The following is a 141,852-nucleotide window of genomic DNA, read 5'->3' as shown; positions in this document are numbered from 1 at the left end:
CACTGCAAGACAGAGATAGAGAAGGCAACATTCAGACACAGCTTCCACCTTCCTCGATGCGTAGCTGATCGGAGCATGCAGGCAGATGCATTAGGCTAAGCCACATAACACCACAAATGCTGATTCTGACTCTCCTCACTGCTGGATCGCTCACTCCTACTGGTCTGACACGGGTCTGATGGGCCCTCGTGGTGACATCCTGCATCTATCCAGTCATGCTGTCCCCAGTGCTTACTTATGCTGGCTTTGCCCTTCAATGTCTTACACAGCCTGTTACAAGATAGAGGAAACTTCCTCCAATCATGTTAGTGATAATCCATCTTGCAGTCTTAGCTCAATCAGTACACAAACAGCTCCTCAAAAATGCCTAGAGTGATGTGGAGCCTGGGAAAGGGGGAGGAAAGGTATTCATTATCTCGCTTCCTGAATCAGTAATTAAGGATCTATGTTAATCAGTAATGAATATAAATTAATTTCTGGAAGTCAAGCCTGTTTTGCCCATGAGAGTAATAGTTAAGTGATTTCCCTGCATGTTTCCTTGAACCGTGAGCTTTCTCATTTGTTTGCTATTTGGGCCAGCTGGGGCCAACCTGCCACAAAACATAAGTCCCTTTTAAGCTTTTGGCTTAAGATCCAAGGAAAAAACATATTAGTTTGTCAGTGCCTGTAAGTAAGAACACTGTGCATTAGTACAGACACTCGGTGCACTTTGTACCATTGACACAGGTTGTCTGTGCTTCCTCTCCACGCCTGAGCACTGAACTTCATGCTTGAAATTTAGAAACAAGAATTCCTTTTTAATGACACCATTTAGTACTTTGCACAGCTATAAAATGATAGCTTTCACAAGGCTGATTACACAGTTCTTGAGTAAGAAAGCCTGTTTATCTTTTGCAAAGTCAGCTAAACCTTGAGCTGCTTTTGTAAGAGTATTCAGTTTCTACAAGCTCACCAGAAAGATAAAATCTTAAGCCTGAAATTCCTATTCAGCTTTATATTAATATAAAGCCGCTTTATATTAATAAGTATAAAGCTGGGTATTTAACATCCCAAACATACAATTTCCATGTACTACATGTCCTATAGCATTTTCACATCACAAAGAAGACATACCATTCTTAAATCTCTTCAATATTAATTCTTAGATAAGAAACTTTTAGTTTGTGAGAACCTAGCCATTCTTTCCACAGTTTCCTTATTGTCCTGCCTGAGGGGATCTGCATGTATTTACAACACAAAGTTCAGAAGCTGGCACAAAACACCTCACAAAAGACACTGCTGTAAGGGATGATGAAAATAGCTACAAAACAAAGCAGTCATCAGAAGAGTATTTTAGAAAAAAGAGGCAGCATTTATTATGAGCTTATAATACAGGACAAAATAAAAGCATCTTTTAAATCACCTAGTACGTTTATGGATTTTATTTATTCTTACCTCCTGTTTTAGAATGGGAATTTGGTTTTGCCAAAAATAAATATTTCAGTCATGATTCAACGGCAGATGCATACAATGAGGAAAAAGGAGCCTTGGAATTAACTGAAGACATTCCAGCAGGAGTCAAAAGCAGAGAATTCGCTGTGGTTGAAACTGTAAATATGCCCTACTTAAACCGGGAGTGGAAGCTTTCTTAAAAACAAGAACAGAACCCTTAAAACCAAACAACACAAGCCCCTTTCATTACAATATCACATCAAAGTGACAGAGAAGACCCCAGTGATCGCTTGGGAATCTGCCACAGTCTAGTTTTTCTAATCCGATCAAGTCCATATTTCGTGGAATAACATGCCCCCCTTCTGCTGCAGGCCGAAAGTAAAGGCGATCAAACCGCAACTTGCATTTGCCCTCTATGCCCAGGTTGGTATTGGAGCTTGTGTCCCAGGTATAGCGGCAGTGTTGGGGTTTACCCAGGAACTCCCAGATATCCGTGATGTTTTTAGGTAAGCCACCTAGTTTAGCCACCTGAGGGGAGAAAACAGAACTGAGCTGTCAAAATACCAATTTTTTTTCCCCCCCTGTAAAACATGAGTTGTGAAGAACAAAAAGGAACTTCTAAATTGTGTTATTTCTCAGTAGCCTCTACGGCATGGCCAATTTCTGTCATACTTTCTGAATCCAAAGCATGCTACGAAACAAGAGTTCCACTCTGAAATCTTCAGACATAGGGGTCAGCCCCATGTTTTCTGAAATAAGGTCATTCCAGCTCATGGCAGTAGAATTTCACTAGTAGGGAAAAACACATTTTTACTAATAATCCAGAAATTTCACTTTTAACATTAATGAAGTATCATTTAGAAGTTGCAGATTTCTGCTCTGCAGTTTGTTTCTTATAAAGACAATAAAAAAAGTCTGTGAAGATTTTACCAGAATACCTTCCCATAATATCCAGGTTGCTTATTTCTATTTACCTCGCTGTCTCTGAGGTTTGTATCCCCCCCAAATATAACGGTGGTGGACTCAGACTCCTCCTGCATTTTGTTTAGCACTATTTGCAGTTGCTTCATACGCTCCTTTGAGTGATCTTTAGTGCTCTCCAGATGAGAAGTCATAAGGCAAAGTTCATTACCAGATATGTTCACCTGCACATGAAACAAAACAGGTATGCTATTTTCCACACTGTGATATGGAGTTCATAGACAAAAGCTAATCCAAAAATAAATTAACGAATGACAGAGCTCTGGTTAATATTTGTCTTAAATTGGAGAAAATTGGCTTACGGGAGGATAGCAGGCTTCTAGTTTGTTTTCAGGGGCTATCAGATTTGAAAACAAAGTACAGCCAGTAACTTAAGAGGTTTAATTTTATTAGTACCAAATGCAATTCGGTTCATATGTTTGAAGAAATGTTCATGCTCTGTTTCAGACTGCCGCCGAGTGAGGCCAGCCCAACCCTTCTGTGATCCTACTGTTTTGAAGACAGACACGCAGCTGTAGTACTGACTGACTGACTTACATGCACAACCAAAAGGTTCCTCATCATGGAAGTTGTTGGAAAACGTATTATCTCTTGTTTTAGTAATTTCACTCTCGTTTTCTTCAACAGCATGGCAGTGAAATAGCCATCTACATTACCTGCAGAGGAACAGACAAATAAAAGGTCAAGGACATCATCTGCCACAAGATGAAGTTAAAGCTCTTCCATAGATCTCCTTGCAAATTAAAATTTTTCTTCCGGATCATAGTAAGATGTACAAAATGATCATTCAAAAGTTCCTTAACAGGGCTGTGAATATTTTTTTAATCCAAATGTTTAAGCAGCCACTCATCTATGGTGCTTTTGGGGATAATTTTGCTATCAGTTTTTCACAATGTGGAAAAAAAAAAAAAAACAAAACAGAGGCCATCAGTCAAGCAAGCTTTTCACAGGAGTAATTTGCATCCAACTATATGCTGGTACTAAAATACAGAAAGTAATTTAAGTGTTTCCCTCTTCATCTTACTCTTTTCAGTTGCTACAGAAGGTCAGAGCTTTTGGCAAGGGAGCCAGAACAAAACTGTACTTATTTTCTCCAGTTCCTGTCTTAAGAAATTGAGGCTTACTTCTTACCTGGAATGATGGTGTAACCACCTGCTCTCCTCTGTAGAATACAGAGATACGGAGGGATAACCTCCTGTAAGAACACGACATCTGGGCTATATCTGAAATCAGCAAAACAAGTTTTTAAGTTATCTACTGAAAGGTAATAATATTACACTCTGATGTCATACAGAACAGGGTCAGAGATCTCAGGTGCATTTTTTCCTTATCTTCCTAGATACCTTTTAAGACCCTTTCTAATGATATTTAGTAGCACGTAGACATACCACTGATGGTGAAGGCAGAAAACAATGACTATTATGGGCACAGTACCAACGTGGCAAGAAAACACGACTTCCTTTTGTCTTGAAAACATTTCCACTTTTCAGTTATTACATATGTGAGGAATTTAATGTGAACGGCTGAAAAGCAGCCTTGGATCATAATGTGCAACAGATAAGATTTCTAGGAAATTCTAGCCTCCATCTCATTCCCTTACAACAGATCCTTCTCAGCTAACCTGTCATTCATCAATGCCAAGTTCTTTTACTCCTTAGAGCTGTGCCACCAGTAACAGCACATGTAGCGTAGGAGTCCTGAAAGTGCTCTTTTAGGCACAACATTATAGCTGTCCTTTTTTGTTACACTGCTGAATAGACCTTCTCTAAGCAGTCAATGGACAAACTTCATAGAACCACAGAATGGCTTGGGTTGGAAGGGACCTCAAAGCCCACTCAGCCCCAACCCCTGCCGTGGGCAGGGCTGCCCCCCACCAGCTCAGGCTGCCCAGGGCCCCATCCAACCTGGCCTTAAGCGCATCCAGGGATGGGGCACCCACAGCTTCTCTGAGCAGTCTGTGCCAGCGCCTCACTGCCCTCTGAATAGAGAACTTCTTCCTAACATCTAACTTAAATCTCCCCTCTTTTAGTTTAAAGCCATTCCCCCTTGTCCTATCACTATTAGACTGTGTAAAAAGTCTCCCTCTTCCTTATAAGTTCACCTTAACAGAAAAAAAAATAAAATCAATGCATATTATTAAAAATCAAGAGAAAATCGATTTAGTTAAGGGTTTTCTGCTGGGTTTAGAAGAGCCAATTAACTTTTGTTTAAATCCATTTAATTTACACTGATAAACTACTGTATTAAGATACACCAATTTATGTAATTATTAAATTAACCATAAGTGTATTAACAGGAAGCTTCAAATGGTACAACTATAAAAGGCAATCACAGATACTACTGCTTTCATCACAGTTTGCATATTATCATCCTTTACAGACAAGCAGCAGTAATGGCAAGGGAGCCGTTTTTCAAATAACAAATCAAACAAAGAATACTGGTGGCCTTCCAAACAGTTTGTGCCAGACTGAAGATACTCATACCACCAGAATGAAGCAAACAAGTTTCTTGCATTTTCACCCTCTTTTTCTGTACAGGATGGAAGTATGAAGCATGCTCTGGATGTAGGCATAAAACTTGATGTAAGCAATATTGTTCGTTACCGAAAGATTTTTAAAGCGGTCACTGCAAAGTCTTTAACCCCAGAAATCCTGCACAGGCTCACACCTCTTCCAATCAGTATTAGGATTTGTACAACAACTCTATTATTGCATCTAATTTGAAGATAATTTGGACATGAAGATTTTTTCATTATCTAAAACAAGAAGCTTGCTTTAAAGTTGGGTACATAACAGTACAAAGACAAAGCCATGCTTACAGTGTCAGGTAAGAACAGACACCTCTAGCTCGCTCCTGCAGATTTCCCAGGTCCAGCCCATCAATATTCCAGGTTATCAGTGAGAAGCTGCTGTCATCATCTTGTTGCCTGGAGTCTGCACCGCTGCTGCTGGTATTACTTGCAGTTTCATCTGCTGTGAGGTCAATACTAAAGACATAATTTATATGTCAACATGCATAATATTTTCTTCCTGCAGCTGCCTCTCTTATCTTCTAAAGTACGTTTTACACCCATCACAACTTACAGGTAGCCATCTAAAACTTTCCCAACAAATAAGTTAACATGAATTCTACTTTTCTGAAGGAGTGGTCAGGCGCTGGAATGGGCTGCCCAGGGAGGTGGTTGTGTCACCGTCCCTGGAGGTGTTCAAGAAACATTTAGATATAGTGTTGAGAGACATGGTTTAGTGGGGTTATTGGTGGTAGGTGGATGGTTGGACTGGATGATCTCGTAGGTCTTTTCCAACCTAGCTAATTCTATGATTCTATGAATTGATCTCTTATTGTAATTTAGAAGAAGCACAGTAACTAAAACATACAGACTTCAATCACATGGAGTCTTATTATGTAGAAGAAGTAAGAGTTTCTTCCTCTTCCTTATAGATACAAAATAACATTTACCATCCCGATTTAAATTAATTGGATGGCAACCAACTTAATCCAATGCACCTGAGGAATTCATTTCTTTCACCATGCCAGGGGCAGGTTGTGCATGTAAGTTCTGCAAACATTCTCCATCATACTAGAAAAAAAGAACTTCAGCCAAGCCTTTGTTTTTAAGTACCCACCTTCATAATGCAGCTGAGGTTTCTGTGCTCCCCTTAGGCATGTGCAAACTCACAAACACATGCGACAAACTGATAGTCATTTTCTTTGGGAACATTCACCCCAGACTGCACCTCAGAAACCTATGCCTTACCTACCCCGCTATCTCGATAAAGACAGAGAAGCACTGTCAAGGTGTGAGTGCCCAATCCAGTCACTGTCTGGGGACTATGTCGATAAAGAGAACTCGATGAAACAGGGCCCAAAGCAAATTCCTTTAGTAAAGTGAGAATCTAAAACAAATGATGCTCAAAAGTATACCTAAGACTGTTCTGGCAAAGATGGGATCCTGGAGTTTGATTGTATCTATTCTGGAGTTCTGAACGTATCTATTCCCTGGTATCATTCAGTCTGGAGAAGAGGAGGCTGGAAAAGAGGAAGACTTGCTGTGGAGCTCCTGGATAGCAGCAATGACGCTTGGCAGACTTTCTTTTTTCATTCAGTTACATGAAAAAAAAACATGCATGCTATAGAGCCATAGAATCATTAAGGTTGGAAAAGATGTCTAAGATCCTCTCGTGCAAGCATTGCCCCACCATGCCCACTGAGCACGTCCCTCAGTGCCACATCCACACGGCTCCTGAACACCTCCAGGGACGGTGACCCCACCACCTCCCTGGGCAGCCACTGCCTCACCGCTCTTTCTGAGAAGAAATTCTCCCTAATACCTAACCTGAACGTCCCCTGGCACAACTTGAGGCCATTCCCTCTCATCCTATCGCTGTTACCCGTGAGAAGAGGCCGAACCCGGCTCGCTACGACCTCCTTTCAGGTCGCTGTAGAGCGCTGTTACCAAACACAGCTAGCGCACAACTATCAAGACCAGAGGAGTTGTTCCCCACGCTCCCGCCCTCCTCCCGGGGCACTCACCAACTGCCGGGCCCAGCCGGCCCCCCTCCTGCCTCCGCCCGCTCGTCCAGCGGCGCCTCGAAGTAGGCGTCCAGCGCCCTCTGAAACACAGAGGCAGAGTGCAGGGGAATGGCGGCCGCTCCCCTCGCCCCCCGCCGCCGGCCCTACCTCCAGGTGCCAGCCGCTGCCGGCCAGGAAGCCGCTCGCCACCGCCTCGTCGCTGCTAGTGATGGCGGCGAACTCGGAGCACAGCACCTTCCTCCGCTTGGCCAGCCGCAGCGCCTCATCCCCATCCTCCTTCTCCTCCTCCTCCCTATCTCCCGCCCGCGGGGAACCGACCTCGGGCCTCGCCGCCAGCTCCATGGCTCTGCGGGCGGGGCGCGGCTCCGGGCGGGGCGGAAGCTGGGCCGAGCCGTTCCGGGCCGCGCCGCCGTCACAGGGCACGGTGTCCGAGCGCCGTGACCGGGTCGGACAGCATGCATCTCACGATGGAGAGCCTGCGGAACACCATGAAGTACCTGGTGCAGTCGGAGGGCTTCGACAGGGTGCTCGGCAAGGTAGGGCGGGCGGCGGGCAGGTCCCCCCTCCCCCAGCGCGGTGGGAAATAGGAATACTGTGCGCTAACGCTTCCTTCCCTAACACTGACTGTGTCCTGCAGTGCCTCCTTCCTCGCGAAGGAAAGGGATCTGAGGTGTTGGTTGGCTGCCGGCTGAACACAAGCCGGCAGTGTGCCCAGGTGGCCAAGAAAGCCAGTGGCATCCTGGCTTGTATCAGAAATAGTGTTGCCAGCAGGCGTAGGGAAGTGATCACCCTTCTGTACTCAGCTCTGGTGAGGCTGCATCTCGAGTACTGGGTTCAGTTTTGGGCCCCTGACTGCAGGAAAGACATTGAGGCCCTGGAACATGTTCTGAGATGCTCAGTGAAGCTGGTGAGGGGTCTGGAGCACAGGCCTTATGGGGAGCGGCTGAGGGAGCTGGGATTGTTCAGTCTGGAGAAGAGGAGGCTCAGGGGAGACCTCATTGCTCTCTGTAACTACCTGAAGGGAGGTTGTAGTGAGATGGGAGTTGGACTCTTGTTCCACATAACTGTGATAGGACAAGAAAGAATGGCCTCAAGCTGAACCAGGGGAGGTTCAGGTTAGATATTAGGAAAATTTAGTCTCAGAAGGAATGGTGAGGCATTGGAACGGGCTGCCCAGCAAGGTGGTGGAGTCACCGTCCCTGGAGACACTCAAGGTCAGGCTGGACAGGGCTCTGAGCAACCTGATGGAGCTGTAGGTGTCCCTGCTTATTGCAGGGGAGTTGGACTTAGGTGACCTTTAACAGTCCCTTCCAGCTCAAATGGTTCTATGAAAGCAACTCCTGTCATTGTGTTTCCCCAAGGCATTTTGGTCTTATGTATAAAAAGTGTAAGCTTTAGGAAGCTCATTTAATTGTAAGGAGTCCATTAGTTATAAAGAGTCCAATCAGTTCCTAGTAATATCTTCACCCTGATAATTTTACTCTTCTTGCACCTCAAAATTCCACTAATTGGTCTCTGGATGCAGCATTCAGCTCAAAAATCTAACTTGCTGGAAGTCAGCCTAGGGAGGCAAGCTTCTTACCTTGCTTTGGGAAATGTTGTGACTTGTTCTGAAACCCATTTCTAGAAACAGAATGCTATAAAATCATAGCTTTGTTTCAATTTCAAGCATCTGCTGTTGTTATAACCAGCTGTGTAGTTGTGGGGAGAGCAACGGATGTAGTGTACCTTGAGTTCAGCAATGCATTTGACACTGTCTCCCGTAACATCCTCGTAGGTAAGCTTAAGAAGTGTGGGATAGATGAGTGGACAGCCAGTTGGATTGAAAACTGGCTGACTCATTGTGGCCTTCCAGTATTTAAACAGAGTTTATAAACATGAGGGAAATCAACTTTTTACAAGGGTAGATAGTGATAGGACAAGGGGGAATGATTTTAAACTCAAGGAAGGGCGATTTAGATTAGGTGTTGGGGAGGGGAGGAATTTTTTCACTGAGAGTGGTGAGGTGCTGGAACTGGTTGCCCAGAGAGGTTGTGGATGCCTCATCCCTGGAGGTGTTTAGGGTAGGGCCAGGTTGGATGGGGCGCTGGGCAATCTCATCTAGTACTTAATGTAGTGGCTGGCAATCCTGCCTGTGGCAGGGGGGTTGGAACCTGATGATCCTTGAGGTCCCTTCCAACCCAAGCCTTTCTATGTTTCTGTGACTGACAGAGCTCAGAGTAGTGATCAGCAGCACAGAATCTGGTTGGAGGCCTGTAGCTACTGGTGTTCCCTTGGGGTCGGTACTGGATCTGGTCTTGTTCAACAGCTTTATCAGTGACCTGTATGAAAGGACAGAATGCATCCTGAGCAAGAAGGCTGTGCTGCCATTCAGTGAGACCTGGACAGGCTGGAGAGCTAGGCAGAGAGGAACCTGATGAGGTTCAACAAGAGCAAGTGCAGAGTCCTACGCATGGGGAGGAACAGCCACGTGCATCAGTGCAGGTTAGGGGCTGACCTGCTGGAAAGGAGCTCTGCAGAAAAGGACCTGGGTGTCCTGGTGGAGAGCAGTTTGGCCATGAGCCAGCAGTGTGCCCTCATGGCCAAGAAGGCCAATGGGACCCTGGGGTGAAAGCAAAAGAGTGTGGACAACAAATTGAGGGAGGTGATCCTCCCCCTCTACTCTGCCCTGGTGAGGCCACAGATGGAGTACTGCGTCCAGTTCTGGGCTCCCCAGTTCAAAAAAGACACGGAACTTCTAAAGAGAGTCCAGCGGAGGGCTGCAGAGATGATTAAGGGCCTGGTGTGTTCATGCATACAAGGAAAGGCTGAGAGAGCTGCGGCTGTTCAGCCTGGAGGCTGAGAGGGGATCTTATCAATGCTTATAAACATCTAAAGGGTGGGTGTCAAGTGGATGGGGCCAGGCTCTTTTCAGTGGTGACCAACGACAAGACAAGGAGCAACAGGCACAAGCTGGAACACAGGAAGTTCCATAATAACATGAGGAAAAACTTCACTGTGAGAGTGACAGAGCACTGCAAAAGGCTGCCCAGAAAGGCTGTGGTGTCTCGTTCTCTGAAGATATTCAAAACCTGCCTGGATGCTTTCCTGTGCACCTACCGTAGGGAAGCTGCTTTAGCAGGGGGTTGAACGAGATGATCTCCAGAGGTCCCTTCCAACCCCTGTGATTCTGTGATTCTGGGAGCTACTTGAAGCCTTTCTTTCCATTACTAAAATATGACTTGAGATTTTTTTTCCTGTTCTGGAGAGGACAGATTTTAGGCTGAGGCTTTTCAGCTCTAGCATCAGAGCAATTTTCTGGTTTAATTCCAATGCGGTATCCACTTAGGGCTTAACAACTGTGGGTTTTAAGCCCATTCTCAGAAGTAGTGCATCGCAGATGTGCTTGGGAGCTGAAGCAGTTTGCTGAGATGCATGGGAGGACAGGCACAGAGGCTTTGAGAAGTACAAACCAGCAGCTGTAGCTGCGTAAGTCCTGGAAGCATTCAAGCACCTGACTACTGCTGTCAGGGGGAGAAGGCAGCTAGTGTCAGATCAGAGACCAGATGCCATCCTTGCCTTGCTGATGGATTGGAATGTTCCCTAAAGGTAATGGAAGCTATCATCAGCTCTCAGTGTCAGGCACTGGGAGAAAACCCATACTGTAAACGGGTGTGTCTGAAACTTAGTGTATTGCAGCATGGCTGATTCCTGTAGGCCTGGGATCTTCATTAATGAAGGTGCTATTTTTACACTAGGACATTGCCTCAGTGGTTTCCCCTCTTCTTAACTCTTGTTTTTTTTCCATTTGAAGTTGGACTGAGTACTCAGTTACCCCTTACCTTGGTATCATTTCTCTGCAAATTTTGCATAAACTTTGTCCTATCAGAAAGGGACGTTAGCTGGAATTGAGCTCTTATAGTGCATTGTAAATAAGCAGTAGTGAAACTGGAGACATTTCAGTCTTAAGAGTAGAGAGAATAAGTCAATCCAGTTGAAATGGTATGGAAACATTGAAATTTAAAAAAAAAAACCAACAAAAAACTTTGGTGTAACATCAGAAAAAAATAGTAGGAATTACAGTAAATATTATGCCCACATTTCACTTGTGGCAGTCTAAAGGTACTTCAGAGTATTTGCTACAAGCATACATATATATACTTATCTCAGGTCTGCATCTGTCTTCAGAATTTGAATGTAGTACTACTAACCGAAGAGACTTGAATAAAATAATTTAAACAATTGAAATGCAATAACTTCTTGGTCTCAAAAATCCAGCTTCTTTCGTTGGTTACATGGGGGAGTGTTGTACCACGGATGCACTGTAATTTTCTGTGTAACGCCTTTCTATATAACATCTATAAAAGTGTATACACGAGTTATGGCGCTGTAATACAGTGTGACACAGCATTGGATAATTGTGCCCAGGAATGCAAATTTCAGTTCAAGGAGACCAATGGGATTAGCTTATTAGTTTATGGTAACATCTAATGTGACAATTTAAATTGCTGTGTTTTATGTCTTTCTGTTTCTCTCATGAATCCAAAATTAAAACAAGATTTCCTTTCGGCTGGATTCAGGGCAGCACCTGGAGTTGGTACTTTGTCAGCAAGCTCTTTATTCCTCTTTTGGTTATACAGATGAAACTTCTTTCCGCAAATCCAGGAAAAGTTGTGTGCGAATTGAAAGTGGAGGAGGAACATACCAACAGAGGTGGCACCTTACACGGAGGTTTGACAGCCACGCTTGTGGACGTGGTATCAACAGTAGCGTTGTTGTACACAGAAAGAGCAGCGCCTGGGGTCAGTGTGGACATGAACATCACGTAGGTATCTTCCACCATGCCTAACAGAGCTTACTAACTTCTCTTCCCTGACAAGGTATTGACTCCATTACACTCCCCTTCTGCGTTGTAGTACCTGCTTTAAAAAGGTGTCTGAAGTCTTGTTTTAAATAAAGTTGTGGGTGGAGGGAAGTATATCTGAGGATATTGCCAGTTGGCTGCAAAATTTGAGTAGGAATTAAGTTTTTATTTCTTAAGTGCAATGTTACACATTCATTCACAGAATGTTAACGGGATGTTACGTGGTAGATTTTAGTCTTACACAATTGGCTTATTTCTTTGCTTGGGCAGATTTGTTAGTGTCCTCAAACAGCAAAATCTAGGCCAAACAGCTTTCGATAACCCCTTTTTCAGCATTAGTCCAAGATTAAAAAAGGAAACGTTTTAGCTCTGCTTTACGCTTAGAGGATAAATTACAAATTGAGTCAGAATTTCTCACTGGAAGAAGATTCCTTTACTCTAGGGCGTTTGAAGGTTGAGAATATTTCTTCCTGTCATGCAATTTTTAAATAGTGCCTTTTAAAAAAAGTCTGAAACCTTCCTTGATCATGCTATTGCAGCTTGTCAGCTTTGCTTCATTATTTCCAGTGTAGAGATTATGACTGCTGGGAACTAAAGTAGTCTTAATTGAAATAACTAGCACTGAGCATTAAAAATCTTGGAGAAATAACTCCTCGTTAAAACTGCCTAAAAAAATTTAGGGAAGTGTGTGGGGAGTGATCTGTATCTTTATCAGATGCCTTCCTTTCCCCCAGTAACTTCTGATTTCCCACTGGTAATGTGGGAACTGGAGCTTTCCACTAACACTGTGATGACCAGGAAATTTCTGAAAATGAACATTTGAAATGCACATATGATTGGTTTTGCCTTGCAGCAGTGTAATGAGAGGCCAACACTTTAATTATTTACACCATCAAAAATGGTGTACTCTCTGGAAATGATCGAAAATAAAATAAGTAGCATAAAGTTTAGGAAACACGTGGGTCAAACAAAGCTTTAAGTATTGCAATGGAGCGCTCCTTTCAATGAACAATTGACATTGGATATCAAATCTAGCTATACTACGCTTTGTTTTCGTTTGGATGAAGGATCTTTTTTAAAAGTTGTCATGAGGAAGCTATTTCAGCAGTGGAATGAATAGGGAGAAACAGAAGGCTTGTTTATTTTTTTAAATCACAAGAGGATCAGCAGCCTTTGGGAGGCTGAAGCCCTGCCCTGCCAACTAACAGGGCCTGTGCAACATCAGCACGAGGCATGATCGACATGGTGTCATGTATAAAAATGATCTAATTGATGAAGATACATGCCCAGCACTTAGTTTCCTGTGCAAACATTTGATTATCATTCCCTTACCTTGGGTCAGGGCTGGATCACATTCCTCCTGATTCTTTCCAGGCTTTTTGCGGTAAAATTTCTTACTTCCTGGACATGTTTTTTTTCAGAGCACACCCACACACTCATGTAAATAAAACAAAAAGTCATGTAATGAATGGAAACAGAGTTAAACCGGGAAAGTTTTGAAAGCCTCCTAAATTTCCGTGGCTTTTCTCTGACCAGGCTGTGAGAAGCAGTTAACCTATGATTAGGTCCTGTACAGAGATGACCTTCTGGGGACATTACTTCCAGAGACATTCTGCAGAAACCAGCCAGACTGGTTTAGAAAGGCCACAAGAAGCTTGCAGTGGCTGGAATAGGACTTGGAGCTGAGCTTGTAACTGAGATTTTTGGTAACTAATTCTTCCTGGTCCGAAAAGGACTTTTCATGAGAACCAAGCAATGTTTTTCTTTCTGTCCTCCATTTCCTAAGAGAACTGTTACACCAAACCACCACTGCAGTACTCTGGAGGAGCTCGAGGACTTTAAGCAGCAGGGATTTTCAAGCAGGCAGTTATAAGGAGATGCGACTTTATTACTTAGTTTCATTTAATTCCCTTTGTGATAATCTAAAATGAAGAAATAGGCTTGGATTTGTGCTCTGTACAGACCCTTACCTGTTCATTTTGTTCTTCATTTAAGATATACTTCAGCTGCTAAAATTGGAGAAGAGGTACTGATAACAGCTCAGATTTTGAAGCAAGGAAGAAATATTGCATTTGCCAGCGTGGATCTAACAAATAAGGCAACGGGAAAGTTAATTGCACAAGGCAGACATACAAAGTACATAGGACAGTAATGCAGGTAATTTCAAAAATAACAGTGTTGGGTTATGAATCCCATATAGAACAATTTTCTCATTGCATAAATGACAGTCTGCACAGTTTTGATTGTGTAATGTGAATTGGTCTCAGTTCCATGATAAATGAACAAGTTTATTACCATCAAAATGGCTAAAAGCCTAAAATTAATGCTTATTTTGGGATGAAAAAAACAGAACACGATAACGTGGGAGTGCAGCTGTTTGGACTTTGAAGGTCAAGGTAACAAAAACAAAGCCTTTAGAACAGCAACATGGTTTACCAGCTTGACAGCATTAAAGAATCTGTTTTGTTTTGGCTGTGATGTAGTGATGGGAGTAAGCAACCCTGCCTTCAGACTTGTGACTGCCACATTCACACGCCACAATGTATGCTTACAAACTGTTGTGTAGGAGGGTGGTGAAGGGTTCCTATAAGCAACCACTTCCACATTATGCAAAGTGTAAAGCAAGCTAATACAAAGTGTAATTCACTAATGCTGTAACATGTTCTAAACTTTTCAATAAAGCTTTCTGAAACTACTTTTAAAAAGTTTTTTCTTACCTCTTTGTATAGAATAAAAGTTTGTTAGGACAGAGTGGCTGAGAGTGGATGTAGTGGAACAGTCATACACCAGTTCGCCCAAGAACTTCATCTTCTTACTGATTCTCTTTGTGAAAGTACAGCTACAGTATGAGAGCTTTCCAGCTATTAACTAAAATTCTGTCTATGCTTATTTAAAAAGAAAAAATCAGCAGGTGAGACTCAAGTGTGTGAAAGGGATTTCTGAAAGCCTTGTGTCAGGCTTAAGTTGAAGGCTGTCTGACATGTGTTGAATGTGGTAAAGTTCAGCTGCTGTTTCATCAGCACTGTTGTGCTGCTGGTGACAGGTTTGACTGTTTTCCTTAAACAGATGACAGATGATCCTCCACAAGGCTATCACACTGTAAGAGAAATAGCGATGTTACGTGCGCGGTGCAAGTTTGTATAAACCATGCCCTTAGTTTTGGGAAGATTTGAGATGTTAGCGTTCTCTGGTAAAGCGCATGCAAAGTTCTTTTTGTCATGCAAGCTGAGTCTTCAGTGATTTCAGCTTTGTGACTGAACGTGCATTTTATGCATTTAGGACTTTTTTGTGCGTTCTTCAAACTGAAGAATTTTCAATGAATTATGTGGTATGACCTGTTTGTGGAGACCAATCTCCATCTATTTTGACTATTATCAGAAGCAAGAGACAGAGGGTGAGAGTGACAGAGGTGCCGAATCCAAGTGCTGAAAGGTTCAGAACGCTCTTCAGTTAGCTGTGTGCCTGGGCAACTCTGCAGTTGTGTAATGACTGTCCCAGTGCAAGTTAACACCTCTTCCCTCCCTCAAAGCTGGTTGCCTCAGGAACCTACCCTAGCTAAGTGGTCCCATTCTATCACATAGTATTCATCATATCTACATAATTACAATTGAAAAATGTCCAGGCAAATTAGGAATAGCAAACCTCAACAAGGAAACAGCATCCTTGTGTTCCTATTCAAGCCTGACAAGGACAGTTGCAGGCTGAGAGGGAAACCTTCCCGAAATAACAAGTGAATTCTTTTCCCCCTTATAACAGATTATTCTGTTGTAAGGGACACTGTATTTCAGTGCTGCCTAATTAATAAGACGGGCATCACTAATACGCTGGCCAGTTGTTTTAGAAGCAGTTCATTAAAGTGATTATTTTAAGACATCCTTGTCTGTTAGCCCCTCATCAGCAACAGCACTGATAATTTATTTCACAAAATAACATGAGGTTGGACGCCTTTGAAGGAACTGTTACCACTGAGCTTGCTTAGCTTTGGGAATAAGTTGTCAAACTTCAATTCTGAAGTGTTCTTTGCTGCTTCCACTCTAACCCGCCTGTTAGAAAATCTGCATCTTACCCTAGCAAAGTTTGAAAGGAAAGAATGGTAAATAATTAGCATAATAAGGACAAATAGCTCATGGTTCCAGCTGGCATCAGAACAAGCGGATCTCCTGTGGGGTTGACCTGGTTCTATCACTGCAGATTTAGGCATAATTCTCTTACAAGCAAATAAAGTGACATGATGAGACCATCTTGTGATGCTTATTTGTATAAGAAATCACATACCCAGTAACTGACATTTGTAACCACCGTACCTTACAGATGAGACAGTCCTTCACATATTGTGGAGTTGGTTGTTGGTGGTTTTTTTTTCCCCAAAATATCAAACACCTGCACAATATTCCTACATGTCTAAAGAACTGTCCTTACATAGAATCAAACTTTAAAATAGTGGTATATGACATATCATGGAACAGTTCATCTTTATCTGTGAAAGCAACTGCAGCTTCCTACTGTATGCAATATATTGGCCAGCTAATTGTTTCATGCTGGTTTCACATTATTACTGGCTATTGCGTCAGTGTATTCAGACTGACACCTGAGTATTTGAGTCACAGTGGAACTCTGCGTAACAGATCCCTTGGAAAAACAAGGGAAGAGAAGGGAGGATAAGGAAGTTAAACCTATTCCTGCAGTGCCCATCAGGACTCATTGCTGGTTTTTCAGTTGAAGCCACCTGCCACAGGGGTGGAGCAGCTTCACCCAGGCTTCTCTGCCAATTTAATTATGAGTTAGTTGGTTTACAACTCTCAAATTGGCAAGCCACTTAAAGGGAACAGGGGAAGGGGACAGAATTAGAATTAGGCTGTTAAGTAACTGTTCTGAACAGCAGCTAAATTCTGTTCTGCTGTACTGACTGGCTCTGAGCCACTGCCAGGAGATGTGTAAGAACTTCTGATTGCATTTTACCACTAGCCATTTCACAACTTTGCTCTGTCTGCAGAAACCATCTGATCAATAGAAACAGAAACCCTCAAACCTCTCTGTCACCTTGTTCTCCATGGGTTTGAAGAATGAGGGACTCATTCCCATTTCATTCCTCAAGAGTTCACGGATAACACAGTGACAGTTACTGCCTTTGTGATCCTATAATGCATTCACTGAATTCACTGCCATTACTAAATCCCCTGGTCCCAAGTAGCCACAGCTGTGGAACACTGCGCTATATGCAGTTCTCATTTAATGACAGCAAGTTACCTGGAAGCTCATATTAAAAGGAATACACTGGCTATCCTGAAAAATCCCTACTTTTTCTTGCTAAAACACTACTACCTGAGCTGAATCACTGTAGTAGGAGGCTGTATCTTTAACGTTCTTCTGCTTAAAACAAACAGTAGCTGCTCAGATAGTTTTTCAAGAGCCCAGAAAAACAGCTTGTAGAGCAGATGCCGTAGGCTCAGCATGGCTTTAGCACACAGTAATTGCGCTCAAATTACGGGACCTTCCCATATGTAAATACTCTTCAAGCAGAAAAACTAGGTCATAGGTATCTTCAGCCCTAAAAAGCATTTCAGTCAGTCATGCAAAAATTACACTTGTGTATCTCTTGCTTTGCAGGTTAACTGAAGCAAACTGATTTTTTGTTCCCTCAAACAGGGAAGGTCTGGTGGGAGATGTAGAGGTCGGGGGCTGTCTTGGACAGAGTGACCATGAAATGGTGGAGCCAGGAGAGGGGACAGCAAAACTGCTGCCTTAGACTTCCGAAGGGCGGACTTTGAATTGTTCAGGAGGCTGGTAGGGAGGGTCCCTTGGGATTCGGTCCTGGAGGGTAAAGGGGTCCAGGAAGGCTGGTTGCTCCTCAAGAAGGAAGTCCTGAAGGCGCAGGAACAGGCTGTCCCCCTGAGCCGCAAGATGAGCCAGTGGGGAAGGAGACCAGCGTGGATGAACAGGGAGCTTTTCCTGAGGCTCCAGGAGAAAGAGAGAATCTAGCTCCTGTGGAAGAAGGGACGGGCAACTCAGGGAGACTACAAGGATGTTGTTAGGATGTGCAGGGAGAAAATTAGAAAGTCAAAAGCCCAGCTCGAACTCAACTTGGCCACTGGGGTAAAAGGGAACAAGAAACTCTTTTACAAATATATTAACAGTAAGAGGGGGACCAAGGAGAATCTCCATTCTTTACTGGACTCAGCTGGGAATGTGGCCACTGAGGATAACGAAAAGGCTGAGGTTCTCAATGCCTTCTTTACGTCTGTCTTTAAAAGTCAGACCAGTTGTCCGCAGAGTACTCTACTCTCTGACCTGGAAGTCTCAGATGGGGAGCGAAACAAACCCGCCATGATTCAGGAGGAAATGGTCAGAGACCTACTACTCTACCTGGACTGCCACAAGTCCATGGGGCTGGACGAGATCCACCTGAGAGTACTGAGGGAGCTGGCAGAGGAGATAGCCAAGCCGCTTTCCATCATCTATCAGCGTTCCTGGTCAACTGGAGAGGTCCCAGAAGACCGGAGACTTGCCAATGTGACTCCCATCTACAAGAAGGGTCATAAGGAGGATCCGGGGAACTACAGGCCTGTCAGCCTGACCTTGGTGCCAGGGAAGGTCATAGAGCAGATTGTCTTGAGGGAGATCACGCGGCATTTGCAGGACAACCAGGGACCAGACCCAGCCAGCATGGGTTTGTGAAGGGCAGGTCCTGCTTGACCAACCTGGTCTCCTTCTATGATCGAGTGACCCGTCTGGTGGATGAGGGAAAGGCTGTTGATGTGGTCTACCTAGACTTCAGCAAAGCCTTTGACACTGCCTCCCACAGTATTCTCCTGGAGAAACTGGCAGCCTGTGGCTTGGACAAGTACACTCTTTGCTGGATAAGGAGCTGGCTGGAGGGCTGGGCCCAGAGAGTGGTTGTGAATGGAGTTAAATCCTCCTGGCGACCGGTCACGAGTGGTGTTCCCCAGGAGTTGGTGCTGGGGCCTGTCCTCTTCAATATCTTTATTGATGACCTGGATGAGAGGGCATTGAGAGCACCCTCAGAAAGTCAGCAGACGACACCAAGCTGGCAGGAAGTGTCAATCTGCCTGGGGGTAGCAAGGCCCTACAGAGAGATCTGGACAGGCTGGATCTCAGGGCTGAAGCCAATGGGATGAGGTTCAACAAGACCAAGTGCCGGGTCCTGCACTTTGGCCACAACAACCCCAGGCAGCACCACAGGCTTGGGGCAGAGTGGCTGGAAGACTGTGTAGAGAAAATGGACCTGGGGGTGTTGGTTGATGCTCGGCTGAGCATGAGCCTGCAGCGTGCCCAGGTGGCCAAGAAGGCCAATGGCATCCTGGCCTGTATCGGAAATAGTGTTGCCAGTAGGAGTAGGGAAGTAATTGCACCTCTGTACTCAGCTCTGGTAAGGCTGCACCTCGAGTACTGTATCCAGTTTTGGGCCCCTCACTGCAAGAAAGACATTGAGGCCCTGGACCATCTTCAGAGGAGGGAGACGAAGCTGGTGAGGGGTCAGAAGCACAGGCCTCATGAGGAGCAGCTGAGGGAGCTGGGGTTGTTCAGTCTGGAGAACAGGAGGCTCAGGGGAGACCTTATCACTCCCTATATCTACCTGAGGGGAGGTTGCAGTGAGCTGGGGGTCATCCTCTTCTCTCTTATAACTAGTGACAGGAGAGAGGGGAATGGCCTCAAGTTGTGCCAGGGGAGATTTAGGCTTGACATTAGGAAATACTACTTTTCTGAAGGAGTGGTCAGGTGCTGGAATGGGCTGCCCAGGGAGGTGGTGGAGTCACCGTCCCTGGAGGTGTTCAAGGAACATTTAGATGTTGTGTTGAGAGACGTGGTTTACTAGGGTTATATTGGTGGTAGGCGGATGGTTGGACTGGATGATCTTGTAGGTTATTTCCAGCCTTACTAATTCTAGGATTCTATGATTCTGTGATTTATCTATCCCTATGCAGAATCTGTGAGGGACAGTCAGCCGCAGATATGCTGCAGAAAATAAAAATCACAAAGCAGAACCCACAGGTGTAGATAGAACTGCAGCTTTCTTAGTTATTCTAGATGCCTCAAAACTTCATTAGATAAACTTTTTCATTTTTACACAATTCAATTATAGCCCTGCTTCTTATTACTTAATTCCAGAAAGCTTTCCCAAAATCTGTAGGTTTATGCAGTTTCTGTACTTGCTGCTTTCCTAACTGCAAAGCTCTAAATGGGAGCAGCTTTTCTAGTCTAATGCTAGAGAATAAGTAAATTTATGCCATGTCTGTGCCTACGTACATGAAGCAGATAGTTTATAAATTCTTGACTTTCGTAACTTTCATACTACTAGTAGGAACTTTAACACTATCTTAAATGAATCCTGTAATAGTGCATTAGAGTAATCTCACACTTGAGAAGCAAAAAAAACAAAAAGGCCACTTTTTACACAACCTTCAGAAAGCCAGACTTAATAGGAAACAGGATTCAGCAACTACACATAACTTACTGACTCAGCAAATGACAAGCATGAGAAAACATGTTGTTCTCCTGGCAGCAAAACAGAAACAGGCAAGGCAAGAAGCTCCCAAAGGGGAGTACGTACAACATGCAGTTCACAGTTTGCTTTCAAAGCTGCAAGAGCGCTAGCAGGATGTGAGCCCTCACAGCCCAGAAAACCAGCTGTATCTTGGGATACATCAAAAGAAGCATGGTCAGCAGGGAGACGGAGGTGATCCTGCCCCTCTACTCTGCGCTGGTAGGACTTCACCTGGAGTACTGCATCGAGATGTGGAGTCCTCAGTACAGGAGAGACATGGACCTGCTGGAGCATGTCCAGAGCAGGGCCCCAAACATGATCCAAGGGATGGTACACCTCTCCTACAGAGAAAGCTGGAGTTGTTCAGCCTGGAGAAGAGAGGGCTCCAGGGAGACCTGAGAGTGGCCTTTCATTACCTAAAGACGGCAATAAGAAAGGGGACAGACTCTTCAGCAGGGTCTGTTGTGAGAGAACAAGGGGAAATGGCTTCAAACTACAAGATTTAGATTGCATATATGGAAGAAGTTATTTATCTTTTTTTTTTTTTTTAAATACAATAAGAGTAGAGAAGTACTGGCACAGGTTGCCCAGAGAGGTGGTGGATGCCCCGTCCCTGGAGATGCTCAAGGTCAGGCTGAACGGGCTCTGAGCAACCTGATGTAGCTGTAGGTGTCTGTCCCTGTTCACTGCAGGGGAGTTGGAACAGGTGACCTTCAAAGGGCCCTTCCAACTCAAACGATTCTATGATTCATGCCACCAGTATTAAAATTACTTAAAAATAAAATGTGATACATTAGGCCTTACTAAAACATGCTACCAAGAACATGATATTCTTTGAAATGTATGTTTTGAATATTGAGCATGTCTCGGCAAATTACAGTACACTTGAACACCAGAAGTGCAGCCAATTACTACAGATCTCCAATACTTTGGATGGAATATAACACGTCATTCCCAAGCCAGTGCACCACAGGTGCAACAGATGGGCCAAGGACCAGTAAGGTTTTAGTCTACAGAGGGGGATTAGGGGTAAATAATACAAGCCTGGAAACACATCTCAAATTTCCACTGTTTACACCCATGTATTTCCTGCAATGAGGTCATTCACAAGGTCACTCACAGCACCCACCTAAGGCAAAGGTCAAACCTCTGCTTTTTTAAGTAGTAGAAATCACAGAGGTCTTTTAGAGATTTAATTTTAAAAGAAGTTTAGAAAATTGAAACTAGCGGAACTACCATCTTTGCACCAGCTTTGTGTCTAAGAGGCTTAGCATTCTCATGCAGAACATCAACATGTAGCAAAAGATTAGTGGCTTGATCTTAAGTTTTCAATGCTTAAGGTTATTTCAACAGAGGGTTGTTTTTTTTTCTTAAAGAGCTGAATAATCCCAATGTGTTGCTATTACCTGATGTAGCAATAAACACAGCTATTTTTAGCATTCTTAAGCTGTTTATGTTTTGAGACATGATAAACTGCAAACTACAAACCTATTAAAACTACTTACCTTCAGGCAACGCTTGCACAACCAGTTACAACCATCTTCCTGTATTTTTGCTAATACTTGTGCAGCTGAAGACATTTTAAAAGCAGTTAAGCTATATAGTCACATACAGGCTTGACACAGACATTTATGTTTCTTTTTTAAGAACTTAACACAAGCTTCCTTGCACCAGACACTTTAGCTAGACAAAAAAAATTAATGGGCCTCCACTGTCTTCATTTTACTGTCTCCACATTTGATTCTTGCCCCATTCATACTTGCCACGTTCACTGGAGAAATCTGCAAGTAATAGCCTGCTAAAACTCCTACACTCAGGTGATAACTTGAGCATACTTGGGTTCTTAGTACTAGCATACCAAAAGGAGCCACACAAGCAGGTAGTAGCCAAGATTCTTGTTTTCTAAGAGAGGCCTTCATGTATTTACACACAGCTCCACTGAAAAAAAAGGAATTAGGCTTACACAAACTATGCTTTGTAAGCATTAATATTGTGAGATTAAACCTGCATTTGGAAGCTAAGCCTATCAAGAAGCCACTACGACAGAGGGCCTGAAACCATAAGCTAGGTATTGATCCACTGATTTCCAAAGGGCCTTTTGCTACAGAAACTAACAGAAGAACACTGACATTGAACTAGAAGATTATTAAGAATACAGTAACTTCAAGCTTGATCTTCTCCCTCTGAAATCATCCTGCACATGGAGAAAGATGCCTTCCAAAGATGGCCAATGACACAAACTCATCTACACTGAGATTTTCATGCTCGAGTCTGTTTCCCTTTATCTTGACCGCTTACAAAAGGCAGGAGTCCATCAACTCCATCTGACAGCACAGCAAAAATATATTTGTTAGCTGTGTGGAACAGATCACTTACCAGAATCAGTATTACATATTTACATTCTTCTCCCATATAAGTATAGTTGTATTTAACATTGGGATCATCATCACAAAGAGTGAACAAATAACCAGTTCACCTTCTGCAACCCATACAAGACTCTAAAAGCAACTAATCTGAATTTTCTGTGTATTACAGGGGACTATAAATTAAGGATCATGCCAGTGCTGACACAAAAAGAATTGCACACATTCACCTAGGCCAACATTGAAGGTGTTTTTCTCTTTTTTTTTTTTAAAGTTTTAGTGACTTCTTGCATTAGGAACTTATAAGATACTTGCTTCACTAACCAAGGTAACTACACTCTTACAGGAATTAAGATGGCATAGCTAGTGGGAAACTAAGCACCATCTGCAAATAGGTTGGTTACTCAATATTCTGAAGTAATTACAGAAAGCATTTTATGCAGCAGAGATTTCAATATGATTTGTTTGTAAGGCATGTATTCATGCAGCTTTCGGGCAGTGTTTTTCTGCACTGTTCCAGTTTAACCTGCGGGATATTATGACCAAAGAACTAAAAATACCCATGTAGCATACACTAGTATGTCAGTGATTTGGTGATTTCCAACAGCTACCTCCACAGTAAACATCTTCCCTGCATACAAAAGAACACCTTTGCTACTATGTTATGTTAATCATAATACCATTTTACAGTTTAGTTTTTTTTTTAGTGTTTGCAACACGTGACACAGGCAAAACTCAATACGTAGGATTTCCATGAATAAACACAGTTGTCTTTCACCTAATTTATTTAAGTTCCAATTTTTTTCCAATTCCAAACAAAAGCTAAATACAAGTTTTAAACAGGTAAGCACTAGCTTTATCCAAAGGGAGCAGGCTTATACAGTTTTACTCCAGTAAAGTACTCAACCCTTAAGCAAAACCTTCTTTGTCATCAAAACTATACAGTAGTCTTCCTTTTATCATTGCACAATCATAGAATGTTCTGTCAGAACCAACTTTTGACACTCCAAACACTATCTTACATTGTTTTATAATGTCTATTCCAAAAGAAAAAAAACCTCAACAGGTTTTCCGTAAGAAACGTTTTAGAAACCAGTATTTCCTGCACAGTTCACCAGCAAGTCTACAAGTCTCAACTCTCAAGAAAAAATAATCCTCTACCAACATTGTTTCTGCAGCTATTATTTTTACTTTATTTTTAGCTGCTTTAGCGACTTCAGACTCCGGGTCTGCCTCATCTGTATAAATGCATCCAACTCAAAAGAATACTTTCATACAGTTATACAGCAACTTGGGGAAAGAAATCCAAAATGAAAGTGCCAGTAAACTCAGACATGGCCCAGCAAAATAAAAAAAAGGCAAGAAATGCCTACACATTAAATGAGATGCTTTTTTTTTTTGCTTTAAAAGAAAATTCTTTCCCACATTTACCTTCTACTGTAATAGCCACTTTTCTGTTCATTAAAATGAATCCGATAGTGCTCTTCGATACAATCATTAACAGCAAAGCTGTAAGGCTTTAAAACCCTTCACATTCACTTCTCACTCTCCAAATACTGATGGTTAACATAGATGTTAGGGGGCATGACCAGCACAAATGGGAACGCCACCACAAATGATCACCTTGTGCTCTCAGATACATTTGTTTCAGTGTACAGTCCCTTCATTTCACATTTTAGTAAGATGCTGATGCAGTGCAGAAGTGTGCAGAGCATCCTCTCTTTCACAAGGTCCATGCAGAAAACAACTAAAAAAATTTTAAAGTTCTGAGATACAAATGACAAAAAAAATCCAGGATGATCAAGTTTCACAATGTATAGTGTTCTGAGCATGAGTCCGTTTTCTTCTAAATCCTGAAAGAATAAAGTGGTGAGGAAAGTGAAAATTCACTGCTGCATTCCGCGATCTTCCCCATTTTGCTGGCCAGTACCTTACTCTGGCATGTAAGGACGGAGGTGATCCTCTATGGTACCAACCGTCCAGTGAGTGAGCTGCTCCTGTGGCAAGTACAGGCAGATGCTGCATAACTTGAAGATTGTAGCTTTGTTTTTTGGAGTCTAGAGGCAAAGGAAACCCAAAGAAAAGCTATTAAACATCCAAGTCAACTCAAGACTCAGAGGCAGACCCTCAGCAGACTCAACGCAATTAATAGCATGCTGCTTGTTGTGACAGAACACAGGTATTTAAAAGCCACTGTCTTTCACACAAGAAATCTGAACAAAAACCTTTAATACCTAAAATCTTCATTACTTCACTCATTTTTCACTCTAACAATTACTGTAATACCACACAAACTAAGTCAATGCTTTAATGTCTCCAAAATGCTTTTAGGTCTATTTCAGAACTTAATGTTTTTGTATTAAAAATTAGGGAATTGTGCAGCCAAATCTGTGCCCTGTAAATAGCTCTTGCGTGCGCAAATACTATTTATAGCATGTTTCCTCTAAGCACTGAAACGCAAGCACAAACGCACGATCAGTTTTTCCACATGGATATTTTGCAATATAAGTCACTGACATTCCTGAGAAGGAAAAGCATTTTATGAGTAAGACACTCCTAAAAAGCTTATGCTCTGGGTAGCAAGGAAAAAAAGGGACAGCAAGCTTACCTGCAAGTGCTGTCTGTCAATGAAGAGAAACACTGACTGGGTAGGGTTGTTGACAACAATTCCAGTCTTGTCCTTTCGGCTCAGAACATGCAGAAACTGTTTTTCGTAGTCACTATGATGAAACTCAAACTTGGCCTGCATTGTGTGAGGGAGGGGAATAAAATATTTACCCAGCTAAAACTTAGGTATAATCAATTAATTCTGTTCAATCTGGGGCTTTACAACCCACTTCCATTTCTTTTCTTTTCTCATCCATGACAAAAAAAATTTGGAGCTGTAGCAACAAGTACACATCTCAGTCTTGGCACAGAAGTTAAAGAATTGCCTAGATTCATTCTGGCAACTCACAATGGCATTTACAATTCAAACCACGGTGCAACTAACTACCGACATAAGAAAAAATGCAGCTTATTCTAATGAACATCCGTGCATCAGCTACACAGACCATTTCTGCCAGTAACTTACTAGAGCAACTGAAAAGCTGTCTTTAAATGTTTCAAGTTTGTTTCTTTCAAAGCAAAACTACAATGCAATAATCCCACTTACTTCAGATCCTCTTCCATTTACAAAATACAACAACTCCCAGGTACTCATAGAATGACATACGTAGATAAAGATTTGATTGTACCGAGAAGAGCCATGTTCAATCAATTTCCAGAAACACTAAGACAATCTACCTATATATGCCATTTGAAAAGGTCCTTCCTACAATTTTCTTCACCCTAAGATCACAATTCATGAAGCAGAACTCAGAAGATTGACCGTTTTATAAATAAAACCAACCAGCATAGTTTGTAACATGCACAGAAGTCACAGACCTTATCATAGCTAAGCAAAGATAGTATTAGGCCTTTCCTTCTTCCTCCTACCTAGTCCCTTCTTCCCCATCCCGAGATGAATTACTTAAGTTAAAAAGAATACCTGAACAGGCCTAAAGGGTTCATCACATCCCTTCCACCGAGAAAACAGGAGACAGACTATCTTCTCAATGTCATTACGAGGCCAAAGAATGAAGTCCATCTCCTGGGTACAGCCAATCACATCCTGCAAGTGCGAAAGTTCTGTACTTAAGAGTCTCTCCATTAGTAGGAGATAAAGGTAAGTAATTCATCATACAGGCATATAATTATAAAGTGATACTTATTATCATGTTTGTGTGGTTTTCTTCCCCCATCTGTATTATGCAAAAGAACTAAAGCCCTCCTTGTCCTTCACTGAGTTTTAAGTATCCAGTTAACATAAATCAGCTTCAGAAAAATGATCGTTCCTCAGAAAGGTTATTTGTCCTCCGGTATTCATCTAACAAAATCATTTATACATATATAGTTGTTTCAATACATGCCTATTAACAAATGCCAGCAAAAAAACTACCAAGGCATACTTCAGTTAGAAAGATTAAGCATGAGCACTGCAGATTTAAGCAGAATTTTAGAACGTGTGTGCTAAGTTATCCTTCAAACCAGACCCTACAAAAGCAAGCCTTCAGAACTCTCAGGCAGCAGATGAGAAAATAGGGAAGCAGGATTAGCATTAAGATTCACAAGAAGAAGTACAAGCATTCAAAACTCAAAGTGAAACTCAGCAAGCATAAAGAATAACCTTACCCTGCGCATAGACTGGTAGCGGGGTGCATGAAGCTGTACTACATCCTTCTGCAGAAGCTCTAAGGAACTTTCCAAAGAATAGCTGGAATCCCGCACACCTCTCAGAATATTTTCTTCGTAATTATTGGTCATGACTGGTATCACTTCAGACACTTCAAAAAGCGCTGACTTTTTCTTCTGCAAAAGAAAATATGCATAGCTTTAAGGTTAAAATCACTTCTAGGTACTTCTAGTTAATTTATTTCAGAATTCATAGTTTTCTATTAGCATTCATGTATAAAGCATCGCCTCAGTTAGGATCTGGACACAGATCACAGCAGACTCAGTTCAACAACTTTTTTGTTACAGAAAATGAACATGTTTTTATGGTCTCCAAAGATGCAGAGATCTTATGGGGCAAATACCAAGGGTCTGCCTAGACACCGTTAAAACTGAACTTCTATCACGCAGAATGCATGACTTGAGGCTGAAAGAGTCCTCCACAAGCTTTTCTTTGGCAATCAAGTAAATCTGATTAAGTCCTTCACCTCGATGTTTGTTAACAGCAGGGAGACTGGCCTATTAGAACCCCACCAACTAAGAAAATCTAGTTATCATCACTGATTAAACTCTTATTTCTTTAGAAATAGTGCTGTATTTTACTATGAGAACTAACACAGAAAGAAAAAAAGAATGAGCTGTCCTTTAAATACAAACAAGTTCGCCCAGCAGTCTCTATTACAATGAGACAATACCCAGAAACTAGGTCCCCACTATATACAGCAGGGTTGGAACAAGAACTGATGAACAATTGATGAACTGGACATAACAATTTTATGGAATTTTTAAAATTAAGTCCAGAGAACAGTCTTCATTAGAGAAAAGTAACTTCTACGAAATGAAAAAACTATGCATTTAGTTAGAACAAACGCTTTTAGTGCTCATATACACGTGTTTCCTTATTTTGTCTATTTCGTTGCCATTTGCCTCCATCTTCACTCAATTTGTTCCGCATATTCACTTATTCTGAGCATCTACTTCTCCTCTCCTTCTGTGGACGGAAACTCTTACAATTCTGGCTCCAAGTTAACTTCAGAACGCCAGCGAGTTTCCATTTTGGCCCACATTTACAGCCTCCAGTAGCATTCCACAAGACAGCTGAGTGAAAGACGGCTTCCTCTTTTCCCCCCCACTTTCAGAAAGGGGGAGGCAGCTTCACATACGTCAACATCCTCAGGTCATTGCGACACTGCCTTTAACAACCGCTCCCTTCAGCTGCCAAGTTCTCCTTTCTGCTTTAACCAGATAAGTGCAGTAGCACCGTCAATTGCATCAGTCACGTCTCATTTCTTAACTGAACCGTTTCACACCAACCAATTACACAACTCAGACTATAATTAAGCTGAACAAAGTACAACATAACTTGTACTTCTCCAGTACAGAAGCTGCCAACTTATTAAACAAGGCATTAGCACCTCCGGCATTACAGAACTACAAACACATAAAAAGGAAAACCAAACTGACAATAGATAGGAACTAGGCAAATACCAACAAGCAATAAAAAGACTTAAAACGTTCAAGGGAACAAACTAATGATAAAAGACTTGGCCCAGCATAGTTATCTTGCACTGCAACACAGAAGCAGATAAACAAGAACCAAGTTACCTTGTCCTTGAACACAAAGGCAATGTACATCTTGAAGTCAAACTGGTCAGCTAAAGATTCTTTTTTCTTTCTAAGCTGAGCACGAAGTCTGTTCAGAGCTTGTTTCTTCCGGGAGTTTGGGTCCCCCATTTTGTTATATAGGTGGTACTAAAGCCTTTGGAAACTGTCGCTAAACTATGGGCACTTTTTCGTAAGACTCAAGTACAACAGAAACAAGTCATTTTATTCCTGCTAATACGACTGAATAGATAAAAACACGAGTGCAACCCAAAACCGCACCTCAGGCAGTATTTTATGGGAATGTCGTATTGGAAGGGTCAAGAAACAAAATAAGCAGTTGCCCAGCCATGGCTGGACAAGAGGTTTGACCACAAACCAAGAAAAAAACTAAGAATTTTGAACAACAACAAAAACAAAATTTAACGGTTTGGCCGCAGGAATAAGTGGGCGAGAATGAAAAAACAATCTTATCACAATTTATGTGTACAATAAAAAGCAACTGGCACAAGCCCAATCCATGGGGGGGTTATTTTTGCTCTGCTTACAAAAAAAATGAAGCTGGTATTACAAACTGTGTTTCACCCCAGCCAGATTCATGACTCTACCGATTATTATTCTCAGATTCCCACTATTGCTGTGTTGCTCGTCTTTTTACTCTTCACAACGATTACACTTGGTGGACGGCAGAGAAAAGGGTGCAAAGGAGGAGTGCACATCCTGGGAGGTATGACATTTCTCTGCCAACAAGAACAAAATCAACTACAGACAACACAGTGCTGGTTTGCAGGGAAGCAAAGAGAAAAAACAGCAGAGTCATCTCTAACTTCATCCTGCTCATCATCGGGCACATCACTGCCCTGAGGCTTCTGCTGCCAAAGGGAAGAGAGAGCATGACGGCCACCGATGAGAAGCGGGCAGGGGTTAAGAGACAGTATTATCTCACCTAGAGACTAACACCCAAACTGACACCCCAAACCCTGACTCCTTCCCAGCAGGAGAGCCCTACATGCCCCAATGCCCCACAGGCTCCCTGGGCTGCTGACCCCCGGGGGATCCTTCTCTCTCTGCTGCTGCTGCTGTGCCCACAGCACACTTGGCTAGCCAAGGCTGTGCATGACCAATGCTCCCTGCTTCTCCTTGGGCCTCCCTACACAAGGCGGCAGAGGCTGTAGCGGGCGGCCCGTGCCCGGGGCCTGGCACACCCACAGTAGTGCGGTGCTTCCCCCTCTCACTTCATGGTCACGACTTGGAAAACATGGAGAGTTTTGCTTCTGCTTTTCTTGCCAGAAAGATCTTGGTGGCAATTTTTTTTTTTTTGCGAGGTTTTTTTTTTAAATCACAAACCTAGGTTGCGATTTTAAACCTCTCAAACACCCTCCTCCCCGAAAAGCAAATCCCCAATTATCAGGTTATTTTCTTTCTCTCTCCAGACATTTTGCCCCCCGAGGTGTTTGATTAGATTAGCAGGGATTTAAAGGTTGGAGGTTAGCAAATTCGCCGGACCAGGTTAAAGACAGGGGAAAAAAATCCCCCCTTCTCTCCTTACAAAGAAAAAAAAACAGAAAAATAAAGGAACTCCTCCCCAAATTTCCCCCCAACTGAAGCAAGAGGCTGAGAGACTCAGACAAGAGACCAGGGCCGTGACTCGCTCGCTACCCGCAGCCGGCGGGCGCAGGAGGGGCAGAGGAGGCGGCGCTGCTAGCAGCACGGAGAGGAGCCATGTCAAGATAAAGCCACCAAGCCGCCGAGCCCCCCCATCCCCGCCGCAGTGGACACGGTGACCGGGCCGCCCGCTCTGCCGCTGCTCAGCCCCAGCCTGGTCCCCATAGTCTAGCTCAGCGCCCCGGTGCCGGGGAGTGGGGAAATGGTGGCGGAGAGAGGAAGAGGAGAAGAAGAAGAGGAGACGGCGGCGGCAGCGGAAGGAGGAGGAGACGGCGGCGGCGGCTCGCAGCGCTAGCGGCTCCCAAGGAGGGCGGCGGGCATAGAGGCGCCGGAACAGCGGCGGAGAACGGGAACAGCCCAAAGGAGGACGAGGGCTCTCTTCGCCCAGGCGACCCTGGGACGTCCTCGGAGGCAACGGCAGGAGGGAGCGGGAGCGCCGCGGTCTGCGCCTGAGTCTCGGCACGGGAGCGACGAGCAATAGCGACCGCGCGGCAGCAGCGAGCGCTCAAAATGGCAGCGCCTGAGTCACACAGGTGCCGCCCTGCCCACACTGCGCAGGCGTGCTCGGCGGGCGCGTACCAAGCACTCGGGCCCGCGGGGGGAGCAGGATCTGGGGTGCGGGTCTGAAGGCTCCGCGGCACCCTCGTTAGCCGCGCGCGCCCATTTCTGCGAGAAATAAAGAGGAGAGAACAACAGCGGCAGGGCGCGTCCGAGCCGTCAGCACGCCGAGAAGCCGGGTGGCTCTTGTCTGCTCCTTTGTCCCCCCGGCACCCTGTGTCGCTGCCCTCGCGCCCCACGTGCCCCTGAGGGACGAGGACCCGGATGGAGTTGCTCAATGCTGTACTCGGGGTGGGGGGAGAAGTGAACCTCTCACTCACACCGCCCTGGGGTGGGACCTGCTGGTGAGAGCCGGGCTCTGTGGGGCGTGTGCTGGTCCTTCTACGGGAGTGCCCGCTTTTGTTTCATCTCACTCACCGGGTCTTGGGTTCAGCCCAGAACGTGCGTGCAAAGTAAACCGTACATGTAAAAATAAGTTGACCACGAGGTGCCAGGTGGTGCCCACCTCCAATGTGGCTCCGCAGCAGCGATGGGCCCTGAGCGCCCATGCGTGTCTGAGGACGGAACCCTGAGGAAGGCTGCTCGCTTTTTTGTTGCTATTCCAGAGACACGAACCTAATCCTTGAAGAAAATCAGGCATTTTTATTTCCATGCCAGAAGGAAAGTCGTTCGCCACCCATCTCTCCCCTCCTCTGCCACAGAAGAAGCAAGGGCACAGTTCACGTTCTCAGTCGCTCCTTTCAGTGGTAACACCCACAGAAGTGGGCAGAAGGGTCATTTTCAGCACCGTGACCTGGATTCTGACTGTCCACCCCTCTTTGCTCCCCCACGGCCAAGCCTCCCCCCCCAAGACTGCCCAGAAGGAGAGCGCTTCTGATAGGCCTCAGGCTTGCTGTGTGCTGAACCAGGGCTGGCTATGACCCACTGTTTCACAAGTATTTATCACCACTATGGCAAAAAAAAGTAGGTTGCTGGGGTGAAGGCACCTTTTCCACTTTCCCTCTGGCAGTGTCCATGACTCATGAGAACAGAAACAGTGTTACGAAAGATTACAAGCAGAAGGCAAATGCAGGCACTATCTCTCTGGGCTGATTATGTTTCAGAGCTCACAGAGCATGGTGGCGAGCTCTCTCTCATAAACTCAGAGCCTTTTATTTTCCCTGCTCTGACTTGGCTGTGCTGGCCTCTTTTGTTCTCTCTGTTTCCTCTTGGTTATTTCCCCTTCGCTCAGCTCTCCTTTGCACACCTTCCCTCTGACTCCTTCCTCCTGTCTGTCTGAGGCAGGGAGCTGTCATGCCTCAGCCCTTAGCTCTTGTCCTCACCCACCACAAGCCAAGCCCTCTGAGTCAGACCTCCATCTTGCCTTCCCTGTTGCATGTGTGACCCAGGACACTCCCCTGTTGTTCTGAACAGAGCAGAAGCAGGCCTTTTTTTACCCACTTGCAGCCTGGTGTTTGTTTCTCGTGGTAATGCCTGCTGAAAATAAACCTGTGAGTGGAGGTAGAAGCATGGTGTCTTACCAACAGCATTACATGAGCTCTAGATTGCTGGGACTATTTCAAAGTGCCAACCTTTTTCAGCTACAACATCAGCCCAGCCTTAGCGAGAGCTGTTTAGATTCCCCCTAGCCCAATTGAAGTGGTTTGCTTTGCTGTGCCACCCTGTGCTGCGTTTCCCCCTGTGCTGCGTCCACTGCTATTCTGAGCTCTGAGTCATGCTTGGCCTGCAACCCTCATTCTGACACACAACAGGCCTGGTGCAGCAGCGCGGCTCTGAGAGGGATTGCTCTCTGAGGAACTGGCATCTTGCCCTCCTGCAGAGGAGAAAGGAAGGAGCTTTCTTCCAGCCCAGCGATACCAGCTGGCCTCTCCATTGCCACGCTTAGCAAAGGATATTTTTCTGCTTAATCATAGGCTAGTAAAGATATCGTGACAATGTTTACACAAACCAGTAGGCCAACCATCTAAAGTGTGTTTATCATATGTGTGAATATATGCACAGAAATATCTGCCCTAATAAAGCCATGAGTAATAGCTGTCTTGTCCTACTTTTGTATCATTCTTTTTCTCCATGATGTCAGCTTCTTTTTCTCCATGATGTGCACAACAGTGAAGCTCGTAGAGTAGAAAAAATGTACACCATCTGGTTACATTGATCTGTAATTCTCTTGACCAGCTAATTGTGTATTGTTATGCTTCTTCCTAGTTATATGACTTTGTACCATTTATGAAGGAACCTTGTTTGCCCAAAAGCCTGTGTTTTTTACAGATGTATTATTTGGTCAAATGAGAGACTACTTCTCTCTTCAAATCTTGTTTAAACTAAGTATGCACTTCATCATTAAGGAAAGGAGAGTAAAATGTAGGTGGTATACAAAACAAACCTGAGAAGTGGGTCGTGGCAGGTTCTGCAAAATACATAATGGTTCTTTTTTAGGCTTCAGTCCCAGTAGCACAGAAAACAAATGAACAACAATTAAAAAATAACTGTGTTTTTTCTAGGCCAGTAGAGTGGGTCAGCTTAGTTAAGATAGCACAAAAAAATGAGCTGCTGTCTTTTTCTGCTGCTGTAGTTTTTCTTCCACTCAGAGCAAGGAGGACTTCGCTCATGTGTTGCTGTAGTCCTGCAGGTTTTGGGGAATCAAATATGTGCGCATCCTCGGGGACTCCTGTCTGGCAGCAGGCTGGTAGCAGTGTTCAGCTATCACCCTGGAGAAACACAGAACCTAGCAGCATGAGCAACGACTGCCGGTGAAGGAAAGCTTGTCTCACAAAAGTGTGTCATCATTACAATTTTCCTCAGGAGACAGGGTTTGAGAGCGCTGTAATTTTGAGAAGCAATACAAGTCTCAAACGTTTGGTTGCTTATTTGTTTTTTTTTTCTTTTCTGCTGAGAAAAACTTGTATTTCTGTTCTCCATTTAATGGTTTCCATGTTGTTTCAGTGAAGAACTGTAGTTTTTTCACATTAAATTGCATGATAAGTTGAGGGCTTTTCTGCAAATTATTGATATCAACTTTAACAACTTCACAGAAATATCTTGTTTCTGTTTTGGTGGGTTTCAGATTCTAGCTCCTGTTTTCAGAATTAAATGGATACCCATAAACATGTGGGCAAGCTTGTACTCTAATGCCTATGCTTTTGTTTTCCAACTTAATAATTAGTCCTGTTATTTTAAAAGATTGCGACAAATTGGATGTAGATAAAAAGAGATGAGATGGAGTCTGATCTCTTTATGTTTATACTTTCCATTTGTATTGTACTGGCTGCATATGTTAGAAGTAGTATCAGCCCCGAGGCTACTTGCTTCAAAAACAGAACTATGATTAATTCAGTGCCAAATGTTTATGCATCAGACAAAAATAAATTAGTATTCCTTTATAATTCAAACAAGACAAATTACTGGCAATTAAAACTCTTTCATATAGTGAGTGTAACTCACTCTTTTCTGCCTTATAGCAAACATTAGTTTCTAATACATAACAGGAATGATTTTGTGTCGAGAAATGGCAGTGTTTCGTGTGGAAAGCACTGCCTTCATCATGCTGTTGACAACTGTATATCCACCTCACAGCTATTGCTACAGCATTGAAGCTTCATTCATCTCTTCCCCGTGTCCTGCCTCTGGTCATAAAATGGACCATACATCCTTGGGTATGGGAGATATTGATCCTTAACTTTGGCTGAACTATACCTACTATCTTGCTGTGTTTGTTCCATGTTAATAATTACATGTGTGTATATATAATACAAATGATTATGTGTGTTTTTCATTTTTTGCTTGTTCTGAGAATGCTTGAAATGCACATTAAAAGAAAGGGTCCTTGCCTGCAATTTTACATAAACCTGTAAATCAAATTCCATTGGACAAAATGTTTTGGTGTCTGAAAGGCAACTGACTCCTTGTTGCTTTGCTGTGTCACCTTTAACTTACGTTCTCAGTGCTGTGCAAATGCATTTGTCATTATTAGACCGGTACAGTGGGCTGGCAAATGTAGTCCTGTTCCAAACGGGTTTTTGTGTTTGCTCAGGAGATGCTTGCAAGAATAAGAGGAATATTTGAAACATGTCTTAATTACTGAGTCTATAAACAGTATTCTAAATACTGGCAATCAACAGAATTGGAATTAGCTTTAGATGAATTAATTTGTAGTCTTTACAGAGAATGATTCATTTTTAAATCTTAAAGTGTTAGACAAATGATATTTTTTTAAGGTAAGTATCCCACTGAGGTTAGGACCTAACCGTCTTTTAAGGGATGTCTTAGTGACTCACACAGTAGTTAACTAAGGAAAAATTCAGAAGAGGTGCAGATTTTTCTTTTAATCTTTCCCCTCTGAAGCACTGCCGATCACTATTCACAGAACAATCTTCTCTTTTACTACACAGAAAGAAATTACAGACTCTGGAGAGATTTAATTTATAGCGGTGGCCACCATAGAAAACCTGCTTGGATCATGCTGTGTATATAACCCCCTCTTTGGACAGGGTTTTGTTAGAATACAGCATTCCGTGATGATCAACCTAGGGAAAAGAAGACAGATTACGGTCTTGTTGGTAACGCATGAAGTTCGTGTGTATATGTAAGGCAATCTCACAGGAGCAGTACAGTGATGGAGGGGCAGCGCTAGGCAAAGCAAGGCCACGCTGCCACCTGCTGTCGCCCAGGGGATGCTAGCGGGCTGATTTCCAATGGGCACATCGAGCACTCAGCAAGCAGGGGCCGGAGATGTGTAGAAACAGAGCGGTAGGCACTCAGCACAGGCACGATGCCAACAGTGTTCTTCTGAGCCTCCTGCGACTTCTGAGGAATCCCCAAAAGCTGCCACAAGGCCAGGACTTTCAGAAAACGGCAACTGAGCAAGATGTACACTAAGAACCGTGATTAATTTGCTGCAACCCAGGCTTTCCCTGTATTTTTTTTCCCCCTGCTTTTTCTTGTATCCCTTAAGTAAAATAAATGGCCCTTTTATCGGACAGAAGGGTGAAGAGAACAGCAGCAAGGGGTCTTGAGAGCCACAGTTCCTGTTTATTGATCCAAAGATTCCAAATCCAGCCTCAGGGCTTCCTCCACAGGACCCTTCTGCTAGGGCTGCACCCAGAGCAGGACTGAGATGAAACATTCCCATGCTCCCAAGGCACAGTGCTGTGCTCAAGTCTCTTGAGCATCTCTGCACTGGTTCTCTGCATCTAAAAAAGCCACAGTATTTGCTCACGTCAAACAGTAACAAATAGGAAAGCATTTATGATACTTATGTAATAAAGCAATTTACAAACTAACAATGCAATTTACCTGTGTTTGATGTAGCAGATAAAAAAAAAAAAAAAGAAATAGAAAAAAGAAAAAAGAGCAGCCTAAAGCTTGCTAATTTTCAGTGGATTACAAGAAATGCCTTGATGAAAGGCATAGCATGACTGTCAAATAAAATACCATTTTGCCAGTGCTGGATTCAGATAGCTAAGTCCAAATCCTGCAGTGAGCTCTGCTGTGTATTGCTTAAGAAGTTTCCACACAGTCTGTGCTGTAAAAACTGGTAACATTTATCAATAGCAATAAAGTATAAAAGCTCTACAAAGTATACATTCCCTACTGCCATGAATAATCTAATGAATTCACTGAGCTCTATGGAAAACCTTGGCATGTTTGTTCAGACTCACTCACATGAAGTGCATATAGTCATAAGTATTCATCACATTGAGTTTTATTTGTTTATGAAACAAACTTAAGTTGAAATGCAGCATGTTGCCCTCCATCTGAAGAAATATATATTTTGCTACTATTGGATCTGACAGATTTTTGCATAGAAAACTCTCTTATTAAATGTAACCTTCAGTCACAGAAATGGGAATTACTACCAAAAAAAAAGTAAACTGATATCTTTTTGTCTGATTGTTATTTTTTTTTTAAATATAATTATGCTGGTTCCCACAGTTAATCTATGACTAAGCTAATAATACTCTCACTGTTCTTTCTGACATGATGAAAGGATTTTTTTACAAACTTTTCAAAGTGGAGAAACTCAACAGAAGAAAAACTCTTGAGACACAACGGTTTATTATGGGACATGTTCTTCAGCTGGATAAATTGAAGGAGTGGCACTTTTGTAATAAAACTCCAGATCATATGCCTCCAGCAAGGAACAGATTAAAAGAAAAGCAAACAGAACTGTCACATCTGAGCCATCACCCATTGCCTTGGCTCTTTCCAATTATCAGCGTTTCCAAAAGCAGTTATTCCACTTCTGAACTGTTTTTCTGAAAACTTTTTATAAATTAAAATTGAATTTTGAAAAGGTAATCTTTAAATAGGTTTCACTTGAAAACATTAGCATTATTGTATCACAACAGCATGTACTGAATTATAGGCAGAAAATATGCGCATTTCCTTTTATGTAACTGAAGTTATGCCTGTATATAATTTAAACATTCTATATAAAGCATTTCCCATTGTATATTTTTAGAATATACAGTATTTACATTCTTAGATAATAATATTTGATAGCGTATTTATGTTTTACATTTCTATTTGTATGTATACTTCATCCATATCCAGATCCTTCTGAAAGGAGATTTAATGCTGGAAAGACTTTTTTCTGCATTTAATCAGGGCTTAGTATAACTGCTAGTGTTTTGGAACACGGAAATTTCAAATTTTATTTTAGAATCAACAGCAGCTAATTTAAAAGCACAAACACTTTTTCTAGTGTAATACAGCCATAGTAATTTAGACAGACATTTCTGTATATTTTTATTTTCTTCATAGAAGACAAAGCTTGTGAGGTGACAGTTTGTGGATGACACCACGTTATTCAGATAACGGGAAGAAGGCTGACCAAAAAACTGCAGAAAGGCATTATGGAACTGAGTAACAGCAGAATTTGCTAGTCGGTAAAGTCCAGTGTAAATGAATGTCAATGAATATGCACAGGGAAAAAAAAATCTTAATTGTACATGGTGAATAACAAATTTTGAAGTGATTATAATTCAAGAAAAAGATCTCAGAGTTATGACAGACATTTCCACATAGAACAGCTTTCGTATTTACTGAATAGAGCTGGAGGGGATCACAAAAGCTGCCTAGGGAAGGTCGGGAAGGACTGACTGTTATCTTTTCCAGTTCAAGGGCTGGTGACATCAAGCGAAGCTATGGGAATCAGGTTCCAAATTAAAAAAAAGTAGAAGGTGCAGGTTCTTCAGACAACAGCTATTTGAGCTCTGGAACTACTTGCCAAAGGATGTTGTGAACAATGAAACTTTAAATGGGTCAATGGGAGACTGAGCAAATTTATGCAAGAGGGATCAGCTTTATTTCCTTATACTTGTTTAAACACTTCTTAATTCATCATTGTTTGTAGTCTGTCTTTATTTTGCCAGACCATGACTTTCCTCGAGACATTCTCGTAAGTGCCAAACAGTTTATTTCCAAGCAGAAGACTGACGAGTGGCATGCTAAATTACCATTTCTCTCTGTAACTGTGCTTCACAATACTGCCTGGAAGAGAGACACTGATAGCTGTTGAATGCTAGCTGTAAGATAGCAAGGCGTGCGCGATTTGCGCGCACCCGCCCTTCCAGCAAACCCTTCCCGCCCCTCCCCTCACAGCGCTAGGGCGTGACTCTCACTTGCGGGATGCAGCCAGCGTGGCCTGCGATTGGCTCGTAGCGCAGCGAGCAGATCACGTGACGGGGGAGGGGCGAGGCGCGGTGCTTATAGGCGCGGGCCGACGGAGAAGGGGGCAGCTTGTTGAGTGTTACGTTGGTGCTGCTGAGTCTTGCGTGCAGGCGCCTAGTGGTAAGTGGGAGCACCGTGCCGCTGGGGAAGGGCGGGGCTGAAGGGCTCCACGCTCTGCGTTTGGAGCTTGGCGGGCTCCGGGCGCGCCTCCCCATTGGCTGCGCGGCGGAGGAGGTGGGGCTCCGTCTCCCGCCATTTTGGGCGTGCGTTACTTCAGGTAGGGAGATGGGGTCTGTCTGAGGGGTGTCTCGGCTGCTGCTGTTCGGGCTGCTGTGGGAAGGCTCCGCAGCTGCCGGGCTCGTGGTGGCCTCTGGTATCGTGCTGGTGCAGGGCTAAAGCGCGGGTGGAGCGCTGGGCTGAAGTAGCTTACCAACCGCGTGACTTGTGGCCGAGTTCTTAGTGCTGCTGTAAGAACTTGCAAAGTGGGATTGTGATACTCTGTCTTTAGCTGTAGCCAGGCATGATAACTTCTCGATTTTTTTTTTTATCCTGCAGTGATCTGATGAATTCCAAAATGAAACAAAGCCTGAATGTAGAGAACTCGTCTGGATCTCTGCAGGTATGAACTCTGAGGTTGTTGCTGCTAGAATGCAGGAGAAGGTAAAGAGCAGAAAATACAAGGTGCAACTGGGCAAGTCCTGCCTTTTGAATAACCTTGATATATTTGAAGGCGTGCACTGAGATGTCTTGGAAATGTCCTGTTAGAGACACAAACTGCATATCCACTTGAGGAATGCAGTGTGCTCCCACTTGACTTGATTCTGTTGGCTTGGGTACAGTGCTGCTCTGCTTGAGCTTATGTACTTACGAGTGCTCTTCTTCCTTGCATAGCAAGGATTTATTAGCTTAAGACTGACATAGCTCCCTGTCTTAGGGTTTCTAGACGCTGCTGGCCTGCTGCAGTTCAGTTACTGGATTGGTCTGGGTGGTAGGGCTCTGCAGAGTGGCTTCTGTCATGGGGGTGATCTTACAGGTGAAGCCATCTCGGTTTGAGCATACTATAATTGTAGTATGTCTGGAGGCTTTATTGCTAAAGCCACCTTTATTGCCTTGAGACTGATGGGAAAAGCTTAAAAGGCTCTTTTTTAAAGAGAGAGCTGTTTAGAAGTTACCCAAGGTTATACTGAACTTATTTCCTTTTTAGTTCTATATATACTTCTTAATATAGACCTTAACTGGAATTGTAAAAAGTGACATAATATAGTCTAAGAGCACTCAGGAGAGATTGATTACAACAAGAATTTATCAATGAAAATGGTCTTTAGGTCTGCCTTTTTTGCACTTTCAAATGCTTGTGATGACTTAAGTCAAGTATTAGTCAATAGTTCCTTGGCAGAGCATACTGAACTCTGATCCTCAATAGCAGCAAGTAGTGTCCGACACAGCGTGATTCCCGTTCCCACAGTGGTTAGTGTTTGTCCTGCAGTTCAACAGCAGGGTAATTGGTGGCACAAACTACCGTGGGAAAGGCGAGCTCCTGTCATATGAAGCACAGTGTGGATCAGTGACTTTCTCACGCTGGTGTGGCATTGTATTCTGGCTGTTTTTGCTTGGTTGTCTGCCATTGTTTGCTGTCTCATGGTGGCCATGTAACCAACCCAATCGGAGAGCATTAATGCAGGAAACAGGTATTTATGCATGACAAGAAAAGTGATAAACATACTGTTTATGCAAAACAATAGCTGTCTGGACCCGAGCAAAGAAGCCATAGTTTCACTCTGGATAATTGAAGCAACACAGTTCTATAAATGAATACCACTTATGTGTTCATAAGCAATAAAACCACCAATAAAGCAATGTGACTTTGGTAAATAAACTTGCAATTGCAGCCTATTTGTTTCTGTTCCCCTGGTGTTTAATACTGCTGTTGTCAAATGTGGCTTTGGGAGCTTTAGCTGTAGCATGTGCACCACTGCATTTCAACTGGCCTTGAAATGTAGTCAAAATATTTCTGCCTGATGGCCTGTTCAAGCTCTGTTAAGAAGACTGAGGGTAGAAACTGAGCTTGACTTGATAAGATTATCTCTATTGTAAATGACTATATTCCCTTCTTTGCACAAAGTTTAATATACGCTCAAGTATCTTCTCTTCTTGAAGAGGTGAACCATCCATTATACTAATGGAAGCATGGCAAACTTGAGTTTCAGTTTAGGTAAGTGTGGCAACTCTTTAAAGCAATGTTTGGTTGTTTTTCTTTTTTTAGAAGTACTTCACAGACACTGCATGCAGTGCTGCCCCAAGACGGACTCTTAAGATGATCCAGCCTTCAGCAAAAGGTTGCCTGGTTGGAAGGTGTAGTGAGGTATGAGGACCCCTGTAGCTGTGTAATTATTTCTAATTGTACTGAAATACTTTTGAGCTTTAACTGAAAAAGCATATGATCCACTAATTAGTGGCATAATCTAAGCTTACTATTTAGTAATAAACAATATTTAAAATGAGTAATTTTAGGGTACTTCAGGAAAACACTTGGAAATGCTCTTATATTAAATTTTTCTATGAAGGGTGCTGTCTATAAGCTTGAAATACATGAAGAAATTGGAGGTGGTAGTCTTACTTGGAGTCCTGGACAAGCTTGGACTTGCAAGCTTATAGGTTTTTATTTTTTTTAATATATTTAAATGTTGCTCTGAGGTTAAGCCTGCCTGTGTCTTATGCAGAAGAAATCTTCAGTCAAGAGGAAACTCTGGAATAACAGGTTTACGTCCTCAACTTGTAAAGCTGAGGTATCTGTGGACAAAGAGCAAGAAAATGAGAATACAGATGATGCCATTCAAGCAGTAGATCTCATAAAAAGTATGTGGTATTCTAGAAATATTTTCTTGCTCTTAAAATGCTGTCCTTCTACTGAGATATAATTTGAAGCATGGTGGTTTTGTGACTTAGATAAGTGTTTTTATACAATGTTTAGTGGGAGTTGATGATACTTTCCCTCTGTAGTATGCTAAATACAGTATAGCTATCTGCTTTTATAGAGTGGCTCCCAATACTTGTTAATGTGAACTCTGTGTGCAGTGTTAAGAGATCTGTTAGTTCTTCAGCTTGTCTACAGGCTTCCAAGTGACTAAGCTGAAATGAAGGTCTGTTTTAGTGTAGGGTGCTGATGGTGAAGCTCCTAGGTTTCTCAGGACTAACTATAAAATATCACGAGTTTAGTGGGAGTCTGTTCATGTTCAGCATGGACAGTGACTCAGGAGTAAGACTTCTGTCTTGCACATGCTGTAATGTTTGAGGCAGCTTCTAGAAGACTCAGCCTGTATAGCCACTAATACAGTGTGGGATCTTCTGTGAACTTGTTTCTCATTGTAAATTTACTACTAGTGTGTGGGGAAAACACTACACAGCTCTTACTGTTGCAGTATATGGAATGCTTGTAATGCAACTTAGGTACTTTAAGGTGATTTCCAGAGTTCAGTCCTAGCTTGGACTTACTGTAGCTTCTTACTTTAGAAAGTCCTTCATCTCAATATTGGAAAGAAGTGGCTGAAGAAAGGAGGAAGGCTCTGTATGAAGTGCTTCAAGAAAATGAAAAGGTAGCTAGTGAAAGCTAACTAACTTTTGTACCGCTTGCTATTGTTCCTCTGTTTTAACACTTTGTTTTGTTGAATTCAGTTGCACAAAGAGATTGAACAAAAAGATGGCGAAATTGCCCGCCTGAAGGAGGAAAACAAGGAGCTAATGTCACTGGCTGAACATGTGCATTATTTGACCGGCATGATTGAGGTACTTAAAAGTAGCATTGTAGAATGAAATATGAGAAATCTGCAAGGGTGTTCTTAACAAATCATGACTTCATTTGTGTTCTCATATAGCTTTAGATTACTGTCTGAGCTGCTTCCCACGGGGAATGAGTTCTTTCCAGCTTAGACCCCACTTGGATAAGAACCTGTGGCAGTACCAAAAGTACTCAGGAGATATGTTCTCCGAAAGGAAGATTCAATTTGTTTTTTCACAAGAACAGGCTGTGTGTGTTAGAGATGGTGACATATGAAGGAAGAGTTCATTTGCACTTCACTGGGATGACTGAAATTTTTTTTGCCACTTTGTGGCCCAAGAAAAGCCTAATGTACAAAGTGTGCTTGGTAGTATAGATGCTAGTATTGCCAAGCTCAATAAGAATTTAAAAGTATGCTGGATCAGCAGAAGGTTATCAACAAAGAACTGGGAACCAGAGCTTAGTGACAGCCTTAAACTTGCAAGGGAGAGCACATCTCTGTACCTCAGGCAAATTTCTGGAAGACAACTGTTGCCTGCAAGAGCAAGGCTGATTCCATTAGCTGCTGAATATTTTTGGGAGACAATGTTTTGCACTTCTAAGTTGCACGCCTAAGATTAACTTCAGAAAGTAGCTGCTGTACTCTCCTTCTGAGAGAGTTCCCTGGGGACTGGTAGGCTTGCTGCTGAATCTCTAGAAGCAGGAATAGCTTGCCTTTAACAGCCTGGGAACTGTAGCAAATATGCAGCCATGAAACATGGATGTACAAATGATTATCTAGTTGGTTAGTGTCTGAATTGAGCTCTCTTCTGAGATGAGAAGCTGGGTGCCTGGCAGGCTACTTCAGTTATCTGATTGGACTGGAGGAGTTGATCAAGTTTACTTCTTTCTTGAAGATTACTGTGAAATTCATTAAGTTGTTTCAGTTAGCGTGATTATTTAGATCAGTCTTAAGACTCCACTGACTTGTCCCACCTGATATGTTTGTTATTCAGGGAGTGCTGCTTGTTACTGATGAACTCCATGCAGAAATAATCACTTGAAATAATGTTAAAGCATTTTTTCACTTGAAAAGATGTTTACGTATTTCTGAGAAATAATGTATACAAACAGCATCTGCTTGAAGATAACTTGTTGAATCTAGTATGCAGTATTTTACTGGTTACTAAATTGATTTCAGACTATCTTACTGGTTATTAAATTCATACTGTCTCCTGCATTTTTCTAGAGGCTAACAGGGCAAGAATCTGACAATCTTGAGACACTGGAAAGTCTGGCTTTAGATGAATCCAACCAAGAAAATGAAGAATTTAACATCGGAGGTGATGCAAGCAGCACTTCTTCAGAAGGGCCATCACAAGTATCATGCCACTTAAGGAAGAGTGTATCAGATCTTGCTTCAAGTGAAGGAAATTACTGACAACTGTGACCTTAACTAGGCTTATGTATGTGGGTTCTTTTAATTGCAGTCTTCCCCTTGAAAGGATATACTAAATCTTCTCAGGTATAGAAACTCTTGTGGAAGCAGGACAGTGGCTTTTAACTGGGATTATGTAGCAGGGAGTATCTTTATACTGCCTGTAAAACTTACTACAGGCTGCAGTTAGTTGCTTGTTTAAAATGCAAATACTATGTATTTCAAACTGTTGTGTAAATATCAGATGGTCTGACATGATGTGTGAGAATTGAGAAATAAATTTTTGCCTTACCAAAGTAGTGTCTTGTCTGAGTTGAGGAATGGCTAGTTCTAAGCTCCAAGAGTCAGTTGTGACTACTGTAGAGGGATGTTCTCAGTGTTTTTAGGATGACTGCTAGGGCACTCTTGAACTTCGATTTTTCTAGAGTTCTGGAGAACAGAATGGTGTGAGATGATAGAGGAAAAAGAAAAGTGAAAAAACTTGAGTGCTGGTGGTGAGACTTCAGGAAACTTTAATGAGTGATAAGGCTTGAGACTGACAAAGCAACCTCAACCTCAGGATCAATCTTCTTCCATCATTGCCTCTGTCTTTTAAAGGAGCCTTTCCCAAGATGTGTGGGCAAAAGCTTAAGTAGAAGATAATAGTTTTTTTTTAAATTAAATTTGTTGACTTAAAGAATAGCACGGTTGGAAGGGACCTACAGAGACAAGTCCAGCTGCCTGATAGTTTTAAGGACTAACCAAAAGCTTAAAGTACATCACTGAGGGCATTGTCAAAATTCCTCTTGAGCCTCAGACAGCCATGGTGTTAACCACCTTCTAGGAAGCCCGTTCCAGTGTTCCACCAGCCTCACAGTAAAGAATGTTTTATTAATGTCCAGTCTGAACCTCCCCTGCCTGTTCTGTCACTGGTGATCAGGGAGCACAGCTTGACACCTCAGTTTCCTCTCCTCAAGTGGCCACTCACTCCTCCAGACTGAACAACCCAAGTGTCAACCTCAGCCTCTCCTTGCAAGATGCAGCTTTCCTTTCAGCCCTATTACAAGCTTTGCCATCCTTTGAGAGACCTTATCTTCTCTTTTATATTGTGGGGCCCAGAAGTGCACCAATGCAAGTACAGCAAGAGAATTGCCTCTATTGACTATTGGGCTATTCTATTGATAGAAACAAAGTAGCTGTGCTTTAGAGCTGTTCCAAAAGAAAACTTGCTGTCTATTTTCAAAGTACTGTTCTTGGTATTTACTAAGGGATGAGGCAATATGTTTGCTTAGTATTTACAAATGTTTCTCTTGTAAGCACTTCAATGTCTTGAACTAAAGGTACGCTTGAACTAAAGGTATGCTTTCAAAAACTTTTGAGGACCTTATCTGGTAGCCATGTAGGGGAAATAAGTGCTTGCTGCTCCAAGTGCTGAGGTGTAAGGGAGGGCAGTGCGAGCTTTCTAGTCCTGGGTGAACTCTCAGCAGTTATTTGGTAAGGGTCTTCCCCAGACAGACTCTAAAAGAAGGTGGTGGCAATTGCAATACCTTGTGAAGAGCTTAATGCTGAGTGAAATGCTACATCCCTGAAATAATCAGGGATTCTGGTTAATGGGTTTCTATCCAGCCTTGCCAAAATGGGTGCTTCAGGGCATGCATGAACACCTGTGGAGCTATCAGATTGGCATCTTTAGATTTCTTCTGTATATTTTTGTTTCCATATGGGTGTCAGTTAACACCTGTTTCACAACAGATTTAAATATGGGAATGTTGGAATCGTTGCAGGAATTCTGGCTTCCATTTAGTTTTGAATCTGGTAAGCAGAGTAAGGCATCGTATTTTCCTGGGAATGTAGTAAACAAAAGATTACACCTTTCAGTTGTGCTCAGAGGACTAAACATAATCCTTTCCATCACAGGTGTTTCCTTTAACTTGTAATGATGCTCTACTTAACAAAATTAAACAACAACAACAAAAAAAAACCAGCTTGGATACTGGAAAGCTGTTTTGTAGAGTAATCACAATTTTCTAGGGAGATGGAGAATACATTCAAGTGACTTTATGGCTTGGATTCTAAGATAGCGAGGGTTTTTCATGCCAAAGTAGTTAAGCAGTAGTAACTGAGGAAGCAGACAGTTTTAACTTTTCATAGCAGACCTTTTATGCAGTGGAATTGAATTTATTCATAGTTTATAACTGTTCTTTGGTGGTGCTGTTATTTTCAACATCTGGAGTAGTTTACATTTTCTCAGAGCCAAAGCAGGCTATAAAGATCTCTCACATAATTCCTTGGCCAGTTAGACCAATCCAATGGAGACAGCCCTTGCAACTTCTTTATCATTTTCTGGTGTTTTCTAATTGCTACAATGCAGGCTCTATTGCTTAATAAAAGAATTGTCAGAACGTAACAAACCCAGAGTCAGTATGCATCTTCTTCATCTTGCTGTTGTGTCTTTTTCGTTAAAACAGCCAAGAAGAATATTTATTAGATCTAAATTGTGTGCTGTTTTTTGATAGTTAACAAAGGGAAGACAGTCCCTTGAGTACTTGGATTCTTCCTTGTGTCGATAAGGACTTTGTGCTAAGTAAATCTTTCATGTCATTCATGTATTCTGCACACCCTGCAGCATTTGGCCCGCCTGTGATAGAAGACCTTAATTTCAGAACTACACAGAACAGTTAGTAAATACAGTATGCTTGCACCGAAAGTCTCCAATGCATACTGTGGCTTTATTAACTTCAACTAATTATCAGAGAAAATAGTTTGTTATTGAAAAAACATACTGTGTGAGACGACCAGCTGTGAGAGATGAATTATGGCTTGGAAATTGAATCTGTATGCATTCTTTGTTGCAGATGTATTGGACCTTGATCAAGTAATATCTCCTTGTCATATCAGAAATATTAATCTATAGAAGCATTGTCAGCAGCTTTGTGCTGCTGCATTCGTCGCTGTTTAAAAACGTCCTAAAATAATTGCTTCATTTCTTTTGTCCTGAAATTCATTTTTTTTTTAAACATACATGCATTAGAATTGTCCTATCTAAGTATGAGAACTTTCTATCTGCGCGTGGAAGAACTTGTCAAATGTGTAGAAGTTATGTGTGGGTTTAGAATTAAATCTGTTCCAGACATCTGACCTTTCATTTCTGTTTAAATATGTAAGGAAACTCATTTACCACTGAAATGCAGCTCTGTAACAGCTGAAAAACATCACTAAAGACAAAGACACTTCATATCCAGCTGAATTACAGAGAACATCCTGTCATGCAAAACAAAATTATCTCTTCTGGGACCTAACTACAGAAGGTGATTTCTACAAGAAGTCAAAAATGCTTTTGTGCAACCTGACCAGCGTGCTAACTCTTTTGCGTTGTACAGCCTGTGGCCACAGTTTTATCTTTCACTGACAGATCTTAAAGTTTCCCAGATGTGGGATGCAGCTACTGGGTCCTGGCGCTTCTCCACAAAGAAATGTGCATGCCTTGAGGATAGAATGTCAGGTATGTAAGGCTGAGGTGCTGGGAGTCAGGACGTGTTTCAGGAAGGAACAGCTGTGCCTGGACTAGCAGAGACAAGCAATCAGGGGGCGGAGGGGGCTCATGCGAGGAAGAACGTTTGAACTGGAAGGCAAGTTCAGCAAAAATAACCATTTTACTGTAGAAGTCCATTGTATTTAAGACAATGCACAGAGAAGTGAATTAGACCATAATAATAGCTTGGCTGGACAACTGAAATCACTTGATGTTTGGCACTGTATTGCTTACCTGACCGCCTACGGCATTGTCATGTGTTGCAGCTTACTTTGCAGCCTGTGCACAAATAACTCAACTGATCTTTTTTTTCTTTTTTTTTTTTTTTTTTTTTTTCGAGGAAGTACACTGCGTATTCATTTGCTTTTCCTTAAGAGCCATACGAGATTGTTTTCAGAACTGGATTTGAGATTTTGAGCAGAAGGTTTGAAAATCTACCAAGCCCACATGTTACTAGTGCTCTGTTCCTCCTGAGACTGAACTGCACTGTTACCAACCCTTTCTTCAGAAAAATGTTAGTGTGCATTGTTAACTTATTTTTCCATTCATGTAATAACAGCATAGTTGAGCCAATGTTAAGGGTGAGCAAATGATAAGAGAACTCTATTTTCTGCTGCTTTGTAGATCTACCAACTGAGCGTGATGAAATGTGATCGGTCGTGTTCACGTCCAAACCCCTGGGGACAATGATACCTCTGTGGTACCCTCTGGGGCACCTAAGGCAGATGAAGGGGAGCACTGTGGATCCTGTCATCAGGTAGGATTGCAAATCGGGGTCCATATGTAGGATATACAGTCCAGCAATCCTACAGACTTCTAGTTTTGAATGCTTCAAGTCAGCAATAATCAGTATTTAACAAACTGCAGCATGGAGCAAAACTACATTAGATGGCTTTTTGGAGGCATACTGGTTCCAGGAGGAGTCTCACAAATGGCAGCGTGAAGCTCTGGGCAGGTGGATTGCTGCTGCTGCAGTAGCTGGAGGCTCTAGGTGCTTTTATCTGCCAGACAGAACACAGCAATGCTAACAGCATGGTGAAAACCATGGTAGTTCACAAAAAGTGTGAGGGGCAAAAAGTAAGAACAAGCCACCAACACAAACACGGGGCAAACCTGCTTTCTGAGTGCACTTTACCTGGCAAGCTCTTCAGTCTCCACTGCTACTGAGTTATTTTGGTCCGGGAACTTTTTCCTCACATACTTTTCTGGAGTACCCTGGACCTGGTTTTAATTTGTCTTGGGTTTTGGAAGGCTTAAGTTGTTCACTTTTTCAAGAATTTGTAACACTGAGGGCAGAAACTTCTGAGATTCCTGTTTGGTTGAGTTCTTAAACTGAATGTGATCTTTTTTTTCCATATGTTATCGTGAATCATGTTAGGACAAGACTTCTTGTTTTAGGAAAAAAAGTAAACAAAACAAAGCTAATGCTCACAGTTACCTTTAGCCTTTCTACATCTGTATGCCAGGCTCAAGCTTGTCAGTCTCAGGTACTGCAATAGGAACTAAACTCCGAGTCTCAGGTTGCTGTGTATTTCCTCATTGATTCTGAGGGCACAATTTTCTCATGCCTGTTTGGTGTGAGCTGTATATGTGGCTTTTAATGATTAGAGTGATGTAGCAGATGAGCTTTACATTAACAAACTCATTTAATCCACAATGAGAAAGAAGCAGATATGCGCCATGAACTCCATTTGATACAGTACCTGTATATGCTCTCCGCAACTTTGGCTCTTTGTTCTTCAGGCACTTCTGTGTCCCTCAGGTCGGTGCAATATTCCAGAATTTTCTGAAGATGAAATGAACCAGATTCTGTTGGATGGTTCTTGATCTCATCAGGGAAAAAGTAATCAGTGAAAGCACAGTAATGGTTTTGGAGCCTCTGGAACATACTTTCTGTTAGCCTTTCTTGGTAAGTATTTTGAATGACACACAGCACTGAACTGAAACAAGAAGTAGCCAGAAATGTAGAGTGCTCGTGCTTTCTCAAAGGTAAGCTCAGCTAACATGTATCTAAGCAACAGTTCAGAATGCAGTACCTACACTCTGATGACTTCATAGCTTTTCCCCTAACAAAATCGTGTTCTGCTCCGAGATACACAAACTGTAGCCAAGCAAGCTTTTGATAGGTGTTCTGTATTACATGCAGGATCTGTTGGCAGATAGAGGAATATAAGAATATTCCTGGTTTCCTTTTAAACAGAGTGCTTCTTGCTGATGCTCTGGGATGGGAGGAGGGGTGCCCACACATAGACACTTGAAGCAAACAGAGAAAGAGTACTAAGAGGATACGGTCTTCATTCACCTTGCCTCCAAAATACCATTTTAGTTTAGAACTTGCTTTTCTTTTTTTTAATGTGCTTTTGTTCACTTTACGGAGATACAACTAAGAGCAGTCACTTTCACTATTGTTTCATTCCTCTGTTTTTCCTACCTTTCTGGTTTGTGTGCCTATTTCTGTTGCTAAAACAGCTTGCTACTTACCTTCCATTGGCCAACAGAAAAAAATGAATTTGCAGCAGTTATGTATACTAAAACATGAGCTAGTATTGTACTATTTCTATGCTGCTCAAGATCATAGAATCGTAGAATTAGCTAGGTTGGAAAAGACCTACAAGATCATCCAGTCCAACCATCCACTTACCACCAACAACCCCACTAAACCATGTCTCTCAACACAACATCTAAATGTTTCTTGAACACCTCCAGGGATGGTGACTCAACCACCTCCCTGGGCAGCCCATTCCAGCGCCTGACCACTCCTTCAGAAAAGTAGAATTTCTGAACGTCCAGCCTAAATCTCCCCTGGTGCAACTTGAGGCCATTCCCCCTCTCTCCTGTCACTAGTTACAAGAGAGAAGAGGCTGACCCCCAGCTCACTACAACCTCCCTTCAGGTAGTTATAGAGAGCGATGAGGTCTCCCCTAAGCCTCCTCTTCTCCAGACTGAACAACCCCAGCTCCCTCAGCTGCTCCTCATAAGGCCTGTGCTCCAGACCCCTCACCAGCTTCGTCGCCCTCCTCTGAACATGCTTCATGGCCTCAATGTTTTTCTTGCAGTGAGGGGCCCAAAACTGGACACAGTACTCGAGGTGGGGCCTCACCAGGGCTGAGTACAGAGGTGTAATTACTTCCCTACTCCTACTGGCAACACTATTTCTGATACAAGCCAGGATGCCATTGGCCTTCTTGGCCACCTGGGCACACTGCTGGCTCACGTTCAGCCAAGCGTCAACGAACACCCCCAGGTCCGTTTCCTCCACACAGTCTTCCAGCCACTCTGCCCCAAGCCTGTGGTGCTGCCTGGGGTTGTTGTGGCCAAAGTGCAGGACCTGGCACTTGGTCTTGTTGAACCTCATCCCATTGGCTTCAGCCCAGAGATCCAGCCTGTCCAGAGGTCTGTGTAGGGCCTTGCTACCCCCAGGCAGATCGACACTTCCTGCCTGCTTGGTGTCGTCTGCAAGATGTTGCAGTTCTGTCTGCCCTCATGCAATACTCTTTACTGTGTGTATTATTCACTTGCTTAAATGTAGGTATTTGTCAGATCTTAATGTTCTTCCAAGTCTTGACATGGATATGGCATGAAACAAAAAGTATTTTTTTGTGAGCTGGGGGTCAGCCTCTTCTCTCTTGTAACTAGTGACAGGACGTGGGGGAATGGCCTCAAGTTGCGCCAGGGGAGATTTAGGCTGGACATTAGGAAATACTAGTTTTCTGAAAGAGTGGTCAGGCGCTGGAATGGGCCGCCCAGGGTGGTGGCTGAGTCACCGACCCTGGAGGTGTTCAAGGAATGTTTAGACGTTGTGTTGAGGGACATGGTTTAGTGGGGTTATATTGGTGGTAGGTGGATGGTTGGACTGGATGATCTGGTAGGTCTTTTCCAACCTTGGTGATTCTATGGTCCTTCACTGCAGGAAATCCAGCAGGTAATTTTGCATAATTTAGCTAAACTTTAATATCATAAGATCTTGTGATGATCAGGCTTGAGAAGACAAATATTCCCTAGAAAAGACAAATATTCCCTACAAGCTTATACTGTAAGCTGCCAACTGCCAAAGGGTTTGCCCCAAATCCCTTTATGAGTAGGCAGTTCCCACTGAGCTACCTACAATAGTAGGGGGTGATTTCCATGGTAGTTTGAAGGTTATGTGAGCCTTACTTTGTAGAGGATGCTGATAGAAAAAAGGACTATACGTATGGACTGATGTGCTTAGTACTTAAAAAATAATCTTTATTATAACTTAAATGTGATAGGAAATAAATGCCACAAAACTAAAGGGGAAAAAAAAAAGCAGAAGTCAGTACAAAAGAACACCTTGAAAGAATTCAGCTGATGGGACAGGCGTGGTACAAAAACCAGAACATGGCTATTTCACCTTCTGTATAGAGTCTATGTCCCTCAGTAAACAAGTAAGCATTTTGAACTGTACAAAATGTACCTTTTTAATTAAAGGAAGAATATATATATTTATAAATATACAGATATGTACATTGTTGTAACATTCACAATAAAAAAAACACGACAAAAATCAAAACAACTTCTGCCTGCCAATGTGTTTGGCGCTCAAGGCTTCCTTTTGATGTGAATTGTTTGCAATCTTTTCTATGTAGTCTATGCAAATTTGGATACTATAATTGACATCTAAATATCATTTCATGCATAATGAACACAGTACAGGAACACTCTTCTGTTAAATTCTGTTCACCTCCTCTGTTATCTTCAGGTTCATAATCAACAGCTTGAAGCACTGTCTTTCATTCTTGCAGTGAGGGGAGCAAATGCATTCACTTCACACTGTTTATTACTGCCTCCGAGGTCTGCTTTAGTTTATTCCAGTTCTTTATTGAAATCATTCTATAGAAGCTATCCTCCACTAATTAGAGTGTATGAAATCCAATCCTGCTTGCAACTTGCAGGACAGAACGGCTTTGGGGACTTGTGCAATTAGCTGTATTCATTACTACTTCTTGGAATAAATAAATGCACTTTACCTTTTCATTTAGTTTTTCAAAACCTACATGGTTATTTGATCCCTCTCCTGAATCTCTGGATTAATGATGGTTCATTGCTGGAGGGTGAGAGAAAGGAAATAAAAGACCAGCACAGGCATTCAGAATGAGTCACTAAAGTGACACCTCCTGGGGCTTGCATCGTGCTGCTTCTGGAGGCAAAACTTGAAGAAACTCGCTCTGTATTTCATTACTGAGACAGCAAGGTGTTCTGGGCTGCTGGAGTGGTTCTGGGAGCACTGCAAGGCAGCAGGCGCTTGGTTCAGCACTGGAGGGAAAGCTGCTTTGTGGTTCTGCTCGAGTGGCCTACTCATCCATTTCAGATACACATCACGTGTCTCAAGTTTTCATGACCACTTCAAGGAAGTAAACGTAATTAATGCTCAGTAAAATACATGAAGATGCCAGATTATAAAAACTCACAGAAGTTTGTTGAGGCTGAGTAACTGCAATTACATTATTTATTAAAAATCAGTCAAGAAACTATTGTTCCTCAGCATCCGGCTGTTCCATCATAAGCTGCGCAGGGGAGCCAATAGGAACTCTTTAGCTGTGTTTAGATTTTTCTTTTCCTTAAAACATTGGTGAATTGCTACATTTTGGGACATTCCTTCCACGTCTTCATTCTACTTCCCTTGCTTAATGACAGCTCCATCCTACTTTCATGGCTGTTACACTTAGGCAGGTTCTTTCCCTAAAAAGCTGTGGCAGATTCAGTTCCACGGCGACTTCCAACTCTGACAAATTCTCGAGGGAATTTGTCCAGCTGTTCGTAGGCCAGTCTCCCATCTTCACCTGAACACAACATGTTAAAGCATCATAGCATCCTGTATCATTGCCATAACAATATTTAAACTATATTTGGATTCTCTGCTATTAGAAAGTTACCAGTAACTTCTTTCCCTCTTAAAATTTCTTACATTGTTGAAGGCATCTTCAGAAATTACTTGGAAAGTTATGCGTGCTTGTCCAACTAACTTAAGGATTACTTGGAAAAAAGAATGTTTGAACTGTTTCTTTGTTTGCCCTTGTGGGTTGCTGGTTTTATTTAGAGCAAAACAGAAGCAGCTGTGGCTTGTATGACTAGATGACAGTATCTGTACAACTGTCTCACTAAATGACCTGCAGTGCTCCAAGTCTCAGCTGCAGCTGTAATGTGCTTGAGGCAGATGATGTTTATCCACTTCTAATTTAGGCAATTTCACCCACTTCTTGCTTTCTGGCACTTTTAAGAAGTGAGTCTAACCATATCTTGAGTTCACCATTAGGAGTCAAAGAAGGTCTTTGTATATCATCTAGAAGAATGGTACAATCTCCCAGAGTTTACACAAGTGACACTGGGCTAAATATTTCAGAATCTAAGTAACAACATATCAGCAGCAGAGTGAGTTCCTGCTAAACTGGTAAATGATGAGTGTGTGTTTGATGAATGTGCATAACTAAAATTACAAATGGACATATACCCATGAGCAAAAGTTTGTGCCTGGCCTACAAGGTTGAGGACGGGCCAGAAAAATACAACTTTTTTTCAATACTGGAGCAGTGCCACTTAAGTACTGGGGTCCTGAAACTATGCAGCCACGGTTCCAGTCACAATGGCACGCAGCTAGATTACAGGTTAATGAGCAGGGCTGCTGTTGTCTCGGGGAAAAATGAAGGTCTATGCAAGATGCCTGAGGTACTGTGCAGAGGAGCCGTTGCAGGTTAGGATCTATCCAAATAAGCATATGGAGATCATTCAGCTCAAATGAAAGCTTGGTGGTGCTAATGGCACTTGCAAGTGTGATTTGTTTCAGTAAGCTGCTTATGTAGCTAGGAAGTGCAGGGTAGAGTGACAGCAGAGGATGCCCAGGAGGACAGGGTGTGACATGCTGCAGAAGGGGTGCTGGTTCTGCCTCCTCAAGGCGGAGAGGTTACGCTCCCTAGGAGAAGCAGAACACAAATGCTGTTCCTCGACATCACCTTAATAAAAGGTGTTGTACTGAATGCCTACACTTGTTTTTCAAGCATGAAGTCATTATGAAGTAGATCTCTTTTTGTCAACTTTTCCTTTGCGATTTTTTCCTTTCTGCTTCCCCCTCCAGACTCGGACAGTTCGATTTCTCTCTCTTCGGACCATTTTCATGATTTTCAGAATGAATAATTTCTAAGAACATATATTTTTAACCTGTCTTTGTGTAATTCAGGTGTTTTACGTGCATTTCTGTTCAAAAAGAAAACAAAATGCTGCTGTAAAGCAGGCAACTCACCAAGTGAGAGCAGGGTTTCAGAGGCTACTTTTCTAATCTCTTCATTGTCAGACTGGCAGAGCGTGACCAGCATTTTAATACTCTCAGTAGCCTGGAAAGTAGAAAAAAGAATCATATTAACATTGCATATTATGGTTTAATTTCAGAACAGTTTCCTTTCCCATTCACTATGCACATGGAAATACCATCTTGTGTCCTTGGTCTCATCTTAAAAGGGTTCACAAACCAAACTGTGTGACAACATGCACACCCCTCTGCTCTGTCTCACTTCACGCAGGATGACAAGAGCTCTTGCTCTACTAGCTTTGCCCAGGAGGTTGTGCAGGGGAAGCTGCTGGAGCACCCAGCTGGGAGCACTCACCTTTCTGCAGCACCAACATGAGAAACCCCATGTCTCAAGCCTCATGCGGGAGAAATTGTCACTGCTATGGATCTGTTGCATGGAATATGTTTTTTTTTGCTGTATCCAGTACCAGCTGGGTTGGCAAGCAACTGTTTTTTTCCTTTCTTTTACGGGAAGGAGTGCAGAAGTGGTACCAGAGGCAAGCTGATGATGTAGCATGGCCTAAACTTTCTCTTACCGTCTCTCTGTGCAGTGTCACAAATGAGCTATGACCTGTATCTCTTCTACTGCTGCAATCTGCATGCATTATAGCTAGTTTTATCCTATTATTATTTTCTTCCTCTCCTTTGAAACAAAGCTTCTAAACTGTTCCCAAACAAGGAGTCTGTAAAATGATGTGCGGCAATGCAAAACAAAAGCAGTACTGCTGCTGCTATTGCAATTTCTATTTTATTATTCTCACCTCTCAGATGTCCTTTCTTTAAAGTAATGCCAAGCACCACAGCTAAACTTGTCTCTTACCTTGAGGTATCTTAGAGCCAGGCAGGCTGCTTTCTGCAGCTGGAGGTTGGGCTGGGTTAGCGCTTCACAGTAATAAATCAAGGCCTGGAAAGAAATAAAGAGGGGTAGCCATGAAAATATCTGTGGCTGTGTGGAGCAGCAGGCTGGAGAGTGGAGTCTGCCATGAACGGCTAGAAGTCAATCCATAATTTCTTCTCACTCCTTTTCTCCTATCTCTTTAATTTCTGTGTTTAATCTGGCCCTACCTCCTGCCTTCAGCATCTGTGCTAGACTTGCATCTTAGGTGGGAGATCTCATAGTTGCCAGCTTGCTTTGGGAAAAAAAATGTGACCTGCATCTCTGCGTGCTGATGATGCTGGGGACCTGCCTTCAAGCCAAGTCTAAGGTAGGCTGGCACAAACACTGAGATGTGAAAGGTAGCTGGAGAGTACAGCACTTCCTAAATACATGCACAGTCTGGTTTAGTACCTGTTTAGTATAATGACAGGTAGAAGCAGACTGGCATAACGATAGAAATAAACCTGCGTATTTGCAGATAAATTTGGTGGAAAATCCCTCTGGTTCAGTTTAAATCAGGCTCGCAGCAATTATTTTATAAATGTAGACAGTTGAGACACACAGACAGAAAAAACATTATGATTATACAGGTCCCTTATGCAGTAGGTGATTTTCTGCCACTTACCTTCTCCCTGAAGTGCTTGTTTTCTGCAGTAGCTGTCAGGAGTGATGCCACAGTCTCACTGACTTCATTTTTATTTTCATTGAGAAGTAAAGCCAAAGCTCTCAAAACTTCTTGCTGTGGTGGGAGGTTGTTGGAGTTTATTTTGGACACGTTTTGATGCAGTTTTCCATCTTTCACAGACTGCAACATCTGAACCACAGAGGCTAGAAGTGCAAGAGGAAGGCTTTTGTTACTCTTTTTTATCCCCTGTGTTTCAGATTTCTCATTTCCCCACCAGCAATCCTCACTATATACAGAGGACAGATGAAAAATCCCCATCTGATTATTGCAGCATTGTGGTGTATCTGCGGAGGGAACTGTCTGGTCATTAGGTTGGGCTTGTTTCTCAGACGTCCGTCTTAGGAGGACAAGAGTAGATGGGCTAAATGGGATGCTGTGTTACTTCAATTCTCATCATAACAAGGGAAAACCAATATCCTAGCCAATGTATTGACTTCCAGGGCACTTTTGTGAAAGTTTTTCCTAGGCAGATTGATGTCCCCCATCAAAAGCCAGGGCTAATGTGTTTCAAAAGTGAGCTGAAATACCTTTTTCCTTCCAGGCTTTTGATTAAAAGCTCTCCAGCGAGCAAAAATAAAAGGGAAAACTAGGCAAGGTTCCTCAAACTGCATCTCAGCTAGCCTATGGCAGAGTCTTGGAACTCAATGGTCTTTGAGGTCCCTTCCAACCCAAGCCGTTCTGTGATTTTGTGAAAACTTGACTTGCCAGGAATTGCAGTCTAGTATGCTTTGTGGAACATCTGCTTCTCTCTTTAAGTCTTGGAGGCAGAGCCTACCAGTGACCTAGGTGCTGTGATCCCTTGGCTCCTGAGAAGATCTTAGCACTTCATAGAATCATACAATTCACGAGGTGTCTCTATAAAGGAGGATGAAAGACTGGAACTACACCAAAGCTGTGGGCATGGAAAACTTGCCAGGCCTTGGGCCTGGCTCAGCACTATCAGCCATTTCTCAAAAAGTAACTTAACACAGTTTTTTCTTATTCGTATGTGGAAATAGAAATAACTGAGGGTGTATCTGCATCAGCTCCTCCCCTTTGATATGTACAACTGTTGGGGTGCAGTCACATTTAGTATCCAAGGCATTTCTTTGCCTCCTTTCCCTAGCTCTTTTGTAAAATCAGAAGGACACCAATGTCACCCCCGTTAGCTACTAGATTTTGTATACCCTACCTTCTTTTGCAAGCTGCAGTAAATAGCTTCCAAGGTCATTAACACTGTGGCTGGCAAAATAGTTGTAATACTGGAAGACTGTAATGATCTCTGAGGACATGGTGGAGTAGAGGACAGGCTCTGTCCGGTCCAGGATCTGAGATACCAGGATTCGGAAAACTGCAGGCACCAGGAACAAAAAAGGATGTATTAGTGACAACAGAAGCTGCTGGCATTCCTGCCCAGGTGTGTGGCATTCAGAAAATGAGCCTGAGACGCTGTCCTGGAGAGCAGCAGAATGGAGCAGGAAGGAAAACCCCACCTTGGGCAGGCACCTGCAGTCCAAGCAAGCCATCCTGTTCCTGCCCAGGGAGAGCGAGTCAGTGGAGCTGGAGTTTGATAACTGGTACATCCCATCCCAAACAGAAACCTATATTCAGATAGACGCACTTGAATTTGTGTACATTTCATGCCAGTGAACTGTAATAGGACATGGAAATTATATAAACACATTATGGTTGTACTAGATGATCTTAGTGGTCTTTTCCAACCTTAATAATTCTATGATTCTATAAAATTGAGAGGATTCCTACTGCACTGTATCACTTTCAAATCTGTATTTGGGAATGCACTTTCCAATTACCTCATAAGCCTTTAAACAATGATTTCTTTTCACTTTTTTCTCCTATTCTGATCTGATTATTTCAGGCCAAAATTGTTCCAAGAATTGTTGCACTGGTTTTTAAATAACATCTTGGAGCCATGCCCATGCAGACCTCCAAGGGATTGGAAAACAAAGCAATGAAAGCTGAGTAAAGCCCGGTACACAACTGTTCTCCATTTTGATGACAAATAACTTTTTTTGCAGCAGGAAGTACCTGTTTCTGCAAGCCCCGGACATTCCTCATTTACAGTGGCAGCAAAATTGATATCCAGCTGCTTCATCATCTTGTCTGCAGACGTGTGATAGACTCCTGAAGGACCAGTACACTTCATCCAGAAAGCCAGCAGTGACAGCTTCTTGTGGAACTCTGGGATTGCTGAAGGAGAAGACAAAATGAACGATGAAACAAAGCTGTGTTCATTGCACTGTCTTCCTAAAGGGAAATGATGATAGGTGTGGAGGACATCCACTCTATCTCGCTGACAGAGAGTAGGTCACCGTGTGTCACTACCTTCACAAAGGTGGTCACATACTGGCCCCAAGTTTGCTTTGTGTTGTTTCTGTTTCCCAAAGGAAGGTGTGAGAAAATCTGCTCCTGATCCAGTTCTGGACACTGATGTCTCATCTCTTTAAATACCATGAATTAGTAGGGGAAATACTAAGGAAAATAAATGGTCTGCATGAGACTGGTCCTTCTCCTAGCACTGCTCTGTAGCCTTGGGTAAGTTACTCAATTCTGGGATAAACTGTTTGAGGAGTTGTATTATGACTCCTGTTGCATAAGGCTATCTTTCCCCAGGAAGGAGGTGGAGGACAAATTTGACTGAAGAAGTGGCATCATCCCCACCCCACTACTGCAGCTACCCCTGCCCACCTTTTGCAAGTCAAGCAGGATAAGGATCAGTACAGCCCCTTCTCTTCTCACCTGCTTATTTCTGGATAGCAGCACTTACGACAGAATAAGGCGAGGCTGGATCAGGCCCTGGGCAACCTCATCTAGCTGTGGTGTCCCTGTTCATTGCAGGGGAGTTGGACTAGATGGCCCTCAGAGGTCCCTTCCAACTCTAAGGATTCTATGATTCTATGAATAAGGTTCCTGACCAACTTTAGTGACTGCTACATTTGTTTGTGAGTTGTCTCCTGCTATGGTGGCACTCCCTGCAGTCACGGTGGTTATTTCAGCAGGCCTACTGCCCAAATCAGCCCTGTTCAGAAGGAAGACCCCCAGTGCATCTCTTACCATCAGTAAGGGAGGTGATGCTTCCCAAGTTCTCGGTGCTGATCTCTGCAATGTTCTCCATTACAAGAGTCTGCCTGGACAGCTTATCAAGGAGGTCTCTTGTCACAAATGGTGTTTTACCGGAGAAGACAATTTGCTAATGGAGACAAGATAGAAAAGAAGAAAAGGAGTCATTTTGAAACCTCAGAACAAAACTTAAACTTCTGGAACACTTGGCACCTGAAGAAATGCAATGGCGAATTGTTTGCCTGGAATTATCAAATGTTTCTCATTGCTCTGCTCTGTTTTGGCTCTGATCCCCTGCCCAGCTGCCTGTGTTTGTTTGGTGCTTTCCCATGGCCAATACTCCCTGCTGCTGACATCTGCATTTCCTTCAGCAGTCCAACATCATTCATACCAAACGTGGACAGAGTTCAAGCCTGCCTCCCTCAGCTGCATATTTACTGTGTACTCTTGTATTTGAGCCAAAAACTCCTTTTTTCTCGTACTTGTGAGTCAGCAGAGTGCCCAGCTCAGTGCTAAGGGTACTAGAATTAGGGTTGCTCCTCATTGCTCCAGTGGCCTTTTGGAAAAAAATGCTGATTATACCTAAGGTTGAAGAGTCTGCTCCAAAACGCTGGGACTGTTGTAGTAGGGGTGAGGAATATCAGAAGGGGAGGCTCTCACTGCCACCACGGCCACTCGCTGGCCTTGCCAACCCATTTACACCCACAAAAGTTTAAAAATATAATGCAGAAACGAGCCGGGCTCGGTACCTGGATGAGCTGTGTGCAATACTGCAAGTGCTTAACTATGGTTATATCGAGGCTGTCGCTTCCTGTGGTCAGGGGCAGAGGGCTGCCAGCAACGCTGGTACCGACCCCCGTGTCCTCGGTCAGGGCTTCGCTGAGGTGGCCCCTGGCTTCAGGGTGCTCAGTCCTGTAACTGTAGAGGGAGGAGGAGGATGTCAGTGCGAGGCTGTGCCTGCCAGGGCAGACAGACACACGCTCACTCAGAGACGGGCAACGAGCACGGAGCAGAGCTGAAAGCAGCGCCCTGGGACCACACAGCCCTCAGAAAGCCAGAAACATGGTGATGAAGACATCATGTCACATGTGAGCAGTGGTACGTGGGGCATGGCAGGGACCGGCCTTGAACAACATGGTGTCTGCACCAGCAAGTCTCTGTAACCATGCTGTCACATAGATGTGCAAACACTGGGAGCAAACACCCAGCTCTCAATAAATCATCTCCCATATTAGCCCATAAGAAGCAGCATTACAATTTGTGTCATCTCAAGTACTGAGCTGTGAGAGCAGATCCAGGCTATCAGTATCTTCCTGGTGCCAAATTTAATGGTCATTGCAGAAGGAAGGGAAAACCACTGCTGGAATAAGGGACATGATATTTTCATAGGCTTTTAGGCACACTGTGTACAGCTTAGTTTGCCAGAAGTTTCTGTAAGAGCGTAAAGCTGTTCTCACTGTGTTTTAAATCATTATTTCCAACTTTGTCTTGTACAAATGGTCCTCCCTGTGTTTAAATACAAAGCCCAAGGTCAGTCCCCAGACTGCAAGTGTGCTTGGCTGCAGGTCTAGGAGCGTCAGCGCCTGCCATCATTACACTGAGTCACACGCAGCTAAAAGTGGAAGCAGGAATCCACGCTGTCTGGGATGAGCCCAGGGGGAAAAATGAGATTTTAACTTCTACTTTAAGATTTTAGTTAGGTTCCAAGTTGGCTTGCAACTAACTTCAATTTCTTCTGCTTAAGTTAAACTTATGCTGAAGTGCCTGCTTAAAGCCAAATCTTTAAATCAATGACCTAAGCTCAGAAAGCCAATGCAGCAAGCAACACAATTTCCTGAGTTTTTCTTCCCACCACGTCTCAGCCTGGGAAGAGACAACACAGTGAGATGATGGGAACTGAATGGTTGTTGCTAGTTTGCACTCTGAATTGTTTTGAACAGGCTATGATAAGATGTGAGAAGTACAGCTCCTTTGTTGGAATGCATGGAGGCTGAGGGAGCTGCACTCTGTTTTTCCTTTTTTTTTTTCCCCAGCTCTAGTGCCACATATGGGCAGTGCTGAGGAAGCAGATGTGCTTTTAGGATCTAATGATCGAAACACAGCATCTTACGGTCACGCAACAATGGCAAACCACAACACAAAACAACACAGCTCTTTTTTTTTTTTCTCTTTTTTTTTCCTCAAAAAGACCAGAAGTGATGAAAGAAGGGCAGGTAACACGCAGGGCCATGGACAGAGTACCAGTCATCACTCTTACATTCCAAAGGAAACCTACACCATGCTGCTTAAATCTGGCCCTGTGTTATTGTTATTGACAAGCTTAATCCACTGCAAAGACTCATTCGGCTAGAGAGAAAAGACAAAGGGAGGGGGGAAAAACCACAGAGGAATTAGTAATTACATCCAAGGAAAGCCAGGTCCAAACCTATGTCAAGGAAGAGGCTCTGCCAGTATGGATGACAGCTTAATTTAATTTACCCATCTCTTTTAGGGGGGCAGATTGTGCATATTTGAACAGGAAAAGATTATCCTGGAAGCTAAAGATTTGGTATGCAGCAGCCACCAGAAAACCTCTGACCCTATAAACTCCTCCAGGATTTGTCAGTCTTCCTTGAATAATGTGTGCACCGGGATCCTCTGTTAGCGACAAAGAGCTGGGGGATCAGTTTGGCTTAAGCACAGCTGGCAGTTGCTACAAACTTACCTATTCTTCTCAATCTCAGTATCTGAAAATACTGAGTCTGCACCTCCTCCACCATTACAAACCTCCTCACCACCACCATCCTCATCATCAAAGTCAGAGGTGTTCAGGAAATCAAAGCTTTCTAAAGCACTTTCAACTGTTAGACTTAAACTGGAGGACCTGCTTCGGCTTACTGCTGGCTTGCACTGCAAAGGCAGAACGAACCAATGAAAACCCCAGATATTAGCTACTACTGAAAGAAAAAAAAATAGAGGATAAAGCTTAAAATTTTCAAATTCTTCACTTTATTTATAATACTTCATTTTATTGGGCATTTCATTTCAAACCTTCATATTCATAGCGTACACAATCAAAGCCTGGGAACTGGAAAATCCTTCCCTTCCTCTTCCCCTCCCATCCTACCTCCTCTTTTGCCCAAAGAGGAGACCTGCAAAGGCAAAAATCAGTGTTTTATAGAAAGGACGAGTACATCTCAAGTCCAAGTGACACAGCTTTCAACATCCTCGAAAAGGAGAGATGGTAATTAGAACACTGGACGTTGAAAAGGAAAGGCACGTTGCGTAACGGCTGTTAGAGGTACAGAAGCCGATTTATATGTAAATATATATACAATGACACTACTGAATGTATTCCAGATATAACTCCAATGAAACTTAGCCATACTGGTCCCATATCTGCAGATGTATACATGTGATGGATAAGAGAGGACTTCCATGGCCTTTGAAACCACACAGCTTACCAAGGAAAAGCTAGTCATGCATTGGTTTCCTAGGTGACAGAAAAAGGCAGCATTCTAACCTGCAAACCAATAGTGCCTAGAGAGGAAGGAAGTCATCCTATCTCACTGTTGGGATGAAATATGACCGAGGCCTTGCTGGTGCTGCAGGAAATACTAAAGCCCTGATAACATGTGGTGGTTCATCCAGGCATGCCCACAAACTTGCTGCCAAGGTTACTTTGTCGGGGCAAATGATGATCAACAGCTGGAGCTGTGTGAGAACTTCTGCACCTCATGCACTGCGTGACCACTGATGGAGGTCCAAAACCGCATCTTCCAGTCCCAAGTAAGATCCAGGACTCTGTTTCAGCTTGTGAAAGGAAACAAACTGGCCTCTGAGTCTGGACTTGGCTCTTCTAGACCTGTTGAGGCTTGGAGTTTTGCTTCTAGTTTTTTTGCACAAATTGTATGTTAGTATTTACGATGCTTGGCACCTTAAACTGATAGCACAGTCTTCCACTGTTTAAACATGGTCCACAACACGTCTATAGGGCTGTGTCATGCTTCTGCAGCACAGATGGCTTTAGATGCAACTTCTTTTGAGGGTGGTAGTGCAGCTTCTTCAGGCAAGAGCAACAGCAACACGTGGGCATCATGTTTCTCTGACCGTCTGACATGGCCCAGAGAGCTTTCTTCAGCCACAGCTGGATTCCAGCTCTGCCTTCTGAGCCCAGCATGGCCACTGGGGATGCTGTGTGTCTGCCTGCAAGCTGGTCAATAGTCACATGCAGATGGAAAGCAGGTCTGGGGGAAGCAGCCATCCCCAGGGCGCAGGACTCCTGTCTGCACATCTGTCCCTTTGTGGCTTCTGATAAAAGGAATGTGAGTGAGCAGTCTCCACTGCCCCTCTGCTGCTTGGACACTGGACTTCATGGCAGAGCAGCCATGAAGTTGAAAATTAACAGCAACAGTAGCTTTGCCTGCTTGAAATACTGGGGAAATAGTGCAAAAATCAGGAGCTGCAGACTGTTAAAAAAACCCACTTCACTTGGGGAAGTACCATGCAGCTGCATACACGGAAACAAAGATGTTAACAAAGCTGTGGGCTTTTTTTTTAAAAAAAAAAAAAAAAGAAAAGATGAATGCTTCCCTCCGTCCTCCTCAGCCTTGTTTTTAAAGAATGAGGTTTAAATGACTATCAGACCAACCTGCATATGAATATGAAGCATTTGAAATGATTATTTCCCATGTGATACTATTTGCACAGTAACACATCATGAGTTATTATTCACAGGGGAGATATGACTCACAGTGATCAGCAGTCAACATATTAACAGCACACATACAAAATTCATTACTTCTTTCTAATATTCAATGTGTTTGGTTCATCCTGGTATAAAGACAGGATGTCGTGCTTTAAAAATGCATGGGGGAAAAAGGGAAAAGGCTTGGGAAACAAAGCAAGGAAGGAATAGCAACCTTCAGTAGGATTTGTGCTTCAAAATCGCTTTGGCAGTTTAGAAAATTCAGCTGCCATGCCTACACAGCCTGATCCTCAGCTGGTGTAGTTTTGCAGAGTTCTGTGTAGTTCAGTGCCAAAGTACACCCACCAAGGATACAGCCTGTGAATGTTAAAGGCAGAAGATTGGCTATAATCTGATCTCCAGCATGGCACAAATAACAGGCTCTCAAGTGGCTTCTGCAGAGAAAGGCATAATGCAACTACCCCTCTGCCACTGTACCTTTTTCCCCCAGGTTTTGAGTAGATAAAAGGATCTGTTGCTTGAGCATACATGGCTACCGTCAGCACGTTGCAGACACAAGTTTAAAAATACAACACTGTGAAAGGGTGCTCCAACAGGAGCATATCTATTTAGTGATCTCTGATTTGACGTTTGTGAGGAACAGGAAGAGATTCTACTCGCTCAGATTTCCTTTAGTGTAGTACTTTCCGAAAGCGTACTCACTTTTAGGATGTCATCCAGATGCATCACTTCCTGGTCCAGGTCCTGAAACTCTTTGTACTGCTCTTTATGTGGTTCAAGAGCTAAGAGAAGCCCTTGCAAGGCTTCTTCAATGCTTCCATCGAGGTAAGACTTGTAGCCTTCTGATTCCCCACTGATGGACCCCTCACACGGCAGCCTCTCCGGGGTCCCAGGCACCTCGGCAGACGTCAGCCTTTTCACCAGCTGCTTGGTGATGTTGCCCTCATAGGTGTCCAGCTCCACCGGCTTTAGCTCGGAACCTTCATCCGTGTCCTGCAGAAGCGATACCGGGACGCTCGCCTCTATGAAGACACAATCACTCCCGGCATCAGAGGGCTTTTGGCAAACTTCAGAATGTGCCCTGGGGGTGGCCTCGTTCCTGGTCACTGCTGCCTCTCCCAGGGATGGCAGGTCCTTGGGCGCAGGGACGGAGTCTCCACAAGAGTCACTGCTGCTGCAGTCCGGGCTTGAGCTCTCAGATGACTTGAGAGCTCGGTGCTGAGTAGGGGTGGCGGTGACGTCTGGGCTGGAGCTGACGTGAGCAGAGGAGGGCTCTGCTGGGTTGGCAGAGGGCACGCGGTCTTCGTAAGGCAGGTCGCCAAAAGTGAAGGAAAGAGGCCGCTTCTCAGTGGTTGCCGTTCCATTTTCAAAGACATCATCTGGCAAGTTTGACTGAAAAGATAATTGAGAAAAAGAGAAAATGTCTTTCATGTCTCATTGGAAAGAAATAATCTATGTGTCTGGGAAACAAAAATGCAAGGAGGAAGACTAGAGAAGCAGTCAAGACTTGAGAGATGGGAAAATCATCTGAAATCCAACTTGTGCTCTCATCTGGCACAGCTCCTGACTCCAGCAGTATTCTGCAGGGAACTCTGGGTTTAGCATGTCTTTGGGGCAGGGCAAGCCAAGAGCTCTGGTGAGCATGTCCCATAGCAGCTCCAAGCACTGCTTGTCTAAGCAAATTGACTCTGACAGCACTTCCATGGCACTGCCCCACTTCTCGTGGGAAATTTCCTTCTTGGTGGGCTGCACTTAAGCTACCTTGGCTACATTTTCATGTCATTATAGATGTCTGTTGTATTTATTTTCCAACTTCTAAAGTAGCAATCCCTACACTGTAAAGTGTCTGTCCCAAAAGTTTCTTCAGTGTCGTGTTGTTTTAATGGGGATATGACCATGCTATTCCTTTTCTGGAGAAACTATGCTCTGAATGTGGCACAGATACCTTTGCCTATTGTTAAACATGAGCTACACAGAAGTCATGTTCAACATGAATTTAATCCGAAAGGAAACAGAAGGATTTGTGTAGTGGTGTATTGACCAGGACACTGATCACTTAAGAAACAAAAACAGCATACATAGATCCAAAAATGATATTGTATATACACCTCCAACTGATCACCAGCACATACACATGTTCACCTCTGGATCACCCATGGGAACACTCAGTGCAGGTTGTTAACCTGAACTCACTGCCTATCTGACCTACAAATTTTGCCTTAATTAAGTATTATCTCATGTTAAACTCTCTCACTGCACATAGGAGAGAGTTAGAACATTTCTACTGGCTTCCTCTCTGCTATCAGGTTTGAAGCATCTCAGCTGTAGCACAAATCCTTCTATTATTTTACGCAATTTTTAGAACAGAAAGAAAGACAAAAAGCAGTAAGGAGGGGAAGTACAAGAACCTGCCTGGAGCTATAATGTAATAAATCAGAGCCTGAAATTTCACACTGATGGCTCTGAAGCAAATATTAGCCTTCATTACGTGGCAAACTCATGCAAAAGCACAGCACTGTTCACAGATGAACGACAACTAGTATTTTGCTGACAATTTGCTGGAAGGAACTCGCATGTTGGCAAAGTACTTACAGTTAAAATGTCCAAAATTTGCATCATTTTCCCAGCAGCTTTTTTCCCTAAACATAACAATACTCTAAGATTTATTTCTTCTTTCCCCTCACACGCGTATGCTTTCAGCCTCTCCTTTGCTGCTGAAAGTCATGTTACTTAGCAAATGTATAACATCAATCAGTACAGCAAGGCCATTTTTAAGAATGCCATTTTTAAGAGTACCATATTGCCTTGTGCTCCTGCCCTGCACACCCCCCTGAGATTATTATCCCTGTAGAAACCAAGAGGAACTTTGCTTTACCGCAAGTGGCATGGGCTCACACTCACACTCTCCCCTGTCAGCAGTCAGCAAAATAAGCGAGTTGCACCAGAGAGCAGCACACAAAGCATGCATGGGAATGGAGATGCCACGCGGGGACTGAAAGACTCCTTCACCACACAAATACCAGGACTCACATATAGCTCTAGCCCCACTTTTGGGCTTAGCCTGAGCGATGGCAGGTCACTAAAAGAGCGACTGCGCCGAAGCTTGTCAAAGAAAGTGTCTTGCAGAGCATCTAAGATTGCCAGCTTTGGCCTGTCTTGCAGGGGGTGCAGCCATTTCTTCAACAGTTAAAAGCAAACATGGTGTGAGGAAGGGCAAGTTAACTGAACGCTTTGTAGCAGAGTACTTAAATTATAGGCACGGGATGTAGCACTTGTAAAACTCGTATCTCTACAGATGGCCTATACAGCTTTATACACAGTCCTTAGTAAGCATTCAGAATTTGTTTCACACAAAATGTAAGAGCACCTTACGAGTCTCTTTTTTTTACCAGGGGATACATTAAAAACACTAGTGCTGCAATGGCTGTGTAACCACTGGTATGGGCAGAACAGACATTTTATAAAGGTTACTCAAGTATCACAGCAGTCAAGCAAGAAGAATAGTTATGTGGTAGTCAGCCATATAGCATGCCAGGACCACCGTCACCTTCTTTGAGGATTAGCAGCTAGAAATGCACTTACAAATACTTAGAAAGCAAGGGTAACTTGCTGACACCAGGGAAGAAAGCGTAGATGTGGAAAGCAATGAAGTGTTTGCAGTGTTTGAACTGCGCCAGGGTTTCTCATTACATAAACACGAAGCCGAGGAGGGCTTACAAAGAACGAGTGGTCCTTGAAGGTTGGCGTCTCTGGAGTGCCTTGGCTGTACATGGACATTCTCCTCTGGAGAGCAGAGGCCTTGCTCACGTTTCCTGTGGAGGGGGTCAGGTCTTCCACATCGAAGGGGCTGCAGGCACACAGGCAGAAAAAAAAAAATCATTGTTAGGCTGATGGAGAAGGAACTTCAGCTCCACGGAAAGGATTTTTTGAAAAAGGTGTTTATTAGCACATCAAAACCTCAGAGGTGGCATTTTTTTTAACTGAAGCGTTTAAGAGAAAATGTTGTTAATTAAGCAGCAGGCTCAGAAGTGCAGTTTTCGTTTCTGATAAAAGCATTTTATGCTCAGAAATCACTTATGTAGTGTTGCCTGCTTCTCACGTGAAGAGTATTCTTAGAACTGAGTTGACAAGTAGCATACACCGTAAGAGGAAGGTGCTCAGCAGAGTTAACAGTAGCTAAGAGAGCTGTTGTGTTACAAAGGAAATCAGTTGCTGCCATCGCTGGCTTCATGCTTATTGCATTACAAGAAACAGCATACACAACTGTAGAAGTTAAATACATTAATGCTTCTTAAGAAATGACAGAAACCTATTTCATTAAAACACACTGAAAACAGGGTTTGAATCCAAATGTTGTTATCTTACCCATGCTTACCACTACAGATAGACAATGCTAGGGACTTCTCCCCCACCCTCAGACCATGTATGAAGCCCACAGAAGCCAGCTTTTAAACCATACTTTTCCCCACAAAACGAGAAGAGACCACATTGATTGACCTCTTCTGTGTGGTTGATTTTTATTTATTTATTTTTAAAACAGCTGCTTGACCCAGAGACCATCCAACCAGTTCTACTTACTACCAGGTGATTTCAAGGTTCAGCTTGATTGTGCCAAGGTCATTAATGTCTACGGCAACCACCTGAGGCCGAGCTGCAAACAGGTCTTTTGTTTCACAGGTAACGCTTCCTACAAGGATGTGAGTAGCAAGCCCCTTTACTTCTGTCACCTATAAGAGGAAAAAAAAAAAAAAAAAAGCTAGAATATCTAGGACTGTGCAAGGTACTGTCATCCTTAATTACAAGGATTTTTTTTTTTTTCCTGCTCTAGGTCTCTTGCTAAAAGGCTTTTAAAATATGACTGTATTTATTGCATCTACATTACTTAGGAGAAAATGAAGATTTATTTTCTCTTTTTAAAAACGTATAATTGTGTACATTCATGCTCATGCTAATGCAGGTATATCTTCTATGTTTATTTTATGGTTTTTATTGGTGTTAGAAGAGAACAAGTGAGCTAGGTAAGACCAAGGACTGTCCTGCATTGTATTTGTTCTTTAGCAGTGACCGCATGCAGAGTCTAAGGGAATGGTAACACCAAGCATAGCAAACTTGGTGTTATTTGATCTAATATTCTCTCAGAAATGGGCAAACTTCATATCAGGGCATCTCCTAATGAAGTCTGCCTATCTAGTAACTCCTACGAGGGCTCACATCTCTGTGTTTGTTTCCCGTAACTCTGAACCTATGTAACTATGTAAACTATGTACTCTACTGTAAGAGTAGAGTACAGCACTATTCAAACTTACGTGTGTGTATATACCTTTTCCTGAAAATTCAAAGGGAGAGTTATACGTGCAGATCCTGTGCACAAAAAAAAAAAAAACCAAACTTGAGCTATGTGCTTGAAAGTCAGTTCCTGAACCTTTATTGTGAAATCATTTCTAGAGACTCCATAAAGGAGTGAGAATTTACCTTAACAGCCCTGGGATGTGTTTGTAGCTCTCAAGTGCTACAATAAAGGGGTTTTCTCTGAACCTCCCACCTTAAAACAAAATTGTTAGGTTAAGAAGAATGGCTCATCACGTGCTGCAGCCTGACTTTCTATGCAAATCTGCTGTCTCACACATTCAGGATTATTTTGTTGGTGGTTTTGAAATCGTTTGTATTTCTTTAATATATTTTCTTATGAAGGTTTTGCGTTTCCCTTGACTTTCAAGACACTCCTTTGCTTCACCTGCCTAAGCAGGGACACCTGCTGTAACTATGAGCTGCAATTTTTAGACAGGAATCAGGAAATGAGTGACTCTGGATTGGATGTTGGTTGGTAGGAAAGCAGAAGCGCATGTGACTTTCAACCAGAAGAAAACTCTGGGGAGGTCCAGAGTAGTAAGGGAATAAAGTAGCGATGGAAAAACTGCTTTTTTGGGGGGGAAAGGTACCTGCTGGGCTATGAGCTTTGTTCTTTCCCTGTGGGACAGGATGTGGAGTCAGAGAGGAACAGAAGTATTAATAAATTTTGGGAACTGCTGTGTTCTAGGATGCTGCAAAAAAAATCAGGTACACAGTCTGTTGAGTGCAGCTCGGTGGTGGGACTGGACCTCAGGGCTCTTCCAATTTATGACTGACTATCCCATATGTGTGTTTGAACTGGAGACCTCTGCATTTCTCCAGATAACAGATGCTGCTCTCTTATCTAAGCAGTATTAACAAACTCATCAGTAGCGGATTTTTTTGTTTGTTTCAGTTTGTTTTTGTTGTTTTGCTGAAAGCTGTTAGCAAACAGGTTTCTATAGTTTTAGGTTGCTTTGGTGCAAATAACTAAGACTTGCTGGAGAGTGATGTGAGGTGAGGCAAGGGTTGTGTTAGTAAAGGCACCCGTACAGGGAGCATTAAGACAGCCTCTCCCACAGGGCTATCAAACTGATTAGCCTGGTAGCCAATCAGGATTGTGTAGTACTATGGCCCTTCATTCAGTCAGGTGTGTTAGAAATACTAATCATGACTCATTTCAAAGAAGTTTAATAATCTATTTCTGTACTTTTGCTGATGGTGCATGTAAAGGCAGCCTCTTGGCTCTTGCCTCGCTTGTAGGCAGAGGAGTTACTAAGCATACCTTTATGGAGATCAGCCCAACAATGAGAGGGAGGAAGACCATTTCTTCTCCATCCCAGCTTTGCTTGCCATTCACTTCTATTTTGCCTTTCAGTTTCCATCGCTGGCGACCATAACGCATGAAAATCTGAAAAAGAAAAGTCCTCTTATTATCTTGAGAAATATGCTCTCTTACTGCACAAATATCAGAAAGGGAAGGTCCCCTTTTGCCAGTTCTCTAACCCTTATGGCTTGATGAGTGGGCTAGGTGGGGTTTAGCCATCCCCTGTTGAGAGGCCTCTGCAGCTGCAGGGCTTTGGCTGACAATGAAAACAGAGTGACAGTGGTGCAACACTTGAAAATGAGGTGGTATGCTGGTAAGGCTGCTATGGGCTTCAGAGCTGGCTGGGTGAAACCAGCACCAAAGCTGGGCCTGCAGAGGAAGCATATGCTGCTTGCAGGCATGAAAGTGGTGGGGAAAACTGATGATAGCCAGAGTGGGGAATCAATGACCAAGACAGTTGTGAAGTGCAGGTTGTGGGGGAACCTATAATCAAGCTACTGCAAATTCTCTGCAGGTGTAGCTCTGCTCTGGACAGAGCTGGAGACTTTTAATTAAACCTGTTTCTAATGAACCTGTTCTTGATGTTCTCTAGGTCACTGCAGTGACCTGAGATATTGACGCAGCCTCACAGCATGTAGCACTGGGGTCTCAAGAAATGATTGTGTCCTTCTGCTTGATCAAGAAAACTCCAGCGTTCAGTAAAGAATGCTCGCAAGGACTTCTTCAGTGAGCTGCATACATAGGATGAGGCATATGCTTTATTTCCAGAAGAATTAGAAATGTTTGTTGAGAACAAGATGGTGAAAAGCATGCCCTAATTCTGGGAGACACTTAAACATAAGTTAAAAGCCTTATTTTCATTAAAAAAAAAAAAAGTCTTGTAGTTCATGGAGTAGCTATCACCCAGAGCTCCAAAAATAATTTTCAGGTCGTGTGACAGATGCCCTAATACAGGCAGACAGAGATCTGCAATGCTTTTCAGAGAGCTTACAGGAAAACTAGCAGCATTTTCTTGGCATGGAGATGTCAGTAAGTTTTATTCAACGTGGAGTAAAATGTGGCAGAAGTCTGCCTCCTTTTTAATTATTTTTCTGTCAATCCAGGAGCCAAGTGCTACGTACCTCGTACTGATCCCCGGGGCAGAGCCGAGCGAAGCCAGCCAGACCTGGGGGGAGAGACAGGGAGTGAGGGTCAGTGCAGGCAGACAGCCCCCTGGGCCTACCCAGTGGCTACTATGCTGTGACAGGAGAGGGCAGCAGCCCATTGTCAGCCCATGCTCTATGGGGATTAGTGTGTTTTTTTTTTTCTTTTTTTTGGTACATAAATTCATCGTGTCGTGGTTTTGTGCATATCAAAGAGTTGCACTTCCCAGCTCTTTTTTCTCCAAGCATAATTCTCCCTTTTGTATAATAACTACATAAAACAGAACAAATAGCATCCCGACGTCATCTGGCTTCAGAGGCTGAGCTTCATGCTCTGACTATCACAAGGCGTAGGCGAGCTGCTGATTACCATGCAGTGCTTGCTGGTTAACCCAAATCAGCCCCAGCTACCTCTTCTAACAAGAAGTCTGTGTTATAACTCCTTAGTGGAAACACAGCAAGGAAGAGGGGCTCCTTCTACATCCACAGTGTAACCACTGCTGTACTACCCCAGTGTCTTTGAGCACTAACTACTGTTATGTGATAATAATACTGTAATATGAGATTTATCTCGTCTTTCCCCAGAGGGGTGAGATATATGCTACAAGAGCTTTGCTGCGCTGTTTGCTTGAGAGCTTTTCTTAAAAGGATGTCATGATGCTATTTCTGCATTGGCACTGTCCATGTGAAATGGAAAGTTTCCTGGGGCTCGTGACTGTCCTGGAGTCCCAGGGAAGCCACCATCCCCCTCCTGGCCTTGCAACCTGCCATCCTGCAGGATGTAACTGGCTGTTTTCTGATCTCCCAACCCTTTGCACAGGCAATCTCTCCTTCCTCACTGATCTCTTCATTAGGAAGCTACTCTATTTGTTTTGCTATTAAGAAAAAAAAAAAAGCTTCATTTCCTTCAGCTGCTCACCACCCCAGGCATATGCTGTGTCTTTTTGCCTTCTTATACTAGTTGCTGCAGTGCTGCCAGCTCATGGGACAAGTTTCTCCATGCTGCAGAATCTCTTTCAGAATCCTGTGTCAGCCCAAAGCTGCCTGCGCTGCTGTGACATCCAGAGACAGCAGTTTGTGGGCATGCATGGAGCCTCATGGCAGAGAATGGAGTTAAATTTTATGGAGTCTTTGGACAGGGAGAGAGAGAGAGGGAGGTGTGTTAGCATCAGCACAGCTAAGATGAGCCCTAGTGTTGGCTTCCACTACTGGGCTGCAGCTGAGCTGTGGGACCAACTAGATCCCTACTGTGCAGTCATTGCCTGTCCCTTTAATCTGCTGATCTTTCATTTCTTTGATCAGAAAACAGTTTTCTTCACTCATCCTATTGCTCAGCTGAACAAAGATGCCCTTGTTCAAAGCTCATATTACCAATTCCTGTCTAATTTATTTACTGTTTATAAATAATTCAAACTTTCTAGCACTCCACTGCTGCTCCTCTCTCCCTAGGCACGCTTTTACAAAGGAATTTGATCTCTGCTGGGACACATCTCTGAAAGCATCTGAGGAACATAAAAGGCCCCTTATTTGCTCACTAGATGGGGGATGTGGCTGGGGCCTCCATGTGCATTGGGATGGGAGGTTGTCTGCTCCTGGGAGGTCAGTGCAATGAATGGCGGGACAGGGCCGCTAGGTGGCTGTGTAAGGTGTCAGAACGCAAGCATATTTTGTGTTCAGGGCCCTGAAGGCTTCTGCAGCATGCACAGCTCTGTTTGTGTGCAGGAATGTGGGCAGGTGGACTTTAGTGCTGGACCGGAGTGTTGCTCTGAGATGGACAAGTGTTTCACCGTCTGCTGTTCCCTGCCCCCCTTCAAAGAGGGGCAGGGGCACTTCCCCATGCATCGTAACATGGCGCTTGGCTTATCCACATGATCTTCTACAGTCCCACGTTGGGTTTTCCTGTTTAATTTCAGCTGATTAATCCTGAGCTACTGCTCATTCTGGCAAGCTTATTATCTTTATTTTGAGAAATGATTAGGCTTTTAAAAAAAATTATATATCAGAAGAACATGGTGTGGGCCCCTTACTTCCTGATGGTGCTGTGTGGGTTGGCTTGCTTTCTATGTAAGTGACAGAGTACACAAAAATAACTATCACTGGAGTGGCTAGGAACAGATGATAAGCTTTGGGGGGAGGAATACTTTGATTTTTAACATCAGAATCTAAAGTTAGCTGGATGTGCTGTGGTGTAATGAAAGGGGGAAGCTTGCTATGTGATCACTAGGCTTTTGTGCTGGAGCTGCTCTAGCTGTGCCAATAGCAAAAGGTGGATTGTCCTATTGGATTCCCATTCCTAGGGAAAGTGGCCTACATAGGAGTCCTAGGTGTCCTAGTTAGGAAATACTTAGCAGTGTGGCATTTCTCTTTGCTAATTTCTCATTTGGCTTCCTCATGGTACAACAATGTTTAGAAGTAGCTGTCATCTGCGGTTTGCTTTCTGCTTTTCTGCAGCCCACGGGCCTTCCTGGAAGTCTTGGCCGTATAAGAGAGAAGGGGCCAGACCTTTTCAGCTCAGTTGCCTGCGATGCCCTGATGCCTTCTGCAACATGTCGTCCTGTCTGGAACTGTGCATTGCACTGCATTTACAACAAGTATGGAAATGCCCTGAGGGGCGCAGCTTGATGCAATTTCCTTTGTGCTGTATGGCCTTGGGTTTACTATTTTGAAGTTCAGCTCCACGGACGTTCATGTAGGTCTTAAAGGGTTGTGGAAATAGAGGCAAAGGGTGCAGCAGCCTTCAAACTGCTTTGGCTGCTGGGAGGAGCATTTGGGAGAGCCTAACTAGCACATCTCCCTTGAAAACATGAATCATCGTACTGAAAGAATCTCTCTGCAAACTCTGCCCCCAGCTCTGTGATCCTTTCCACGGGGCAGAGGTGTAAGTCAGGGTCTCAAGGCTCAGCAATTGGTGCAGCAGGAGAAAAGCATGCTTGTAAGTATATATAAAATCAATGTGCCTCAGTGCTCTCAGTACTAGGCACAGACTGACTTCTGCTGTTTGGTGAAGGGAAAGGTGAAAAGGTAATTACCTTTCATCTTGATACAAAACTCCCCCAACAGGTTTTCCAGCTCTGCTTCTATGGTACACATGTTCTGTGTTGGAAGACAGAATAGCGAGGTCAGACAAACCCTCTTTTTAAGGTCTATTTGGAAATAAACACTTCTATTATGCAGAGGAAAGGTATTTTTCATTAAAATCAATGTGCCAGAGCCACTCTTGCTGTTTAGCAAAATCTAGCCCTAAAAACAGCAGCTGAGCTATGCCTGCTCACACCGAAGCTGAATGTAACCCCGTGATCTAATCCTGGCATTGGCAGCAGGCAGTTGCAGCCCTTGCAGTGTAGCATGGCTACTGTCCCTGTCTTCTCCAGCCAGGACGTGGGCCAGCAGCAGCTTCGTGCCAGAGTGGCTCCAGCATGTTTTTAATCTATCAAGAAACATGGACAACATGAAAAATAAAGACTGTGAGATGGGCACTTGACCCCAGATCTAGGCAAGATACCACAGCTTGTGTGCTCTGATGTTTGCAGCACTATTAGACTTTCCTTAATTAAACTGCCTGTTTAATAAAATAGATGGTAATCACAGCAGTTGAAACAGGATGCAAAGTGCAAGATGTCTGCTTGTTCTAGCCAACCTGCCACCCTAATGTCTGCAGGGTGGGAAGGAGCATGTATAGTTGCAACATATGTAGGTTCAGGGCAGATTTACTTCTTTATGTGCAGTGGTTCCTGGGGCACAGCCCTGGTTTTTTGTACCATAACCATTATTACGTCAAGGAGCTCTTTGGGTTTATGTTGCCCATCTATATATTAGGCATTCACTTGAAGACAAATAATTATCAATCTTCCTTCACTGATTTTTACTTTTAACCCTTTTATCTGGATGTGATTATCACTGAAATGAGTGGTTGAGATTACATGGCCTTTCAACAGTGCGAAAATGAAAGACCAAACGGACGAGGACATACCTCTGTGTATTCCTTGTAACTCCTGTTGATTTCAGTTAAACTCTCTCGAGCTGCTTTGCTGGCTGGAGACATTGCAAAGGCTTGCTTCATTTTGCTGGCACCATCACAGAGACGTCTCTGGATACAGTAGGCCTCGTAAAGTTCATCCACCTAAAGTGAACAACGGGAACATTGGGGAGGGGAAAAAAACCCAACCAACTGAGAACTCAATGAAATAAAACAATTGCATTACAAGGAAACTAAGCCAAACAAGTGATAAACCCTTAGATCTAGTGTGAGCAGATGAAGCTGTGATACTGTTACAGCTGACTAAAAAAAAAAAAATCAACACCAGATAAAAGTATCTTCAACTGCAAAAATCTCATTACTGTGACAACAGATGCTTGCAGCAACTCATCTGATTACCCTGTATGCCTTTAAGCATTGCTACTGCCTTTCCCTTCACTTTGGGACATGTGCAATTGCAACTGTACAGCAGGAATGCAGCAAGCTTCTAAAAGGTATTGGTGTTGGAAGAGCTCTTTCAAAGGTATGGGCGATGTCCACACTGCCCAATGGGAGTGGGCATGCTAGCTGGCATATTTATGAGGGCCAGCAATGTCTTCAATATTGCCAACACCAGACGTGCACTGAGACTGTTGTGATATCGGACTGACAGGTAATACAGGGAGAAGAGAGTGGTTTTAAAACCTTAAGAACTGGGATTTGTAGACAGAATAAGCAAAAGTTTAGAAACAGCTGATGTCAAATTAATTATTCTGAACTTCAGCTCCATGGATGCTTGCATAATTTACTTGTGATCTTCTTAGAGTCCTTGGCATGACTTAGGCACAAGACACTCAGTAAGCCGTCTGGAGGTTTTGTAATACTTGATGACATACAACGTATAGCCTCACCTGGAACTAGCTTGCAGTGGATTTACACGCATCTCATGCTTTGGTTTCCCTTTTTTCCTCTAATCCCTGCACTGAATGTGCATGTTTATGCCACTCAAGCTGTTCAGTGGAAGTCTACAGTGGTATAGTTGAATTTATGGTTGAGGAGATGGGTTTTCTGATCTGACTTTACCAGGGTGAGGAGAGGAAAAGACAAAGCTATATCTCTTCCTGCTTCAATGTGCCTGTGAAGATGGGCTGATATGCGTTCTTTATCTAGAATAACTGTTTTCCTTTGTTCTCTGACATTGTCTGCCCTACCCATCCTGGTGCTCACTAGCGGATTTTTACAGTGGATTTTCTCTCTGTGGAAGCTTCCAGCACCTTGGCTTCATTAGTCTATGATCATTTTGCTGTGCTAGAAATGATACTGATCCACATGTGCTGCAATTCCCATTTTTTTTCAATCCTGCTTAATCTCTAGCAAAAGGTGTTGCTGACTATTTGTTTGGAGTGGGACTGCTCTTCCTGACTTCTTCGAAGCACAGTGTTGATTGGTACAAGGCATACTTGTAATAAGCCCTTATTGTTGGTTATCCAACCAGCAAGGGAACTACTTTGCAAGCAAAATGGTGCAGGAAAGAGTAATGGAAGCCATGGGCAGCGTCCTGCCATTTCAAAGTTACAAGAAAAATCTTTTTGGAGATGTAGCCACCACTTTTCCTCTTGTAATTCTGCACTGTTCCCTATGTTAAAGACAGCTCCTATAAAGTGCTATAGCTTGGAGTTGACTCCTGCCATTAGGGTGGAGCACTGACCCCATGCTGCTATCCTGCACAGTGAGAACACACTCATCCACACTGATAAATGTGTGGTCTGCAGCTGCACGCTCTTGCCCACCCTTTGCTTCCTGTACAGCGGGTGCCCTTGTTCAGCACAGAGACAAAAGAGCCCTCTGGCATCTGAAACAAAACTGTACTGTCACCTGAACAAGCCCACAAGTTTTAATGCAGTGCAGCTCTGCTCCTCCTGCCCCTGTTGCTGTGGGTTACAGAAAGTGAACTAATGCTCTCAGGTGACCAGCGTTATCCTCTTGCATTTGGTGCTTTTCATGCCTATTATAAGTATAGAAACCATTAGCTCTGAGAGGGCTGGAGTGGGAAGGCCTTGAATGGAAATGTTCTCCAAGCAATAATTTTGCCATTCATGTTGCCAGCAAGAGAGAAAGCGGCTGGGGGAACAAAATTTCAGCCTATTGCCTGGTGACTTTTTTCAGCTCTCAGAGTAAAAGAACACAAAATTAAAAGGTTTGGATGGGCTGTTATAATTGGAGCAGTTCAAGCTGTATGAACTCTTTTCAAATGGCTCTCAAAAGACATTTCATCCATCAAAAGTAATTCCTTCTTTTGTCGGGCTCAGAAAAGTAACTAATAGCTAGCAGATATGTTTATAACCAAGAGAACGCATGCCGTGGGCTTTGTCCAACTCTAGACTGTATAGGTACAAATCACACGCACCTCTACTGGATACGAGAGACTCATTCTTACCAATGCAATCAAGTGGATGTGAGCCCACCAAACCACGCAGCAGAAGACTTAGCAGCAAAAACCAAGACAACCAAGACCAGCAGAAACATTCTAGATGTCGTGTGCAGTGGAGTTACAGCTGGAGAACTAGATGACTTTCAACTGTAATTCCACTTCTACCTATAGTTTAGAAATAAGCCTCTCTCATGCATGCTTGCCCTAGCAAGCATCTGCTCCCACATTCTCTGTATGGGTAAAGCACGTGGGAGTGTTGTAGGGCATGGAGGGCGGCTGGACATCAGAGGTCACCAGTGAAAACCCTCTTTATCTCTGACCACTGAGTTCTTAAAGCAAAAATACTGAATGTGGGAGAGGGTTTGTCAAATCCACTTCCCTGGAGAGGAGGGTGCAGCAGTACCAGGCCCAGGGTTTGTTTTTTCTAATGTAAGGCACGCTTGGGATGCTCATTACCTTGCTGATGTGGAACTCCAGCCTCCTCATGTATCGCTCAACTGCCTTGATTTGCTGGGGGAAACAGAAAGGCAGAGAGTGAGGCACATGTGAACCCATCTGCAGGACATGTCCACACTAGCTTGTGTCTTCAAGTCCTCAGGAGTCTGAGGAACTCCTTAATGCACACAGGGCATCGCTGCCCACAAATCCAGCATCAGCAGTCCCACCTTACTATGATTAAGCTGCTGCTGAAAATGGAGCTCACTGATATCTGTACATAATACACTGTTAGGTACAAAAGCATGGTTTCTGATGTAGTCTGCATTGATTTTCTTTGATGCAAATTCCCTAGTTCATTTGAAATTAAAAAGTTGAACACTTTTGGCTTAAAAACCTCTGTATTTTCACTACTTTGAAAACCTATATTAAAACTGATGAGATTTTGCATTTCAAAACCCATTCTTTTTCTGAATAAACTGTTTTTGAAAGCAAAATCAAGCTCGGCATTTTGTCTGAAAAAAGCCAGATAGATCAGGAAAAGCTTTTGAGGGCTTTTATTTTGTTTCACCCAGAATTTCCCACAGGGAAAGAACGTTTTCAGTTCTTCAGCTTGTTCTTCCCCAGCAGTGGCTGGAGCAGGAGTGAGCAGTGACCACAGAGGCCATGGCTACCCCAAGGGCAGAGACCAGTGAGCCCACTCCGTATGATTCACTCCTCTGGGGAGTTTGTCCTGCTCTTTGTGAATGTCCATACCATGAATTGCTGCATGACCCTTGCTCAGAGGTGTGTAACCCAGGAGAAAAGGAAGCTACTTGAGCCCTTGGCTCATCCCTCTGCGGTTGGCCTGGATCCTGCAGACACTCAGGATGTGCCCTTGCCGGCCCCCCACCTGCTTGGGGCTTACAGGGCAAAGTTGCGCAAGGCAATTGATTCAATGGCTTGCAGGTAACTTCTGTATCAGTGATGTTGGCCTGGCTATTAGAGCTGGCTGAGAGAGTTTCCAGCTCCATGCATAATACAAATACTAATGCTACCTTGTAAAAAGTGTTAAGAAGGGTAACGTACCTTATCTAAATCATACAGGACTCCCTGCAACAGAGAAGACGAAACTGTGATTTATTTTGCAACACAACAGCACCAGAGCACTGTGAGACAATAACGTTTATCAGCAAATAGAAATCAAAACCAAGATGAAAGCTGGAAGGGACAAAGATCATGCATGCAAATGCCCAATTTCCCACTCCCAGCCCATGCCTGTTCTAGTACTCTGGATGGGTACTGTGCTTCTCTGCACAATCATAAGTGTGACACGTACCAGGCGTGAGTTTCTTCTCATGTCTTTTAACTGAGCAGTCAGCTTGTCCAGCTCTGTCTGGTGCACTTCCAGATACTCGCTGTAAACACAAACCAGAGAAGGGAGGCATGAGCTCTGCAGCATGTCATGGAGCCGGTTCCTGAGTGCTATACAAACAAATGGCAACAAATGGCCTTCCTCAAAAAGTTGATCTGTATTGATCTGTCCTTAAAACAGTTTCCCTGCTGCCTTTCTGAGAATAAGTAGGAGCCACTAGTTTAGCTGCGTAAAGCAACGCAGTGATTTCCTGATGCTAAACAACCACTTTCAAGTAAGCTATCTGCTGGTTAGTTTACAAGCTGGTGCCTTCCAATTGCTGCTATCTTGTCTGGCTGGTAAAAGCCCCCTTATCATCAGAAGCATTATCTTAAAGGTGATACAAGCCTCTGCTATAGCTCCAGGAAACCTGGAGGGAAGAAAAATCTGCTGTTGAAATCCCTGCCCTTGGGACTTCGTCAAGCGAACGGAATTGGAATTCTGGACTGATTTCCCCTACACGTGTTTCCAATCCTAAGTGTTGCTCCAACAGGTACATTCTTCTATCCTATCTTTAAGGATCTTTGCTCCTGTAAAATGTTTATCTAGGCACTAAAATGTCCCAGAAAGCTTCAGTCAACAAGCACAAGAGAGGCTCTTACTCGAGGCCGTTCTTCAAGGCCCTGTAGACCTCTTCCATTCTTTTGGGCTGGGGCTCCTTCGGAGTGGTGCTGTTCTTGTGGCCCAAATTATGCATTTTCTTCACCTTTGCTTGGGGCTTCTTGAGCGCAGAGGAATTTTCAATAAAAGAGTTACACCTGCAAAGTGAACATTAAAGAGGAGAAAATCCCTGTAAATCATAACAATCTCAAAGAAGCGTAGCTTAAAGAAATCTTCCCTATTTTATCTATGCTAGAGAAATGGTTCTGCTTATGTGCCTGCCACTTAAAGGGCTGTGTTTGTTTACAGGTTGAGAGGTCTGAGCAGTCTGGGATGTGTGCCGCTAGCTTTTGATGTGCCAGTTGCCTTCCTCAGATATGAAGTCCCAGGCTCATCAGGCTTAGCCTCAGCCATGAAAGTGCTAAGAGCAAAGGGGAGCCTAGATAACTTCAAGTGTAAAGTTTGAGGGTTCCCAAGACTGGGGATTGGTTAAGTGTGTGTCTGGAGGCCTCATGGTGGCTGCAGCTCCTCACAGGGAGCGGAGGGGCAGTGCTGAGCTCTGCTCTCTGGGGACAGCGATAGGGCCTGAGGGAACGGCATGGAGCTGTGTCAGGGGAGGGGCAGCTGGGGTTAGGGAAAGGTTCTGCGCCAGAGGGCGGTGGGCATGGAACAGGCTGCCAGAATTCAAGACAACCCTCTCAGACACAGGATTTGAATTTTGGGTGGTCCTGTGTGGAGCAGGAGTTGAACTCGATGATCCCTGTGGGTCCTTTCCAACTCGAGTTATTGTATAATTCTCCATCACACTGCTGGTCTTGACCATGGACCACAAATGGAGGACAGCTGTGCTGCATGTAGGTGGCTCTTTGGCTCCTCTCCTGCAGGTCAGCATCTAACCCCACTGCTGGCAATGGGGAGGTGATCTCCTCACCCTGCGGCTCCTCCCTGACTTCTAACTGGTGATCTGGAGCTTGCTGGGGTTCACACGAGTTGAAACTAATTGGAAAGCAGCCTCTGGAGGCATCTGGCTGACCCCATAAAGTGCCTGGCTCAAAGCCAGAGGTCCTGTCTAGCCAAAGGACCATGCAGGGAAAGGCTCTGCACCAGGATCTGCTTCCAGCAGGATGCTGAAGCAGCCCTGCAAAGAAAATGGGGCTGCTTTGACTTCACAGCAGCAATGAGAAAACTGACTTTTAGGTAGTGCGAAGCTGGGGGCGGTAGAAAGCGTATCATGTTTCTGTGCGTTTTACTTGTGAAAAGATCTCTGCATAAGTTAGGAAATTAAAATTATTCTCTGAAATGTTCTCGCAACTCTGAGGCATGAGAGGAAGTCTTGTGTTACGGGTGGAGGACAAGCACTTGGTAGTTAAGATGCAGGGTAAGACATTAAGACAGCTTAATGACATGGACAATGTATAGGGAGATTTTAGCCTAGAAGACTTACTCCTGCAAGCTGGGGAGAAGCAAGTTTTCCCTCATCTATTTTCCACTTTCTAACTCCCCCGGCCCCTTTAGCACCTGATTGTGAAATGCCACTTAAAGAACATGGTACTTGCCTGGAGCGTCTCTCTTGCAGACCGCTGAAGCCAGCAAAGGACTGGCTCCTGATAATCCCATTAGGACCTCCTGGAGAGAATGAATGTGATCCTATTGACATGATTTCTGGAAGCTGGGAGGATATTCCTGAAAAACAATGGAAAGAAGGTCAGGGACCAGCGTGGGCAGGAGGCGTGCTGCAAGGCAGGGGCATCAGAAGGGAGAAAGGGCAACCCAGCCCCACGAAGGGCTGTGAGCCAGGGCATGAACACAACCCCTAGGTCCAGTCTGCTGAGGTCCATCGCTCGGTTTGCAGAATAAATCACAAGAGTGCCTGCAAGGATGTCTGATTTTCATGGAAAACAGCTGAGATGATGAGGGTTTCACCAGCTCATTTGTTTGTGCTGCTGAATTCTCCCACCTCAGAAACAAAGTGGCCCTGTTTCCACATCTGACTTAACAGCCCAGGGTCTGTATGCCAATCCTGGACTATGAAAACCATGCTGCGGCTGCAGTGAGGATCTGGATGTGGGGCTGGCAACCAGCTGCTGCGATGTGTTAATCCCAGCAGTGGCCCAAATTCATGCCATGCCTGACACACTTCTCCCCCAGCTCCAGCATCACCATCTGCGACACCAGAAGTAGTTTCCCTTAGCAATTACGCTAAACTGAGGTGGTCAGTGAACTAAGAAGAAGGACTGTGCAGCATCCCTATCCCACAGGACCCATCCGTTCACCACTGCCTTCCTTCCTGGGATGCTAACACCATTGCGCTGGGAAACATGTGGAGAAACTAAGCCAGCTTAAAATAACCTGACAAAAAAAATGAAAAAAATAACATTTTCCCATTTATTTTAAAAGCAGGCCACAGCATGACCCATGCCCTCGGTTCATTTCACTCTGCATCTCTTCCAGCATCTGTGGATGAGACTGGGGCTGCAGCAGGATTTCAGGTAGCAGGGCTGGAGCTCCCTGCACGCAACAGAGCTGATGCTTTGTGACATTGCAGCCTATGGGACTCAGAGGGTAAATTTAAAATGGCCTCTTGTCCCCACAAATGAAGAACAATCCATAGCTGAGTGCCCCAAAGGGAGCCGCGTGTGAGGACCGCAGATTTGCAGCCTGAGCCTTCACAACCGAATGTATTTATTGCAGCTAAGGAGCAGAGCTATGCAGTGCCTCCACAGCAAACACTGGAAAAAGCAAATATGTGGGGAAACGTCGTGCACAGTCCAGTTATGTTTGATTTGTAATGCTAGGTTGGACAAATACTCCCTGAGGTGGCATTCGGCACCGTGGCGAGCTACTTCTTCTCTCTGGAGAGGATTGCATTGCCCAAGAAGAGCTGCTTTGTCAGGAATATTTCTGTAAGAGCTCTGCCAAAAATATTTCTTCCAGCCTCAGAATTGTCAGCGCTATTAGCGATGTGAAATTTTCTCCGTTACACAACCCAAACAGCATCGATCTCCCAGTTTTGGAAGTGAGAACTGATCAGTACCCTGTAACTGGACAACCCTCACAGACGCAGCCGTGGCTCTGTGATAGGTGTGTTTAAGCCAAATTTTCTCCATTGCCGTGACCAGCAGGTAGCTGCAATCTACCTGGGGAAGGTCTGGAAAGGTTTCTGTCTCCATCCAGCCTTGTGTCTGGGCAAGAACAACCACTGAGGTCTCTCTCGAGCCAGGTATGCCAATCAAAGCCTCCTGAATGATCCCCTGGCACATCCAGGGGATTAGCATGGGCCAGAGGGTACTCCAGCAAGCAGCCTGGATGCGGCCAGACCCCATTTGGGGAGACTTTTTTTTATAGCTGGAGACCATTCCAACCCATCTGGCCTCGTGCCTGGAGCTCAAGAGCAGGAGTGATGGGTTTATGGCAGAGCTCTACAGGAGCCTCTGCAGATGTGAGCCCTGGCTGCTGCTTGTCCAGCTCTCAGCCACTACTTCCCATCTCCATTGTCTCCCAGCAGCTGTGCTGGTACTGCTAGGATCAACTTTGGGATACAGAATTGTCCTCAGCAGCCCCATGCCACAACCTGGAAGCAAAACCTCACACCCTGAGCATCTACCAGCTGGGATCATGCCATGAAAACCCTTCTGAGAACCAGCCCAAACCCCTCTGAGAGGAGCAGAAAGCCTTGAGGGCATCCAGCAGGATGGATAGCACAGCCTGGCCAGCATCTGGTGACAGGTGAGGGTGGAAGCTAAACCTTGCTGACAAAAAACATCAGTGCACATCCCCTCAGGAAACAAGGGGAACAAGAGCAAACCTGAAGCTGGGTGCTACTCATGGCTATGTTGGCCATAAAAACATAGTTACTTCTTTTGCTTTGAAAAGCTTAAAAATGCAAAAATCTTGAAAAAGGAATTTGCTGATTTATTTATTTTACTTATTTTGCTGAAGTGCTCAGGGGCTTTGCAGTGCTTTAGTAGTGAGGGCTTTGCTCAGAGTACCAAAAGGAAGTGTGGATGAAGTGCAATTGAAATGCAAACTGGAGACCTGCCTGGAGCTACTTCTGCTTTGCTGTTGCATAAAACGGTCAGAACTCAGAGCCCACGTTGGCTCATGCTCAATATATATGTTCATCGGGTTAGAGTTTGCCTCTACCATACAAATACAAACTGCTGTTAAGATTTAACATTACACTGCCAATGTCTCAAACATTTCCAGCTGACTGCACACAGCTGCACTGACCCCCTCTGGAAGCAGCAGCCCCTTAGCCCAGATTTGCATAGGCACCATGTTCGTGGATTATTTGTGATACTGACATCTAGCAAATACCCTTTGGGTGATGAGTGTTTGTCATGCTGTGGGAAAACACTTTGCTGAGGAGCAGTTATATTCCTACTTATTATTAAACCATTCACAAGCCTCTGTGCTAAACAACCCTACCTCTGATTTTAATACTACAGCCGTACACTGATTGTATGCATGTATGTAATCACTAGGGTAATTTCAGAAAGACTTGGTCCATGAGGACTCACCCAGATCCATTATAGAACTGACCGCTGTCCCTACAGATGCACAGCCCCAGGGGGTTTTTGGTGATGCTCCAACATAGTGACCAAGTTTCTAAGCCCACGGTTAGTATGTTACCTGATATAAAGCTCCATCTAGTTACAAGATGCATTTTTCTCTCAATATTAAAGCACAACGTGCATCTGAAATGGTATTCAAAGCTTTGGAGATTCAAGATTCTGCCCCAGCAGAGGATCAAACCAGCAGATTTGCATTTTGAAATCTCTATAGGAGATGAACCACCAGTGTTTCACTTTAAAAAAATCATCAGTCCACTTCCTGCTAACGCAAACATGCACTGTGTATGAGCATAATTAATACAATTAGTATTGCCCGTGCTAAGTGTGTGGCAGCTGAGAGATGAGCCCAGCAGCAGCGCCAAGGGATAAGGTGAAATTGTATCAGTATTTTTTTCCTGCCTGACTCAGTGACAGCGTGCAGTGGGGAATGGCAGATAATTGACAGTGCCTCTGTCCCCAGAGAAATAAAGCCCCACTGCTCTCATCTCTCCTTACAGCTGAAACAGCTGAGCCTGAGCTAATGAGAAGGGACGGCCGAGCCCATCACTTCCACAGGACTGCCCTCTTTCAGTCACCCTCTGAATGGACTTGCACCTTCTGTAATGCCAATGTGTCTGAAAAACAGTGCAGGTTTCAAGCTAAGAGATGGGAAATTCAGTCGGAAACATGTTTGCTAAATCAAGACTGACCTTTTTGTTTGTTTTCTCTCTGTAATTGACCTAGAAAGCACCACTAAATACATGGTGGTGGTGCCCATGGTTGATCCCCCTCTCTCATAGCATCTGCAGTCATGGCTCTGGGTCTCAGGTTTGCTGCAGGGTGCTAGGGAGCTGAAACTGAGGGCTTGCGGCACAACGGCTTTGGGGACGCTTTTGGATTAAATATAATCCTTGATTAAATGGTAATGTGGGGTAGATTCAAGGGCCGATCTGATCCTTGATAATCCTTTGTTCCTATCTTATTTTTTTGTGTGGCATGCATCTCAAGGGCCCCTCTGGATCTGCAAAGATGTAATCCGCATAGTGAGATGTTTTGTCTGATGTTCCCTGTGCTGATTGCAGTCTGCAGACTGCGTTAAGATTTGGTGCTGATTGCTTGGGGTAAGGTAAGATGAGAGGGTCCACTAAACCACTCTGAGCAGATTGCTGCAGCAGCCAATGGGCTCAGTTGTGCATGCAAGGAACCTCTCTTAACTGAAAACCTGGCAACGGGGTATGTCTAACAAATGAATCGAGAACTTAATGAATAATGAAAGAATATATTCATATCTCATCTATGACAAGGATTACTGTGTGCTTATCAGAGTAGCTTGTTAACTTAGAAAGGTAAAATGCTTTATTGCAATAAAGTCTCATTTAGCAGTGTGCACCTCCAAAAGAGTAAGTCCAACAAGGGAAGAAACTGACTATACCCTACAAGTCACGGCCTCCACACAGCAAGCCAGTTCTTTCTGCTTTGCATGAACAAACCTGAAGAGCACAATTCAGTTCTGCACTCTGTCTCAGTCCAATTTGAAGCGCATTCTGTGTGCATTCATAGAATCACAGAATCAGTAAGACTGGAAAAGACCGCTGAGACCATCTAGTCCAACCAGCCCATCCTCACCATGCCCACTGACCATGTCCCTCAGTGCCACATCCACACGGTTCCTGAACACCTCCGGGGTTGATGACTCCGCCACCTCCCTGGGCAGCCTGCGCTGCTGCCTCACCGCTCTTTCTGAGAAGAAATTCTTCCGAATATCCAAGCTGAGCTTCCCCTGAATGCAGCTTGTGCTGCTTGCATTTGTGGTCTACAATCTAGTCTTCATTAATATCAATTTCCCAGTTTCTTCCTTCTGACTTAATTGAATTACCCTGGCAATATGAGGCCAGCATGGCCAGTAGCCCAAACCACAACCTGGAATTTACGGTTTCCATGTTCCCCAGACTCCTAGGAGGCAAGGAGGTATGTACCTTGGATGACAATTTAGACATTCTTGTGGATGAATTTTTAATATAAAAGGTTGACAATAATATATGGGTAAGAGCCCTCAAAAGCATTATAAAAAATTCCACAAGAAAATTAACTCTCTCACAAGAGTTTGAACGTTTTTTGGACAATAACTCTCATGCATTAGCGCATAGGCTCCTAATTTCTGAATGTGTCGGGATCATTTCTGTAGGATGGGATCTCCTGGAAGCACTGGAAGATGACTAGATTACATATAGCACAACTTTGATGGCATTTTTATGCTCCCAGTGACTGGGCTGCTACTTCTTGTGCAGGGTACGGTTTGCTAGAGCGGTACAGACATCTGAGCTCCATCTGAAGAACTATTCTGGGTTGCCAGAACAAAATCATGTGTATTTGTTCCATCAAAGTCCAAGACGGAGATACTCCTAAATAGGAGCATATGGCTACACTGACAAGCACACTTTCCGAGCCTGCATCAGCCGGTGAAAGGCCAGCAGATCTGTGAGCTTCAAATGGTAATTTTAGCACAGAAAAAGAGCCATGTGGGCTTATCAGCATGGTTGTGGAGAACAGTATTGCACACAGCAGCTACGAGCCGGCTCCCCCTCCTTCTGATGGGAGATGTGGGAGTGCCTGGGTTGTGCTGAGGCATCGAGGCCCACCAGCATTGAGGCGGTGGGCAGCTTCTTACTCTGGCCCCAGCTCAAGAAGCAATCTTCTGTCAGCCCCTTGCAGCCCCAGTCTCTGAGCTGGAAGCAGCACTGACCGAGGTGGGTCTCCTCCCAACCAGCAGGATCTCCTCAAAGGCATGGGCTCACCGCTGGCTGACAGCTCTGCTCTTGCAGGGATACTTTCTTTTGTAAGTTGTATTTTTCTATCTTCAGTTTGGGTGGATTCAGTTTATATAGCGCACAAGGAAGTGCCTGTGTGTCCTTTCTGGCCCTGCCTAAGTCATAGAGGAGAGTTCTGCTTGGTTGCAGAAAATCCTGTGAGCGAGCATAAGGTGCCATTACCTATTTCTAATAAATGAGTATTTGCTTTGGGTACTTTGGTGCCAAATTTTAGCTTTGGTTTCAAATAATATCTTCCCAAGGCTTGATAATAATAGCAAGACTTGTACCTTATTGTTCCATTTCTGGAAGAATATTTTTTGTGTTGTATGTAAGGACATTTTCAGCTGAAATGCTGCAGTATTTGCTAGCTCATCACAAGACAGCCCAAGCAGAAACCCAAGTTGTCTACCATCTGGAGTGGCTCATGCTGTTTGTTCTGCTCTTTCTACCTGACTGGATGAAGCACATAAACGAAAAAGCAGTAACAACAGTAATAAGAAGAAAGCTAAGCATTCAGGTCACCAACAGAATGATGACGGCATCTGTGCCTGCGTGTATATGGGAGTTGGTGGTTGATGCTCCTATTGTAACATAATTGCACAAATTCAGCACGTATCAATCTGTTACACCAGTACAGTGCCAAATTCAACGTGGGGACTTCTAACTTGCTTTTTTATTTTCTGGCAAATCCTCTCTTTGCTGCAACTCGCATTGCTTTGCTGGTGGCTGCAGCAAAGCAGCAGGCTGCTGCCTTGCAGCCAAGCTGTGGTTGCTCTCCGCAGAGCTCCCAGCACATGGAGCCCTCTTCCTCTGCTTCAGTCCCCCTCAGAGAAACACCTCCAGCATCTTCCTCAACTTTGGTTTAGCACATGCCGAAAACATAAGGCGAGGGAAACGCCAAGGAGTTATTTTGCTGTAATAAACCCAAGGAAAATAAATTTGAGACTAAATGGCTCCCACACACGACAGATGGGTTCATGGTGGCTGACCTCATTTTTTCAGTTCCAACATTTGTTTCGCACTGGCAGCTGGAGCAACTGTGAGCGTGAAATACACCCAGGGCCGTCCTTAATGCCGTTCTCTTACAGCGCTCTGAGTACAGAGAGACCACGTCCAGGCGGTATGAGCGCGGCTCGGCACAACTGGCGCTGGGACGGCACAGAAGAGTGAGGCCCAGAGATCAGGGCCTGCCTGTCTAATTAGATTTCGTGTTCATTCATTTAAAACTAACCATGGTATGCAGAATTATCTTTGATTAGAAGTCAACTCCAATTCTACTCATCATTGATTGGTCTTTATGTCGATTAAAGAATTAATTAAAAGCAAAACCCCCTGTCATTCAAGTGTCAGAAAATAACATAAAGAAAAGTGTTTCTGAGAATCAGCTGAGGATGATCTCCTTGTGCTTGAAAGCCAGCTTACACTGCATCTGCAGCAGTAGCTCAGTGCAAGCAGCCTGTGCCTTGCTGAATCACACTGACATTTCGCAGTGCTGCGGGGAGTAATGCAGTAGACTTTGTGCTGCGGTGTTATCTCTCCCTGTAGCAGGAGATACACTAAAAGATGCGATCTTGTGAGAAGCAATAAAGCTAGCAGGATGCAGAATGGGCTGTGAGATTACTGCCAGTAGCAGTCGGGCTGCTTCTCTACCTCCACAACCATAAGCAGGCAAATACTGTAAGGCTGCCTGTACGTGTTGGGTAGAATTGTAATTTCTCAGCAGAGATCACAAAAAGTGATGAACCCATCCTGCACTTTTGCCAGCACTAATGGTAGGAGCTGGGGAGTCCTCAGTGGCCATGAGTGGCGCTGTCCCTTACTGACCAGACGTCACCCTTGGATGAGCCCAGCAGTGAGATCCGAAAGCAGCTGGGTGAGCCAGCCCTGATGTAATGACGTGTGACTCTGGTGGGAGTCATTTGGCAGAAAGCCATGATGAGTGCTGACCTAAAGCTGCCTGTCAGGTGTAAGCTGGAGAGTGGCCCGATTTCACAGGCTGTGTAAGCAATGAACATAAAAATCTTCCCCTTGTCGGGAGAGAAAAGCAAGGGCATGGCAGTGTTTAATACAAAACCACCCTTAGGAGTGCTGCTTTGTCTTCTCACTTTGCACCAGTACTTCTGTTTACAACCCTCATTTCTTTGCACGTACAGGAAAGTAAACGCACCAAGCCCTGCGTAGGATGGTGTGGGTAACTGGTGGGCTGCTCTAGGGGTTGTTGGGTTTGCTCCAGCTGAGACAAACCAACCATCGCCATACTCAGTATCCCCTCCAGGTTTACTCTAACATAAGCAGGCGTGAGATAAATTAAACAAGCCAGGCAGGCTTTTCATCCCTGAAAGTAAAACATCGCTGTTGTCAAACCCTTTCAGTCGCTAATGAGATGCAAACACTTTGCTGCTCCTCTTTAAATGCTTGGGATTAGGGAGACTTAAAATGTCTTCGATATTTACATGATAGTTCTGTTTCCAGGAGTGTCTTAATGGCACATTGCCCATTAATATATTGTTGAAGATACATTGCTGCACACTTTAGGACAGAACATTGTCCTTAAAGCCCGACATTTTTGTCCTGAGGTGTGAGCACTGAAGCAATATGTTTATTTAATCTTTTCAACACTTCACAAGTGTCTGCTCCCAAAGCATTGCCATAGAAGTCCTGTGTTACTTCATTTATACTTGGCCACGGAGTACGGCTGAATCCCTCTCTGGAACATCAAACAATGGAACACTGTCCGTCCACAACCCAGCGAGGCTGTGTGCTCTGATGGAACTCCTGCTCCTTGGCTTCAGCTCATCTGCACTCACAACTTGAATCTTACATTAGACAAGAGCTGATGTATATGACCTTGATTTATTTTTTTTAATTTAAAGCTAAGGTAGAGGTTGATATTTTTCTGATGACAATCTTTTCAACTCTCCTGTGAAGAAAGCCGAGGGAGTTGGGCTTGTTCAGCCTGAAGATGAGAAGGCTCTAGGGGAACCTCATCATGGCCTTCCAGTATTCAAAAGGGAGCTTTTAAACAGGAGGGAGAAGGACTTTTTACACAGTCTGACAGTGATAGGACAAGGGAGAACAACTAAAAACTAAAAGAGAGGAGGCTTAGAATCGATATTAGGATGAAATAGTGCATGTTGCCTGGGAAGCCTGTTCCACTGTTGCTATTAATGCTGGAGAACAATCCCAAGCAGATATAGTTTACTGCTACAGACATGGCCAATGCAAACCTGATGAGACTCTTGAGTACACAGTAAGTAGAGCTAGTTGGGTTCAATTGGTAAATTTCATCTGGAGCGAATATTAAAAAAAGAAATCTTGAGTTTCAAATGCCATGCACTGCAGCCTAGCTACTAGTTACCATTTGAGTCTTAGTAGATACCGAGACATGAAAGATAAACCAAGGCTGCATTAAACAGATCTGGCAGCATTCACACTGCTGAACGGCAAGGCGATTATCTGGTGTAACTTTTCATTGCATAAATGAAGCCTGCGTGCATCTCAGGGCAGCCCTGCTTTTCCATGTTCTGCGCTTTAAAGAGGAAACCACTGGGGCCATCACAAGCCAATGAAAATTTCCCAGGCATGGCATCTGTCCTCCACTGCCCTCTTGCTCTTTCATTTTGTTCTTTGTTGAGGTTTCTGCATTTTCCAATTCACATAACAGCAACAATGGGCATGGGTTGCCATTCTGGGTACAGGAAAACAAAGATGCAAGGATTCTACCCTTAAAAAGAACATCGGGCAGCTTCTTATAGCAGTGTAGGGCAGAGAAGCCAAATGCACTGCAAGCCCTTCCAACCTGGCTGTGCCTGCAGCAAGGCTCTGTGGTCCCATTGCTCTCTGACTGCAAAGAAAGCAAAACCTTGGCTTTGCTAGCAGGCTTTTAAGCTGATTTTTCTCCAGCCATAGCATCAGCTGGTCTTATCATTTTTAATATGGCCTCGGTTTGGTTCTGTGTAGCACAGATGATTTAATGAGTGTTTCCAGCTCTTGGATTCATTAATCTAAATGTCTGATAAACCAAGCAGTCCTCTCTGCTCACTTTGGCAGATGTCTACTCTTATTAAAAAGATGCGTTTATCTAAATAGATGTGGCCTGCGAGCGTTACGCTGAATTCAGGGAAATGCCTCATGCTTCAAGGAGCACCTCACAGCCAATTGCTCCCCAGCCCACAGTCAGCCCTGTGCAAAAACCCAAGTCTTTCTCTGAACCAACAAAATGGCATTTTGCGGATGTACTGATTGAGACAAGGAAAGGGCATTCATTCATGCAGGGCTTGACACATCACGCACTTGACTGAGCAGCAGCATTTTCTCAACAGCTCCATCACCCACGAGCATGCCTGTACATTTGGGATGGCTGCTGTCTCCGTAACCTAATGATGCTTCCAGTGATGGGCAGAGAAGGTGCCTCCATACCCAGGGAGATGTCCTGGCCAAAGGCCACTTGCTGGGATGTCATTGCACAAAGGTGCAACAGATGCCCCTACAATTACAGTTTTAAGCCCAAACATGCTTAACAAACAGAGGAGCTTAAGTTACTTAATTAAGGAAAAAGTCTTTTCCCTACTGCCATACAACCAGAAAATGACCACCTGTGAACACGGAGCTACATCCCCCTTCCCACCTGCCTGCCCCAGGTAGTGCCAAGAGTTGGAGCCTCATGAAGTCCCACACACCAGCTCCATAAACCACATCTGACCTCTGTGCTGCTTCAGTCTTCCAGCAGGTGTATGGGAAATCCAGCTGAAGGGAGAGGTACCAGGGGACAGACCAAGCCATGAGGGCTGCTCAGAGGTATCTCAGGGAGAGAGAAAGGCAGTGGCATTACTTAGCCTTGCCCCATCTGTCCAAGTGCAAACCTCCCATAGGGATTTGCAGGTGCTTATTTGCCTATCTGCCTCCAACACTGCAAACAGGTTCAGTGATAGGACAAGAGGCAATGGCTTCAAGTTGCACCAGGCGAGGTTCAGGTTGGGTATTAGGAAAAATTTCTTCTCATAAAGAGTGGTGAGGCACTGGCACAGGCTGCCTAGGGAGCTGGTGGGGTCACTGTCCCTGTAGGTGTTCAAGGAATATGTGGATGCTGCACTGCGGGACATGTCTAGTGGGCACGGTGGGGATGGGCTGGTAGTTGGATTAGATGATCTTAGTGGTCCTTTCCAACCTGAATGATTCGGTGGTTCTATTCCTTTGGTCAGCTTGAACAGAAATGGCTAAATAGGAATAGGTAGGGTTGGTCCAGGCTGACCTTCTCTGGGCGTGAAGGCAAGCTGCAGGAATACATGCAGAGAAGTTAAACCCAGCAACTCAGTGACAACTACATAGATTTTCTCTGCTGCAACTCCTCAAGCCTCTCTGGGGTTGACGGATGGCTTGAAGTTTTCCCATCAATGCTATTTTAGGACAAAACCAAATCTGACCGATCTCTGGGTGTTGCAGCTAAGTGGTTGTGTCATGTGGGGTTTTGTTGAATTAAAGACTAAAAGCGCCTCAGAGAAGTGATTATCTGAAATCAATCGGTGGCTGGGGGCCCACCAGCAGCTGCCTGACCCGGGAGGCTCTGGTGGCTGCAACACATGGGGTGCTCAAGGCCAGCAGAGCGGGCGTTCAGCAGCAAGGCTGAGGCTGTAAAAGGGCTGGGAGATGGCATGTGTTACTGTGGCTGCTCCATGGGTTGCGCTGCTTCCAGGGAACTGTCAGCTTCAATTTGTGCCTCCCATTGAGGAGAAGAAAGATGCTCCCGTACTTTGGGGCTAATCTGTCATTTCTTTTGTACTCGGCGGGGGTAAGAGTGAGAGGATCCCCTTGTAACATGAAAACGCAGCAGAAAAAGACAAATTTAAAGGAAAAAAAAAAACCAGACAGCTCTTGCGTCACAGTTAGAGGACTTGCTCCTTATAGAGGCCACCGCGTGCAGAGCCTGGATACAGAGAGAGAGCCAAGGTCGGTGCTTGCAACTGCCAAAAAGCAACTGCATTGTGCCAACCGACCGGCCCTGCTCTGGGGCAGCACGTCCTGGGGCTGCTCGCTGGGCACGGCTGCAGTAAAACCAGAGCAGCGCAGGGCACTGTGGGGAGCAAGCAAGTGGGGACCTCCACACTCAGCCTTGCCTGAGGCACAGCTGTGCAGGGAGGAGCTGGTGCATCCTGTTGCTCTCTATCGTTTCCAAAATCTGCCCATGGGCTGCTTGTCCCCACTGCACGTAGCACGGGGACAGAGGCAGAGCAGCCAGCCCTTTTTTGGAAACGGCAAATGCTGCCTCTCGCATTCTCTGCCGCTTCTTCGCAGCGGGGAGGTGGGGGCACTGCCTGCGAGTCACCTTGCTTCTGGCTGGGCTTTGGAAGAACCACAAAGAAAAAGGCAGCTCAGGGGGGTCATGGAAGCACTCCGGTGGGGTTTGGGGCACGCTCTGTGCGGCCGTCACCCTGAGTGTTTGCTCTGTGGTAAAATAGAATAGAGTTGATAAATAAAATGGAGTTGATAAAATAACCATAGAATCGTAGAAAAACTCAAGTTGGAAGGACCCGCAAGGATCACTGAGTCCAACTCCAACTCTGCTCCATACAGGACCACCTGAAATCTAAACCTTATGCCTGAGAGCGGTGTCCAAACGCTGCTTGAACTCCGGCAGCTCAGTGCTGTGCCCACTGCCCTGGGCAGCCTGTTCCATGCCCACTGCCCTCTGGTGCAGAACCTGTCCCTAACGCCCAGCTGCCCCTCCCCTGACACAGCTCCATGCCGTTCCCTCGGGCCCTGTCGCTGTCCCCAGAGAGCAGAGCTCAGTGATTTCATAAAGCTGTATGAAAAGGCCGTGCGCCTTGAGAGCACAAAGAGGCAGATCACCCTCCTTGCTTAGGGATCCCAGGCACCCCTCCTGCACAAACCACAGACTTCTCCCATTACACATCCTCAAATGCTTAAGGATTGCTCATTCTGATACAGAGAAGCCCTAAGCCGTAATTGCATCGTTATTCCAGAGAGCAGTAAGGAGACAGAGAAAAGCAAACTGCTCTGTCCCTTAAGCAGGAACCTGGAAATGCATTCCACCTGTTGCTTTTCAGAAGGAAAACCAAAGCAACCAACCAACCAAAACCCCCTCATCCTACCAAGCAAGTGCTGCTTGGATGCCAAAATTTAAAGCAGCATCATGTTATGGAAGCTGGGATTTTCAGAGTCCACCCTGTGCAAGTGCTCGCTGCAGTAACAAGCAGCACAGGCACCATCTTAAGGGACTGTCCAAGTGATTTAGTTAGTGACTGCGAAAATGCTGTATTAATGGAAGAAAAGGTGGATTTGGTGCCTTGGTACTCACGCTGTCCCATGTATACCCACCCATGCCTACTGAGGTGTGGAGGTTGTGTGGGGCGATCTGTGCCACTGTGGATACAGTGGACATCATCCTCCAGCCTGGCCATGGCAACCTGGACCATGTTACACCTCTTCGTGCTGTGTGACAAGCTAATGAAAGGGAATACCCCCAAGGAGGCAGGGCAGGCAGCACGGGAATCTCACACCTTCCTCCAGCCCCGTTGAGGTGTGCCCCCACCTTTTGTTTATTCAGAAGAGAGTGATGCTGGAGAAACCTAATTAGCCACTGGGGAATATGAGGGTAATGCTGCCACTTGGGAATGCTCCTGCCCTGGGCTCTGGCTGCGTGACAGCACCAGAGCACCCTCACGATGGTGAGCGTGGCAGCGTGCACGGCCGGATGAGTGGGCGTGGAGATGGGGCTGGGAACACATCGGGCTCCTGATGGAGAGGATGGACCAAAGGGCATGCAGGAGGAACGGCCACACGCACGCACACAGATGCACACACACCGTTTCCAGAAAGCTTTGCAGAACTTTGAATGAGGGGCAGCGGAGTGCCCGGCTGCCCAGATTGGGAAGGTCGGCCCCAGGATCAGGGCGACCTTTTGTAACGGGGGCAAACCCGGGAGCAGTGCCAGGCTGTGATGTGTTTGCATCAGCCCTTGGGAATGAGCCAGGGACCAAAAGAGAACTTAAGAGGGTCTGAGCTCTCCTCAGCCGTAATACCATGGAAGCTCACTGGAAATAGAAAGACAGCACCCAAGGAAACGCCGAGATGCTATTTTAGGACGGAACCAAGGCAAAGCACTTCGTGAAAATACGACGGCAGCCCCCTGTGCAGCTCTCCCTACCCTCTACGAGCACCCCAAGAATTATGCCTCATTTCCACGGCGAAACCCGCAGACGCCCGCTCCCCTCCCCTCCTCAAACGCCCACTCCGCGCCCCCTCCGGCCCCGCAGCCCCGGGCTGGGCTCGGCCGCTCTGGCGGCGAAGCTCCGCAGAGCCCCGCTCTCGACCCCCGGTACCTGCAGCTGTCGCCGGGTCCCCGCGGCTCACAGCGCGCCCCGGGACATGGCTCGCCCGCTGCCTCCGCAGCCCCGGGCTCCTCGGGCACAGCGGAGCTCCATCCTCGGAAAAATTCAATAATAATTTAAAGGTTTTTTTTTTTTGTTTTTTTTTTTTTTAAAGAAGAGGGGAGCAGGCTACCCCAGCTCGCACTGCCCGCTGCTCTGGCGGCCAGCGCAGCCGCCGGCGGCTTTTCCTCGCCGAGCTACGGGAGGAGGAGGAAGAGGAGGAGGAGGCGTGGCGCTGCCCGCCCCCGCCGCGGTGAGGGCGGTGCGGTGCCCCGGCGCGTCCCCAGCGCCGCTGCCGGGGCTGTGCTCCTCTTTCAGGGAGGGCTCTGTGGCCCCCAGGGCGAACCCTTTCTTTTGACTTTTGCCACTGTATTTTTTTGTGTGTCCTTTAGCAAGAGGAGAGGGACAAGGAGAAGTCTCCTGCCCTCATAGGATCACGGAACCGTAGAATTATTCAGGTTGGAAAAGACCACTGAGACCATCTAGTGCAACCACCAAGCCATTCCCACCATGCCCACTGACCACGTCCCTCAGTGCCACATCCACCTAGTGCCTGAACACCTCCAGGGTCGGTGACCCCACCACCTCCCTGGGCAGCCTGTGCCACTGCCTCACTGCTCTTTATGAGAAGAAATTCTTCCTAATATCCAACCAAAATATTTCGTTTTCAGTCTTCCATCCAAAATACATAGTCCAAGTTGCTTTAAATGCATCTCTACAGAGATAAGGTTCTAGAACTGCAGGCCTTAGGACTTCATCCTTTCTCTTTTTGTACAGGGTTTACTTCAGCTGTCAGCCAACAACAGCACCCAACACCTATGCCCTATTTTCTATAGGATTTGCTGCCCCTCCTCCAGCAGTTCAAACTGCTGCAGAGCCCTTCAGCAAGCTCTCCTCATGTCTCTGAAATAGATGACAGTGATTGTTTTGGGGACCCCTGGCAGGGCTGTGGACTTGGTAAATTGGCACAATTCGGGTGGTGGCTTTGAGGAGACCCTACTGGTGCTTTCCCTTATGCCTGCGCCCTTCCCCATGTGGGTCATGTTCACCCTTCCAAATGCCAATGTTTTCCGTGGAGCACGCAGGGTGATATTGTGGGGAGAAGCTTGTGAAACGGCAACAAAAATAAGAGTTTGGGTTCCACAAAGCATTGTGCTCAGAGAAAAACAGCCTCACCGAATAAAAAAAATCCCAGCTACCAACTCCAGCTGACCTACAATCTTAAGTAATTTCCAGGAGTACTAATGAACATGTGGTATTTAAATCGTATGCGGAAAATAAACAGCACCCTGAAGCCTTCAGAAGTAGAAACAACAGAAAATGACTCCTGACTCTCTAAAAGCATGCGTATTGGTGGAGAAGCGTAGACGCTGCCACTGGCACCATGATGCTGCTGTAGGGCCCAGGGCATGACTTTAGGGTCATCCTTGCAGGTCTCTGCTCAGACCATCTCCACGTTCTCCACACAGGACGTAAATGGAGAGGGCATGGTGCAGAAGTCGCTTTCTGGAAAAAAGCAGCTGCGCATTTCAAGCTGTGGAATGTCAGGGGAAGAGGAGAGGGAATATTTGTGGCAATGCTGAAAGCTATAAATGTCTCATCATGCATACTTAATATGCTTTTGAGTCCATTTCAGCCTTTTAGGGGGTGGCAGCTCTCACTGTGGAAGTCTAGTTAATTTGTTGTAGGTTTTCAGTGCTGTCTGCTAATTGCAGCATCTGACTTCAACCTTGTGCCTCCCACAGTAGTTCCTGGCAATTACTCTGCGTGCCCCATGTTGCAAACTCCCTCTGGCCTCATCAGCCTTCTCTTTCAGAAGATTTTTTGAACCTAAGGTTGCAGATGTAAATGCCTCCTTCATTTTCAGCCTCCTCTTTCAAGGAAATGTTCTCCGTCCTATGCAAATACATGTGCTGAGGGATGTAGGAGCTGTTCCTCTTGGTTTCTCAATACTGTTTTGCATAGCAAACGTGGAAGTCTAATTCCCTCCTGTCACCCTTAGCCCTACACGCGTTCCCATTTCCCTGCTCTCAGGGCTGCTGCTTGCCAAAGGGAAGGCTGAGCAGGTTTGAGGATGCTCTAGATAAAATCTTTGCTCCACACAGTCCTTTTGAGCACACATTCATCATGACACACATGCTTTTGAAAGGATTGGGTCAGTCATTCCACGTGTGTCTTGTTTTGCTAATTCAGTGGAAAATGCCAGAGAGCTCTGCATCCCTCCGTCGTTAGGCCGGACCCAAAGCTGCCATTGTGTTGTGGCCATGGTCATGCTACTACCCCTATAAATTATTCACTGGATTGCAGTGTAATCTGCTGTTATGTTAAAAATAGGTCAACACGAATGTCCTCAGTGCAATTTCCAAGTGACAACAGCAAAAACAATTCTGGCTTTGTCTCCACAAGAGAGAGTGACCTCTGCAAAACAGCAGTTGCCAGTTGTGCTGCACTTACATCTCCCTGCTGGGCTTCTGTGCACCTTTACAAGCAGCACTTCCAGCAATGGCAGCCCCACACTGTACTTGAGAGATCTAAGCCTGAGTTCTTAAATTATGTGCTGGGTTTTACAGGAGCACTCTGCTTTCTATTAGCCTTTGCTCTCAGGCCAGAGAGCAAATCAGGATTATCAGGGAAGCGATTAGAGCACACCTAAATGCTGTGCTACTCCCAGACACCTGGAAGGCTTCTTGCAAGGGCCAAGCAGGATTTTCTGGCTGATACACATCATAGACTCACAGAATGGTTTGGGCTGGAAGGGACCTCAAAGCCCACCCAGCCCCACCCGCTCCCATGGGCAGGGCTGCCCCCCACCAGCTCAGGCTGTCCAGGGCCCCATCCAACCTGGCCTTGAGCACCTCCAGGGCACCAACAGCTTCTCTGGGCAGCCTGTACCAGTGCATCACCACCCTCTGAGTAAAGAATTTTTTCCTAACATCTCACTTAAATCTCCCCTGTTTGAGTTTAAAACCATTGCCCCTTGTCCTGTCACTACTCTCTCTGATAAAGAATCCCTTCTTGTCTCTTCTGTAGGCCCTGTCAGGTTCTGGCTCCCCAGAGCAGCAGAGCAAAACAGTGGCCTTCAGGCCCACTGACACTGTCCTCTAGAGAAACATGGAAAGATGGAGGCTTGAGAGGAACTTCTCCTCCCATAAAATGCTCTGAGGGAGGACCCCCTAAGGACCACAGTGAGATTGTGGGATATCGTTATACCTTCCCTGTTGTACCACAGGGATACATGTCTGCTATGCAGATAAAGACATCTCAGTCCTGGCTGACTCCAGACACCTGGAATCTGGGGGCTGGGGTTGGCAGACAGCTCAGTGGCAGCGCTCGGCACAGCGTGCAGACAGCAATTTGCATGGATGTCTCTCATCAGCACATTTGTGTCAGCAAGAGGTGAGAGGAAGTGGCCATCAGACCGTGGCCTGGGGCTTTGGATGTCTGAGGTAGATTAGGCCAGCCCCAGTCTTCATGGAAGACTATTTGTATGTTTTTTTCCTATTGTAACTCCTTGCTCTGTTTCTGTGGAAGTCTCTGTACTGTTTTGTGTGGGAGGGAATGCCCGAGTACATTGGCAGACCCCCCACATGAGATGCCTACTGCAGGTGGCACACCCAGGAAGGCTCCCCTAGGAACGCAGGTAGCAAACCTGGGACCTCAGTCCAAAAAGGAGGTGAGCAATCAGGTTTGAGAGCAGAGAGCAGGACAGGTGCTGATACTTGGAAAGGCCTTTACTGGAGAGGTAAAGGTGTGACGCTGGTTATGAGCAACCTGGGCAGGGCTGGCCATGCACAAATTCACCTTTACTTTTCTCAGCTAAACATGCAACTCTTTGAGTTGGCTACTCCATTCCCATATTTCCACCTTCTCTGTCAGATGGGGCTGCTCGGTACATGTGGCTTGTGCTCCCTCTCTTCCTGTGGCACTTGTTGCTCACCTTCTGCAGGCTTTTGGTACTTACTTGTTTTTCTGCTCACACCCTTTAACCACTGTGCAACCATTTCCCCCCTTGTACTTCCCGTCACTCTGTGGCTGCTCCACCCTCAGGTTCCCCATTTTACTTTCTTCTTCACATCGCTTTTGCAGCTCTCACGGCACTTTACGGGAAATAAAAAGGTCACTTCAGCTGATGTTCTGTGGTGGTTCAGGAACAGATTCCATCTCCTGGGACCTCTGGCCAGATGATTTGCACAGCTGGGTCTTTGGCAATGACTGACGTGTACATAAGGCAGTGGACATGCCTTGTGGCAGCGGACATGTTGACATGCCTACACTCTCCCTGCCCTCACGTACCTGCCCTAGGGGAGCAGGAGGAAGGAGCAACTGACCATATTATTTTTCCCTGCAGAACCATCTCCCTTCAGAGCCAAACCGGTGGGCAGCAGCCCCTCTCCTAGGCAGGTTTTGGTGGCCATGGTGAGGAGCAGAGGGGCTGGAGGGAGCAGCACATTCCAGCTCCTCAGCCTGCTTAGCAACCAGGGCTGGCTGAGTTGCTCTTGTGCACGCCGAGTGTGTGGATGGCATGTCTATTGCTGCAGCCCTACCCTTAGCTTTGTCCCTTGTTGTTTTAAAAATGCGTTCCTTGTTTGCTAATTTAAGTTGCATGGAGATCTGCTGGAAATTCATTTTGCTTTCCTGAACAGCTGAAAGTCAGCAATGCAATGCATTGATCAAAGCCACTGTAGTGATCAGAGAGCTAAAGGTACGATGGTGTCAGGCTGCTTTTCGGGAGTGCAGCTGTCAAACAGCTTCCTCTGTGCTGAGCTGAGGCCTTGCTGCTGGACAGCCTCAAAACCTTGCTCCCACCTTACCCAGAGGGGTGAAGAGAGTGGGGGATTCCTGTGGGGAATAAGGTGTGGGCCCGCGGGTCAAGTGCCTCCACAGGACAGGAGCAAAAGGGCCCTATCAGACCGTCTCCAGGACAGGATTCGTCCCTGTGGACAGCCTTCCTGCTGGGATCATCTTGAATCTTTAAGCCCTTTCTTGGCTCCTTCCTGCTTCTTGGCTCCTGGGTGCTGCCTGCCCCAGTCCTCACCATGTGTCCCCGCAGCATGCTGAGCTCCTGCTATGTTTGGATGTCTCTTAAGGATGGATAATAATGGCCACTTCCAAAACCTGTTGGTTTCAGCAGGACTGCAGTTTAAATGTGGGCCCAACCACACCCAGACTGCCCAGAACTGTCTGGGCCAGCCCTATCCATGCCCACCTCATGTTACCAAGCGGTACCAGGCCCGGAAGGTCAGGAAGGACAGTTGTTATATGGGGTGAGGCACTGTGGGGTTGGAAGGGACCTCTGGAGATCATCAAGTCCAACTCCATGCTAAAGCAGGTTCCCTAATATGATGGTTTCATAACAAAAACCCAAGAGGAGTCCTCTGGGGCAGAGGCTCTGGGTAGTTTCCATCCTCACCGTAAAACCAGAGTTGCCTGGAGGTCTCTTCCAGACAGACAGCAGCATGTTGACCCACACACTGGGTCCCCCGTGTGAGAGACACCCCACAGCCCTCTTCCTCATTGCTGCATATTTCTGTGGCTTAAATATAGCAGACACAAAACAAGTGCAGCGCACATGAAATGCCATTCGGGGGAGCGCGCTGAACATGCTGCCTGTGTAATATAAGGAGCCCAAAGATCATCTGCCAAATATTTGGGCTGAGATGCCAAAGAAGAGAGGGGTCCTCAGTGCTGACCAGGCACTCAGGCTGGTGCTGTGAGCATCTCTAAGGGGTATCTCTTGGGGAGGAGGCAGGCTGCCAGTGGTACAGCCGGCCCTGCAGCTGCAGGAGCTGCCTTCCCAGGGGTGTGGCATGGCAGTGCAATGGGGTTACACGACACCAGGGAAACAAGGCCAGTTTTTGAACATCCGACGCTGGTAGTATATTCAGCACAGCGCTTTTTGAAGCGATTAACGACAACAGCTTGGCACCGATCAGTGGCTGGTGTTGCTGATTAAGCTAACTCTTCTTTGGCTCGTGGCCGGCAGCAGGAATAGAAAGGGCAGGAAGCTCCCCAGAGCAGCAGGAGAGGCAGAGCAGCTCAGGACCTTCCCAGCTGCCTGCTTTTCCGTGGGAAAATTGAAAAAAAGAGACAGCCACCCAGCTCCAGAGCTGTGCTCAGCCATGCTGGAGGCTTGGATTCTTCAGCTTCGTTTGCACTGGGATTCCAGAGATGCTATCCAGCCCCAAATCTATCTCCATCCATGAAATCTTTCATGCAACGTGCTCCTGGGAAGGAAATCTATCAGATGCGTGTGAATGCCACATGTCATGGCTTGATCACCAGAGCTGACATAACAAAAGCTGCCCTAACTGTTCTGTTTATAAATAAGGCAGCTCCTCCAGATGCCACCACAGAAGTCAGTGGTTCCCTAGAGGAATGGGCTGTGCTCTGCACATCATCTCCATTAAGAAACTGCAGCAAGCTCTGGTCTGCTGATTTTGGAGGCAGTAAAAGATCTAATTTGCTTTGTGCTACCTCTGTTAGCTCCATGGCATCACCTGGGTCCTCTCCTATTTTTTTCTTTTTTCTTCCCGAGTAAGAAAATTTAGGTTTGCTCCCTGGAGGCTGTGTGCCGAGCTGTGCTCACATGATGAAATGGGAGGTGTTGTAAGCACTTGTGTGCAATGCCACTTGCACCTTGGGCAGGCACAAGCATTTAGGGAAGTTGGGGGCTTTGCTTCCCAGGATGGTAATTTCACTGAAAGTCCTGTCTCAAGGAGGCGCTTCAGTATTTGGAGCTGGGTTATTTTCAGTGTTTCCTTCTCCGTGAGGTGGACTGCTATCAATTAGAGGAAAGCTTCTTCTCAATTTTTGCCCTTCCATCTTTTTACTATTTAAGCTCCAGGCATCATTTCCAAGTTCCAGCTCTGAATTTTCCAATTCCAGGCTCCTTGCACTTAAACCAGAGTGAGCCAGCACCATCCCCCTCATCCATAAGTTACACAGCACAGGCCTTGCACTCAGCATTTCCTGGCAGAGCTGCTCCACCTGTTGCCCAGCCATTAGGTGCAGGGGGCTATCAGTGGCTGTGCACACAGTGGCTGCTCTCCTGCACCCTCAGCGGAAGGTCTGTTGCTGCAGCTGTGCCTCCCACCCATCAGAAGGGCTGTTTTTGAGGTAACAGTCACAACAGGGCCCCCATTTAAATTATTTTACTGTGTTCAGGTGGTGGGTCCAAGGATTGGAAATGCTTCTCTGAATTCTGTGGGGCATGACAACACCTCTCACCCCACTGTGATCATGAGGCTGCATCAAAAGAGGGGTGGCTAGGAGGGAGAGGGAGGTGGTAGTCCCCCTCTACTCTGCCCTTGAGAGGCCCATCTGGAGTACTGTGTCCAGACCTGGGACCTCCAACACAAGAAAGACATGGATCTGTTGGAGTGGGTCCAGTGGAGGGCCATGAAGATGTTCAGAGGGCTGGAGCACCTCTCCTATGAAGACAGGCTGAGAGAGTTGGGCTTGTTCAGTCTGGAGAAGAGAAGGCTCCAGGAAGACTTAATTATGGCCTTCCAGTACTTAAAGGGAGCTTAAAAACAAAAGAGAAATAAACTTTTTACATGGGTAGATAGTGATAGGCCAAGGGAGAGCAGCTTAAAACTGAAGGAAGGGAGATGTTTCACTGAGAGAGTAGTGGGGCGCTGGCACAGGCTGCCCAGGGAAGCTGTGGGTGCCCCATCCCTGGAGGTGCTCAAAGCCAGGATGGATGGGGCCCTGGGCAGCCTGAGCTGGTGGGGGGCAGCCCTGCCCATGGCAGGGGGTGGGGCTGGGTGGTCTTTGAGGTCCCTTCTAACCCAAGCCATTCTGTGATTCTATGATTCTGTGACAAAGTCCTACCCTCAGGAAACCACCCCACTACCAGCATTGCAGTGCCTCAGCAACACTGCCAAGTGCTCGGCTGCTCCGTCCTACCCCCTTAGCTCATGTCCTCATGCTGTTTTCTCTGTTTTTCTCTCATTTTCAATCACAGCCTTTAACCTCCTGCTTCCTGACAGGCTGTGCTGTGGTGTCACGCCCTCAGCACACCAGCCTCAGACCTTTGTTTTCAGCACAGAGAGGCGGAAGCGTTCCACATGCAGCGAGCTGTGCCTTGCATCACTAAAGCGGGGAAGCTGTTTACTCTGTCAGCCCACCCCAGCCAGGCCACATTCATTTTGTTGCTTTAAGAAAGGGGCTGGATGACAAAAAAAAACTTGTGTTTTACAGGGCACTGTAAGGGGGCTATCTAAAAACAGGAACCCAAAGGTGGGAAAGAAGGCAGTTTGGCTCCAGGCTTGGATGAGATGCTGGTCTGGAGAGCCTAGAAAGTCAACTGAGCACCAACACCTGCAGTCTCTGACTGGCTAGTCACTTCCTTTTCTGTAAGGACTGGTTAAATGCCACTTGTTTATTATTTGACATGTTTTCTTCCCTAGCTGCTGTTATTATTAGTGATCTAGAAGTACTGCTGACAAACAAACCAAGCAAGCTGACTTCAAGAAGCGGAGAAAGGGAAAAAAAGATCAAAGATCTTAAATTAAAGTGTAGGGAGACAACAAAGCAGAATGTGCCCCTGATTCCAGTTATTTTTAAATTCCAGGCCTGAACATCCCTGCGGCAACACCCCATTAAAAATAGGACTCCAGCTGCTCCAGGACAGCTGTGGGATTTCCGGGGTGGTGACGGGCGTCCCACACAGCCCCTCGCTCCAGAGCAGCTTGGACCTACCCACACAGCCCACAGACCCAACCCTGCACAGCAGCTGTGCGGAGCAGGGGATCCAAGCAGTCCACATAGACAGGAGCAAGAACAGCTGCTCCGTGCTGCGCAGCCACCTTGCAGCTCTGCCCTCGTCTAGGCTGAGCAGATCTGTTTATGCGCTTGGAGAATGTTCTTAAACCCAAGTTTATAGGCCGAACACCTCTTATTAAAATCCATCTATCTGGTTCAAGTAAACACTGTTGCCTTGGTGATGAGGAATTGGGACTTTTCCTTCCTCTGCACTGCAGTGAGCGTGCCTCACACCTGTTCCATTGCTGGGCATGGGAGATAAGCTAAAAGGGCTGGTGGGGCTGGTGGGAGCTGCAGGACAACCATCCGTGGTCCCCCACTAGTCATGCTGGGGATGCAGGACTGCCCGTCTTTGCTAAAGGCTGTGCTGGGTGCTCAGCGTGTTGGGAGATAGCCATCTCAGACACAGTTTGCAGTGAACATATAAGATAAATCATATCTCTGAGGTACACACCTGCAGGAATATAGCACTGCTGTGCACATGGGAACATCTTCAGTGGATGCAGCTTGCTCAAGATGGCAGCAGTTTAATGTGCTACATGGGCTGTGTAGTAGCTGGCTCTCACCAAAGAGTCAGGGAAAGGAGCCTGACCCCATGGACCATGGGCAAGCTGTGGCACCAGTCTCCTTGTGCAGCTTTAGACATGGTGCCTGAGAGGTACTTCCAAGGAACGTGTAATGTCTTGTGTTGTTTTAGGGGAGAGAAATGTTGCTTAACCTGAACTGTTGCTAAATGAAGAACATGTCTCAACTTCAGGGAACTGGGAGTTAATCATAGAATGTTTTGGGTTGGAAGGGATCTTTAAGATCATCTAGTTCTAACTCCCCTGCAATAGGCAGGGACACCTCCCTCTAGACCAGGTTGCTCCAAGTCCCATCCAACCTGGCTTTCAGTGGTTCCAGGGAGGGGGCATTCACGGTGCTCTGTCAGTGATGGCACAACAGCATGCCAGTGGTCCTGGCCTCCTCAAAGGAATAGCTGATGTAGGGGTAATATAAGCAAAATTAAAGGAGATGGAATACAACCTGCAGCACTCATTAGGGTTTTATAGAGAAGAAATTTGTTGGTACTATACTTGGACTTCTGTGAGAAATAGTACTTGGTACTGCATGAGAGCTTGACTAAGAAACTTGAAATGATGTTGGTCAATTTGGGGCATGCTGGATGGATCCCAAGCAAGTCTGAGGGACAGAAGTAAACCAGTTGAGGAGTCATCAAGGATGCCAGCATCTTGTGGGGACCTGCACAGATTGGTTCATCCCTGTCGGATTTAACTCTCTTTATGCCCATGACCTAACTGCGACCATATGCAGATGGTCCCATGTCTGAGGAAGTGGTATATAACTGGGAGAAATGACTACTGAGAGTGTGAGCTGATTCACCTGGGTTTAGGATGGGCATATCTGCAAGTGAAGGACGTGGGCCATGATTATGGAATAGCGTCGACCGTGTTCTCAAATTTTGATGCTGAAAATGTTGAAGATTGTAGAGGAAAGTCTTTAGAGGAGGATATCCTCATGTGATGCTGGGGCCTGAAAGGATTCAAGCAGTCTTTGTATGTATTAACTGATCCTTGAAGTGATCCTGACATAGATATATACACAAGTAGAAGTGACAGATCATCTACCTTCTGGATTTGTCCCTGGTGTAACAGGGACAATCTGCTCTCTGCTGGTGTCTACATCTCCAAGATACTGGTCCCAGAAAGATCCATGAAAATGCTCCAAAGCCTTAAAACTCACACTTTATACAGAAAGAGCCATTGACAACGATCTGTTTGACAAGGGTAAGAGTGGTGTGAGTACAATCTGTGGGCAGTTGCATGAGGCACACACCTGCAGCATGAGCTTTGCTCTCCTGGGCAACAAACTCCAAAACCAAGACAAATTAACACCAAAAGTAAAATGTAGGTTTTTTTAAATGTGAGAGTAACTAATCTCTGGGACAACTTTAGAAGGTGCACGGGAGCTCTGCCATCACCTATTTCCAAATTATACCGGATGTGAAAAAAGAAAAAAAGAGAACAAAACAAGACCACACCCTCAGAGCTATGGTCAGAAAGTCCCAGCTCAGAAGCTGCCAAATGCCTCCAGCTGGCCCAAAAGCCCACAGCCAGGTTTTAGCTGGTGTGTGCTCTCTGCAGTTTGGGGTTTCAGGTGTTGTAGCAATGCTGGCTGTGCCTAACATTCCCTGTGAGGTACCAGGGAGCGTGCACCCAGCCCCCACCTACCAGATTTAGCAAGCCTCTGACAGAAATAGATTTCTTGTGTAGTTACACAGCAGCAGCATCTAATTTCCAGTCCCAGCCTAAGCAAGCATGAGTCCCCTGCAGGATTAATGTAGTTGGGGAAGTTCATTTGCTGAGCTGTGCTCCTCCAAACCCTAGCAGGGAGGATGGACATCTTACCCTGATAAGAAGAACAGGTCTACCCCCAGCATGGGTGCACTTACATAGTCCTGGGAGCTCAGCAGAAGCACCACAGAAGCACAGCAGCACCAGTGGACCCACCAGAGGTTTTGTCAGGCACAGATCTGCCCCTGCACACAGGCTGGTGCTGGAGAGGTTCCTATCTTTGCTATTGCCATTTTTCCCCCCCACACACCCTGTAACTGAAACTTGCGTCACTCCTCCCTATGCCCCAATCAGCCATAAATACAATGTTTACCTGCTAACCTGCTCAGGAGAATGAAGGCTGAAGGGGAAGGTGAGTGCCGTGCCATGCTAATGTGGGGCTTCCAGCTGCAGGTCTGGGAGCCAGCATCCTACTGAGAGTTGCACAATGTGTGGAAGAGGTGGGCACCAGCCCCTAGGCTCACAGAGTGACCCATGTTGGAAGGGACCTCATAAGATGCCTCTTGCTCCAACCTCTTGATCCCAGCAGGGTCATGGAGAAGTTCTAAGAACGTCCCTGCCCTGGAAAAGCCAAACTCCTCTAGCTGTGCTGGATCAGACCTGCCAGAAACAACATAGCTGGGAGGCTCGAAAGGACTACTTAAGTGCTGCATCTTTCCTGACACAAATATCAAATACATTCTTCTCTTCCCCTCCTACCCTGCTGGTTAAGAACATTGGCTACAGGCTTCAGAAACAGCAGCAACACCTAAATCCTGTTGCAGAAACCCACACGGAATGGGAGTAGGTTGCTGGTCACTGCGAGAGGCAGCCTGCCCTGTGCGAGGGTGAGCTGCGGGCACGCACTCCCAGCACAGGCTGATCTGCCCAGCAGTGCCAGCTCCTGCCGGGGCTCTTGGGATTTTTGCCCAAATGCAAATGCTTCAACCTCTCCTTTCTGCAAATCCATTGCCCCTCTGAGCCAGGACTATGCCACAGGGCAAGGAGCCGGGTCATATATACGTGAGAAATGTATCTGAGCACAGACAGTACATCACTGAAGTTGCTTTCCTTTCTGGGCTGATGCCTTTCAGTGAGGCTCGGATAACTTGATTTGGCACCATTCACTGCTAAGTTTTCCATACCAACCGCAGCTGAGCTTTGTTTAAATGAGGTTTGCTGAAGCAGTGCTGCAAGTGAGTTTAAAGGGTCACAGTCCCTGGAGCTGGTCCAGGCGGCTCTTTGTGCCTCCAGCTCCCTTGGAAACTGCTCGGGGCTGGGAGATTTGCATGAGCCATGTCCCCCAGCCTTGCTCAAGTGCAAGACGGAGCAATGAGCAAGGCACAAATTACACCCCGTGGGCCCTCCAGTTGTAGGGACAAGAAACTACAGCACTGACTCTACCCTAGGTTGCAGAAGCTGGAGAGGAGGAGGCAAATTTTGCAGAGATTATTTAGGTAGCTTGTTGCCTTCAGCCCCTGTAGGCAGCCCCTAATGCTTTAAGGACAGCTGCACGTGTAGCGTTGAATGGTGAATGTGCAGCTTTGCAGCTGCTTTAGAAACACACTTGGTGCGTCCCCCCAGCTTTCTTCTTCTGCAGTGAGCTCTTTGCTGAGGAAGCAAGCTGCTGAGCAGTGTGAAAGTAGTTTTTATTGTATCTGGGATTGCTTTTGTTCCCCATTCTCTCAGGGAAAAAAAAGAAAGCCTGATTACCCTGACACTTGGATTCAGTAGAGAACTTCAGATTTACCCAGTAAGTACCACCCAAGCTAGGAACTGCCTTTAGTCCATGCAGGAGAAGGATTAGTTGAATAAAAGATGACTTTACCTTCCTCAAAGGCATCATCTTCTTCCCCAGATGCAGCCAGGTCTTCTTCGGTGTGCTGCATCGTGGCAAGGGAGCAGTTCAGGGCAGCAGCCAGAACTGAATGCTCCCACCGGTTCCTGCGCTACAGAGAGGCTATTTCCTCTCGCTGGTTTCCTAAACATCGTGGTTGCAACAGCTTCCGCTTCTGCCTTTGCGAAAGCAGATTCATTCATACAAATAATGCTCCGGTCTCACCGATGGCCTTGGGAGCAGCTCTGAGTTGTGTAGAGGAGAGGAGAAGAAGAAGAGGAGAGGGGAGAGGTTTGCAGAACAACAGACATCTGGAGCAAAACTCTCTGTCAATAACAGGCACGTTAATTGTAGATCTCTGTCACTACTAATTCTGCATCTCGCCAGCCCTTTCACTGGCTGTTTTCTGAACTTTATGAAGCAAGTTGACTCCCTCTTGCCAGGTCCCTCAGTTTGTGAGAGGGCCATGCCCAGAAACTTACTCTAGGCTTGCCCAAAAACACACTTGGGGTATGCACTCAGGTGATGCTCAAGCCTGGGATAATCCCATTGCTTCATGAGGCCACTCACATGGCATTCATGTGCATATGTGTACACGCAGGTGTGAGGGCTGAAACTGGTAGCCTGCCCCATCTCTGCTCTCAGCGTGATGGCAGTGGACCTGCACTGAGCTCTGATCACTTGGTCTTGTATTTGCATGTGCCACCACACCCTTGAAAGTGTGACTCCTAGCACAGCGGTGGTCACTGTAGCTTCCAGCAGATGAGTCACAACCAGAGATGAGTTCATCCCTAATTAGTGTGTTTTTATATCTTTTGAAAGCTCTGCCACTGGGCTTCTGCAGGACTGAAAATGGAGACAGCTGGCGTCCTAGGCAGCATGCACTTAAACAAGCCCAGGTGGAGAAGATGAGACAGGACAAGCCCCATTAGGGCACCTAAACCTAACCCCAGCCCAGCCCTCTGAACTACGTGTATCTTCCCAAAGCAAATCCCGTGGCTGTACTTTTGATGATACAGGCCAAAAATCCCCTTCTCAGCTTGAGTACACTGTTCGCCCGCTCCCTGGAAGGTGCCTCCTCCTCTCCCCTGCTTGTATGCTGGGTGCTTGGCCAGCCTCCCATCTGCCTCTTTTCCCAGCTGGGTGTGGCAGAGGCCAAAAGCCTCCTAGTGCTGAATTTTGGTGTAACTGCTATTTGTTCCAGGAAGCAAGCCTCTCCCTGAGGAACTCAGGTCTCAGGAGGCCCTCTCTTGCTTGGCTTTGCTTTAACATAGCACTTGTTCAAGGCCCCATGGGCACGATAAGGCAGTTTGGCCTAGTGGCTAAGGGAGAAGACTCAGCTCTGGCCCTGCTGGGTAGGCTTGAGGAAAACACTTCTCCTTTGTAAACTTCCCCCCTTCATCCTTTTTCTTCTCCCATTTATTGAAATGATTTCTGCAGGTGGGGACCATTTCTGAGTAGGTCTTGACGCTGAAGCCTATTGTGTGCACTCTGAAGGAGCATCCCTCATCCGCAGTGAGGCTCTCCTGATCTCAGAGTGCTGGCAAGTAGATGAAGAAAGTGGTAAAAGGAGAGAAGCACTGCTATGGGATGCTAAGAAGAAATGGAGCAGAAGAAGGGATCAGTAAGAGAGAGGAGAGAAAGAAGCGATGATGTGGAGGGAAGGGTTGGCTTCTCCCTGGGCATGCCTGAAGGGGAAGTGCTGAGCCTCAGGGTGGTGGGACCAAGCCGTGAGAAGGCTACAGGCGGGTCGTGGAAAGGAGAAGTGTGGAGGAAAAGGCAGCCACAGGGTGTACCTTGCATTAAAGTGCTTCCTGGCAAGAACTGTCCCAGCAATGGGCAGTCGTTGTGTATCACTTCCTTGAAATAGCAGGAGAAATGTGAGCTTCTGAAAAGCCATGGGGCACATAGAATGGCATGGGTTGGAAGGGACCTTAAAGCCTACCAACACCAGCCCACTGCTGTGGGCAGGGCTGCCCCCCACCAAATCAGGCTGCCCAGGGCCCCATCCAACCTGGCCTTGAGCGCCTCCAGGGATGGGGCACCACAGCTTCTCTGGGCAAAGAGAAGCCTCTGAGGTCTAATGAGGACAAGAAGAGGCATTGCTGATCCTGCTGAGATTTTTGGAGCTCAATTCTGATAAATTTTAAGGTTAGTGTGCTGCACATAGTGGTGTAAATTGCCCAAACCACACAGCCAGCCTTGCAAGAAGAAACCTGGGGAAAATACTCTGCTACAGAAATACTCTGCAGTGTTATCCTGCAACAGGAGCTCTTTTGTAAACCGGTCATGGGAAGTGCTAGCCATTTACTGCTTCCTTCAGAAAGACGAAAGAGCAAGCCACTCTATCCTAGTTATTGTGGCAGTTCCCTTTTGTGCTGCATTTCCCCGGGACATAAAGTTGTTTCCTCACCCCCTGTTTTCAGTCGGCATCTCCGGATGCCTGTTACCTTGACAGCCCTTTTTGTTTTTAGTTTTGGGAATTAAAAGGGATCAAAAGCTGTCCTCTCTCCCGAAAACAGCTGTCACAATCATGAACACAGCAGCTGGGCTGGTGATGAATGGTAATGACTCAGCGCCCATTGCAAATGCACAAAGACGAGTCACTTTGATTCGTTCCCGTTTGCCACATCGTCTCATGATGGCAGCCTCACCTTCATCTGCACAGCACACGGTGTTCCCCCAGGCCCTGAGATGACTGTCATGCCTTTCCCTTGAGGTGGGATAGCTCAGCACAGAACGTCACTAAGGTCCCTGCCCACCTTTGCATTTGGGGAGCTGTAATTTAACCCTGCTGGTTGGTGTGCCTGTGTTTCTGCTGTTCATGGATCTCTCAGGTTGGATATTTGGAATAACTACTTCTCAGAGAGAGTGGTGAGGCAGTGGCACAGGCTGCCCAGGGAGGTGGTGGGGTCACCATCCCTGGAGGTGTTCAAGAACTGTGTGGATGTGGCACTGAGGGATGGGGTTTGAGGGCATGGTGGAGATGGGCTGACAGTTGGACTTTATGATCTTAGTGATCTTTTCCAACCTTAATGATTCTGTGATTCTAGTGTTCTAACCATACGAAGTGGCTTCCTCCCAGCTGTATTTTGTAGCATCTCAGCCTTTTTTCTGCCCTCTTTATGCACAATAAGTTCTCTGTCTTTCTGAGCTGTTTCAAACCTCAGTATCTTCTTTTCAGCTACTGGCTAACAAGGCCCCACTCCACACCAAAAAAAAAAAAAAGAAAAGAAAAACAACAAAATCCACCTTGCAGTTACTGCAGTGCTCTCATGTGTGTGCTTTTCATGAAACCACATCTGCTACCAGAAAAAGCCACCACCCATCGTCTAAGAACCTGTCAACAAAGCACAGAGGATACAAGGGCAATGTCAAAAACAAGGGTGGATCAAGCAAGAGCCAGCAGCTTTTAGAACAACTCTTTTCAAATCTCTCTACCTTTAATTCTCTTCCCTCGCAACTTACTTTAAGCAATTCCCATCTCAGCAAACTGCCCTGCCATCCAGCACTGGCCATGGGTGGCACGTGGCTCTAGCCTCCACGTGTCTGCTGCTCTGAGAGCCACATCTTCTCTAGAGGAGCCTGCTGAGTCTCACCGGTGTCCTTAGGAAAGCACACTGGGTCTGAGTGGGAGGCATTAGTCATGTGCTAAATATGGGACAGAAATAATAATTTAGCACTTGCAAAGAGGACAGTAGTTACTTTGTGGTTAGCCTGTAGCCCAAGAAGGGGGAATTATGCTCAGTACCACATGTGTAGATGGGAAAATTGCCCTCAGTGGTGAAGGGTTGGGTTCTTGGGCAGTATTTCTACCATGTTGCAGGTGGTCTTCCCAAGGAAGATTTTTGCCACACCAGGGAAAGAAAATACTTTGTCTCTGCGGGGTTCGCTTGCTTGTTTGTATATGCTATGACAAGTCTGAGATACACTACTAAACCTGTATCAGACAGTAAAGCTGAGTGGAAAAAGAATTTCTGACCCAGGACAAAAACATGGTATTCTGGCATTTTATTTGCAAATGCAAGTCTAAAAGCCAAGATATTTTTACTTTATAAAAGGTCTAAATGTGTGCCATTTGGCAGTGTTGGGTTATTTTAATTCATCTCTACCTTAAGTTCCAAAATGTCTGCAAACAGCAGGAGAGGAGGGCTGATCCTTTTCTACCCTGCTGTGGTGGTGCGGAAGGGAGGGATCTTAAACAGCACCTGGCCTACCCAGGCCTCTCCTGTACCAGCACCCAGCACACAGCCAAGTCCTGCCCCTGAGGGTCTGTTGGTGCCCCGTGTCATCTTAGGGCTGTCTGGACAGAGAGGTTGCCTTGGAAGAATAACCTACACAGCAAATAAGGAGAAAAAAAACAGAAAGTGGATTAGAAGGGAAGGAAGGTGACCTAAGGTATGAAAGGGATATGGGAAGGATGGTCAAGGCGAGTCCTGGTCAGTTTGGGAGGGAACTGCCCATGAAGGTTTAGAGTACCTGTATAGATTTTGCTCTGGATGTTGCGGCAGTGTCAGCTCTCCTGGTAAACACCCTCCTTAGAAACCTCAAGGATTGAGTTACAGTATCGTGTCTAGTTGTTAACTCATTTGCAAGTTACAGGGACTCTGGGGACTTAGAATATATTTAGGCAGTCTGTGCCAGTGATTGACTGAGTTTAGTGTCATTTTCTCTTTGCCAAACTCTTGAAACATTTTGCACTTTTTTTCTTCTTCTTTTTTTTTTTTCATTTTTAATGGAGACATTCATGTGATGTGAACCCATCACATGCCCTGGAGGTCACTTATATGTGTGTGTTTAGGTGTGTCACTGCCATCCACAGCATCTACCACATCCCATCAGGCTCATCAAAGATAACTTTGGCTTTCTTCTGCTGTTCTCTTACCCCATTTTTCATGAAGATATCACTTGGCCTATTAAAGTACATTATTTCCTTCTCGTGACAAAACCCTATTTCAATTCAAAGGGAAGAAGCAAGACAGCCTGGATGAAAACCCTGCAGAATGAGTACAATCAGAATGAGTATAATCTGGAAAATTTTTCTCAGTAAGTAGTTCCCAGTGGTTCATCATTGAAAGAAAAGTACATGGTCAAGTGTGATTTTGCAGGGCTCAGCTTTGAACCTGGTACTATTCTTTGTATCCTTTAATCTTGCAGATGAATGAAATAGGTATAACACTTGTTACATTTGCCTGGCTTCCCACCAGTGCACATATGTTGCAGAACAGAATCAAAATTGAACCAAGCCTTGACAAACTGGAGAAGTGGTCCGGAAAGAATTAAATGCAATCCAAGAGAGAGAGCAGTAAAGTACTATGCTCAAGTAAGAATAATTAACCTCATAGATGTGGGCTTAAGTATCACGTTTTCAGAAAAGAGGCTGGAGGCAACCAAATGTGCGTCAGCAACAACACATGACAACAGCAGACAATATGCTAGCTGGTGTGATCAAAAACAGGGGCATGAAGTAATTCTCTCACTGCGGTCAGGGTCAGCAAGGCCTCTGACAATGGAGATGCCATTTCCACGCATCTCTGTTCATTGAGAAGAGAAACTATTTGGTGACAGTCTTGTGAAGAGCAACAAGTCTGATCAGAAGGCTAGAAAACTGGAAATTAAGGAAAAGACAGGGAGAACCGAACTCCCTATTCTTTAAGGACAAAAGATCAAGACAGGATGTAAAAGTGATCCTGAAGCCCTCTTCTTGACCTCTGTATTATTGCACAAGGAGTCATGAACTTAGACTGCAGAAGAGAAGATGTAATTTAGGTAGGAAACTAGCAGAAACGAGGAAGAAGCAAGTTTGGAAAAAATCTGTGAAGCAGCAAAATAGTGCTTGAGTGAGTAAGTGTTGAGCGAATCAGGGCTGCTTTAAACTTAGAAAGCATCTGTAGGGCTTTGAAGAACAGAGTAGACAAGTAGCCATTGGGAATAACATAAGAGTAGTTGATTCTGCCTTAGGGAAGGGCAGTGGGAATAGAGGATCTCTTGAGGTTAACACTCAATGCTATTGGATACAGCAGCTGTTGAATAATACTTCATTTCTACTTGCTGGCTTTCTTTCTCAGTGACACTTAGCTGAGAACTTTGTTGTCCCACTGCTTGAAGAGTTCAACACATTCCAGTGGCTCTCAGTTGGCACGGAAATATCTTTGCCCTTCTCTAAGAAATCTTCACATCTGCTTTTTTTAACCTTCTTTCCTTCCTCCTAGTTATTTTCACACCTATTCTTCTGTAATCCAGCAAGGTGAAATATTTTTTCATCCTTTGATGTTTAAATCCCGTGGGTTTCTCTCAGAATTATTTCAGATCATTTCCATAAATTGTAGAAGAGAAGCAGTCTGCACACAATATTAACATTCAAACTATCTGATGCTGTTCCCCCACAAAACCAATAAATATGCTCGATCCCTGTAAGCATTAAAACCTTATATCTCAGTAAGGGTTACACACCAATCATGTAATCCTTTTACCAACTTGAACAAACTCAAAAATTGACCAGAGAGGACTACACCATACTGCAATGCTGTTACCAAATCCACAAGACTTTCCCAATTTCCTGTATCCTAGCATTTTTTATTCAAACAATTATGCCAAATAATCATTGTCTAGGGGCTTGGAGGAAAGACAGGGGAGAAACTCGTCTTGTTGTTAATCTATGTCTCCCATCTTAGGTAAGGCAAATTCCAAGTTGATTCACAACAAATTTTGCTAATATGTCCATAAAGATATAGGTACTTTTTCTCCAAGTAAACTATAAGAAATTGAGTTAAAGCTCAGAGTCACTTATTTTACACTCTTAGTTCGCACTGTCAAACAAATAGTGTCTGCAGATGAATGCTTCTCCACCACATTAAATTAAATCAGCTCTGGAGCCTTTACTGCTCTGCACTGTGTACTCCCCATTTCCAGTTTCTCCAGCCATTGGAAAGAGTTCAGGAGTTGACCTTCTCCCTTAGTCTTCTCTACTTCTTTCAGCTCCAACCAGCATAGTATTCATTCTGCTGCTGTGGAATGGATCTTTACCACCCTGGTGGTGCTCTGCTTGGCAGACATAAGGAATTGCTGCTCTTTGCTGTGGAACCTGGCTTAGGTGCTTTTTTCAGGCTGTGTGTCACTCACACCTGCTACCAATGTCCCAAGGAGTCTGAGCATTTAATTCCAAAGCCACCGTACAGGTGCTTGTTCCCTCCTGTGCATTGCTGGCAACCACGGCACAGTTAGCTGTGGGGCTATGTTGAACCATGACCAAGGAACTTGTCTTGGTTTTAGAAAAATATACAAACACATGTCTCCAAAGGATGGAGAAGCTCTCCTACATTGCCTGTCCTGAATGTGATAGAGAAGGAGAATTTTTTTGTTAAGCATGCAGAGTTGAAATGGGGATGTTCTGTCCTGGATTTCAGCCCATTTTTTGAGAACTCTTTCTGAAAAATAACCCTGCTTTGTGCTTGCAACCTCTTGGCACATTGGTGCCACTCTGGGATCGAGTTCTCCGAATAATTGCAACAGCAGGATTTACTTCTCTTTCTTCAGCCCTAGAATAAAAGCAGAGCTGAGAACGGAACCTGCGGTAAAGGAAAGCTCACCGCAAGGCATCCCCGCCCTGCCTGCCTTCCTCCTTGGGCAAGCTGCTCAGGGCAGGCGTGGGGGCTGGATGTGCACAGGGCTCTTAACAGCTCTCCTGGAGGAGATGCTTTGTTTTTGCTCCTACTAAGTAGGACAGAAAAGAAGAATGTATAATTTTTTAGCGCAGTGCTTCACTTCTGCAATTTGCTGAATGGATTAGCAGCTTGGAAATGGTATAATGACCACTGCAGAGTGATTTCGCATTTGTGTTTTTGGTTTCTTTTTAGTGAACATTGACTGTTCTGTCAAAAAAAGTTCTGACTTTTTTTCCGAATGTGAAGGGTCAATAGACCCAATAGATTCTGTGACCACTGAAGAAAGAAGTGAAGACCCAGATCCCTATCTGCTGGGGAGATATGCTGGCATCTGAGTGGACGAGCAATAATAATATTCATAGAGTATCTTAGAATGAGGAACCCTCTGAAAACCTGTACATGCATCTACAATTCCAGCGCCCACAAAGGTACAGTAATTTAAGATGGGATGTAAAGAACAGCTTCCCCACCTTCATATGATGGACTAGCACATACACCTGGCTTATATTGACCACAGCGTGCTGATCAAATTTCACTTCTTAAGTGCCCCTGCAGCTGACTACTGGTGGCACATGGCTAGGATTTTGTTCCCCTCCTGCTGCATTACTGCACAAACACTTTGCTGGCTCAGGATAAGATCACCGCCACACTGCATCAGTGTTTCTTCAGCAGACTTGGTTTTGTTAATCAGTCTATCTTTCATTCTGGCCTTGTTTGCTGAGAGAGCTACTTCACAGAGAGCTTAACAACACGAGAACAAAAATAGCAACACGAGTTTCAGCAAAATGTAGCATTTCATGCAAGTTTTTTTTTTTTCCTGTTTTCATCTCCTGAATTTTCTTTTTCTAATCAACTTAACTCCTGTGTAGATGTCCCCTCTTCCCCCAACATATTTAGGCTGGAGAGGGACTCTTCCAAATAGTGAAGGAACATGGAGTTAGCTTCTCAAAGTCAATAAAGAAACAGCTCAGCCTGAAGTACAGGAGTTAACAGGTGTTAGTATTTTATACAGAGGCAGCTCAGAAATAATACTCATGATGGACAGAAAATGACATAAGTGGGCCAGAAGGAAAATCAGCAGCAAACTGGCTCATCCCCACAGGCAGACTCTCTGTTCCAGTACAGGACAGTACTGATCTGACAACCTTGGTACAGGCTTCAGGACTGCAGAACAAACAAGACGTTGATGACAGCAAAGTAGCATCTTCCAGAGAATGACAAAATAGCAATTGTGGGAGATGCACCAGCGTGCCCTACTTAGGGCTCTGTGCACAGAGAGCTCAGCAGTCAGTGAAACAGCTCTAGGGGGTAGCAAGGGGGGGAAGAGAATATTGCATCTCTATTTGACTTTATGCTGCCCAGTCAGCTGTGAAGACTGGCAGGGAAACACAGGTCACAGCACAGGGAGTGCTGCAAGGATAGAGAAGCCCAGGTGCTGGGGATGATGTGGGAGTGGGAGCCCCAGTGCAGGGAGCTCTCAGCAGGCTCTTTCAGCTTCTGGTCTGAGACTCCTGCCAAGCAGAGATACGTGAAGGACACCCACTTTGGCCACAGGAGCTGCACCCTGTGCAGCCAGTCTACATGTGGGCTAATCACTCCTCCTTGTTGCTGAGGCTGCTGCTTTCTTCCACACTGCAATGCCATCCAGTGCAGAGCAGTGAGGGGCAGCTGTTGTCTGCAAGAAGGCTGGAGGGCTTGTTTTACTCTGTCATCTTTTGTGTGCAATAGCATCTCCCTCACAAGAAGCTGAAAGGGTTGCTCTGCCCTGTCCTTCTCCCACAACCTTTCCTCCAGAAAGGAAAAAAAGGTTAATTTCTTTTTTATCCTGCTTCTTAGCAACAGCACCTACGTGAATATCTGAGCGTAAGATCCTCTCCCTCCTCCCAACGCCCCTTTCCAAGCAATTAGCAAACTGAAACACAGGCAGGAAACAGGATGGCGATGTCAAAACTGGGACACATGAAGTCTGTTGCCTTTTTGCAAGGGTTTGCACCATATGGATCAAACTGTCTGAGAGTGGTTTCTGAGTCTTTCTCCTCCTTATGGAGACCTGCCTCCACTGCAGCTTTGGTTACTGCCCCGAACTGCCCACTTTTCATAGAACCATAGAATCACAGGTAACCCAATCTGCAAGGGGCCATGAAGATCATAGAAACACAGAATGGTTTGGGCTGGAAGGGACCTCAAAGCCCACCCATCCACACCCCCTGCCATAGGCAGGGCTGCCCCCACCAGCTCAGGCTGCCTGGGGCCCCATCTAACCTGGCCTTGAGGCGCCTCCAGGGATGGGGTATAGGGTCATCGAGTCCAACTCCTGGCTCCACACAGGACCACTCAAAATTCAAAGCCTGTGTCTGAAAGCAGTGTCCAATCCATGGGGAATCAAACCATGAGTGGTCACAGCCATCAAGGCTAGGCCTGGCTCTGGGGCTTTGCCTGGAGCAGCGGGGTTCTCCCTCACAAATGGGATATTTGAGACATCTACATCAAAGGAGTGCTGCAGAAGAAGAAGTGAGAAGTGTGGCAGCAAGCATTTAATGTGGGAGAAGTGAAAGAGGCTGTGGTAGTACTGATGTTCCTCCGACTTCTCTTTGCCCTTAGGGAAAGCTGCCAAGCTGAGCTCCAGGCTGTGGCTCAGTGAAACTAGGTTGCTCAAAAACACCTGAGAAATGTGGAGAATGTTTCTGTTTGAAGTAGCTTGTCTTTTGGAGCAAAGCAGAGCAGAGAAGAAAGGCAGCTGGTGACATATCCAGTGCAGCACCAGCGCCGCTGAGCCTCACTTAATCAGCCAAATTTTCTATTGCTTTCAATCTGGTCTCTGAATCTCGCTGGCAATTTTTGGGGGAGATTTAAGACTTAGAAGAAACCAAAGAAAGATGTGGGTCAGAAAAATTCATGTTGGGGTTTCCAGGTGTGACCAGGTGTGCCTATGCTGGAGAAGCAGGGGGCTGCTGTGTAATATGTGGCCCCACATAGGATTTGCAAGTGGGGTGATTGGGCAAAAATCTGAAACACCTGCAGTTGTAGATAGCCACCCACAAACCCAGCCTGGGTGTTATTTCCACCCAAAATTTTGTGTTTCAAACTCACACTGGGGTGTTGAGCAGATGAGGCAGAGCATTGCAGTGTGAGGAGGATGTCACTGGGGGCAGGAGAAAAGGTGGAGGTGAGAGGGAAACGCCCGATAGCGTGCTCACACAATGTTTTAAGAAACTGAAATCTCCACAGAGTTTTTCTCTTCGTTTCTTGATGTTTATTGAGATTTGCCCTCTGAGTGCCTCATCTGACACTCTGACTCTTCTCTGCCTCCACATGGCTGGGAGGGTGCATAATACCAACTCACCCAAACGCCTCTTCCCAAATTGCCCGCTTATCCCTGTACTGTGTCTGTAGCTTTGTGATTGATTAACACAAGGCAAATGGTGACAAGATTTTAACACAACCCCCAGGAACCCCCATTTACTTTAGCAGTTATGTCAGTGGCCATCACTGCTGTGAGGCAGGCCTAGCTCTGTGAGTACACCTGGGTAAAGCTATTTCCCTTTCCAAGGCCCAAACCAACCTTTTGAGGCAGTCAGTAAACCTGCAATTAAGCCATTGGATTAGATTGTGTTTTAGAAGCTGCAGTAACTATTGGAATGAATCACCAGACTGGATGTTGCCAGGCTTTTTTTCCTTAGTGGTCAGAGTTATGTATAAGAAGAGAGTAACTCAGTGTAGGAGGACCACAAAATATGTTAACAGCATAACAGCAATTGAAGGACTGACCCAGCCCTGTGAATTTGTGTGGTTTGCTTTCTTAATTGCTGATGTCTCTCCAGAGAGCCACTGGAATAGCAATATGCTGAGCTTTTAGCCCATGCTCTCCCATTCTTTCACCTCCATCTCACCTTCAGTCAAAGGCATGCACTATCTATGGATAGCATTATGTCCTGCTGTACCTGGGGAAAGGCACCACAAAGCAGAGCTGGTTGCTGCTCTCGCCTGAGCTGTGTTTAAGATGGTGCTTCCTGTGCTCTAAAAGAGAGAGGTCCCAGGAGCACATAAATATATTATAAAGCAGCAGAACCCTCAATAATTAATTTTCAACAAGGACAAGATTTTTTTCCAATTTGGATTTATTCTAACCATAACAATGTAAAAAGCCCTTTGGATTCTCACAGTCTGTAAGGGAAAAGCTGAGACTATTCAATCCAAAAGCTGTCATGAAAGAGGCTAAGCCAATATGATATTATCCTCATGCGGTGGCACTCTGACTCTGGGAAAACCTGCAGTTTTCGATGGTATATGTCAGTAATAGAAATACCAAGCAGCAGATCCCTTTTCAGTCCTTCTGTCTTAGTTCACAATTTGAAATGGTCTTGCAAAGTGCCAGAATTACACGAGCCCAGGAAATCGGGACGTTCTCTTCCATCAACAGAGTACTCTGCTCATTCCTGACGTTACTCCCTGCTCATATACAGCACATAAGTAGTTTGGGAAATTGAATATTTTGAGTACATTGAGGCAGGAAGGGCTGATATACGTACTATATCCATACTACTTTACATTTTTGTGAACAGCTAAGTAATTCCTTTGCTGAAGTATTGAGATATAAATAGAAGGTCATGATAATCTCAGAATGAATAACTCAAATAACTCAGCTCTGTGGTCTGATAGTGATAGGACAAGGGAGAACTACTTTAAACTAAAGGAGGAGAGAGTTAGGTGAGATATCAGGAAGAATTTATCTACTCAGAGGGTGGTGAAGCCCTGGCATAGGCAGTCCAGAGAAGCTGGGGTGCCCCATCCCTGGAGGCGCTCAAGGCCAGGTTGGATGGGGCCCTGGGCAGCCTGAGCTGGTGAGGAGCAGCTCTGCCCATGGCAGGGGGTGGGGCTGGGTGGGATTTGAGGTCCCTTTCAGCCCAAACCGTTCTGTGATACTATGATCTGCTCAAGTAACTCATGCTGGGACCAAAGAACTATTTTCATGTGCACTATGCATGGCAGAAGGTGGAGAGGCAGTTATGCTTGTGTAAAAAAGCTGTGGTGCCTATGTGACACAGTTTAAGAGAAGAACTAACAGAAGAGGAGATTTTTCTAAGGACACAAAAATAAAACCCACACATGAACAAGGAATCTGCCACAGTGATAGCTATTAGTAGTACTTTTCTCATTAGGAGGTGCATAGAATCTCAACTGGATGACTTACAAAGCACCTGTATTATTGCAGGTAGTCATGTGTGTACGGGTTTGGAACGCAACCGTGGAGAAGCCATGCTTCTTCATGGGGATGCAGCAAAATCCAGCAGCAGGTATGCAGCCACCCTAGGCACACCATTAACATTGTTTTGTTTTGTTACTGGGTTCAGTGCCATTCTGAGCCTGTAACGTGCTGTCACTGCTAGTAGGCATTGCCTGGCTGCAGCTTGGCACCAGTTTGGCACTGGCTGGGCAGGTGCAGCCCACATGGCAGCATCTTTCTGCAGGTGCTTCCTCAGCTCTACCCCAGGCTACAGCCTCATAATACAAACAAAAGCCTGGCAGCCCAGCTCCTGCTGTTGCTGCTGATGTTGGAGCCAGGAAGGTTTCACATGAGGCTGCCATTTCCTCACCTCTTTACCCAGAGGGTGCGGAAATTGGAGACTGGGGAAGCTCACCTTTACTCAGGGTGCTGTCATTAAAAGGTGGTAGTAAAGGCATAACAACTGTGTGACTGACAGCCAGCGGCAGATTGGCAGCCCCGTGGCAAGGACTGCACCCACAGTGATGCGTTATAACAGCTCTCTCCCAACAACGTGGTGGAAAAAGCCATCTCTCCTTCATACCAGTGGTCTGTGAGTTCTTATGGCAGCTGCTTTACAGCTCACTTCAGCGAGTTTCCTCCGATTTCCCCAGTCTGAAATGTTGTATGTTCCTATAATCAGGATGCCACTCATAGCTTGGAGGCATTTTTCATACATTATTTATTCATTTAGTCAACGTGATGAATGTGGGGAGTGTTAGGAATATGTGATAAGAGGCCTGGAAGTGGGCTTGTTTGCATTTAGTGCTGTGCGATTAAAAAGAAACTCTCTGCTTGCATAGGCAAGGAAGGTATTGAATGTCTTTTATCACTGAGATGATAAAAAAACCTTGATTTCTTTAATTTTCTCTGTCAAGGAAGCAATGACGGCCAGCACAAGCACAGAGTGTAATCTGTGCAGAAGATACAGTATTACTAGACAGAGCTGTTCTCATCACTTGCAAAATGAAGAGCAAGGAAGTTTGTGGCTAGGGGACAGAACCAAATATTTAGGAGATAAAATTGACGTAGGGTGTAAAATGAGAGATTTAATCTGAGCCTCACCTTGAAGACCTGCGTCTGGTTTTCTGTCTACTACATCAAATCCAAAATGGAATGTTAGAAGAGATTATGTTTGGGTTTAGACAGTGCAGAGTTCAATATTGCCTGGTTTGGGAGTGTTCTCACTAAGAATCTTGTTTCTGCCCTTGACAGAAGCGCAGACCTTAGCGAACAGGTGAGATAATCCCTCCTCAGATGACTGGTCGTGACAGTTGGTTCGTGGTGGTTCAGGAGTCAGCCACTGTGGCTGCAGAGACACCAAAGCTGTTACTGGAGACATTGTGTGGGTGGACATCCTGTTGGTGTGGGAGGTTGGTTCTGACCTGCTTGGCCAGAAAATGTCCATAGTGCCTCTACCACCTGCATGCCCTGCCTTGGGCTTTCCCTGCATGCATCTCACTTCTGAGGCCCTAGAGGCCAGCTGTCCCTTGGCAGAAATGTATTCCCAGAGCCAAGAGCTCAAAGGAGGTTCGTTTTGCATAGAGCTTCCCTCTGCTCAGTGTGTAGTTTCATTTCTGATCGCATTCAGAATGTTACCCCTGATGAATTGTAGCACTTTGCTAGAATGTAACTTGCTGTTTTGCTGAGTACCTAGTGCTGAAGGAAAGGTCTGGAACAGGTTGATCCAGGAGTATAACGTCCTTTATCAGGAGGCCAAGCAGCCTCCAAGCTGGGAATCACACGCAGCATGGGAAGACCTGCCTTTAAAGGCCTGATAAAAGCCAATGCTGGCTATTGGGATAGGGGTTCCCCTGTCACCTGTAAGCCAAGGAACCATTAGTCACAAGACACAGCAGACTGAAGCCTACCCCTAGAGAGTGATGCTTCATTCCTGGTGGTGTTCAAGTCCAGGCTGGATGGGGCCCTGGCAGCCTGATCTAGTGCCTGATTTAGTGGTTGGCTCCCCTACCTGCAGGGTTGGAACTAGGTGATCTTTGAGGTCCCTTCCAACCCAAGCCATTCTATGACTATTCTCAAGCAAACACTCAAAAACCTATTAGTTCCTTTTCTTTGTTTTACAGGAAACATAGGACAGCAGCCACCGCCAGTCCCACCAACAGTAATGCACCTTGCACCTTGTATCATCTTGGTGTTTTCTGAGAACAAGGAAGCTCTTCTGGCACGTGGCAGCACTGTGCTGCTGTCCTGGTCTCCTGCTCTCAGCTTTTGACTGACGCTATCTTGCTGCTTGCAAGGGATGTGCAGAGCACAGATGGCAAACAGATTCCTCACCCAAAGGCTTTCAGTGAGGTTTTGGTGATGTTCCTGGGGACAGTCCAATAGTGGTTATGAGGTGTCACAAGACATGTCACCCACACATTATGAGGTTATGAGATGTCACCCATAGCAGTGAGCAGTGAACAAGGCTGCTGAGTGCTGGGTAAGGATGATGATACCACTGATCTCACCATCTCCCAGAGCAAGTGGTGAAAAGACACAGCACTGCACCCTCGACTGAAGCTACTCGACAAAACAGCTGAGTGGTCAACCCCAGGCTGAGTGTGGGTGAAGGACGTAGAGCACAGAAGTAGGGATATGTGAATATTTAATCATCCTAGAGTAACTGGAAAATGAAACCTAGTTATTTGCCCTGTTAAAAGCAATGAAAGTTTGAACTACGTGAGAAATAAAAATATATTGCTACAGCTTTCTAAGCACATCTTTACTGATAGAAATTCTCTCCCTACTGTTGAAATAATGGGAGTTGGTTTTTCACTTCAGTGGCAGGAAGTGGGCTCTAAAGAGAGATTTTCTATTGCCATGCTTTAAATTGATGCCAACAACAACAAAATCAACAGAAAGGGACTCCCAAAACATCCATAGTGGTAATACAGAGTTGTACATCTTTTTGCTACACAGTTGATATTCTTATCTAAGCATGCAGGATATTTTTTCCCTATAAAATAAGAATCAACTAACACAAATGCAGTAGGCAGGAGGGTGAATGTATACCCAATGAAATCAGCATGCTCGCAGGGCTGGGAGCTTGGCAGAGCTTTGCTGATGCCCCAGTGATGGCACCTCAGGGGGGCTGAGAGCACTCCGGCAGATTTGTGGGCAGATTCTTACATCAGTGTGCTCTTGTGAGCCAAACCCTGATTCATACTGGCTGTGCAACCACTTAATCTGATTATGGGCTGGAAACACAGCTGTCAAGAGGACAATTTGTGATTTATAGATAAGTGATGGGGTTGCAGAACTGCACAAGGAGAGTTAGGAAGACCCGTGGGCACTACAGCTGTGGTATGGGTATGTCTTTGCCAGATTTTTCCCCTAAAAGAAAGGAATAAGAGAGAAGGGACAAGCAAGGAAGGAACCTGGAGAACTAGAATTTAGCATCAGCTAAATATAGAGATCCCAGCCCAGCTGAGACTCAGCAGCTGGGTCAGAGAGCCACTCCCTGCCAGAAAGAGATGCTGAAACCCTGTGTAGAAGTTGAAGTTAACCTGATGTTGAAAATCTCCTTCTTGGAGAGCTTTTTGACAGGACATTTTTCAAAACCATCTCAGCAAACTTCTGGTGGAGGCAGAAATAACTATCCATTATAACATCCATTTGATGTGAACATTTTAGCTATGTGTAGGGCTTGTAAGAGCTCATTTCACCAGAAACCCTCAGCAGCCACAAAATTCTCTCATGAACATTTGAGAGCTGACAATACTCAGGAGGTAGTGAGAAAAAAGGTTATGCAAAGTCATCCAACAAATCTGCGGCAGTGAATGAAAGGGAAAGTTTTTTTGCTGAAACTGCTTGGCAAAATGTCCTCTCGGAGCTGAACCTTGAACATGTTAAATCAGTTAGTCTTTAAACAGCAGGAAAAATGTCAAAAGATAAAACAATAAAACAATTACAAAGTATTGAACCAGCTGCTCAGTAGCTTCATGCGAGTTCCAAGGCTGTGGGAACTCTGACAACAGGCAGGACCCCCCTCTCGCCTCTCAGCCCCCGGATGGGACCTACCAGTGACTGCCACCCCACATGGGCTGGGGACATCAGGTTAAGAGCAGAGGTGCAGAGGAGAAACCTAGAAGTGTAGAAAATAAAGCTATAGAAAAACAGGGCTGGAAGAGACCTCAAGAGATTCATTCCTTGCCCCAAGGCTAGGCCACTCTTGATCATAGAATCGTAGAATCATAGAATCATAGAATCATTAAGGTTGGAAAAGACCTCTGAGATCACCCAGTCCAATTGTCAGCCTACCACCATGCCCACTGACCACATCCCTCAGTGCCACATCCACACGGTTCTTGAACGCCTCCAGGGACGGTGACCCCACCACCTCCCTGGGCAGCCTGTGCCAGTGCAGCACCACTCCTTGTGAGAAGAAGTTTTTCCTAATGAATTCCTAATTTCCTAATCCAAAATGAACCTCCCCTGGCACAACCTGAGGCAATTCCTTCTTGTCCTACTGCTGTTACCTGGAAGAAGAGGCCTATCCCCACCTTGACACAACCTCCTTTCAGGTCATTGTAGAAAGTGATAAGGTCTCCCCTGAGCCTCCTGTTCTCCAGACTGAACAATCCCAGCTCCCTCAGTCACTCCCCATAAGACTTGTGCTCCAGACCCTTCACAGCTTTGTTGCCCTTCTTTGGACATACTGCAAGGCCTCGGTGTCTTTCTTTGATAGATACTGTCTGTATTGTTCCTAAGGGTCTTTGTGGGGGGGAGCTGAGCCTTCCTAGGGAGCCTGTCCCACTGCTTGTTGGTGTCCACCATTAGGAAAAACTGCCTGCAGGCTGCCAGGGGCTCCCCAGCCCTGTCCTGCTCTGACCTCACAGATGGTTTTGCACAAGAAAAATGAAAAACACCTGCTCCGTGCTGCCGCCAGGAGGGGAGGTTTCGGGTGTTTAAGCATGGCCACAGCCCTCACACTTGGCAGTGGTTCAGCTCTGCTTGCTGCTGGCCACTTGTGCAAGCAAGAATCTGATATCACACATATATCACATCTGGTGTAACGGAGAACCAGCTGCCAGGAGGCATGGGGTGACATGGAGAGCAGGCAGTGTGGGTGAAGCAGCCCTCAGCTGGTTGTGGTGGGAACACACCCACATGACAAAGAGGGGTGAAACTTGTGCTGCTTGCAGTGAGGAGTGAATGGGTTGATTCAACTAAACAGCATTGGGCATCACCTGTTGTGGCTAGTTTTCCTAAGCGAAAGAAGTACTTTGAGTAGGTAAAGGATTTTTAAAGCCGGTAATCAAGCAAACAAAAGTCAGAGAGATTCATATCTAAGTCAGCACACATGAGGGAATGCGCAATCCCCAGCTGCAAGCACTAGAGCACTCCAACCAGCAGTGCGCATAGACGATGCTATGCTGTGCTCCTTTCATTAACTGCTGCTTAGGAATGTCTTACTGTGAAAACTGAGGGAAGTCATAAAATAGCTGCGCATTGTTTATTTGCCTAACTGTCCCAGCAGGAGAAGGGCTTGAAATGCCAGGGTGGATAGAGTGGGAGCAAGGGAATGCTACCCAAGATTGCAAAGTATGGACCAGCAGTTCCAGCAGCCCCTGGGGAGAAAAACTCTCAATAAAATATTTTGCTTGCCTCCTCAGTGTCACAGGAGAGTTTTGACGGGAGCAAAGTCTTTCTGTGTGTTGTCAGGATGGTGGGTGAAGCGAAGTGCTGTGTTAAAGCTTCTCTAAAGCCATTCCTGGATGTCACTTGGTGTGATTGGTTGGATGTTGCTGCTGCTGCTTGCTTCACAGGGGTGCAATGCCAGATTTCTGAGGTGATGCAGATAGTTTTTCCTCACTAGTACATGGTATGGTGGAGCTACTAAGGTCCTACTGTGTGTGACTACTTTCTTCAGCCTTTCGTTCAGTGTTGGGCTGAGCACACAGTGATCACCTTGCCATGGCCAAGTGTTGTCAGCGCTCTGGAGCATCAAACCCAAATGCTTCCAAGGTGAATAAACGAAGCCCTCTGCTTTCAGTGCCTGCAAAGCTTTTGTCTGGAATGTTGACACCTTACATTCCTGCCTGCCTGAACATCTCACCTGGGCCTCACCAGGACCTGTGTGCCTCTGGTGCCAGGCACCACACCATGCTGCACCAGGAGCACTGCTCTGTGAGCTCCTCCATGATGGAGACAGGTCACAGCAGCATGTGGTTTGGGAAACAGAGCTTTTTCAAGCAAATAATCACATCTCTCCTCCAGCTGAGCTACTGGAGCAGCCCAGCTAAACTCTGCTCCATCTGCATTAAGCGTGGGAGCTCTGCAACTGCGCAGTAAGGAATCTCTAATGATAACATACATTAAGAAACTATGTTGGAGATGAGATCAAAATAACTTGAAATTGGAACACTCTAAAACTTGGCAGAGAATCTGCTTAGGAAGTTTACGTGGCAGGGAGGAGTGTGATCCCCAAATGCTGAGGATTAAATTTCCAAGATTGCAGCAGGGCTATGCAGTAACAACTCCATAATATTTTGATTCAGAAGGAAGCAAATAACATACTTCAGGATGCTGCTGCCATAGCACACCCCTTGGCAACACCCTCTTTAAAGAAAAAAAGAAAAAAAGAAAAAAAAGGAAATCTTCCCACTGCTTGAAGATATTTAGTGGTAGAATTCAAAGTGCACTTGCAAGAACTCCTTCCCTTGCTACCATTTTCCACCCTGAATCTATCCAACAACAATCTAGTTAACAGAAACCCAGCTGTAGCCAAGCAGAAAATCTCCTGTTTAAAGCCATGACAGCCAGTGGTGTTTTCTTTGGGATCTAACCAGTCTGACAGGTTTTCTTCCTTGCTTTTATAGGATTTCTCTATGCCTCATTTCTGGATAACCCTATTAATTTAGCTTGCACCTTTCCCTGGCCCTGGACTCTCAGACAGTGATGTTCAGTGGCTTCTAAAGGTTAGCAGAGGACAACCTGGTTTTTAATGTTCCATTTCTGATACTTCTGGTGTTCAGGACATTTGAGGCTGGAGTTTAATATGCATCCATATCAGGAACCCAGGAACTGTTCTTGCTTTGTGGGCTAGCTTGTCCTTGAAACCAGGTTGCTGGGTGTCAAGTAGCACTCTCGGTTCCTCTCTCATGGGCGCTCACCACATCACATAAAACAGAGAAGTGTCCTAGAGGCTGCGTGTCTGCCCAAGGCACAGAAGCAAGGTGATGTGTTGTTCTCTCCACTGCTGCATTACCCACACTCTCCATGCTTGAGTTCTGCTTTCAACCCAGAGAAGCTCTCTTGCTGCATGTCATGATAGACCCTAAGCCTAAAAAAATAAGGTAGGCCTTCAAAATGTTTCTAATGACTAGACGAGCAACTGAAATTCATAACTCCACTAATATTAAAAAATGACAAATACAACAGAGAAATTAATTCCATAACACACAATAATAATAACACAATACCTTCTCCCAGCTAACTCCTCAGTAACCTACCACTCTGCTGCTTGTATTACAGGAGCTGATGACTCCATCACCCTATTTCTGCCTGGCATTCCCCACTCCTCCATAGGCACAAGCCACCCTTTTCTCTCGATTAGCATTGTTAGAGTAAGCTGCAGCTTTTCTGAAGCTATTGCTTAACTCTGAGTGCACTGGTCTTGGAGTCAAAATCTTTTGCTTTTAACCTGAGGAAGAGCTCCTGTGCCCCAAGGCATGTCTCTTTGTTTTCAGTTATGTCTGTTGATTTAGTAAAAGAAAGTCCCCTCGGACTGGTCTCACTGCTAGCATTAATTTGTTGGTTTCTCCCACTAACATCAGAGGTTTTTGAACCTGTTGACTAACATCACCGCTAGCACTGAACAATTTCACTGAGGAAAGAAAGCAGCGAGAGTGTATGCGAGCATTAAAACTGCCTCTATTTGTGGAGAGAAGTCTTATTTCAGACAGAACAACCACCTTGCAGTGCAAGAACAGACTTTGAAAACGCTGAAATTCAGAACTGGGTTATGTTCCTGACCCCTTCATTGTACAATTTGTAAAATTAGACATAATGACAAAGTTTCTACTTTGTATCTGGCATCTGGTCCTCCCACGGACTCCTGTAACTTAGAGTAGCTCCATAGCTTTGCCATGTTTTCCTCCCAATGTGCTCCTATTGCCAAATATTAATGTCAGGAGTTAGCAAGTAAAGCCACTCACATCTAAATGGTATTCCAGCAGAATGTTTTCCAATCCAAAACAAATATTTGGTTTTATTCCTGACACTATAAAAATGTCTTTTACCAACCACTAATCTACTTGTAGTAGGTCACTAGAAAACATGCTTGTTAACACTGATATTAGCTTGATATCATCCTCCAAAGAGAAAGCAGCTCTGAATTTAACTTTAGCAATCCTGAATTCCTCAAGAACATTGTTAGAATGATAAAGAAGTTGCAGAGGGAACAAGCTGAAAGGACATTATTTTTCAGAATTACATGTTGTTACAAATGCAGACACAATGTAAGGCAGCGAGTGAAATGCAGTGGAAATCTATCAGAAAGATCTCAGAGACTGTTGTGAAACTGGAATTCCACCGACTCTCTTGTGTGATCCTGGTTGCTTATTCATAATGGACAGGCCAAATGAAAGGAAAAGAAAAAAGCGTGCTTGCACCCAGAGCGCAGCTTTGGTAGGACCTGGCCACCAAGTCCCCTGATGGCACTGAGACCCAGTCCAGCCAAAGCTCCTGCCAAATTTTCACCAGTTTCATGCACACCTAAAGTCCCACTGCTGAATCCCAGAGTGGGCACCGAATATCCCAGCACCTCTCAGACCTGAGGCCTCTTTCAGTGCAGCCAGGTGTCCCCAGGTATAAAGCCCTTTCTGTGGGCTTCTCGGGGTGTCATCCACCCTGCTGTTGGCACCAGTGTTCGCCTGTTCCCATCAGGATCCCTCTGATGGAGCTCAGTCGGGAAAAACACAATCTACAAAACATTCCCCAGAACAGCTGGGTCTCCTAGGCACGCTCATGGAACTCCCAACATACGCACCAGTGTGTGGTTCGGCGCAGCACAAGAAGCTGTGTCAGCTTATTATTCAAAGTGTGCAATTGTCGGGGGTGCTGGCCACTCTTAAATCCTCACGTAGCTCTGGGCTTTAACTAGCAACAAGTTCAGAATACTTTCAGTGCTTCTAGACACTGAGGTGCCTGCAGAGGATGCCTGGTGATGTCAGCAGCCTCATCCATAAAGGGATGGATGTAACTGGATGTTAATGAATGTCACAAATGCTTAGCATCACTCACACAAGCTAAAGAATTAATTCCTACCAGCATCTACATTTATAGCATCTCTGAATATTTAGCGAAGGAACAACACTGGCAAGTCAGTTGAAAAAAGGACAGAAAAAGGAGGTGTTTAGTCCAGGTAAAATGTGAATGAAACTGCTGTGGCTAATGAACATGAAAACAGGAACGGATGGTAATAAGAGCAAAGTCAGCTATGACCACATGAGTCACTGTGCATGGAGGTTTGCAATAGACATGGAGATGTGGCCCTGAGGGATGTGGTTAGTGGGCATGGTGGTAATGGGTTGATAGTTGGACTAAATGATCTTGGTCTTTTCCAACCTTAGTGATTCTGTGGTTCTATGAACAAATGTGGAGGAGCCTCAGTGCAAACAACTCACCAGCTGCACATCCTGGTGAACACACCTTCCAGCTTTGTAGCAAACCCCTCCCTGTGCACACTCAGGACAGTGCTAACAGGAGCACCTCAACACTTCCCCAGTATTCAGTCTGGTGAACTGCTGCAATAAATTTGCTCTGGTTCCCTCACTGATTTTCTTCTTTTGCCACAACCAGGGATGTGTTAAAAAATGCACATTGCTGAGCCATGGTCAGTCCCTGGGCACTGGGTGTCTGCCTGGCTGTAGCCATACTCCTGCTCCAGCAGAGATCTGCTGTCTTGTAAGAGTCACAGCTCTCAGAAAGAGCGTTTCTTACCATCTGCCACATTATCTGAACAAAGATGTATTCGTTTGTTTTATCTTGCATTTTAATTTTATGAACTGCATTTTGTTAATTTTTTTTTCCATCTAAATTAAGGCCCATAATGTCTAGAAGCAAAAAGAAGTCACATTACGATGTGTATTATGGAAATGCTGATGATTGTCAGCTGCCCTTCTTAGAGCAGACATGAAGACCTTGTGAATAAGGCAGGCTTTTGTTCTCTGAAGAAACAGGAAATTCTGTCTTACCTGTGTCTCACCACTTTGAAATTCCACTTTTGGGACAGACTCAGTAAGAAATGTCCCATTTTTCTGCAACAACCAAAAGCAAACAGGATCTCACCTCCCACAGGCAAGAATTTCTTTGAGTCACAACTCTACAGAAGACGATAAATTTTTCAGCAAACCTTCATGAGCCACAAACTTTATCGGAAAAGATTCATTCAGCCAGAGCTGGTAATTCTGCATATCCATCAGTGGCCCTCAGTCCTGGTGCCTGGGAGAGGAGGTTGGAAGGGACCTCACAGCCCACCCATCCGCACCCCTGCCGTGGGCAGGGCTGACCCCACCAACTCAGGCTGCCCAAGGCCCCGTCCAACCTGGCCTTGAGCACCTCCAGGGATGAGGTATCTTGCAGTACCAACCTGAATATTTCTGTGAAGACATACTTTGATTCTATATAACAGAACAATCCCCATAAAGTAACTGAGACCAAAACAAACAAACAAACAAACAAACAAACAAACAAAACACACAAAGAAACACAAAAAAAAACCCCTAATTTTTACTACTTTCTTTTCATGGAGAGCTTAATTCGAATGGTCTGGAATAAGCAACTCAGCCTCTCAGCCACAGTCATATTATAAGGTCACCATGGAAATGAGCTCATAAGTTGGGCACACATGTTTGCCCTCAAGGAATAAATGCCCCCTAAATGCCATCTGTCACTGGAGCAACTAGGTCTTAATCTTCTGTTTTTCAGTGACAGCAAGAGCAAAACCCTCAAAAAAAAAAAAAAGAAAAAAAAAGAGGAAGGCCTCCCAGGGGTGAGTAATATTGCAGGATGAGCTACTCAATGGAATAGAGAGCCATGTCAGGAAAGGGCCCTTTGGGACCGTATACAAGTGCAGCTCTCCATTCCTCTCCAATACTAAATAATACCAGAATAATTGTGTCATAGTACAAAAGCAATACACACATGCCAGAAAAATAAGATCATGACCCCCAGTCATAGTTGCAGAGGAGACAATGCTTTTCTTAGAGTTTCAACACAATTAACCTTTAAGGTCCTAATAATCAGCTTCAAGTAATGTCACATTCCCTATTTCCCTTCCCTTCCCAAACCTTCATTGTATGTAAAGTATCATAACTGGTAATTTTGTTGGTATGGATTTCTTGCCTAGTGCCTTTGTTTAGATACGTCTTCCACCATTATCAAAGGCTCTCAGTTCATCTGAAAAAACATGTTTCTTACAAACGACTAAACAGAAAGCCACAATCTCCAGAAAAGCTAATTCATGCAGCATGGCTCTTGAATTCACAAGTGTTGGAAATGGCACAAAAGATCTCTGAGAACACTTCTAATTGATTAATTCTGCAGGGTAGCACAGTACAAATGATTGATTTTAGTCTACCAGGCCTCTCTCTGACCTTTCCAGAGACTGTTTATCTGTGCTTGAATAGACAAATTTGAACTCAAATGGCATTATGACAAAAGTATAACCACATTCTTTAAGCACAGTTTTGCCATCATTGACTGCAGCAGTTTAAAGATGCCACCGTAGACCTTTTGAGAAATGTCTCTTTCTGTTAGTAAAAATACTAACATCAGAAGTTGTGATTGATGTAAAATTAGTGATCTGATTGACAAACAATAGGTAACTGTGGTCTTTGTAAACAATGATGAGACATAGGCTGGCCCTGCAGTGGGTCCCAGGCTGCGGGTGATGGGGCTGTGCTGCCACAGCAGCTGACACACACACCACTGCAGCTCCAGGCTGTGAAATGTGCTCAAAGGAACAATACTCCTTCTACAGGGCCAGAATGCTGGGATCGTGTGCACCCTCAGCAAGTTTGTGGATGACACCAAGCTGTGTGATGCAGACAACACGCCCGAGGGACCTAGATGCCGTCCAGAGGGACCTAGAGAGGCTCCAGCAGTGGGCCCAGGTGAACCTCATGAGGTACAACAAAGCCAAGTGCAAGGTCTTGCACCTGGGTCATGGCAACCCCCATTACCAATACAAGCTGGGAGATGAAAGGATTGAGCACAGCCCTGCCACAAAAGGACTTGGGGTACTGGTGAATGGCAAGATGGACATGAGCCAGCAATGTGCCCTCACAGCCCAGAAAGCCAACTGTATCCTGGGCTGCATCAAAAGAAGCGTGGTCAGCAGGTTGAGGGAGGTGATCCTGCCCCTCTGCTCTGCACTGGTGAAACCTCACCTGGAGTACTGCATCTAGATGTGGAGTCCTCAGTACAGGAAAGATGTGGACCTGTTGGAGCATGTCCAGGGGAGAGCCACAAAAATGATCCAAGGGATGGAACACCTCTCCTACGAGGACAGGCTGAGAGAACTGGGGCTGTTCAGCCTGAGACTGAGACTATACTGAGTCTGTCTCTAAAATTCAAAAAAGCAAGTGAGAGAACATGGCTACAGAATTGCAGTTTCTCTGCTGTTCCTTGCTTTACACTTTTCTGTAACATGATTGATTTTGTATGATAGTCTCCTGACGTGTACGTATAAGAGATAAACTGCTGCACACTTCCATGTACTACTTTGAACATTTAAAAACACAGAAGATACTAAACTGCAATATACAACCAAAAAACTCCAAAACATACCTGACGGATTTAGGGATACTTGTCACTAAGTAAATCCCACTAAGGGTGTTGAAGTCAATGACTATGACTAGTCTTCAAAAAGACATAAATTAACTCACTTATACTCTTTGGGGCCTTGTGGTTTTGCAGACTGATGATGTTGCAAGAAGTCTCAGACATAAAGTAATTGCCTCTTTTTTAATACATATCAGCAACTGCGTGTTAAGTAATGTACCACTAATAATCTATCCTTTTTTTCCCAGAACGCTCTGGGGAGACCTGAGAGCAGCCTTTCAGCATCTGGAGTGGTGCTGTAAGAAAGAAGAGGACGGACTCTTTAGCAGGGTCTGTTGTGATAGGACAAGGGTAAAAGATTTCAGACTAAAAGAGGAGAGATTTAGACTCAATTTAAGGAAAGATGTTTTTACAGTAAGGGTAGTGAAGCACTGGCACAGGTTGCCCAGAGAGGTGGTGGATGCCCCATACCTGGAGCCACTCAAGGCCAGGCTGAACATGGCTCTGAGCAACCTGATATAGCTGTAGGTGTCCATGTTCATTGTAGGGGAGTTGGACTGGATGACCTTTAATGATCCCTTCCAACACAAACAATTCTATGATTCTATGCTTACTGAATGTACTTAAGTACCACCAGCTGGTAGTTGCAACATCAAGAGGATGCGGTTTCCCAGTTCCTGCTGAAAAACTTGCTGAAGTACTTTGGCATTTCTGAAGAACATCTGGGCATATTACAAAGACCCAATATGCACGTGTAGGTAAAATATTAATTGCTTATGTTTTAAGCCATACTGGATTTATCCAGCGTTCTCTCACTACGAAAGCAGAGGAAATGTAAGCAATTACAGGCAAACTGAATTGTTCCATCTACGTTCCTCTTAGAAGTTTTTTTCTGTTTCAAAGTGATGTGACATTTTTGGGTTACACTTCAGGAACTCAGTGCGGGCTCCTGGCTTTGTACTGTCGCTCCAAACAAACAGCAATTCAATTATGCACCCGCCCACCCCTTCCCCAAAACTAAACCCTCTCAGGTCCGGAACTCTCTTTGGCACAGGTTTTAAATAGAAAGGATAAGTAGGGTAAAGCTGGTAGTGAGAGCTACTTTATCTTCCATTTTTTCCCTCACACTGATTCACCTGACCTGGTTGGCTCTCAGGTCCCTGGCGCTTTTCTGCTGTTGGGAGATGCCAATCTCCATGTGCTCTGTGAATGACCAGGGGTGGAAAATGGAGACAAATCTGTGTCACAGAGCTCTCCTCCCCAGCTGTGGGTCAGTCTACTGCAGTGCTGTGATTCGGTGACTGCGACAGCCATTGCCTTAATACAAGGACTCCATCTCAAATGTTATGCTAAATGAAAGGACCAGTTTTGATGAAGTACAGTTGTTTCAAAGTATTATAAGGCCGTTCATTTTATACAAAAGTATATAAGGGATACTCCTGCTAAGCAGATGACAAGCTTATTGGTATTCTTTCACTGCACAATGTTTCCTTAATACTTGGAATATGTTCACCTTTTTTCAGTACTTGTACTAGTCACTTAAAATCTGGATTTTGTTTTCTGAAAGCCTGGTTTGCATCCAGAGAATTTATCTCAGCAACTTCACTTCTATCAGAGCAAGTGGTGTAAAGTTTTTGAAAGTGGAAAGTTTTGTTTTTCACAAACATGAAAGCACCTTCTGGTGGGTATTTTGGAGAGCAGCTGATATGAAAATTAGAAGTGAGATCTGACTTCAAATAGTTTGGCAACTCTAAGTAAAATGAAAAGTACTTCTCAGTCTTAATATTGCACTGGTAATATTTCACTGGAAGGCTGTATTCCTCCCAGAATTGGTGTGATGCATGCAGACATTCGTTCTGCCTGTCCATCACTCAGAAAGCGGCTGCTTTCCATTATTTAATGCAGATGCTATACAAATAGTTCTGCAGTATTTCTCCTCAGGAGGAACACCGTTCTCCTGCTGAGCTGCCTGAGCTCAGCTTTGGGCAACTTCAGCCCACGCCAGCTTCTGAAGGTGACTTGCAAAGAGGACTTCAGGATGCTGTGGTCTCAGTGGGAATCTGCTACCAGCGCTTGGAAGCTCTGACAAATGCAACCTCTGCCTATGGGGCAGGACTGTAATCTGCAAGGGACTACAACTCATTTCTTCATAAACACTGTGACTTAGAGTCCCTGCTGATGGCGTACGTATTCTGCTTGGGTTTAAATCGTCCTCCGGCAAGATCTGAGTTTTGCTTTTGTAAAAGATAGTCCATGCTGCATCTGAACTTCCCAAGCCACATACTCAGGTTAGTATCCAGTCCATGCCCAGCAACTGTACTACTGCTTTTAAGCAGTAGTGTATTTTGCATTTCTTTAGCCCTACTCAGGCATAATCTGTTGTTCCTTTTCATCACTTTCTCTTTGCTTTCCAGCTTAGTTTTCCAACATGTCACTCCTTACTCAGATCAAAAGGATTAACAGAGCTAGAAAGCTTACGTAAACCATTCATTCTATTTGGCGCAGGTTGCAGTGCCTGTGCTGTGGACATTGCAACCACTCTGTGTAAATGACCAGCTCTGGACCAGCTCATTACTTTTTTCAGCTGACTGCAAATCCCCTACCTATTTTGAAAAAGGTTAGGGTTGAAATCCTCTTTAGCAGATCACTCTGAGTGGGATTTATCTTGACTAATTTTATCCATCTTAGAATTTTGGGAACAGCCTAAGCCCTCACTGATCTCAAGGAGCAGAGTGGAGGAACCTGGGATCTTCAGTCATTCCCAAATATAGAGGATGAATTGTTTCATTGTCTATGAAACAATTTAATTGTCTGAGGAGCACAAGTGAGCAGCATTAAGTGGATACTCAGCAATTAGGAAAGTGAACCAAACCCCTGCAAGCCTTTGCATATTGCCTTCTGTCTGCTGTAGCAAGCCACAGCTGCACACCTGAGTATCACTTGAGCAGGTCCAACAGGCTGTGCTCAGCAGAAAGTAGTGATATAATAACATAAATTGTCTAGACTGCTCCACTCCCTTCATCTTCAGAGGAGGACCTGGGGGGCCGCATTACGCTTGGAGCCGTGTAGAAGGTGCGATGGGGCAGTTCCTGTCTTACCCACGTAACTCAGGGAGTATATGCTTCTCAAAGCACACTGCAAATGGAAATTAAGTGAGATTTGCTCTCAGCCCATTGTGGGATTTAATTCCCTTGGATTTTATGTAAGCAGTTACCAACACTATTTATCCCATGGCATTAGGTAGTGTGACCTGAAGGTGTTTTTGGGTATTCCAAATGTTCAGCAGAATGTTGAAGTCCTCTGTTATGAATGAAATAGTTTTAATGTACCACCACATCCCCCCCCCCTCAAAAAAAAACAAAAAACAAAAACAAAAACAGAAAGGAAATATTTGGCTGTGACAGGACAGTGTTATTCTCTTGTATTGCCTCTAGTTTTTTAAAAGTATTGGAACATAACATAGCATAACAGAATAGAAGCAAATAGAAACATAGGATGGTTTGGACTGGAAGGATCCTCAAAGCCCACCCAGCCCCACCCCCTGCCGTGGGCAGGGCTGCCCCCCACCAGCTCAGGCTGCCCAGGGCCCCATCCAACCTGGCCTTGAGCGCCTCCAGGGATGGGGCACCCACAGCTTCTCTGGGCAGCTGTGCCAGGGCCTCAATGCCCTCTGAGTGAAAAATTTATCCTGTTTCCACCTGGGATCGAACCAGGGACCTTTTGCGTGTGGGGCAAACGTGATAGCCACTACACTATGGAAACCTGGCTCTTGTTTGGTTTGGGCTCCATTGGGTTCAGACTGGCACAGGTATGAAGTGAAAGTGTAACTGTGCACAGCTTTGGTATCAGGACAAAGCAACACCACTCTGCAACAGCAGTTGCATCAGTTTTCCGGGTGCCTCTTACATTTGATTGAATGTCAGACATGATGGAATAGGTCTGAGTAGAACAGAGTAGAGTAGAATAGAGTAGCAAATAGAATAGAATAGAATAGTTCAGTCAGAAGCGTCTTACAAAGATCATGAAGTCCAACTGCCTGACTATGTCAGGGCCCACCAAAAGTTAAAGGACAGTAATGAGGGCATTGTCCAAATGTCTATTGAGCATTGACAGGCATGGGGCACCAACCACCTCACTAGAAAACCTGTTCCAGCATTTGACCGCTCTCATGGTAAATAAATCCTTCCTAACGTCCAGCTATTCCATCAGCACTCTACTTCCTAACTAATACAGAGAATGAGACCACTGTTGCTCTGTGCGTGAACTTTCATACTGGCTGATAATCCACCTGAGAATTGCTGAAGCTTTATTTTATCCAAAAGAATGAGAGGGAGGAGGGCTTATGTGTGGTCTATAATGATAAAGCACATCATAATCCTCCATAGGAGGAGGGGAAAACAGAACCAAAAGAACTGTTCCTACTCTTTTAAGTTACAAAAGTTTTGTCTGCCTTGTACAGGTAATTGCAATTGTCACTTGTTTCCTAGGAATTCTTAACATTAGCACCTGTTAATTATTACGTATATGAAGGTATCTAATACACTTTCTTTGCCATGTGTGCTGCCAGGGGGCTGCTGCAAACTCACCATTATGCTGTCAAGAGTCTCTGACTGCAATGAGTGATGATGAAGTGATTTCAGTTTCTCTGAAACACACCTCGGACCACTGAGTGGTGGTGGTGGGGGCGTGATATTAAGAAAAAAAACAGAACAAAACATGGAAGCATTCTTAGGGTTGCATTCAAAGACTTATTGCTGTGGAATTCTTAGCATGTTAATTTGTATTCAAAAGGTACCTGGAAACCCCTTGTGATTTTCCTGTTAGTGAAGAACCGAGTGTAAGCATCACATGGGTACCACTAACAAAGGCTCGGTGGGAAGAGGTTTTGCACTGCGGTGGCTAAGCATTAGTCATACTTGCATATTTTTCCTTCCACACGTTAAATGTCTGCAAAGACAAAGAGCCGTGCCCTTGACATTTCTGAAATCCATCAATCTCTGTTGGTTCTGAATGGACCCCTTGAAGTGGAAACGCTTTTTGCCCACACAAGTATCACAGCACCACACGGAGCGTCCCGCCAGCGGATGTGTTACAGTGTGCTTTCCAATGAGTGTTCTCCTGAGGTAACTGGCAAAATATAGTTCTTGCATCCAATATTGCTTAAAGTTTACTTGTCTACAGGAAAGCAATCTCCTCCTCCTTTCCCCAAACAAAAACACCATTTAAAGTTGCATTATTGCCAGGAATGAGGACAAACAGTGTACTTTCTTTTTATTGCCATTTAAGGGTAGTTTAAAGCAAGACTTGCCTATTAGCTTATAGAAATTTTTTTCCATTTATGAGTATGAACAGTATATCTGCACTGCTTTCCCTTACACCAATGACATGTATAACTATTTTTTTTCCCTAAGGACAATATATACCGTGAAGTATGGTAGGTTTTAATATTGTGTGACGCTATGCAGATCATGCACAATTAAGCTGTTGCCATTTTTCTTTTCCAGATGACATTTTCGCTCCTTGTTTCTTGCTTTCCTATGAATTTTTGTGGTAACTGATTGTTGGTTTGTTTGGTTGGTTGGGTTTTTTTTTGCCACTTGGAGGCAAATCAAGCTACGGTGCATACATTTTCCTGTATAATTTTGACAGCTAGTTTGGAGCAGAAATAAGAAAGGGCTGTTTATAAAATGACTCTGGTAGACCCTTCTGGTGAGGAGAAGTGCCTAACAATGAATACTTAAGAAGATGTTACTAAAGTTTGCCATCAGCGATTTTCCCAATGGTTAAAGGCTGCATTAGCACCAGTACATAGGTGTTTAGGCCCACCCTTGATGTGCAAAAGCTGTGGCCGGACCCCTGGTATGCAGCAATGCCATAGGAAGGGTTTGCAGTGATGCCAAGTGCTGGACCCAGCTTGCCATTAGAATGGCAAGCCAGCAAAAGCCATTCAGCAACTTAGTAACCTCACTGCCAGCAGAAGTTTCCAATTTTTCATTCTGCACCACGGAAGTACAATCAACTTCCCCTATGTGAAGTCTTACCTTTTTTTGTGCAAACAACATCTGCTAAACTTCAGGAGAAAAGCAGAAAAACAAACCTTTCCCACAGGGCTTTAACATGTTTTGGTGGCCAGAAGCCATGTACATTTTGGGGAGCTGCCGCAAACAGCTGTTTTTCAGACTCTTCCCAATGCAGCTTTAAGACTTGTTCCACTCCTGTAGTTATTATTAGTGTGATTTAGTCTCGGCTTCCAACACTGACGCAAGCAGGGCTTTTTAGCCTGCTTTCCTAAGGAAACATTGCACATGCGATGACAGTCCGATCAGTCTTTCCATCAATACTTGGAACTCACCGGCCAGCTTCAATCAAAGCAATGAGCCAACAGCTTTGGAACCCCCAGGTTCCTACAATATTCCTGAACCACGCATGTCTGGGTAAAAATAAATGAAAGAAAAAGCGGTACAGCCTGTATGAGACCCCAGAGAGCCCGTGGAGAGGTGATGCTATGGATGTCCTCCTCCAGGAAAGCTTTCCAGCAGCTCCCGTCTCCTTGAACACTGGTGTGTCCAGCAGGAAGGTAGATGCCATTCGTTCCATTATTGGTTTTTACAGCGCTATCATGAACTTGTGCTTTCTTTCCAATTTCCCTCACATCTATGGTGTCAGCCTTTGCTGCGAGGTGAAAACCGAGAGTAAGTTTTGTGAATGTCAAGATTCTCTCAGAGGGCTTCTCTGGCACAGGCTGCAGTTGTTTTCTCTTGGCTGGAGGGAACAGCCAGATCCACTAAGACAGTGAGGAAAGCTTTGCTCACCATTTGAAAGCGTGTCTTTGTTCAAAGAGGCATTTGTGCCATGAGCACACGTGCCTGCAGGGAGCTTCCTTCAAGGACTCAGCTGGAAAACAGGGGCATGGGGGCAGGCGCAGAAGTACTGCAAACCCTCCGTCTGTTCCTATGAATGGCTGCTTTAACAAGTAGGTACAGTGACAGCCTGTGCTCACAGAGGCTTCAGAAACCTGCCAACAGTACCCTAGCTTCCTTACTAGATCTTATTTTTTTTTTAATTCAAAAATTCACATATCTAAGCAGCACAGTAGCACATCTCCTCTAACAGCAGCAGCCCA

General features: G+C 45.0%; 5 protein-coding genes and 1 non-coding gene across 15 annotated transcripts; 2 read left to right on the top strand and 4 right to left on the bottom strand.

Annotated features, from left to right (window-relative positions):
- Positions 1,329-7,364, bottom strand: TDP2 (tyrosyl-DNA phosphodiesterase 2). Its single transcript, XM_021387571.1, has 7 exons — positions 7,093-7,364; positions 6,946-7,025; positions 5,231-5,398; positions 3,544-3,635; positions 2,950-3,068; positions 2,406-2,576; positions 1,329-1,959 (listed from the first exon to the last, which is right to left on the bottom strand). The coding sequence occupies exons 1-7, from the start codon at positions 7,285-7,287 to the stop codon at positions 1,678-1,680; spliced, it is 1,107 nt and encodes a 368-aa protein (XP_021243246.1). The 5' UTR covers positions 7,288-7,364; the 3' UTR covers positions 1,329-1,677.
- ACOT13 (acyl-CoA thioesterase 13) lies at positions 7,334-14,485 on the top strand. Its single transcript, XM_021387572.1, has 3 exons — positions 7,334-7,481; positions 11,565-11,749; positions 13,784-14,485. The coding sequence occupies exons 1-3, from the start codon at positions 7,401-7,403 to the stop codon at positions 13,938-13,940; spliced, it is 423 nt and encodes a 140-aa protein (XP_021243247.1). The 5' UTR covers positions 7,334-7,400; the 3' UTR covers positions 13,941-14,485.
- On the bottom strand, positions 23,422-30,665 carry C2H6orf62 (chromosome 2 C6orf62 homolog). Its single transcript, XM_021388825.1, has 6 exons — positions 28,511-30,665; positions 26,867-27,043; positions 26,184-26,306; positions 25,263-25,397; positions 24,585-24,711; positions 23,422-24,507 (listed from the first exon to the last, which is right to left on the bottom strand). Exons 1-5 carry the CDS (start codon positions 28,637-28,639, stop codon positions 24,586-24,588), a joined length of 690 nt encoding a protein of 229 aa, XP_021244500.1. The 5' UTR covers positions 28,640-30,665; the 3' UTR covers positions 23,422-24,507; position 24,585.
- RIPOR2 (RHO family interacting cell polarization regulator 2) lies at positions 29,796-109,141 on the bottom strand. 8 transcript variants are annotated; one of them, XM_021388818.1, is made up of 23 exons: positions 109,002-109,141; positions 81,881-82,007; positions 80,327-80,482; positions 79,650-79,728; positions 79,400-79,423; positions 78,353-78,406; positions 75,481-75,630; positions 74,540-74,603; positions 71,490-71,533; positions 70,327-70,452; positions 68,292-68,440; positions 67,431-67,560; positions 64,416-65,105; positions 61,731-61,915; positions 59,776-59,944; positions 59,021-59,156; positions 57,995-58,156; positions 57,138-57,296; positions 55,907-56,109; positions 55,225-55,308; positions 54,360-54,450; positions 48,808-48,890; positions 29,796-33,438 (listed from the first exon to the last, which is right to left on the bottom strand). In XM_021388818.1, the coding sequence occupies exons 1-22, from the start codon at positions 109,060-109,062 to the stop codon at positions 48,844-48,846; spliced, it is 3,090 nt and encodes a 1,029-aa protein (XP_021244493.1). In that variant the 5' UTR covers positions 109,063-109,141; the 3' UTR covers positions 29,796-33,438; positions 48,808-48,843. The 8 variants fall into 8 exon arrangements, with proteins under 8 accessions (XP_021244493.1, XP_021244495.1, XP_021244492.1 ...); XM_021388820.1 differs by lacking the exon at positions 29,796-33,438 and adding an exon at positions 46,250-48,105; XM_021388824.1 differs by lacking the exons at positions 29,796-33,438; positions 48,808-48,890 and adding exons at positions 51,315-52,905; positions 66,744-66,890.
- GMNN (geminin, DNA replication inhibitor) lies at positions 38,392-43,889 on the top strand. Of its 3 annotated transcripts, none has more exons than XM_021388826.1 (7): positions 38,392-38,521; positions 38,957-39,020; positions 40,665-40,763; positions 41,122-41,257; positions 41,912-41,994; positions 42,074-42,184; positions 43,405-43,889. In XM_021388826.1, exons 2-7 carry the CDS (start codon positions 38,964-38,966, stop codon positions 43,594-43,596), a joined length of 678 nt encoding a protein of 225 aa, XP_021244501.1. In that variant the 5' UTR covers positions 38,392-38,521; positions 38,957-38,963; the 3' UTR covers positions 43,597-43,889. The 3 variants fall into 3 exon arrangements, with proteins under 3 accessions (XP_021244501.1, XP_021244502.1, XP_021244503.1); XM_021388827.1 differs by lacking the exon at positions 38,392-38,521 and adding an exon at positions 38,600-38,678; XM_021388828.1 differs by lacking the exon at positions 38,392-38,521 and adding an exon at positions 38,686-38,868.
- Positions 138,419-138,491, bottom strand: TRNAV-CAC. Its single transcript has one exon. It is a non-coding gene; the product is annotated as a tRNA-Val (tRNA).

The sequence above is a fragment of the Numida meleagris genome, chromosome 2 (assembly GCF_002078875.1).
Source record: "Numida meleagris isolate 19003 breed g44 Domestic line chromosome 2, NumMel1.0, whole genome shotgun sequence".
NCBI lineage: Eukaryota > Metazoa > Chordata > Aves > Galliformes > Numididae > Numida > Numida meleagris.
Note: the sequence above shows the minus strand (reverse complement) of the source record. Positions and strands in the feature narration are given on the sequence as shown.

Coding starts and splice junctions, on each gene's coding strand:
- TDP2 (XM_021387571.1), bottom strand. CDS start 7,287: ATGGAGCTGGCGGCGAGGCCCGAGGTCGGTTCCCCGCGGGCGGGAGAT. Junction 3,069..3,543: donor TGGTTACACCATCATTCCAG/GTAAGAAGTAAG, acceptor GTTCCTCTGCAG/GTAATGTAGATGGCTATTTC. Junction 1,960..2,405: donor CAAACCTCAGAGACAGCGAG/GTAAATAGAAAT, acceptor TTCTCCCCTCAG/GTGGCTAAACTAGGTGGCTT.
- ACOT13 (XM_021387572.1), top strand. CDS start 7,401: ATGCATCTCACGATGGAGAGCCTGCGGAACACCATGAAGTACCTGGTG. Junction 7,482..11,564: donor TCGACAGGGTGCTCGGCAAG/GTAGGGCGGGCG, acceptor TTGGTTATACAG/ATGAAACTTCTTTCCGCAAA. Junction 11,750..13,783: donor AGTGTGGACATGAACATCAC/GTAGGTATCTTC, acceptor TCTTCATTTAAG/ATATACTTCAGCTGCTAAAA.
- C2H6orf62 (XM_021388825.1), bottom strand. CDS start 28,639: ATGGGGGACCCAAACTCCCGGAAGAAACAAGCTCTGAACAGACTTCGT. Junction 26,307..26,866: donor GCTACCAGTCTATGCGCAGG/GTAAGGTTATTC, acceptor TCGCACTTGCAG/GATGTGATTGGCTGTACCCA. Junction 24,712..25,262: donor TTGACAGACAGCACTTGCAG/GTAAGCTTGCTG, acceptor CTTTGCCTCTAG/ACTCCAAAAAACAAAGCTAC.
- GMNN (XM_021388826.1), top strand. CDS start 38,964: ATGAATTCCAAAATGAAACAAAGCCTGAATGTAGAGAACTCGTCTGGA. Junction 39,021..40,664: donor ACTCGTCTGGATCTCTGCAG/GTATGAACTCTG, acceptor TTCTTTTTTTAG/AAGTACTTCACAGACACTGC. Junction 41,258..41,911: donor AGCAGTAGATCTCATAAAAA/GTATGTGGTATT, acceptor TTCTTACTTTAG/AAAGTCCTTCATCTCAATAT.
- RIPOR2 (XM_021388824.1), bottom strand. CDS start 109,062: ATGCAGCACACCGAAGAAGACCTGGCTGCATCTGGGGAAGAAGATGAT. Junction 78,407..79,399: donor TCCTGTATGATTTAGATAAG/GTACGTTACCCT, acceptor TGTTTCCCCCAG/CAAATCAAGGCAGTTGAGCG. Junction 71,534..74,539: donor GTTTTGTATCAAGATGAAAG/GTAATTACCTTT, acceptor CTCTCCCCCCAG/GTCTGGCTGGCTTCGCTCGG.